Raw genomic sequence first — 124300 nt, 5'->3', positions numbered from 1 at the left:
AACGCTTCTGTTCCACGGGGTGGAACGGATTAATGCTCTTTGCCATAATCCAGAGGAGCGAGTCCCTCGGGGCTGGAGTAATGTGCTGGCAGGAGCGGAGTCAGGCTCTGACCTGTGGCACAAGCCAGATGTTTTCTAGGAGAAACGGGAGATTTCAAACTCAGTCCCCCCAGGAGCTTGGGAAATAGCCCAAAACTCCCCTGAGGTGCTGCTGCAGTGGATCTGAAATGAGGAGATGGTGGAGTCCAGCCCTCGGCGGCCCCGGGGTGAGTTTGGGGATGGAATTAAGCATTAAACAATCAGAGGCACTCTCCCACCGCTCGCTGGCGGGGAGAACAGGAGTTTGTTTGCACGGGGGAAGCGGCTGCCGGGGAGATAATGAACCCAACGTGTATTTTACTAATCAGGCCCAGCAATTTCCATTGGAACTGCGGAGAACCCCCCTTGTAATTAAACTGCAGGTTAAAAATACCACATGCACACGCATGTTTCAGTTCTGGCGCCGGAACAATAAAGTCCTGGCGTGCCAAAACAACCCACCCCAGCAGCATCTGATCTATCTGGCAGGGATTCCTCTGGATTCATCTGGCAGGGGATGTGAATGAGCGCTGCCTTTTCCCAGCCCATCCTTTCTTTGCAGATGGAGGGGAGATCCGGGTGATTCCACCTCGCCTTTTTTTTTTGGGGGGGGGAAAACCCCTTGGAAGGCAGCTCCCTGGAGCTCGGTGGGACCAAAAGCAGGAATCTTGGCCAGATTTAGCGCAGCCCCGCGTTTTCCAAGGCTTTGGGAAGCAGGCAGCAAGCGAGGAAAGGAAACGACAACTTGTGCTGTGCTGTGCCCCCCTTCCCTTCCCCATCCCTCCAAAGGCAGGAGCACGGGGAGTTATTTATGAGCCTCGGAGGGAGCTGCCTGGCCTGGCACCAGCCAGCCCCAGGGATGTGCTCCTGCCTCTGGCTGCAGCCTTTGTGCAGCCCCAGGGAGGAGAATGGGATGCGGATACAGCTGAGGAGCGCAGCGAGGACAGGGCTGGCTTTGTTTCTCCATCAGCCTCTCCGGGGCTGGCGGTGCTGCAGGACCAGGGGAATTTGTTCTTAATGCTCCAGTTTAAGGCACGACTGTAGAGAAAGCAGGGAGGGGGGAAAAAATCCCTGCTCTAAATGCACAAAGCCCAGGAGAAAGCAAGGGCAGGCAACGGGGAGGCACAAAAGGAAAACCTCAATGATTTCTCCAGTCGATGGTTCCTGTTTGTCCCGGCCTCGTACTTTGATTTATAAACCCAATTTTGCTTTCTCGGCTGCTTCCTGGGCCGTTTGGCCCCAGGTATTTTGGCCTTGCCCTTCAGGTCCTGACCTTGTCTCCTTGGGCTTTGGGCTCACCCAGAACCTGCTTCACACCAGAGCCTGTCCCAGAGGCTGGATTTTTGCTGAATTCCCTAACTCAGCCCAACGAGGCTTTGTGTTTGCTGGTTTTCAGATTAATTGCTAAATGTTAATGCTCCTGAGGGCTCCCACCTGTATTGCAATTTCAAGGAAAATAGAAATTAAAAAAAAAAAAAATTTAAAAAGCTGGCTGTAAGGCAATCTCAAGGCAAGTTTTGCACCCGAAATCCCAGGGAAGGCTGCGCTGGGAAATCTGGAAGTTGAAGGCTGTGAACATCCCCTCCCGTGTGGCGCAACGGCTCCAGCCCTTCCTCTTTCCTAAAATAATGGCAGCTTCTCAGAAGTGCTTCCTCTCTCAGGGCTGCCCCAGGCAGGTGAAGCAGCCTTGGGGCTCAGGAACAGCAGCAGAGTTTGGGGACAGTTGGGGATCAGGGGATGCTGAGACCCAGGGGTCTGGACAAGTTTTCCCTCCAGGTGAGGAGATGTCCCCAGGGACCCCCATCGCCTGCAAGAGGCTGCTGTGGAGCTTTAAACGTCACCAAGCTCCCGGTGACAGGGTGTTCTAGGGGGGAAAAAGGCAAGTGAGAGCACAGGGGGTCATCAAGGGGGAAAACTGAGTTTAGGTTTGTGCCTAAAAAATCACCGGGATAAAACGGTTCCATCACCGGGATAAAACTGTTCTATCACTGGGATAAAAACACCTCCACACCACCAGGATAAAACGGTTCCATCACCAGGATAAAATAGTTCACTCACTGGGATAAAACTGCTCTATCACTGGGATAAAACTGCTCTATCACTGGGATAAAACAGTTCCATCACTGGGATAAAACTGTTCCATCACCAGGATAAAACTCTTCCATCACCAGGATAAAAACGCCTCCACGTCACCAGGATAAAAGCCCATTCAGCACGGGGATAAAAAGCCTCCATCACCGGGATGGAACGCATCCATCACCAGGACCAAACGGGACCAAACCCCTCCCTCACCAGCAGGAGCGGCTTGTGTCAGTCTCTGTGTTAGTTCTTAGCCGGTGCCAGGGCTAAGGATGGAGCAATTAGTGTTCAATCTCAATCAGCCGGGAGAGCAGGGTGAGGAATCCCTCTGGCTGGAGCAGGGAGTGACCACAGCTGTGCTGGGTTAAAAAGGAAAAGCAAGGAAAAGCAAGAAAAAGCCAGTTTTTGCCTTAGCAAAACAAAACAAAACAAAAAAACCAGCCCAAACCCTGCTCATCACCCTTGGTAGGAGCTCAGCTCAGGTCGGGCTTTGCTGGTGGGTTCAGCAGCCGGGGTGGGAGGACGAGGCTTGGAGCAGCAACTTGGCAATGAATTTACAATCCTTTTTCTCCTGTTATCCTGGTTTGTTTTTTAACTTTCTCCAATCCCGTGGGTGTAACACAAGGCCCTGGTTCCTTGGCTGGGCGCTGTCGTGTCGGGGACAGGCGGGACACCGGGCCCGGCGCAGGCACGAGCGGCGTTGTGTAAACAGTAATGAGAAAGCTTCGATAAGAACAACAGAAAAATAACAATAAGAGGCCCTTTAACAGGCCAACGAGAGGGAGCACACCCGTACAGGAGTGAAAAATTACCCCCTTCCTTGCGAAAATACAATAATAATCCCTAACCAGAAGGAAGAAACAGGTACATTCTTTCTCTCGATGGATCCCCCCCAGAAGGTCTCCAGGATTTCTCCACCCGAAAGTGCATCCCAGTGCCGGCGCGGTGCCGCTCAGAGCGGCGTGTACTGGTTGTCGATGGCACGGACGTGGCCCCGGCCCGGCGCCTCCACCTCGTAGTCCGAGTCACGGGGCCGGGCGGCGGCGGCGGCGGCGGCCCTGGCCGGGCGCAGGCTCTGCGCCAGCTCAGCCGGTGGTGGCACCAGGTGGAAGATCTGCTCCACTGGGGAACCCCCGGGGGGCTCATCGGGGCCGTGAGGGCAGGAGGAGCCGGCGGGGTCCGGGCTGAGCTCGGGGCTCCAGCCGGGAAAGGGCAGCGGGAGCGGGACCGTGGTGCTGGAGCCGGGAGCTGCGGGCGGAGGGAGCAAGTCAGGGGGATGCTCCTGTCTCTCCCCCTCGATGGGGGTGCATCCCGTGACCCCCACCCCGCCCCGCAGCCGGCGGCTGGGAGCAGCTTCTCCTTTCTCCGAAGAGGAAGCTGGCAGCTCGGGAGTCACCTTTTTCACCGCTGCCCCTCGAGGCTTCCTCTTCCCCGCTCCGCCAAGGAGCTCTGCCCAGCCCCGGGGCACCCACACCCACGCCACGGGAACATTCCCCCCTCCCCGCGCACCTTGTGCCTGGGGCAGCACCACCACGTAGCTGGAGAGCCGGACGTCGCAGGCGGTGCCGCACTCCAGCGGGATGGGGAAGCGGTGGAAGTGGTGCAGCATCTCCACGATGGAGGAGAAGCGCAGGTGCTGGACCCGGCACTGCCCCCGCTCCGTCAGCGCCAGCCGCAGGTGCTGCGGAGAGGAGCGGGGACCCGTCACCCTCCCTCCACCTCCCTCCCGGAGCACACGGGGTGGGGATTTGGGATGGGGGCACACCCTCAGCGCCGTGCGCCGCGCGCCCGGCCTGGGGCTCCCTGGGGATTTTGTTCCTCGCTGGCACCGGCCCGCTGCAAGCGTCGGGGCAGAGAGCAGGAGAGCATCTCCGTGCGGCGGGATGTGCGGGGCTGTCCTGCAGCAGGGGGGCCGCCCCGGGGGCTCCCCTCCCCGTCCCGGCCCCGTCCCGCCCGTACCTTCGCTCTGCCCTGGAAGTTGAAGGTGAGCACGTACTCGCCGCGGCGCGTCTCGCTCTGCCGCACCAGGAACACGCCGTGGCCCTCCAGCCCCCCCAGCTGCACCAGCTGAGCCGCCTTCACTCGGGAGATGGGCCCGTGGAACCAGGGGCAGGAGGAGAGGAACTGCTCCATCTTCAGCCCCGCCGCCTCCCCCGGGCCCCCCGGCGTCGCCCCTGCCGGGCACAGGGATGAGCGTCCCCGGGAAACCGGACCCTGCCCGGCGCCCCTGTCCCCTCCCCTCTCTGTCCCCCGCCTCGTGCCATCTGGGGGAGGCCAGTCGGGGATGTGGTGACCCCAGGGTGAGGGGTGCTCTGTCCCCAGGGTCCCCTGGGTGTCCCCAGCTCACCTGGGCTGAGGGGGTCGGTGCCGGCGGTGGGGCTGGCGGCAGCAGGGTCGGGGTGTCGGCACGTCGGGGGCTCGGGGTCACCCGTGTCACACCTGCTGGGGGCGGGAGAAGCCGGGCTGAGCTCCAGGCAGAGCCGCCGTCCCCACGCCCGGGCTCGGGGACGCGCAGCGGGCGCTTACCCCCTGCGCACGCACTCGCGGATCTCGGCCGTCCAGCAGCTGAGCTGCTGCTCATCCCCTGCCTCAAACAGGATGTCGGTGCCGTTGGTGACCTGGGGGACATCAGAGAGGGACGTGGGGTCCTCAGAGAGAGAGAGAGAGAGAGAGAGGGGTGCATCCCCCACCCCGCACCCCACATCCCCCCGTGCGTCCCCTCCCCGGATGGGAAGAGGAACCGAAATTTGGCACGGGAGCTTTTGGGAGCCACGTGTGCCCCAGAGGGTGGGAAAGGCCTCGGGGGTGGCTGCGGAGCCTTTCAGCGGGCCCTACCTTCAGGACGAAGGTGTGGAGGTTATCGGGCATCTCGAGGCGCGTGCACCTCCGCACCTCCTGCACGGCGGAGCAGGCGACGAGCAGCTTCGGCTTGGAGCCCTGAGAGGGGGAACACAGAGCCTGAGCTGAGCCCCAGCTCCCCCACACCCCAAAAACACCGACCCACACCCCAAAAACACTGCCCCATGCCCCAAAAACACTGCCCCACACCCCAAAAACACTGCCCCATGCCCCAAAAACACTGCCCCACACCCCAAAAACACTGCCCCATGCCCCAAAAACACTGACCCATACCCCAAAAACACTGCCCACATCCGAAAACACTGCCCTATACCCCAAAAACACTGACCCATACCCCAAAAACACTGACCCACAGCCCAAAACACTGACCTACAGCCCAAAAACACTGACCTACACCCAAAAAACACTGCCCCATACCCCAAAAACACTGCCCACACGCCAAAAACACTGACCCACACCCCAAAAACCCTGCCCCACTCCCCAAAACACTGCCCCACACCCCAAAATACTGCCCCACACCCCAAAAACACTGCCCCACTCCCCAAAACACTGACCCATACCCCAAAAACACTGCCCCATACCCCAAAAACACTGCCCACACCCCAAAAGCAGTGACCCATACCCCAAAAACACTGCCCCACACCCCAAAACACTGCCCCACACCCCAAAACACTGCCCCACACCCCACTGCGCTACCAGCCACAGCAGCCAGCAAGGAAACACCCGGCTCTGCAGGGAAATACTCCACTGGCAAGAAAACACCCTGTGCGGTGAGGAAATACCCCGTTGTGGCAAGGAAATACCCCCCGGGGCACTGCCCAGTCACTGTGGGGCACCCCAGGGACACCGAGGGACACCCAGAGCCATCCCAGGGGTCCCGAGGACCCCGCAGCGGAGGGACGGCTGGAGGAGAGCAGGGAGAAGGGCGCTCCCAGCGCGGCAGCGCGTTCCGGGGCCGCGGCACCGACGGGGAATTCGGGGTGCGGGCGGGGAACGTCCCGCCCGCGGCTCGGTGAGGGGCAGTGGCGTGCCAAGAGCTCCCCGGCGGGTTTGGCACCGAGGCAGGCACGTGACAAAATGCTGAGCAAACGCTTCCACAAAGGCTAAAATATCCCTGCGGCGGCTTTCGGTTCCTCCGCTGCCCTGCTGACTGCCAGGAGGCCGCGGCACGTGGCAAAGGATCCGGGGTGCCGCCGAGGGGGGGGGGGCGAGAAAAATTTTTTGCGTGGGTGATGGGGGCAAGGCTCAGTGCTCAGCTCCAGGGCCAGAGCAAAGCCCAGGCAGTGCCACCACGTGCCAGGCACGCTGGTCCCCCCGCGCCAGGCTTGCTGCACCACAGGGTTTTGGCCGGCTGCGGTTCACACAGTGGCTTTATCAGCCCGCGGGACGCTGCTTGCGGCGGCTCTCTCGGCTCCGCAGCCACTGTGCCAGGGTCTCTTCATGCCGGGCGGTGGCACTTCGCCCCACAGCAGCATCTGCCAACCGAATTCTGCTCCCAGCTTGAGATGCTGGCAGCAAAGCCACCCCCACCACGTCCCCACCACGTCCCCACCACGTCCCCAGCCACCTGCACGACACTCGGAGTGTCCCCAGCGGACACTTCCTCGGTCACCCCACCACACCATCTACAGCTGCGCTGGTTTTTGGTTTTTTGTTTTTTGTTTTGTTTTGTTTTGTTTTGTTTTGTTTCCATCCCCCCCCCAAGTCCTTCCTCCCTCTCCGGGCCGAGCACTCGGTGTTCTCTGGGGCCGGAAACGCGGGGCGAGAGGGATCAGCCCTTATCAGCACCGAGCTGCACCGAGAAGAAAGTTCTTAGAAGTCGCTGGCGCACGGCGTCATGCACAGGGCTGGTGACACCGCGGCGGCTCCGGCAGCCCCGGGCGCGCTGGTGACAGTGATTGCAGCACGGCACCGCTGCAATCACTGTCACCCCGCCGCCCCGAGGCGCCGCGCTGGCGCCGGGGCCTTTACCCACCCCGAGGGATTCGATTTTCCTGCCACCTTTGGAACGTGGCCGTGCCCTGCGCCAAGCCCCGTGCGCGCGGGCGTTGGCAGGATCCAGCGTCCTGCCCAAATTCCCGCACCGGGGTTTTATCAACGCCCCAACCGCGGCCTCGGGGGTCAGCTTCTTGGGAAACGGGGGAATTCCAGGAAAAGGGAGTTCTGCCGAGGCCCCCCGCGTCTCTCGGCGGAGAGCGCGGCTGGAGCGCGAAGGGAGAAGGAAATGATGCAGCACAGAGATACGGCGCCCCAAAAAGAGCGGGCCGGCTTCGGAGAAGCGCCTGCCGCAGGCACGGCGCCGCACCTGACCGCAAGATGCCCTGCTCGATGCGGCCGGTACCGGGAAAGGGAGTTCTCAGTAACCAAAAGTGCACACTCAACACACCCAGGGTTCACCCACGGGCTCCTTTCTCGGCAAGAGGTGCCCCAGCAGCGCTGCAGGGATGGGTAAAGCCCGCTGCTGCCCGCCCTCGGTGGGCTCGGGATGGCGTGGAATGTTTAGGGCGTTGCGGGTGTTGCTGCAGCTCAGCCCCGACCCCAAGCAGCCCAGTTTCCACGTGGAGATTCACCCCGCTGCTCCCAAACGGGTCCTGTGCAAGCAGGGGAAAGCCCAGCGCGAGGTGGAGCACCCCCCAAAATCACCTGGGTTGTCCCAAGCCCCCGGAGCAGAGCTGCCAGCCCGCCGTCGCTGCGGCGTTCCCAGTGCTGGCACACAAAACTGGGCAGCCTGGGCCGTGCCAGGGGTCATTCTCCAGCTCTCAGGGCAGTGGGATCTGGCCCAGCTCCCCCAGATTCCCTCTCCCTGTGCCCTGCTGGGAATGTGTGGCCGCCTCTGGAGATGACACTTCCATAGGATGGGGACCGAGGAGACGCACCAGCACCTACCGGAACACGCCGGCGGTTTTGGTGTTTTTGCAGGGAATTTTTTCATAGTTTTAAAAGCACAAAGCTTCAGCCAGGGCCGTTCCCAGTGCCAGGGGACATGGGGTGAACTGCAAGACAGAGGGAAACGGCCACAAGAACAGAACAGCCTCCTTCTCCCTGCCCTGAGCATCCCAGCAGAGCCCTCCCACCCCACTGCCCCCACATCCCCTACCCCAGACACCCGCGGAGGGTGGCACAGCGCAGGAACAACCAGCAGGGCACAGGCAGTGCCGCCAGGGCACCACGGCCACTACACACCCGGGGAGGGCAGGGCAGGGCAGCGGGGACAAAGCGGGGTTTGGCGGATCTGGGAAGGAGCCCGACGCCAGCTCGGCGCTGTGGCTGTGCCAGGAGCACGAGTGAAGGTCAGGCCTGCATTTCCTCCCGGAAAACCCCGGCACCAGCCCCGCCACGGCGCTGCCACAGCCGCTCTCCTCACTCCCTGTGCGTGTGGCACCTGCGTGGTGACTGACGGTGACCCAGCTTCCTCCAGCAGCTCTCCCAGCTCACCTTCCCCGGCCTGCAGTGGGGCAATCGCTGCCTCGGCACAGCAGGTGCACATCTCCAAGGATATTTGGGATTTAGTGTTTTTCCCAGCAAAGCTCCTCCCAGCTCGCCCAGCTGTGGCAGGAACGCTCTCCCCACCACGCTGTGAGCTCCTGCCCTAAAGGAGCACGTCCTGTCTGGATGCTCAGGGGACACCCAGGGTGCTGGGGGAGCTTTTCCCACTCAGGTGAGGTGGAAGGCGGCTCTCCAAGAATGAGAGTGGTGGCACAGCAACGATGGCAGCGGTGGCAGTGGCACAGCGATGATGATGGTGGCACGGTGCTGATGGCATCGTCACGGTGCTGATGGCATTGTCACAGTGCTGACGGCATTGTCACGGTGCTGATGGCATTGTCACAGTGATGGTGCCATTGTCACGGTGATGGTGGCAGTGGCTGGCCCATCAGGCCAAGTTCATGCAGAGCAAATCCTTCGAGAGCACCAGGAGCTGCCCCCGGCCCCTCCACGCTCCGGGGGTTTCCCCAGGCCGGCTCTCGTTTCCACTCTGAGTCACCCACGGGAGGTGGGGAAGTGCCTGAGCCCTTGTGCAAGGTCCCCAACGGATACGGGCGAGATTTGTCACTTCTTGTAAATCACAGATCTCCGCGTCCCTTACGCAAGGGGCAAACCTCAGCTGGAGCTGCGGTGCCAGGCCTGGCTGTGCTGGATGGACACAAAACCATATCCTGTGCCTGCGGCCCTGGGGGAAGTCGTGAGGTTTTCCAGGAGCATGGAGACACACGGCTCTTTTCCAGGGAATGCCGGGTGAGCCGGGTGGGAAACAACCCCTGGTGCCAGGGGGAGGCAGCAGGGCCCTGCAGGGCTGTGAGGGATCCAAGGATCCTGCTGGAGAGTGCCAAGTGTCTGCTGGAGCAGCCATGGTCCTCAGGAGTTTGCACCAGGGGTAACCCCAACCTTCATCCTCGGGGATTTTGTGTGGCAGGAAATCCCGGTGGTTTCCCTTGGGAGTTTCACCGTGGTTAAACCCAATGCTCATCCTTGAGGACTTTTGCACCAGAGATAATCCCAAAACGTGTCCTTAGGGTTTGCACCACAGCTAATCCCGGTGTTCATCCTCAGGGACCTGCACCATGGCTAATCCTGGTGTTCATCCTCAGGGATCTGCACCGTGGCTAAATCCTGGTGTCCATCCTCAGGGACCTGTACCATGGCTAATCCTGGTGTCCATCCTCAGGGATCTGCACCACAGCTAATCCTGGTGTCCATCCTCAGGGATCTGCACCGTGGCTAATTCTGGCCCTCATCCTCAGGGATCTGCAGCGTGACTAATGCCTCTGTCCTCCAGCAGTTAATCCCAGAGCTCTGGGGGAGTTTACAGCACAGTTAATCCCGGCGCTCTTCCTCGGCTGTTTGCACCATGGCTCATCCCAAGGGGAGGGATCCACCCCGGCCAGCCCCGGCCAGCGCTGGTTTTTGGGACAGGACTGCAATCCCATTGATTTGGTCCTGCTGCAGGGACCCCTGGCCGCAGGGTGACATGTTCCCAAAACAATCCTGCCTCTCCGCAGGTGGAGATCGCTCATTTAGAAACCTCCCGACCCATCCTGGGGCTCTGAGGAACTGGAGCTCAGAGTTCCCCGGCTGTCAGAGAGGAACACGGGAGGTGATTCCCGCTGCTGTCCCCGTCACCACCTCCCAAAAAACCATCTCTGCCCACCCCAAAGCCCCTCCAGCAGCCTCAACCCGACAGCAGGGGCAGGAAGGAGTTTCCAGGACGCGCCGTCTCCGAGCATCCCGGGCCGTGGCAGGGCACAGAGCCGTCCCCGAGGGGACCGTGCCCGGCGGTGACAAGAGGCTCCCTTGTGCCGGCCTGAAGCGCTGGCTCGGGGGCGGCCGGGCCACAAAGATCCCTCTGTTCCCGTTCCGGGCGGCTGCCGAGCGCCGGCGAACGGCGATGGGAGAAAGCACAGCCCCGGCCCCATCGCCCCCCGAGCCCCGAATTCCTACTGAATCCGCGGGGTGAGTCGGTGGGGTGGGACCTGGGGGGGTCCAGGCAGGAATCCCCACCCATCCCTGGAGCTGGTGGCTCCTCTTTGTGCATCAGTAAACCTCCCTGCTCTGCCAACATCCCCAAACTGCTGCAAAGCCCCCCAAAAAACCCTGAAAAGCCCCCCAAAAACCCTGCAAACCCCCCCCAAACCCAGCGAGATGGGGGCTATAAACGGGATCTATAAACAGCTGGCATTCGCCAGCCCCTTGATTTTTTATTTTTTTTTTAATTATTATTTTTTTAATATTTATTTTATGCCAAATTCGGTTCCAGCGTGGGCTGCTTTAATAATTTCCTGGAATAAACAACGAGCACGGAAAGTAAACAAGGTGTCTGCGCGCGAGCGGGAGCCGCTGCAGCCAGGACTGGGGCACCCCAAACCTCGGCCCCAGAGGGACGGGGGGGCTCAGCACGGACTCCGCAGGACATCCTGGGGTTTTCCATCATCCCGAGGTTCTGCACGACCCAGGATGATGGAAAAGGTTCAAGAGCCCAAGTGGGAGCATCCGATCCTACTGGATGGGCATCTTCATCCCTGCCCTTTGCCCTGGGGCTGGGGGAAGTGAGTTTGCCCAAAATGCTCGTTTTTTAACACAGTCCCTAAACGACTTTGAGCATCACGGCGCCCAGCACAGGCGCTGGAGCCGGGAGCTGCTGCCTGGTGGGAGAGGAGCAGGGCCCACCCCAGCCGAGCCCCCACCAGGGCTGGGATGAATCCTTGAATCCTTCCAGACCCCGCGCTGCCTGCGCAGGCTCTCATAAATATTTACCTTTGAAAGAAGCAGCTCTCAGCCTCGAAACAACCACATCCTGGGCCGTGAAAAGAGAGAGAGAGGAAAAAAAAAGAAAACACGAAAAAAAAAAGGGGGAAAAAGAGAGACAACCACCCCAAAAAAAACCCCACCAGGCGTCTCACATGGGCTGTGGGGACCCAGCAGCACCCACAGCTCTCCTCACTCCAGCTGTGGGAAGATTTTGGGGGAGGAGCGCCGCATTCCCTGAGAGCTTTCCCGGTGCTTTTTCCTGTGGTTTGCTCAGTATCTCCCACTTTTTGCCCACTTCTCAGCGGGCACGTGGTGCCTTCCACCCCGAGCAGCTCTGCAGCATCCCTGTGGGTGACGCTCGGATAAGCGGGGTGGGCACAGCAGCGGGACAACGCCCCCGGGAAAGGCGGATTCTAAAGGATGGGGATAAAAAGGATGGAATCTTTCCGAGCCCCAAAACCCCAGATTTCCACGAAGCAGAGGTTGGGGGTCCATCCTGCACCTTTCCCCTCGCCCCCAGGCCCCGGCAAGCCCCATCCCAGCAACAGTTTCCAAAATAAGAAACTCCGCTCTTCAGCAATTAACGCCGGGGCTGTGGTTACGCTGCTAAAAGTGTTTTTTCCGTGCATGACCAAGGATGGAAAAAGTTGTGGTTAATAAATGACAAATAACCTTTGTCTCCTCGCCCTCCTTCCCACCCCCCCCCCCCTCCTCGAGACCCAAAAACAGAGCCGGGGAGGGCGAGGGGGAGGGGGGAAGAGAGCAAAAGTCACCACCAAAATCTCACAAAGCCCTGAGGCCGCCCAGCCCCGGCGCCTTCGAAGAACAGAGCCAGCGCCCGCCCTGCCCCGGGGAAACGCTGCCCGAGGGGTTGGGGGCAGCTCCCGGTGCCTTTGCGGGAGGTTTTGCCTCTCCCAAGGGATTTTCAGGACACCCCAAACCCCCTCTGGCTCGTCATTACAGCAGTTTTCCCAGCTCCTGGCTGTGTGGTCCTTGGGGTTGCCAGGAGTGGGATGCGATCCTTGAGGACGCCGGGAGCAGGATCACAGAATCGGGGAATAATTTGGGTTGGAAGGGACCTTCAAAGGCCACCCAGTCCAACCCCTCTGCAAGAAGCAGGGACACACCAACCAGATCGGGGTGCAGCCCCTGGGAATGCCAAAAAAGGGATGCAGTCCCTGGGAATGCCAGGAGAGGGATGCTGGGAGCGGGATGTTTGGAGCGGGATCATAGAAGCACAGAATAGTTTGGGTTGGAAAGGATCTTGAAAAGTCAACGAGTCCAAACCCTCTGCAACGAGCAGGGACATCTTCAGCTGCATCAGGACAGGAGGCAGCCCCTGGAGGTGCCAGGAAAAGGATGCCAGGAGAGGGATGGAGTCCCCAGGAATGCCAGGAAAAGGATGCCAGGAGAGGGATGCGGTCCCTGGGGATCCAGAGTGACACAAACGTGCCCTTTCCTGGACCAGGGGTGGGATGATGGGACACTGAGGTGCTTCCCATCACTGGCAAAACTCTTCCCGAGGTGTTCCAGGGAGGAGAATTCCCCCTCCATCACTGCCCTTCCTCGGCTGAGTGACCCAGGCCACGTCTGAGCAGCTCCAGGAGGAGCAGGGATAGGGAATGGGGACCAAAACACTGGGATGTGCCCCATCCCATGCCCGAGCAGCTGCCACTCACAGCCCCAAGCACCAAAAATTGGGGACAGGAACCTGCTGGCTCAGGAGGTGGCAGTTCTCAGAAACCAGGTTCAGGTGAAAGGGGAAAAAAAAGAAAAAAAAAAAAAAAAAAAAACAAAAAAAAAATAAAAAACGGCGCAAAAAAGAGAAAAAAAAAAAAAAAAAAAGGAAGTCAAAGCAGCCTCACACCGAGCAGAGATAAAAATACCGCTGCTCCCGTGGCTTCAGCAAAGATGTTTGAGCTGTGGCAGAGGCTCCGAGGGCTCTCTCCGGAAGGAGCCTTCCCGGCCAGTCCCGGCGCGCCGTCGATTTACGGGACGCGCTGGATTTCATTAAAACGCTATAAAGAAAGCAGCACAAATGCAAATCCCATTTCCCTTCCCCTTCCTGTAAAAACATCTGGTCAACAGAAAGGGCTCGGGACATTTCCGCTGCCAACCGCGGTTTTCACGGAGTTTGGGATCCGGCCACGGAAGAGGTGTTAGGGGCTGGGGCTCGGCTGAGGAAGGGGGCAGCCCCAAAGCTGACAAACCTGGGTTTGGTTTGGATTTGTGAAGGTGGGGAGACCTCAGAGGTGCCCAGTCCTAAAGGTTTGATGGGATTAAATGATGTGGGAGAGGAGAAAGCCCTGAATGCCTCCGAGGAAATGGGGGAGGAGTGGTGAGCAGCGCTCTCCTAACAGATCCCAGGGAATCCACCTGGGCTGCAATTCCAGCACCATGGCCAGGTTTTCCCGTGGCACAGTTTTATACGTAATTTCATATACACGAGCACTACAGGTATCCCGATATCCCTCTATCCCAGCTCCTCTTCCTCGCAGCATCATCACCTCGCTCCCTCCAGAGCCAGCACCCTCCGGAATGTCCCCAGGGTGGGATTGTCCCCAGGGTGGGATTGTCCCCACAGCCCTGTGCCCTGCAGCCAGGACTTTGAATTCTCCTCTCCCATCAGAGCACAAAACCCCATCGCCTCCAAACCCCTCCTTTGCTGGAGGGAGGAGGGAGAGATGCCAAAACCGAGCCGGCTGTGGCTGTGAGCAGCTCCCCAGATCCTCACCCCCTCTGGCACACGCCTGGGGCAGGGGGTGCCCGCTCCAGGCAGCGCCAGCCGGGTTCTGCAGCACAGCTCCCTGACCCCTTCACCCAGCACAGCCACCCAAGCAGGAAATGGGATCAGGGCTCCTCAAAGCCCCCACTCCCTTTGATGCCGGGCGCGTTATGGGATTAAGCTCAGAGGCCCCATTGGAGCACCAGGAGAAAGGGGGGGAGAATTCGATAAAAGCTGCCAAAAGCAGCAGGACCCCCCCCCTCCTTTCTCCACACACCTGCTCTCTGCAAGGCTGTTCCAAAGGGGATGGGTATCTGGGGGCTTGGCCTGAGGCTGAGATGAAATTTCAACAGCATCCTATTATTTACAGGGTGGAAAGAGGAGGAAGGTGGAAGGAAGAGGAGGAAGGGGGAAGGAAGAGGAGGAAAGGGGAAGGAAGAGGAGGAAAGGGGAAGGAAGAGGAGGAAAGGGGAAGGAAGAGGAGGAAAGGGGAAAGAAGAGGAGGAAGGGGGAAAGAAGAGGAGGAAGAGGGAAGGAAGAGGAGGAAAGGGGAAGGCTGCTTCCAAGGAGACCCTGAGGGTGACCAGCCTCACAGTCCAGACACCTGTTGGGGGTCAAAAAACCACCCCCAAGAACTGGTTTTACAGCTGCTTATTTAAAACCACCGATTTTCTACGGCGATCAGCAGCATCCTCAAACCAGGAGCAGACCCACGAGCTGGGGGAAAAGGCAGTGGCAAAAAAAGGCAGGAGGACGGAGGGGAGGGGGCTCCTCACAGCCATTCCCGGGGGGTTGTTGAGCGTCATATTTAGTTCTTTTAAAGGAAAATAATCCCCCAGCAAACTGTTCTGTGCTCCGTGGTTTGCCCCCGTGCTGGGGTTGGGGAGCGGGAGCCACCAGCACCGCGGGGGATTTTCCACCGCCCCTGGAATCCAACCGCAGCCGCTGGGAAAGGGTCTGGATTGATTGTGCTGTAAAGGAGACGGGAGCTGGCCCCGGCCCAGAGAATCGGAAAGGAAGGAACCGCCCTGAGAATATTTGCACAGGAAGCAATTTAATCCAGAGGCTTGCAAAATCCAGCAAGGAACATCCCCCACTTCCGAAGGGCCTGGCTGAGAAACCCCCAGCTCGGGGGCTCCGGGGACCCTGGTGATGTGGAGCACCAGGAAATCTCCATCCCACGGAGACTGCGAGGAATAAACGCTCAGGACACAGGGGGAACTTGGTCAGTGTCTTGTTTGAAGCGTCTCCCGCCCCTGGGTCAAAGCTGGGCAGGGAATGAGGGGAGAGGAAGAATGTGCTGGGCTTGCTTCCCAAGGGGGAGGGAAACAAATAAAGAAAAAAGGGAGGGAAGGGAAAAAAAAAACACGGGGGAGGGGGATAAGGAGGAAAAAAGGGGGGCAGTAAAAAGAAAAAAAAAAAAGGGGGGGGAATTGAAAAAAAGAAAAGGGGAAGTGAGAAAAGAAAAAAGGAGGAAGGAAAAGGGGGAAGAAAAAAGAAAAAGGGATTTAAAAAAGAAAAGGATTTAAAAAAAGGAGAAGGGATTAAAAAAAAAAAAAAAAGGGGGGGGGGGAAAAGGGAAAAAAGGCAGTGTTATCCAGCTGCTGGAGCACCCTCCAAGTGCCCCAGAGTGCCTCTGACCTCGCTGTGCCCCGGGATGGGGACACACACTCCCACAGGGACAAACAACTGCAACCCTTGACATGACAGAGCAAAACCAGCTTTTACTTTCAGATGTTACAATTTTGATGTTGTTTCTTTTTTCAAATATTTAATATTGGAGCCGTCTGACGGAAATAACAGGAATTCAGCCAGCTGCTCCCTGACCCCGCTTGCCCTGAAGGCAGGGACAAGGCTCCAGCTCTACCGGAGGTTTCCTCCTTCCAAAGCACAAGTTTGTCATCAAAGTTAAACGAGAAAAAAAAAAAAAAAAAGAGAGAGAGAATTCATCCCATCACGCCTGTGCAAGTCCTGCCATGTGGAGGAACCGTCTTTTTGAGGATTAAACAGCCCAGCTCCCCCCAGATCACTCCCCACTCCCTCGCATCCTGCATCATCTCCGCTCCAGCCACGTCCCAGCACCACGGGAGCCCCGTGCAGCAGCCGAGAGCTGAACTTCCAGCCACAAAACTCCTCACAAAATGCAAAACCATGGGTCCCACTGGAGGCAGGGAAAGGCAGAGAGCCTAAATCCTATTTTCCCCTTTCCTCTCCCAGCTTGCTCGGGAGAGCAGATGCTCAGGCTGCTAAAGGCACAGCACAGGGGACAGGGTGAATTTGGGGTTGATCAGACTGGGTTGCCTCTCACCTTGGTGGAATGGGTCCATGAGGCTGGGAGGAGTGGGATGGTGGCCAGCGGCCTCTACCCTCAGCTCAGAAGGCAGGAGCTCTGCTTCCAGCTGGAAAACCCAGTTCTGGAGTCCCAGCAGGGAGAAACCCAACGACACATTGACCGACTTCAGCAACTAGCACACCTTGGTCTCGGCATCTCTCCCTCCCCAAACATGACCCTGCAGGGGTGGCTCTGTCTCCTCCCCAGAGCTGCTGAATAAACAAGGCCCAGCCTCGTGTGGCTGCAGCAGAGGGAGAGCAGAGCAAACCCATCCGGACCCCTCACAGCGAGGAACCCTCGTGGTGCCGGACGCAGCGCCAGCCTGCTCCGGCATCCCGACATCATCCCAGCCCAGGGACACGCAGCATCACCGGCTGGAGCAGGCCAGAGGCGGCAGCTCCTTACCTTGGGCGGGTCGAAGAGCTCCAGCACAAACCCCTCGGCGTCGGGCGGCCCCGCTCGCCTCAGCACCAGGCGGCAGCGCTGCCAGCGCGTCCCGCTGTCCAGGGAATTCTCGTCCAGCAGCCCGTACTTGAGGAGCCCCTCCTTGCGCGCCTCGGGGGGCTGCTCCCGCGACAGCCCCCACGGCAGGATGCGCTTCCCCAGTCCCGGCTTGAGAGCCGCCTCCGCCGCCTCGCCATCGCCGTCCCCGGGGAGCGCATCCGAGGAGCGGCGTCGGAAGAGGCTGCGCCAGCTCCTGCGCAGCTGGCTGAGCGAGAAGGGTCTCCGCGCCGGCCCCGCCAGCTCCTCCGAGCTCCAGGACTTGCGCAGTCCAGAGGGAGCGGCCTCGGGGGCTCGCACGGGCTGCTCGGGGCGGGCACCGGGCTCCGCCTCGGCTTTGGTGGCCGCCGTGCCCAGGGAAGCGTCGGTGTGCCGCCGGTGCGTGTCCCGGTAATCCCGCGCCGGGCCGGCGGGCAGGATGCGGAGCTGGTTCATGGCGATGCCCTCCTTCACCTCGTGGCAGAAGTACTGCTGGAAGAGGTCGGTGAAGTGCACCGAGAAGTTCTCGGCGGCCAGGAGGTCATGGTGCGGGTGCTCGGTGGCGAAGCGCAGGTAGTGCCGCGCCAGCTCCTTGGCGGTGCTGATGGCGTGCAGCTCGCAGAACTCATGCCAGCCCCGGGGATGCGCTGGCGTGCCGGCCGGCAGCGAGTGCCCATTCATTGCCGAGGCTCCAGCGAGGCGGCCGCGCTGCAAGACAGAGCACACGGGCGGTGAGGGCAGCCCCGGCGTCCCCAAGTGTCCCCAGGAGTCCCCCGCCCCGGCAAAGCCCGGCTGGAGTTGGCCATGCCCCACTCAGAACGTGTGCCCGCAGCGCTCCGCGGGGTCCCGCTCAAAGCCGCCTCATTCCCACGGGAACACTGGAAACGGCCAGGGAACGCCGCTTCCCATCGAGCAGCACGGCCGTGTGACCGACGGCCACCAGCGGCCACCCGGCAGTGGCCGCGCGTGGCCCCGAGCCCCGGCCGCAGCTCCTTCCACGCCCATCCCCACCTGGCAGGGCCGTGCCTCAGTTTCCCCACCTGCGCGGCGGGGAGCGGGCAGGTCCCGGCGCGGGGCGTCTGCACGGCTTCCTGCCAGCACAGCTGCCTGCAGCTGCCCGCCGCCCGCGGGGACGCCCGGCCCGGCCACATCCGCTCGGCTCCTGCCAAGGCTCCGCAGCGCCGATGGGTTTCCCTCCAGGGACCGATTTCAACGGAGCTGATAAAACTGGAACGGGGGCGGGGAGGGGAGGAAACGACACGAAAAGCTGCAGAAACCCGGGGACGGAGCCTCTTCGCCGCCAGATCCGCCCGGCCCCGGCGGCCCGGGGTGAGCGCGCGTTGCTGCGGGGATGCTCGGCCGCCTGCGGGGCCGGGCTCTGGCAAACCACACCGTATCTCTGCCCCCGGCAGATTTCGCTGCGAGGCCAATCTGGCGGCACCGCGGCTGGCGAGCAGCCGTGCCCGGCTGAGCCGGCAGTGCTGCTCCCCAGGGCCGGCCCCGCCGCTCCCCGGAGAACCTCGTGCTCTCCCCGGGACACTTATCGGGGCCGCGCACTCCGCACTCAGGAAGGAAACATCGGCCAACCCACCCGGATCCTGCCGTGCCGGCACCGCCGCCTCCCCGAAAACTCCAGCAGCAGCACCCCGGCTGCTGGGAGGGGAGGAAAAGCGGATTGCGTTTGTCAGGGGGAGGAAACATTAAAAAACAAACCAACAAAAACCTCCCCCCCCACAAAACGAACAAAAACCCTGAGGGGCCAGGAGGAAGCGAGCGGGCGATGAGGAACGTGCGGGCACAGGGGCTCGTGTTTGCAGCCGGCGCGGCGATAACGCCGGGAAGCGCGGCTCTATCTCTGCCCACCCGCTGCCCCGCCGAGCACGTCCCCGCCAAGGTTGCAAGGCGAGGGGAGATGTTATCAGCACGCCGCCAGCCTCGCCGGGCCCGGCTTCTCAGAAGAGCCGCCCAAAACTCGGGGCCGAACGACGATCCGGCAGCGCAGGGCATGCACCCGCCGCAGCCCGGGCCGATCCCCCGGCAGGGCCCCGTCTATCGGCGCCGCCAGCCCGCCCGTGACTCAGCATCCTCCGCCGCGCTCCCGCTTCCTCCCGGCACCGGGAATCGCCGCCGGCACGCTCGGAGGGATGCTCCGGCAAAACGCGGAGGGAAGCGAGGAGCTCATGAGAACCGCTCCTCGGGCAGCTGGGAGATTCCCAAGGCGGGGGATTCGCCTTCCGAGGTTTCAGGCTCGCTCCGCGGCGGCTTCGGGAGAGGTTTGCGGCGCGGGAAGAGCGGGGCTTCGTCTGCGCCACGCGGTGGGAAGCAGCCGAAGGCCGTCTCCAGTAGCAGCGTGCTTTTCCAAGCCGGCGATGGGAAATGCTCCCCGGCGCTTCCTCCTCCCGGCACTGGCACAATGCCGACCTCGCTGCTCCTGCCTGGCGCGCTTCCCACAGGGAAGGAGCTATCCTGGATGAATCCACGCCGGAGTTAGCACAGCAGCCTCTGCTCAGCCCCAGGTTTCAGTAGCAACATCCACAGGGATGCGAGTTCCCGCTGCTGGGTGAGCTTCTCCCTGCTCCAGCCCGTCGTGAATCCGCAAAGCTGGAATCCAGCAGCCAGCAGCTTTAAGGCAGAATTTACATTTTATTCCTCCTGCGTTCCCGTGAGGAGCTCCTGGCCATCCTTCAGGTCGGATGAAGTACTTCTGACGGCTTTAATTCTCTCTGAACGGAGAATCCAGCCGATCCTCGGGGACACCACGGACCAGCTGGGATGGGGGACTTCCATCCCTGCCGTCTGCTGGAAGAGCTGTACGTCACCAAGCCCGCCCCACCTCGGGGCTGTTTGTGGGTGCTGAGGTTGCTTTGGGGCGCTGGGGCTGTTTTGGGGTGCTGGGCCAGGAACTCGAGGAAGAGCGGGACGGGACGGACCGGCCGCGGTGGCTTTGATGCGAGCTGGGACAGCGAGCTGGGGCTTGCGCAGGATCCAGCCCTGCAGCCCAGCCACCCCCGGCAGCTTCCCTTCAACTCTTGCCCAACCTGAGCGCTGCTGCGGCGGCGCTGCCACCGCCGACCGGGGCGGGAATCCGCGCCTGGATCCGGCAACGGGTTATTCGTCCCAGTAAATGCTTTTGTTGTTTAATTGCAGCCAGAGGAGCCGGCAGCACCGAGCAGCGCCAGGGCGGTGCGGGGAGCCAGCGCCACGATCCTGCCACCCGCTCCCGGAGGATGAGCGTTCCGAGCCAGCTGGCCTCGCCGCGGAGGAGCTGCCGGATCCAGCTCGACACCTTCCCACCAGGAAACAGCTCTCCAGGGGCTGTGGCCACGCGGGAAGGTCGCCCTGCAGCACCCAGCACCACAGACCCGGCCTCGAGGGGAAGTGTGAGGGAGCGGAGCCCGCGCGGCCGTGCCCGCTGCCCCCGGTGCATGTGCAGCGCCAGCACCCGAAAATGAAACCGGCCCCGGTTCCACGCCAGCAAAACACACGCCAGGGACACGAATAGGAAACGTGATTGATGCGCCGGCTTTCCCAGAAATAACTGCTCCCAGCCGGAGGAGAAGTGTCCGGAGGCATTTGCAGCTCCCTTTATAAGCACAGGGCTATTCAGAACTCATCCCAAGGACTATTTTCAGGAGAGGGCGAAGCGAGGGGCCGGGAGACGCCCTGGCCGGCCCCGCAGCTCCCCGCTTCCTGAGTGGCAGAAATACAAAGTTCCCACAATCCCAAGAGCGGGAACATTGTTCCTTCCCAGGATGTCCTCCATGAAAAGAGCTATTCTGAGCCGGCTGCAGCCTTTTCTTGGCATGGCCCCGCGGCCGCTCCGAGGCGGCTATAAAAGGCCAGGTTACAATGAACGGCACTTTTCAATGGAGCAGCGTCTGGCACGGCGGCTCCGGGGGGACGCGGGTCCCTGGTGGGGGCGGCTCAGGGGGATGCAGGTCCCTGGGGGATCCAGCTGGCCGCAGGTGGGCTGGCCAGGGCTGGGCGATGCAGAGCATCCCCCAGGATGGGAATGGTTCGGCTCTCCTCTTCATCCCGATCCCCCAGAGACGGATGCTGGAAGAACATCTGGATGCACCCCTGGATTGAAGGGGACAAGCAGGGTGCTGCAGTCGTTTTCATGGAGATGGAAGGAGCGGTTGGTGCGGGGGGGAGAGGTGGGGAAAGGGGCTGGCTGCAGCCTCGGGGTGTGGGATACACCCACGTATTTACAGCATCGCTGTGAAACAGCCAAAGCCGGTGCCAGCGCAATCCACAGCTGAAACTGCCCAGCACTGCCCTCCTCTTCCCTCTGGAGCAGCTCCCTGTGATGGCGAAGGTTCTCTGGGTCTCAGAGGGTGATGGCACAGCACCAACACTCCCTGTGACCCTCAAAGCTCTTTCCACACAAGCTGGAGAATCCCACAGGGTCTCAGGAGGTTCTCTCTCTCTCCTTTGGCCGAACCAAAACAGCAAGTTAAAAAGCGAGAAAGGAACAGGACAGAGATATCCCCCAGTCCACACAGGCTGTAGGAAATCAGTTTAAAAGCCAGTTTGGGAAGGCAAATCTTTCCCTCCTGCTCTCCCTTCCACACAGGACATACACACTCCTCTCCTTTCACCTCCTGGCACAACTTTCTATATTAAAAGACCCAAACTGGCCTTAATTTACAGCTCTGTGTGGGCTGAGCAGCACCACAGACCTCTGGGGATGCGGGTGACATTACAGCGCTACAAAATTCACCTGCTTGGCTTTCCCTGACCCCTCCAACAGGACAGACAGGATGGAGACAACCCAAACTCATCTCAGCTCAAATCCAAGCTCCACGTCGGCTCGGTCCAACAGCAGCTCACCAGCACAAAGAGCTGCGTCCAGCCCAGCCCCCCAAAACCCCTCTGCCTTGCCCCCCTACCGTGGCACCTGGCACCTGGCAGCCTGGTTTACACCACCCCACTCTCCTACACCCACTGCCTGCGGGGAAAAGCCCGGCAGCGGGGTGGCCTCTTTCGACAGGGCTTGTTTTGTTGCACGAAAATGAATCGCTGCTGTGTAGGCGTGGGAGAAACCGGGCGCGGGGAGCGCTCCCGGGGGAGCGGCAGCCCGGGGGTCCCCGGGGACAGCAGGGAGCAGCCGGCAGCTCAGCTCCCAGCCAGCCCGGCTCTCCGGGCTCTCCGCAGCAGCCCTCCCTCCGGGATTGCTGGATTCGGCCCCTTCTCCTTGCCAAGCCGCGGCAGCGCCACCAGCACCACAAACCCCACCGGCGATGAGCGCTTGCACTTTCACTTTGTGTCACCCACTGGGATTTGTCCCGACACCTTCACGGTGTCCAGCAGTCCCCAGGGGCGTGTGGGTGGGGAGGATGGAAGATCCCTCAAAAGCCGCCGGCACCCCAACCTCTCCAACCCAGCACAGGGCAGACCCGCAGCCCTGTGGGCTCTGGTGAAACCAAACCAGATCTCACCAGAGGCAACAAATACATAAAAGTAAAAGAGAAAATAGAGGAAGCCGTGGGGAGCGGAGGATGCACGGGGACGAGTCTTTCCTGCCCCAGAAAAAAGTTAAAAAGAAATCCAAAGCGCTGTTCTAGTCCCAAACAAGCCGAAGTGAAACCTGCCACTAATTCCATAGGCCTTTAAACGCCAATCCCGTTTCCTGCCAGCAAATCCAAGCGCACAGCGGACATGCAGGAGCTGGCAGCTCCAGCTCCCCGCACAGGCCACCTCTTCCTCTGGCTGCAGCCCCAGAAAGTCCCTAGGCCACCAGCCCACGACTCCAGCACATCTTGAATCAATTTACAACAATATCGAAATCGCAGCTCAGCAACTCCTCCTGGTTTCCTTGACAGTAAATCCCAGCCCGGGCTGCAACGACCGTGTCCCCGGCATGAGCCAGCGGCTCCAGGCTCTCTGTGGGTGACCCTGCCGGGGTTTGGCACAGGCAGGACCGGGCACAGGCTGGCAGGGCATGGGAGGGCCATGGGGATGCTGACCGCTGGTGCATCGGCCTCGTGCTCCCAGCCCCGGCCAAGCCACGGAGCCAACAGAGTCTGCAGGGAGCAGAGAGCCAGAGGAGCTGCTTGGCAGGCTCCAGGTGGCACCTCTGCTTGGCACTCGCAGCGGGCACCGGGGCAGAGGCAAGGCGCGGCCCCCTTGGGCAGAGCAGGACCCCACAGCACGGGGCAGGGGGGCATCACCCCACAGGTCCTGTGCCCTCCCAGAGGGGTCACCCCCACGGCAGGGGCTGCAGGGGTCCGGGGGGCGGCAGAGGAGAGGAGCAGGGCTGGTTCCCTGCATGCTGCACCCCCGGCTCTGAGATCTCCAAAATACAGATGCTGGGAGATGGGGGACGCCGAGGGATCGCAGAAGAGGAGATGCTCTGGGGTCCTGTGGTGCTGGAAGGACGGGGGTCCCCAGGATGGGGGCACCCACAGAGGAACAGAGCCCCTGGAACAGGGAGTGCCCACGAGGAAAACGGGAGCTGGGAGACCACGGGTCCCCAAGGGTGAGCAGCGCCTGGAAAGAGCAGCCCGAGGAAAAGGCAGGGACCAGGCTGAGCCGCACAGAAATGGGGAGACGGGGAAGGGGCTGCCGCCCGACGGCTGGCAGAAGAAGGGGCTCACGACCCCGGAACGGGGTGCACCGGAGCTCCCCGGGTGAGAGAATCCAACCCGGGGCTCCCGTGGAAAGCTCCGGGGATTGCACAAGAGGAGCGGCCGCCTCGCTGCTTCCTCCCGCCGCTACTTTCGCTTTGCGGCGGCCGCTTCCCGGGGCCGCCCGTCCCGGTCCAGCCCAGCCCGTCCCGGTCCGGCCCAGCCCGGCCCAACCCGTCCCGGTCCCGCCGTCGGTTCGCGGTTACCTGCAGGAGAAGGCGTCCGGCTGCCGCTCGCCCATGATGGAGCGGCGGAGCGCCCGGGACGGGGCGGGCGGGACGGGGCGCACGGCTCGGCACGGCTCGGCTCGGCACGGCTCAGGCAGGAAACCGGGGCAGGCGGCTCCGCATTTCCGCCGGGTGGAGGCTCGGGGCGCGGACCCCGGCCCCGCACGGGTTATGTAAAGCGGAGCGGAGCGGCCGGGGGCGGAGAATGCGCGGGGGCGGAGCGGAAGGGCCGCCCCGTCCGTCCGCCTGTCTGTCCGTCCGCTGGTGTGACTGTCCCTGTGTGTGTGTGTGTGTGTGTGTGTGCGTGTGCGTGCGTGTGCGTGCGCGTGTGTGTCCGTCCGTCTGTCCGTCCGTCCGTCCGGGCCCCGCCGGCGGCTCCGCGCAGCTCCGCGCAGCCCCTCCCCGCTTCTGCCTTTATCTTATCGCATCCGCGCCCGCGGAGCCAGCGGCACAAACAGCCCGGCCGCGCTCCCGGGGTGGATTTATTTTTATTTTTCACACACGTGTGTGTGTGTGTATATATATATATATATATATATATGTATATTTAGTTTTTATAACTTTTAGAATGTTTCCTCCGTGGATTTGGGGGTGTCCGCCCCAGCCCGTCGGGAGGGAGCCCGAGCGTGCGGCTCCTGGAGGCTCGGGAGGAAAACTCCCCCCTTTCCTCTTCCTGCCTGGCCACGTCTTCCCCCAGCTCCGCGGGCTGGGACCCAAGGGACCTCTGCGGTGGCAGCGCTGGGGCAGATGCTGTCTCTAATCCCATTTCTCCTAATACTCCAAATTATCTTGTGGCGAAAGGCACCGCAGGCTGCTGCCCGCGTCCAGCCAGAGCGGATCAGGACACAGGGCCCGCGGTTGTCCCACGGCTTCGGCAGTGACAGAGCGGTCGCGGTGTCCCTTGGTCCCGGGCAGGACTGGGGACAGGTGTGGGTGGATGGCTGCCATCCTGCCTCCATCCTGCTGCCATCCTGCTGCCATCCTGCTGCCATCTCATCCCAGGGGAGCAGGGGAGCTGCAGCCGCCCACTCTGGGAAATGGAGGGAGAATAAACTTCCGCTGCACCTTTTCCCAGTGAAGGGCTGGGCCGTGGTCTGTGCCGTCACGTCTGGCCCATTGACATCCCCCAGCCGTGTTAATGGCTGCGCCAAGAGCTCCCGCGAAGCCTTGTCTGGAATGGTAGCAGAGCCAGGGGCAGAGGGACAGATCCCCACCCCGAGGCCGCTCACGCTGGGCAGGCAAAAGTCACGGCAGAGCAGCCGTGGTGGTGCCCAGGGTCCAGTGCCCACCCAGCACACCAAGCCAAGGAAGCCCAGGGATGTGGCAGCTGGGATTTTACAGACAGCACGCGATGGATTTGTGGGTGTTGGGAAGGTGGAAGCTGCAGGAATTTGCCCTTGGAGAGTGGGCTGAGACACCCCGAGCCCTTTGGGAAAACAACATCCGTGTGCCACTCACCCCCCGTGGGGTCCGACCTCAGCGGCGCTTTAAACACGCCTGGGTTGTTCGCCCCATTCCCAATCCATCTCCCAGCGAAGGAAAGACCAAAATGCAAACTCCCTGCTGGTGCTGTGCCACCCCGGGACCACAGCCGGTTTGGACACAGCTCTGCTGCCCTCCTCCAGCCTCAGCAAACCCCCCCGGATCAGCTTTGAGCCATAACCCCGCAGCCCCCCCCGGGCACTGCCAGGGATCCAGGTGACTCCGCGTCCAACCAGCCCTTCCCAAACCCCACAAGGAAGCGGCTGGGAGCAGCCGACACGATAAAATCTTACCTTAAAATCTGCTTTTTAATTCCTGCTGCCGTTGCTTTATGCATAATTGCACCTTCTGGCTCTTTTCCTGAGGACGGAGGAGCGGCCGGCGGATCCGGGTGCCTGCCCCCCTTCCCGCGGGCGGCTGTCCCAGCTTCCAGCGATCGCGCTTTTCTTTATCAAATTCATCTATGTCAGAAGCGCCCTCTCAGCGTCCTCAGCCCCAGTGGCCTGAGATTTCTCTTTTGTTTTGCTTCCTGTATGGATTTTCTCAGTCCCCAACTGCTAATTCACTACCCCCGACTTCTGCTTTTTTTTCTTTTTTGTTTGTTTTTGTGCATGTGGAGCTGCGCAGATGCTTTTACACACACACACACACACACACGCACACATACACACACACACTCTCAGGCGCTGCTGCTTCCCTTCCGCTCCGCGCTGCCCTCAGCTTTTAACCATTGCTGCTTTCTTCTCTTGTGCAAAATCCCTTTGCCGGCTTCCAGCCCTCATTCCCACTTCCCTCCTTTATTCCCTCCGTTCTGTTTCCAGGACGGGCGGGGTGGTTTTGGAAGAGGCTCGTTTGCATTTCTCAAGGTGGGATGTGATGGGTTTCAGGTGACCTCTGCCGCCCCACACTGAGGTCACGTCCGGAGGGGGCCTGGGGGTGACGGCATCTGGAAACGCTTTGCTGTGAGGGTCTGTGCTGAGCCGGAAAATGCCCCCCAAAATCTTCGCCTGGCTTTTACGTGCCCCTTCCGAGGGTGGGGATGGAGGTGATGATTTCGGGACGATGGGGTTGCTTGGGGATGGAGCGGGATGGAGCGGGATGGAGCGGGATGGAGCGGGATGGAGCGGGATGGAGGGGGTGACGGAGGCTGGCTGCCCCCGAGCCCCCGCCGAGCCCCGCAGCGCTCCGGCCGCCGTGGCCGGGCTCCCGCCGCCCTCTCCCGGCCCTTCCCCGCGCTGCAGCCGCCGCCTGGGCCCTTCCCCGCCCGGCTCCGCCTGCCCCGGGAGCAGCGCGCCCCGATGCCCGGCTGCGGGGCTGTGGGAGCGGGAACCCCGCGTGGGAGCGGAGCGGGGCAGGTCCCGCACCCCGAGAGGAGTGTCCGGGGAGTGTCGCGCCCGCCCCACGCCCTCGTTTCTGTGACAGTCGGGACTCGCTGAACGCCGAGGCACGGTCTGGGATCCCTTTGGGCTCCTGGGGGATGATTTCTCTGCCGCTCACTTTGGGGACCCGCAGTCCTTCTCCTCCCTCCGCCGGCCGGGAGCCCGCACAGCGCTGGGTATCCCAGACCCCCCGGTACCGCAGCACTCCAAAATTCCCGGCTCTGGGAATGACTCAAAGCTCCCGCTCGCCTCGCTGAGTCGTGCAGCACCCGCCGCTGTGTAATCGCACCAAGTCACCGGTCATGGGAGCAGCAGGAAGCAGAGGCCAAGGGCATCCCATGTCCAGAGAGGCTCCTGGCACCCCCTCACCTCCTTTCGGAGCCTTTTCTTCTCTCTTTCCCCTGGTGTCGGGCAAGCTCAGCATGGCAGTTCATTTCCCCATCTTTCCCATCAAAATTTGACAGGGGAAACTGAGGCACAGGGTCTGGGCTAATGTTGGGGGGACACTGGGGGACAACAGGGAAAATGCGGAGCTGCTCAGAAGGGGAACTCCTGGAGCTCGTGCAGCAACACGCGACTGCTCTTTGCTTTGGGAAGCAGAACTCCTCGGGGGAATTTTGTCAGTGTTTTTGAGGAATCGAGGTGATTTTCCAGAGGAGCTGTGGAGAGGGAACAATCTCTGCAAGATGAAAACATGGCTTTGGAGTGCCAGGAAAGGAAAGCAGATCTGGGAGCGCTGCTGCCTTTTTCCAATCACCCTGGCTGCTCTAATGAAGATATTGCTTCTCCCCACGGCCCTTCCCTTTCTAATCTTGCCCTGTGAAAAGGCATCTCTCAGCAAGGCAGGGAGATAAGCGGTGCAGAGACCCGACACTTCCCACCAGCGACCTTGAGCAGAGCTGCTCCGCTCAGGAGGGAAGATAAAGCCCAGATGGTTTTAGTGCCGGTTTAAATCCCTTTTTATAGCCCGAAAGTGAAAGCCTGCAGGTGACAGGGAAAACCCTGGGTGAACTGGAAACCTCTGACACAAGCAGAAAATTGCAAAGTCCAGAGCAACTGTGCGGGGAAATGGGGGCATCTGCGGGTGGGGATTGGATACAACCTGTGCCAAAGGTCAGGGACAGCCGGGTTTCTGGGATGGGGACCTGTAAAATTGTTGCCAGTGCCTCGGTTGCTAAAATGCACACGTGGCTGTGGAGCAGAGCCGGGGGGATGAAGAAACTGGAGGAAAGGGACAGTTGATAAGGAGCTCAAATCCTCGACGCTGGTGTTTACTGGGACATGGTGAGGGCAGCAACACTGCCAAGGTGGTCCTGTGAGCCTGGAAGGGCAGCCAAGAGCAGAAGTCAGACTGGAGGCTTGTCCTCACTCAGCTTCTTCTGTCCCTCTGCACCGAGGCCACCGCACACTTGGCTGTGGCCCAAGGGTATGGCTGGAAGGTCAGGAGAGCAGCCAGGACTTGCAGCCTGGTCCCCTGCAGCATCCCCCACCCACACAGGACCAGTCCGTGTCCTGCCACCAACCCTCCTTGTGGGGCTTGTGTCGTCCACCTCATCCACCGAACTCTGCCCCTTCCCTGCCAGATGCTCCCAGAATCCCGATTCTTCGCCTCCAAATCATGACCTAAATGTTGTGCAGCCACCTCCAGGACTAAACTCCTGGGTTTCCCACATGCATGCACATCCCTGCACATCCGTCCATCCATCCATCCGTCCGTCAGTCCGTCCATCCATCCATCCATCCATCCCGGGATGCACATATCCCCCGCACCCCGCAGTGCGTGCCCCCAGCTCTCCCCCGCTCCTCGCTCTCCCGGTGCTGCCTGGCCCTCAGTGCCGGAGCCGTGCCCTGCCGAGGGTTTTGGGCAGATCCAGGATCTCCCTGAGCACCGGAGCGCTTTTCCAGCCCCTCCCTCCCGGGCGCGGCCGCGGGGCTGGGAGCTGGCGGAGGAGGAGGAGGCGGAGGCGGGCGGGATCCGCGCTCCGCCCGCGGGGCCGGGCCGGGCCGGGGCGGTGGGAGCCGAGGACAAAGGTGACCGTGCGGGAGCGGTGCCCCAAAGCCCCCTGGCACCATCCGAGCCCGGATCCAGGGCTCTCACGGCCACCGCGGCCACACGCGTGTCGTTGATGCTGGTGGCCGCCGCAGACCGGAGGTAGAGTCCAGGTGGGTGGAAAGCCTGGCACGGCGAGGCCACCGGCGATTAGGGGACAAGGGGAGCGGCGGCCTTGCCAAGGTGACGGGGTTCACGGCCGCGGCTCTCTCTGGAGCGGCAGCCGGATCCACGGCGCCGGCCAAAACCCTCCCCGCGCCCGGCGGGGAGGAGCGGCGCGACACGGAAAACACGGCGCCGGAGGGAGGGTCACCTGTGCCAGGTGACGTGGGGCACCGCGACAGGCCCCGCCTGGGGCTCCTCCGTGGGAAAACGCTCTGCTTGGGGGCGGGGGGGAGAACGGGGGGGAAACCTGGTCCCCAGTGAGCCCTGGGGGAGCCACAGCCCACCCGGCATCCATCACCTTGTCTGGGAGCGGGCTTATCCCAACTATCCCGGGGTTGTTTATTCACCAGCTCCATTTCCTGGGCGCCAGGGCCGCTGCCCGCGGGAACAAAAAGCCGATGGTTGGTTTCCATGCTGAGCACCCTCTGTCCCCCGCAGGGCGCGGAGCCATGAAGCTGAACGAGCGGAGCCTGGCCTTCTACGCCACCTGCGACTCCCCGGCCGACAACGCCGGCTTCCTCTACAAGCGCGGCGAGCGGCACACGGCCTACCACCGCCGCTGGTTCGTGCTCAAGGGCAACATGCTCTTCTACTTCGAGGAGCGGGACAGCCGCGAGCCCGTGGGCGTCATCGTGCTGGAGGGCTGCAACGTGGAGCTCTGCGATTCGGCCGAGGGCTTCGCCTTCGCCATCCGCTTCGGCGGCGCCAAGTCCCGCACCTACGTGCTGGCGGCGGAGAGCCAGGAGACCATGGAGTCGTGGGTGAAGTCGCTGTCCCGAGCCAGCTTTGACTACATGCGGCTGGTAGTGAGGGAGCTGGAGAAGCAGCTGCAGGAGATGAGCCGGGGGCTGGCCGGAGGATCTGGGGGCTCCCGGGAGCCTCCCGGTCCCTGGAAGCCGAAGCCGTCGGGCCTAGAGCAGTCCTGGGAGCGGCCGCCGGCTCTGCCCGCTTTCCTGCCGAAGGAGAACGGCTGTGCGGTGTGGAACAACGTGCTGGAGGCGGAGCGGCTGCCCGGCACCTCTGGCAGTGGTGGGCACGATGAGGAGGGGAGCCCGAGGCCGCCGCCGCTGCCGCCGCGCAGGCGGGTGCTGAACGGCGAGGCGGCGGCGGCCGTGGCCGAGAGCCCGTCCACCTTCTGCCGCCTCCACGAGCAGTACAGCCGGGAGGTGGCTCGGCTGCGGCAGGACTGGCAGCAGAGGCGGCGTGGCTGCCGGCCCTGAGCGGTGGCTGAGCCCTGGGAACCTGCCAGGGGCAGGGTGGAGGTGGTCGCGCTCGGTGCTGGCCCTGTCCCCTCCTCGCCCCGGGATGTGCAGACCTGGCCGCGGCGGTGACGGATTCGTGCTGGTGGTGCCAACGAGGGATGGGCACCGAGCGACGCCAGTGCTGCTCTGTGGTGGTGAGATGGGCGCCGCAGGGGTGCCCTGCAGCCGTGCCCCAGGTTGGGTGTGGGGTGCTCCACTCAGCACAGGTGAACTACAAACCTCTCACTGACTGAGGCCTCCTGGGAACCGACCACTGCTCTGGCTCTGCTGGGGCCTCTCGGTGCTCTTGCGGTGGGATCACGCATTGACAACTTGCGGAGGAGGGTTTTGATGGGCTCTCACTCTCCTGAGTGCTCGTGTTCCACAGTGGGGAGCCTTCCACCCACTTCCCCTCCCGGCCCAGCACAAGGCTGAGGTCGGCTGAGCTCTGCCAGATCCCTCTGCTCCAGCAGGATGTGGTTTGAAATGAAAATATCAGTGAGTGCAGCCCTTCCTTAACTGCAGCAGCAGCTCAGCACGCTCCAGGGAGCTGGTGACACCCAGCCCCGGGCATTACGCAGGGAGCAGTTGCTGCTTGCAGCCTGGGTGGTGAATATGGGGGGATCAGACCCTGGGGGAGTTCGCCGGCTGCAGGCACTGCCTTGCTGGTGGATATTTTGGGACAGCACATCACCCCCGTGCCAGCTCACTAAGGGGAAGCATCGCCCGTGGTGGCAAATGGGAACGTGTGTGTCAGCAGCAGAGCGTGAGGAATGATTCATGTGCCAAACCAGAGCGAAGCTGGCGTCTCATGCCTGTGTTTCTCTCTTCCTTCCACAACACACGCTCAAGCTGCCGGCCCAGAGGTGGGGTGACCCACCGTGGAGCAGGAGGGAGCAGTCAGGGTGCCCTGGCTTAGGGCTGGGTGGCTCCAGCTCCCTTTGCTCCCTTGGGACAGGCACAAGATTTTTCTACAATAAAAGTTGTTTCAGAACTTCCCTCCCATCCATGGTCCTTGCTTGTGCCTCTAAGCCCCTGGAGAGGGGGGAATTAATGCTTTATTTTCGTCCTCCACCATGTCTGCGGGGCTGGTCAGGGGCTGTGTCACCTGAAGGGGACACGGCCAATGCCAGGGTCTTGCAGTGCCCTGGAGCCCCAATATCTGCCTGCAGGGATGGGGTGAGGTGGGCTGGGGTCACCCTGGGGACATCAGGACACCCAGTGCCAGGGTGGTCCCATGGCTCTTAACCAGGACAAAGTATCCGTCCCCTTGATGCTACACAGGGCCCAGGGACCCTGCCCTAGTGACAGTGGCCAGCACGTCCCCATGTCCCTGCCTGCACATCCCACCTGCACGAACATCTCCAGCTTCTCTTTAACACGGGGTCTGGCAGAGGTTGGGCAATCCATTCTTGGGGAAACCGAGGCACGAAGCCAGCCAGGGTCACCGGCTCACCGAGATTCCTGCGGAGCGTGGAGCCTGCTGCTGGCCAGGCACGGCACCCCCTATGGAATTTGGCATTTGGAGCAGTGCCGAGGGCAGCCGGGGTGCAGCTGCACCCGGAGCACCCAGATGGTTCAGGCGGCTTCATCCTTCGCCGCAGGGGAAGATTCCTGTTTCCATGGCAGCTGGCCCAGCTTCTCCAGACGTTCAGATACCCATCAAAAATCAGTCCTTCTCAACATGTTAGCTGACAAACGAGCTTAAACAGATACGCAACATACGGACTTATTAATTCATCAGACACAAACAGCCCTGCCTCGTGTCAGAAGCTGCCGACTCGCCCAGCGATGGTCGGCTCCGAAAAAGAGCCGTGCTGGGGAGTGGTGCTGTCAGCAGTGCCAGGTTGGACAGGGCTTTGGGCAGCCTGGTGTAGTGGAAGGTGGCTCTGCCCATGGCAGGGGGCTGGAATAAGATGATCCTTAAGGTCTCTCCTAACCCAAACCATTCCAGCAAACGATGATTTTACCATAAACCAAGCTGAAACTCACACTGGAGGATGCTGAGCTACCCCAGGGGCAGGAGCAAGCCTGCAGCAGGGATGAGGAATTTCACGGGGCGGGATCACACCCTGAGCTGGACTAACCCCATTTAACACCCTCTTTTTTTTATCCCCCACTCAGTGGGATAATGAGAGCTCTTGCCACAATCCCAAAGCAAAGCTGTGACTTAACGAGGGTGCCAACACCAGGCACCGGGGCAAGCGGGAGAGGAGTTCCCATTCCATCACCTCCAGACAAAACACACCCCGAGGCCAGAGTCGTATCCAACTTCTGTATTTAGTGGCTCTTTACAGAACTCGTTCCTTCCAAAACTGTTAAACAAAGTTCATCGATCTCATAGAAACTTTTGAAGTACAGAACATGAGCCTAACAAAAACGTGACCAGGTGTGTCCCGCCGGCTTTCAAACAACAGGATTGCCGTGCTCAGGACTAATCCTAAGTGCTTCCTCAAATCCCATTCCAACAAAGCTCCCTCTAGCACACAGCGGAGAAGGCGGCCGGTGCTCACACCTCCACCTTCCACGGTGGCAGAGCAGCCGTGGGCTCGCCGGGGCGGGAGAGGCAGGCAAGGAGAGCCGTGCCCTCACCCAGCATTGCTCGTCCACTAGCACCCGAGTATAAAAATACCTTCTATTCTGATAAAAACGTCTGCAGTGGAAAATCAAGTCAATGCATGGCCCGGGAGCCTGGCAGGGCCTTGGCGGGCTGATGCCGTGTGGGCAGGGCAGGGCAGACCGGCGTGGGACGCTCCGCAGCGTTTGAAGGCATTTCCTTAGTCGAGGCCAGCCGGAGGTGGCGGGGTCAGGGAGGTGACAGGGAGCACACCGGGATGGTGCCACCACTCAGCTCCTGTGTCTGCACAGGATCAGCCCAAAGCTCAGCGGGGCTTTTTGCCCAGCTCAGGGCTGAGCTCGCCCGGTTCAGGCAGGAGCCTGATGTGACATCCCGGAGCTCATGCTGGCATCACTGACATCCCCCACCCGGGCACATGGCTGCGGGAAGGGGATGCTCCTCCTGCTCAGGTGCTCTCCCTAAAAAAGTGCTTCAGCCCCCAGAGCTGGCTGTGATGCCGGAGCAGCCCCGAGCAGGGCTCAACTCAGCCTGCGAGTGTCTGGCTCAGGATTTTCGGGTGCTCACCTCAAGCACAGCTGCCCCAGGGTCAAAGCTCGGCGGCTCCATCTTTTCCTTTCCTGAATGGATGAGGAACCGGGATGCCATGGACGTGCATCCCCAGCGAGCTGGTACCATCCTCAAGCATCCCACCCAGGCACATTTTCCCATCCCGCTCCCCAAATCCCACGCTCAGGTTGCTTCCTTTGCTTTTGCCTCATTTTCTCTCTTCCCCTGGGAGCTGCCACGAGCCGCGCCGGATGGGAGCTGCCACCGGCCTCCGGGCGGAGGAAGCGCGAGGGACGGCGTTGGGACCATGCTACATCTTGTTCCAGAAGGCTATTGCAGACATTTCTACAACATATACAACCGCACGGGACATTCTGTGTTACAAAGGCTTCCAAAAACATAAACCACCAGAACTAAATACATACTCGATGGCGTCGGGGGCTTTAGAGTCTTCAGGGACTAGGACGCAGTCTCTGGCCGGGGCAGAAGCGATGCAGTGTCTTACAGACAGGGGTGGAAACTGCAAAAGTTTCTTGAATTTGGTCAGTCTCATAGTGCTTCTTGATGGCTTTGCTCAAAAAGTCTTTTCTGTGGGTTGTTTTTGTTTGTTTGTTTTTCCTTTTTGTTTATTTGTTTTTAATCTCATCCAGTGGCAAACTACAAGACTTCAGTGTACATTTAATGACACGACTGCTACATCATCTTGATTTTATAGCTATCTTTAATATCAAAGCAGCTTAAGCTGTTAATAAATTCCAAAGTATCCCTTTATTAAAATATCTAAAAGAGGTCTATAAATATTTTTCGATTTTTTTTTTCGTTTGTTTTGTTTTTGTTTTTCTTTTCTAAAATTGTTCCCAGTTTTTCACATTTAAAACAAAAGCCAGAGGGGGTGGGGTGGCATCATAAGAGGGGGAGAGCTCCCCTCTTTTTCCACGGGCGCTCCTCTTCCGTGGCACCGGCCACTCGTCACCTCTGGGCGCACACTGCATTTATCAAAATATATATATATATATGTGTGTGGGGTGTGTATATATATATTTAGGGTGTCGGGGGGGGGGCTCAGAACTCCCACTCCAGGGCCTCCTCGCGGTTGGCAGCCCGCTCCAGGCGGTGGATGATGTTGTTGAGGTTGGCCATCTTCTCGTGGCGCCGCTGCACGCTGGTGCTGAGCCGGGGGCCGGGAGCCGGCGGGAGAGCCGGCGACACCGGCCCGGCAGAGGACGGTCCCGGCGAGGCCGAGCCGGTGAGGCCGGGCGAGGAAGCCGCCGAGGGCGACGTCGGGGACACCACCAAGCTGCAGCGGGACGAGCCTGCGGAGGACTGGGAGCCGTCGGGGTGCGGCGGCGGCGGCGGCGGCGGAGGTCCCCCGGCGGTGGCACCGGCGTGGCCTCCCCGCCGCGGGAGGCTGGGGGCGGCGGCGTGGGGGGCAGCTCCCCGCTCCTCCTGGGGAGGTCCGGTCCCTTCGGCCGCTCCGGCCGGGCTGCGCGAGTCCCGCCGGCGGCTCCAGCCGCCCGGATCCCCCTGCTCCTCCTTCACCTTCACGGGCGCAGCGGCGCAGGGCGGATCGTCCCCCACCAAGGCGGGTTTGTGATCCTCGGCGTCCGAATCGGGGCTGTGGGGGGCCCGGCGCCCCGGGACGGCCGTCCCGCCGCTCTGCTCCGGGTCCGTGTCGTTGTCCTGCGCGCCCTCCACCAGCATCTCTCGGCGCATCCGCGACCTGCGGGACGCAACCGCGGACGGGTGGCAACACCCACCCGCTGCACCACGCCACGGCCACCGCGCGTCTCCAGCCAGCGGACGAATTGTCCGCCCCTAGGGACGGAACCTGTGCTGCTCCCCAGGGCTGTGGGGACGGACCCTGTGCTCCAGCAGCCTCCATAAGGCATTCCCTCCCCTTCCTGCTCCGGGGTGAGCAGGTGGATGTGAGCATGGAAACCTCTTTAGATGCTCAACGTGACTTGGTCGAGGTAGCCAAAACCACCCACCAGCCTGGGGCGTGCCTGGAGACCTCCAGTGGGTCTGCACCTCCCATCCAGGGAAGAGTGGCGGGGAAGGCTGGAAGTGGAACAGTGACACCCCCTCCGTGGCACAGCACCACCAGACCCCCAAAGCCCGGGAGCGCCCCTACCTGTAGTTGTGGAACCAGTTGATGACGGTGTTGGTCTTGAGGTTGAGCTGGAAGGAGAGCAGCTCGATGGTCTGCTGGGAGGGGTACGGCTCCAGCTGGTAGGCTTTCTTCAGGGCTTCCTTCTCCTCCGGCGCCAGCACCACCCGCGGCTTCTTGATCTGGAGCAGGCTGAGGTCCTGCGGCGGCGCGCTGGGGCTGGCGCACTCGGAGCGGGCGCTGGGGGACTCGCTGTCGGAGCCGGCGCTCATCAGCCCGTACCGGCGCTTCAGGTAGGCTGCGGGAGAGGACACCCAGCTGGCGCCGCTGGCCCCCCGGCCCGGGAGCCCCCCTGGGCCAGCGCCCCGCACCCAGCGGGGCCGTGCCGCCCAGTGCCTCACCCTTCTTCTCCAGCTTCTTCATGTCGCGCAGCTTCTCCACGTTGTGGGGGTCGTTGAGCCAGAGCTGCATCCGGACGAAGGGCTCCCTCCCCTTCAGGCTCAGCTTGTGCCACGGCTTGGGCCTGGAGAGGAGATCGGACACCGAGCCCTGCGTCAGGCCCAGGATGCTCTCCCCAAACAGCCGCTGGCCTGGCGGAGGAGAAGCAGAGGTGGTTAGAGGGGGCAGAGCAGCGGGACGGGCGCTGCAGTCTCCCTGCAGAGCAGGTGCACCCCGTTCCCCAGCCGGAATCCTCCTGGAATTCCCAGGAGAGCCCTCAGAAAAACATCTCGGGGGGCGGGTCCTGTCTACATGAATCCATGCAGTCTCACCAGCAGCTCCCAAAAACCTGGGCAGAGAGAGGGTCCGCACCTAAATTGTTGTCCGTCAAGACCTCCTTGACCTTCTTGGTGATGGAGTAGGTGTCCAGCTCGGGGGACATGGCGACGATCTCCTGGATGCCCACGGGCCCCTGGCTGTTGGGATACGTCTTCCCGCCCAGCGCAGGCGTCGAGCGGCTCTCGGGCTGCTGGTTTTCCTTGCTGCTCTCCAAGGCCAGGGTGAGGGGCTCCTGGCAGCCCTTCTCGTGCTCGGTGGGGCTGGGGGGCGGCGAGGGGGACGGCTGGGGCTCCGCCGGGCTGGCTGTGTGACACCAGGGCAGAGGGGTCAGCGGGAGGGGACAGTGCAGGGAGCCGGCAGGAGAAGGAGGGGCATCTGGGGGATTGATTTGGGGGATGGCTTTGCCCTCTAGAGAAGAGGGATACCAGCCAAGCTTCTGCAGTGGGTACAGCAAAGCGGGAGGTGGTGGTGGTGGAATAACTAAAGAGAGGAAATGCCACCAATGTAACACAAAAACTCCAGTTACTGCTTTATGTCAGGCACAAAGCCTAAGATTTTTGATGCGGCTTTCCTTTTGTTTTTGTTTTAAATGAAGGGGGTTGGGGATGAAAGGGGCTTCCCAGGATCTGAGTGCTGGTGTTGGCAGGAACAGCTCTTCCCGGTGCTGAGGTGGGAGCAGGACAAACTCACTGGGATGCAGGGGACAGACACAGAAGTAGTGGGGACATGGGGACCACGGGGACAGTGCTGTCACTTACCCTGGGACGGCGTGGGCTGCTGGCTGATCCCCTGGCCCAGCTGGTCTGTCAGCCAGAGCTGCATGCGGATGAAGGGCTCCCGACCCTTCTGCGTCAGCTTGCTCCACGGTTTGGGCCGCGACAGCATGTCACTCACGCTGCCCTGGGACAGCCCCAGCACCTGGGCACCAGGCAGGCGTCACCCCCAGAAGGTGGGTGCACTCCCCCCGCGCTGGGAAGCCACCTGCCCTCCACCCCTGTGTCAGGGGACAGGGAGCAGGATGCCACCCACTGCCACCCGCTGCCCCACAGCGTGTCCGGACCCTCTGTCCCCTGCCACGGGTGCTGATGGTGGGAGCCCTGGGATACCCAGTGGGGTGGGAGGCTGGTCCCCAAAGGGCTCCGCTCAGGGGACTGGGCCACTGACCAATTTGTGGTGGCCACTGGGAGCCTGGGGTTGGCTCAGACCCTGAATCCTCCAAAGGGAATCAGGGAAAAGGAATACTGTGGAAGGAGCTGGGGAAGGCCATAAATGAGCCCCAGGCTCTGAGTCACGGAGCAGAGGGGACACCAGACACCCCCCTTCTCCAGGCTGGTACCTTCTCTCCGAAGATCCTCTGGCAGATGCCGTTCTTGGCCAACTTCTCCTTGACCTGCCGGGTCAGCTCCAGCGTGTCCACCTCCCTGTACATGTACATCTCGTACTGCTCCGGCGTCAGCGGTGGCACCGTTGGCTTCAGGGTCCGTGGCACGTACGTGGGGTAGTAGGACAGGCGCCCACCGGCCGCCGGCTCCGCGCCGGCTCCCTCCGCCTTCATCTCCGACAGCCGCTGGGGCTCCTCGTCCGCCGGCTGCAGCTCGTCCTCGTTGGCGCCGCCCTCGCCGGGCTCGCCCCGCGGCCAGCCCCGGCCGTTGGCCATGCTGGAGTAGCTTGAGGAGGAGGAGGACAGCGAAGGCGACACGGAGGTGTAGGGCCGGCTGAGCAGGCTCCGCTCCGACGCCCAGTGCTGGTCGAAGTAAGAGCCGGCGTCGCCGATCTCCGACTTCACCTTCCGGATGATGCTCTGGACAAAGGCGGCGGGGGACAGCACGGCCAGGGGCGTCTGTGGCGGGCCGGGGCTGGCCCCGCCGCCCTCCTCCTGCTTGACGTAGGCGGGGGCGACGTTCTGGCTGACGGCGGCCAGCGTGGAGCGCTCGGCCGGCGCCGCCTCCGCCCCGCGCCCGCCGGCGCCCGACTCCATGTCCAGCAGCGCCTGCTGCTGCGCCTGCATCTCCCGCCGCGCCTGCTCCAGGATGCTCTTGATGGCGTCCTCCGAGCCGCTGCCGCCCGCCCCGTTGGGAGCAGCCTGCGACGCCGACGGCGTTTTGGGCTCCCCTGCGGAGAAAAGGGGCGAGGGCAGCCCCGAGGAGCAGCGCGCGTCGTTCAGCGCGCGGCCGCAATTCGAAGCGTGGGGGAAAAGCGGTTGATCCCGATCGGGTTTGGACCGGCGGCACCCGCAAAGCAAAAGCTCAGACAGCCCAGCTCAAAGGCAACTTGTTCTTGGATGATTGCGAAATAAATCCCATCGCCAACAATGCGACAGGCAAACATGTTTGTTTTCCCTGTCTGTTTTTCCACCGTTCCCGTCTAATTTAATTCTCCGGGATTCTGCTTCCTCAGCAGACTACCTGTTTTAATGTATTTCATTTCTTGTAATTGACTGCGAGAGCAGCTGCTTTAATGACTCCTCATGCCAGATGGATCCTGAATACTCATTTAATCATCTGGTTTGGGGCAGGGGGGGAGGAAAAGCGCGCATCCAAAGTTTCTGAAAGCCCAGATCTGAACTCTGCCGCACGGGGATGCTCTTCCATCCCACATGGTATTCCTTTCTAACGTGCCCTAAAATTCTCCGTGGATGATAAGGGGTGAAACAATTCCAAAAAAGCCCGTTTTTGGGACGGGACCCACAGACACAGAGCACCCAGCCTCTGGCACCCCTTTGGGCAGCAATTCAGCCACCCCGGAGCCACCCCCATGGCAGCACCTACCTCCCTTCTGCGACTCGATCTCCTTTTTCGCCTGCTCCAGGATGTTTTTGATGGCGTCGTCGGAGCCGGTCTCCGGCGTCCTGATCCGCGGCGTGATGCTACCTGATCAAAGAGGCAGGATAACAGCTTTGTCACCGGTGCTGGTTCTACAAGCTCCACTTGTATGTCAGGAAGTATTTACTGCTCCTCGTGTTCGGTTATTTTTAGGGATGCTGGTTTGAAGACAAATGTCACTCCCGATTAGTCGCTACCAGGGAGCCCTGGCAGCCCTGGCTGCCAGCTCCTGCCTCTGGCACGGCATCTGCCACCACCTTGCTCATCCCAGCCAAGGGCACCCTCGCCCCACCGGGAGCAGAGACACGGGCACAGGGACCACGCCCCATCCCTGGCACTGCGCCCTCGTGGCTGTGCAGGAGAAGCGTTAATGATGGATCAGATCCAGGGGACAAATCCGAGCCCTCCAGGCTGAAACCAGCAGGTGCACGGACCATGGGTGTGCATTGTCTGGTGCCACCACAGGGACACGAGTGACCAGCTGCCGCTGCTGAGATGTCCCCAGAGATGGGAGCCACCGATCCACGGCGGTGCCAACACCGCGCCAAGGCTCCGCAGCGCTAAAACTTCATTATCTTAACGAAATGTTCCCGAGCACATCGATTCGTAGGGCACGGAACAGCCAAATGAATAATTAAACGGCACTTGTCGGAATAAATGAGTAAAGCACGTCCGGGGATGCGGCTTCCACAGCCATGGGTTGTTGTTAATTGCTGCCGGTTGCCAGGGCTCATCCCACCCGGCAGCCAGCTCCATCCCACCAGGGAAAATCCTTGGTGGGACCAGCATCCTATCCTATATCCTATATACTATCTCCTATATCCTATCCTATATCCTATATCCTATCCTATATCCTATATCCTATCCTATCCTATCCTATCCTATCCTATCCTATCCTATCCTATCCTATCTCCTATCCTATAATATCCTATATCCTATATCCTATATCCTATATCCTATCTCCTATCCTATCCTATCCTATCCTATCCTATCTCCCATCCCATCCCATCCCATCCCATCCCATCCCATCCTATCCTATCCTATCCTATCCTATCCTATCCTATCCTATCCTATCCTATCCTATCCTATCCTATCCTATCCTATCCTATATCCTATATCCTATCCTATCCTATCTCCTATCTCCTATCTCCTATCATCTCCTATCTCCTATCATCTCCTATCTCCTATCATCTCCTATATCCTGTATCCTATATCCTATATCCTATATCCTATATCCTATCCTATCCTATCCTATCCCATCCTACCAGCACATCACAGGTCTGGTGAGCCCCCCAGCCGCGGCATGGGGCACCCCAGGGTGCTGCCGGGGTGAGCTGGGCTGCACTGGGAGGGAATGCCGCAGCACGGCTTGCAGCATCCCGGGACAGGAGCCGGGGCCACCCCAACCACTCACCTCTCTGGCGCACCTGGATAGTCCTCAGGGCCAGCACGTTCTGCTCGTCGGAGAGGAACTGCTTCATCTTGATGAACGGCTCCTTGCCCTTCACCGTCAGCTTGTGCCAGGGCTTGGGCCGCGCCAGGATCTCGCTGACGGAGCCCTGCGACAGCCCCAGCACGTAGTGCCCGAAGACCCTCTGCCCGATGTTGTGCTTCAGCAGCTGCTCCTTCACCTGGAAGGCGATTTCGGCTGTGTCCAGCTGCTCCTCCTCGGCGGAGCTGCCGGCGCTGCCCTCGCAGGGCTCGCCGGGCGGGCTGGTGGCACTGGCGGCCGGCACGGAGACGGGGACGGGGTGCGCGGTGCAGCTTTTGGTCCCGAAGAAGGAGGAGGGGAAGGGCGGTGCCCCGGCGCTGCTCTCGCTCTTGTAGCTGGGCAGAGGGAGGTGAGGGGCTTTGGTGTCCCCTGAAAGCCGCTCGGCCCCCGGGAAGGGTGACAGCGAGAAAGTCCGCGGACCGTCGGGGGCCGTGCCCGGGCCAGGCAGCGGCGGGAGGGGAGTGGGGGACACGGGGTCATCGGCCGGGGCGTGGTGGGGGGACGGGTACGGCTGCTCCATGCCCAGTGGATCCTTCCCCGACTCATCCTCGGAGTGATCCTCCTCTAGAGATGAAGGAGAGAGGGGGAGACGCACTAGAGCCTCCCCCGGCCACGGCTCTGGCACAGCCCCGCAGCCAAACAGCTCCCGCCTCGGTTTCCCCCGGTGACATCCCACCCCCTGTCCTTTCCCCACCCCACCGCAGCCAGGGCAGGATCCGCCACCCACATCCCCAGGGATGTTCCCAGCGGGAAGCCGCCGAACCCAGGGTCCTTACCAGTGCTGGCCAGCAGGCTGGGCTTCTCCAGCAGGTACTTCTGGGAGGGGTAGAAAGCCTCCTTGCCCAGCAGCAGGGCCTCCTCCGCCTTCGAGATGCTCTGCAAGGAGCCAAGCCGAGATGGGGACGGGCGGCCGAGGCACCGCGGGCAGGGCTGGCACAGCCCGGCCAGCGCCTCGGGACTCGCCGCGGCACTTGCCTGGGGGAGGCCGCAGCCGGCAGAGGCCACCTTCATCGCCTTCAGGATGCTGGGAGGGAGACGGGAGGGAGACAAGCGGGTGACGCGGTGGCCCCGGCTGTGGCAGCGCGCCCGGCCAGCGGGGACGCCGGCAAGGCAGCCGCGGGCGCCGGTCAAAGCCGTACCTCAGCTCCGTTTTGATCTCCTCGTAGTCTGCCTGTGCCTGCAGCTTCTCCTCCAGCTTCTGTGGAGCAGAGGAGGGCAGTCCTTGCAGAAGGCTCCCAGTGGACACCCGGCAGGGCCCCCAGCCCCGGCACGCCCCAAGCCCCCCGCGGGCGCACCTCGATGGCCTCGTTCTTGGCGGCCAGCTGCCCCTCCAGCTCGGCGATCTGGTTGGCAGAGGATTCCTCCAGCTCCTGCAGCGAGCTCTGGAGGTGCTGGACGTCCTTCAGGAGCCGCAGGATCTCCCGGTCCTTGGCAGCCAGAGCTGCCTCCAGCCTCGACCCTGAGCACATGGAATAGTTCACTTTGTCCTGCTGGGAGAGGGGACACTGTCAGCTCCCGGCTGCCCAACACGGGGACAAGGGCCACCCTCCCCATGGGACATGTCCCCATAGCAAGCAGGTGAGCCCAGGTGCGTCGGGGACCCTGGTGACAGAGCCCTGGGGAGGGACAGACCTTCCTTCTGCCCTTAAAGATCTCCCAGGTGCATTTCGGTGCTGCGGGGGTGCTCGTCCCCTTCTCTGTGCGAGGCTGAAGGGCACAGCCAGCGCCACCACCTCAGGGTGGAGGCACTCCCCGGGCGTTTTGGGCTTGCTGCCCAACACGGTGGGTGCTCCCAGACACAGAAAGGTGCTCCCGTATCAGTGGGGTGCTCCCAAGTGCAACGGGATGCTCCTGGCTATGACAGATGCTGCCAGCGGCAGAGGGGTGCTGCTGGCCCCAAAGGATGCTCCAGGGATGTTCCTGTCCCCAAAGGATGTTCCTGGGCCCAGGGCTGTTCCTGGCCCCATGGATGTTCCTGGCCCCATGGATGTTCCTGGCCTCAAAGGATGCTCTGGGCCCCGGGGATATTTCTGGCCCCAAAGATGTTCCTGGCCCCACAGATGTTCCTGCCCCCAGGGCTGTTCCTGGCTCCAGGGCTGTTCCTGCCCCCATGGATGTTCCTGGCTCCAGGGCTGTTCCTGCCCCCATGGATGTTCCTGGCTCCAGGGCTGTTCCTGCCCCCATGGATGTTCCTGGCCCCAGGGCTGTTCCTGCCCCCAGGGCTGTTCCTGGCCCCAGGGATGCTCCTGCCCCCAGGGCTGTTCCTGGCCCCAGGGCTGTTCCTGGCCCCAGGGATGCTCTCACCCCCGTGGTGCCGGTCGGGGAGCAGCAGGCCAGGCGCAGGGAGCTGTTGACGGCTGCCAGCTGCTCCCGCAAACTCTCCACTTCCCTCTGCGCCGCCTCCGCCCGCTGCAAGAGAACAGGACAGGAATCAGACCAGGCACATCCCACGCCACACAGGGCTCAGGATCTGCCCCAGTCTGTGCCTCCCCTGAGCATCCCACTCCCACCTCCAGCATCATAAGCCCGGCACAGGTATTTAAGCTCCCGCCATGGATTTAAGGTTCCCGTGTCCTAACACGGTTCCTGATCCCAATCCCTGGGCACTGGCTGCAGACCGTCTCCAGGACACTGGGTTTTTTTCTACCCAAAAGGATGGTTTTATTTATACAAATTGGTTCTTTAGACCTCTTTTATTATCCACATGCATTTATTTGTACCTACATTTTCAGAATTAAATAAAACCAATTAAGAGCAACAGACAGGACCAAGAGTGATTGAAGCAGAACCTAACACAGGAACAAGTGTGGGTCGTGCCCTAGAACACCCAGGAGATGCTGGAGGTGACAAGTGCCAGCTCCAGCAGCCAAATGGAGCCTGGAAGGATCCCAAACACACCCTTGACCCCACACATGGGGCAGGGGGTCCCACCAGGGGGAGGAAACCTGAGCTCTCCTTTGCAGGGATTCCCAATCCTGGTGCCTGTCAACCCCTTATCAGTTTTGGGGACAGACATCCAGGCCCCACAGATGTTCGGGGTGCGTGCAGCACCCCAGGCTCTGCAGGGCCAGCCCCATCAGCTCCTGCAAAGTCAGCTCCTGGCTCACCTGGTTGGCTTTTTCAAGGTTGGTCATGATCATGGCGACTTCGTCTGCCCTGCGACAGAAAACAAGAGCGTGGAGGCACAGACACAGCCCAGAGCACGGGCAGGAGGCTTAGGGAGAAGGACCTGGCTGTTGGAAATGATACAGCTTTTAAAAGCTTTTTGTAACTTTAGTCAGGAGCTTGTTCGCCTTGGCCCAGGGGGAGGGGAATTGAAGTTTCTCTTGGGAGTAGCCGGGAGATAAAGAGGAGATAAGCGAACATTAACAAACATTTCCCCCCTGGTGGGTCGGAGACACCTGGTCTGGGAAAAGATCGGCAAGAGAACCAGAGGACCAGGACCCAATTAGCATCAAAGGTGAAGGGATTGATAACCAACAGAAGATCGAATACTAAGAACTGTACAACCTGAATTTCTGTGGGGTTTTTACGCATAAATACATGAAATGCCTGGTAAAGGACCATGTGTTGAGTGATTTTCACTGCACAACCCGGGCCTGAGTGGATGGAATAATTTCTGTTGCACATCCTGGTAGTGCCTTGGTTCTCCAACACTTCAAAGATGTTGAGTTTCTGTTTTTCCCGCAGTTTCAGTGACACCATGACTTAGGACGCTCCTGCACTGAAGTGTCTCAGCTCCTCAAGCAGCACCACAGAGAAGTCCCAGCGCTGCCAAAAGCGGCTCAGCTCAGCTTTGAGCACAACCCAGCCCTGCCGGGCACTTACTTGGATGCCGCTTCCTCGTCGTATTTACAGCGCAGCTCCAGCAGCTCCGTCTGGGTGGCCTTCAGCGCTGCCGAGAGGAAGAGGAGGGTGAGCTGCGGGGTGGGGGCTTGGCCCTCCGCGCTCAGCCAGCCCCTGTCCCGGCCCCACTACCTGCGTGGAGCACTTTGATCTTCTCCTCTGCCTCCCCCAGCCGAGCGGCCAAGGTGACCTGAGCTTCCTGCAGGCCCCTGCGAGAGACGGGCACCAGGGATGTACCGGGGGCACCGCGGCCGTGCCAACCCCACGGCCCCCCCCAAATCACACAGAGACCCCTCACAGCGTCCCCTCCTCTACCCCATCGCCCACTGAAGCCAGGAGAGACCCACCAGTGGATACCAGGAGGTGTTCAGGCCATGTTACACCCTCCGATGTTACAGGGTTCATCGCCCCAAGAGTAAAAAAAAAAAAATTCTCTTTGGGTTGAAAACGGTCCCTGATCTCTGAGGCTGAAACCCCTCTGAGGGGGGGTACGGCAGCCCACCCCCAGCTGTAATTAACTGGAGGAGGGGGAAGCAATCAGGGAAAAGTTATTCTGCATTATTTATAGCCCGCACTTGCCAGGAACTTACTCGCAGAGATCTGCAATTTAGGGTTTAAAGATTCTTCATTTGTTTCCCGGCGCAGCGTGTTAAGGAATAACAATGAAGGCGCCGAGAAGGCCGGGAGCCTCCAAATTAAAAGGTCATCTAATGAGGTTCATCCAGCGCCCTGGATTCAATCCATTAGTCCGAGCAAAGCCACGTGCCAGGGATAACACGCAAGGGGACAACAGGAGGGACCTGTCCCGGCTGTGCCTGCGCCTGCTGCCTCCCCAAAACCGCCTGGGACCGGGCACGGACAGACAGACGGACACCGGGAGTGTCTGAGACCGTGTCGGGTTTCCGAGCGGGATGCACCCGCTCCCAACAAGGGGACGGACAGACACGGGGACAGCGCCCCAAAAGGACCCCCACTCCCGGCACTCACGTACTTTTGCTTGTCCGCCTCATTTCTCTGCAGCGAGGTCTCCGCGCTGGGTTTGCCGTCGAGGCCGGGGAGCGGGGGTTCGGCTGCCGGCGACTTCCCCTCCCTGCGCTCTGCGGGGGGACACAGTCACACGGCTGCGGAGGGGACAGCAGCGGTGGCCCCGGGACACACCCTGCACTCCGGGGATGCTCGGGGGCGGCACACGGGGAGCGCGGCGGCTGCCAGCCTTCCCCAGCGGGACGCTACCTTTGGTGCTGCCCAGCTCCGGGTGCTTCTTCCAGGGCCGGCTGAGATCCTTGAGGGGCGGCGGCTCGGGCTCGAGGCGCTGGAGCTGCTGCAGCCGATCCTCCAGGCTCCGGGCAGCCTCCAGCACAGGAGCGGGGTCTGCGGGATGTGCGACGGGCGGTGAGCGGCAGGGACGGCCCTACACGGGCCCTCTCCCACCTCCCCGTGCCACGGGGACACCCGGGTCCTGCCTTTGCCAAAGCCACGGGGACACCCGGGTCCTGGCATTCCAGGAGCCGTGGGGACATCCTAAATCCTGCCATTCCAGGAGTCACGGGGACATCCTGGGTCCTGCCATTCCAGGAGCTGTGGGGACACACCAGGTCCTGCCATTCCAGGAGCCACAGGGACACTCCAGGTCCTGCCTTTCCCAAAGCCATGGGGACATGCCAGATCCTGCCATTCCAGGAGCCAAGGGGACATCCTGGGTCCTGCCATTCCAGGAGCCACAGGGACACTCCAGGTCCTGCCTTTCCCAAAGCCATGGGGACATGTCAGGTCCTGCCTTTCCCAAAGCCATGGGGACATGCCAGATCCTGCCATTCCAGGAGCCATGGGGATATCCTGGGTCCTGCCATTCCAGGAGCCACGAGGATATCCTGGGTCCTACCATTCCGGGCACCACAGGAATATCCCTGCCGTCCTGCCTTTCCCTGCCAGCCCCGAGGCACAGAGGGACGGGCAGGGGGCATGGGGACGTCACCTCCCGGCACGAGCCGGTGGCACCCAGGGCACGGGTGGCTCCGGTGGCTCCGGTGGCTCCGGTTTGGGCGCAGACAATGGAGGTTTGTGCCGAGGTAAGCAGGTGCATCCGGAGCCGTCCGTCTTCCCTCTGTCAGCATTACACCATCATTAGCTAGTGTCTGCTCAGCGGGGTGTGCCATTATGTCTCCCAGGGCTGATGTAATTATACATTGACATAATTAACCCAGCAAGCCCATTAAGCAGGCCAGCTAAAAATTCATCTATAATTATTTGTTGTGTGCATGCTAATGAGTCCATCTGCACTGCCATTGTACAACATGAACAAATTAATTTACAAGTCTGGATTTTTTAATAAGTTCAAGAAAATGCCTCCTATTGAGCCAGGTTAATATAGGTTTGGGGCTTCTTTTTTTTTTTGTTTTGTTTTCTTTTTTCTTTTGTTGGTGTTTTGGTTTTTTTTTAGTGGAAAGGAAGAGGAAAGAAAATAGATTTGAATCCTCCAGGGTCAAAAAGTTAGACAAACAGGGAAGTGGGATGGAGTTGGGTGTGCTACCGTACGGCAGGCACGCGTGGCAGGCATCCAAGGGTAAAAGATAACAACGGTGACGGAAAAAAATTCCAGCAACCGGCTGCCTCCACTCAAACGGGACACAGAGCAGCCCTGCTGCTCGGCAAGTCCCTGGCTGAGAGGGAAGCGCTGTGGGATGAGGGAGGCCACATCATGGGATCTGAGGGTCGAACACAGCACTAGCTGACTTTGGGGTGAACCTGCCCAAAAGACGCACGATTTGGTCCATGCCCACACGGCTGCTCCTCGCAAGCAAGAAATGCCAAGACAAGTGCTCCTCCAAATGGGATCTGGGGGTCTGTCTGCCCCACTGCTGCCCTGCCAGCCCACCACGTGGCTTCCCCCCAGGGTTAGTGACTGCCAGACCAAAAGCTCCTGGAGCGGCCTCCTCCGCAGGGAATGTCATCCCGTCCTTCCGCTGGACATCTCAAAGACCCCATGGATGGACGGAATAAAAGGTTTGTGCGGGATTCTGGCCATCAGGATCCAGAGAGAGATGCTGAATGCTGCCAGCTCTGGCTGCAGCTGGGACCCTCCTGGGGTGCCCAGGGCACCCTTCAGCTCCTGGCACGTCTCCGCTCAGCACCCCGCAGGCTGGTTCCCCACCCAGGGGTGCGGGACGGCAGCGATGCAGCGCAGCCCCAGCCAGCCTGGAGGCTCCCACAGCCATTAATAACCCCCGTAAGTACATGAGTGGAGATAAGGATATGGATAATTAAACCCCCGCTCCAGGGGCTGCCGGGGTCCCCCCTGCGCTCCCCAGCCCTGGGGGTGTTGGCAGGAAGCTCCGTGCCAGCCTGTGAGCTGCCTCCATGGAGATAAACGCTGGGACAGGCCCTGTTCCATCCACACCAGCAACTCCTCCTGCCTCCAAGGCGAGGAATAATATGGGAAAAATGGGTCTGAGCGATAAAGCACCAGGGATTTCCCTCAGGTCAGCATTTTCCTCCCCATGAGCTGCAGCCCTGCTGGTGAAATACAGCTGGGGTGATGCCCCCGTGTGCTGTTCCCTGTTTGGAGCTGCCAGCCTGGGATGAAATGGTGGGAGCAGAGCTTTGGGAAAGGAAGAGCAAACCTTTGCCGCAGACAGAGCAGCTCAGATGCCAAATTCCCGTCTGGAATAATCACACTGAGCTAATGCCACACTGCCCATCCACTGGGAAACGCCATCCCTGGCTGTGGGACCGGCTCTGGCGCCACGTGTGAGATGTTGGGGTGTAGCTCCTTGCTCCGTGGGACAGGTTAGACCTGACACTGGCCAGCAGCACAGATGGGCACGGGGTGACACGAGGGAGACGTGTGCCTAAAGGGGACCTGAGGGCACCGCGCGCTCTGGGGCCACCAAAGGCACATCCAGCTCCCCTGGGAAACTCCGTGTCCCTGGCACGCTGTCCTACCACTCCATACCCTCACCGACCGGTAAATATACATTTACAGATGTGTGAATTAAATAAATACACGTCTGTAAGTGCCACCACTAGCTGGCGTCATTGGCCGTCCTTTAGTGGCACCGGCGGTGCTGCGGCAGGATCGCAGAACCACGGAACATCCTGAGCTGGAAGGGGCCACAAGGATCCAGGGGTCCAAGCCCTGGCCCGGCACAGACACCCCAACAATCCCGGCCTGTGCATCCCCGGGAGCGGTGTCCAAGCACTCCTGGAGCTCCAGCAGCCTTGGCCATTCCCTGGGGAGCCCAGGCAGTGCCCCAGCACCCTCTGGGGGCAGAACCTTCCCCTGACACCCAGCCTAACCCTGTCCTGACACAGCTCCAGCCATTCCCTGGGTCCTGTCCCTTCTCCCAATGAGCAGGGATCAGAGCTGCCCCTCCTGAGGGAGCTGTGGATTGGGATGAGGGCTCCCCTCAGCCTCCTCTTCTCCAGGCTGAACAAATCGAGTGCCCCCAGCTGCTCCTCACACTTCTCCTCCTCTTCCAGACCCTTCACCGTCTCCGTGGCCCTCCTCTGGATGCTCACTGACAGACACAGGGGCAGTTCTGAGTGCTCCCCGCCTTCTCCTGAGCAGACACAGCTCCAGGGAGCACCTGGATCCCTGGGGATCACCAGCTAATCCCAGTGCCAGGGCCATTCTACCCAGCCCACGTTCCATGCTGCTGCTGCCTGGCACCAGGAGGAGCTCAGGTCACCCTGGGTGCACCCATGGGACACCCACAGTACCTCTCCACCACGACGGCCTCTCCTCTGCCACCCCATCCCAACCTGCTCGAAACACATCCACCAGCGCCCTACGAATCCCTCCACGAGTCAAAGTCAGCCTTAAATCAAATCATCCCCAACAACAATGACATTAATTATGCTTTTAACACATTTTACTGCTTCCCCCCCCTTCCCTTCACGCCACATCTGTGTGAACAATATCCAAAAGATTTACGGTTTTCTCCCGTAATTACAGACACACAGCCAGCTCACTTATCAAAATACTTGCTGAGCAATCAGGCTCTGTTACAGTCTCTGCCAGAGATTTGTGTTGACAGCAGCCATTCAAAGCAAAAAAATGTCGAATCAGGACTTATGTGGCGCTTGGAAAGTATTCCACAAAGAGTTCGCCCGTCGAGCGACATGTGGACACGGAATGGACGGGGATGAGCGGCGGGAGGGAGGGTTTGGGGAGCAGGAGATGATGCTGTGGAAAAGCAGAGAGAGGAGAGGAGGAGGAGGAGTGCAGAGAGCGCAGGGAAGCAGTTTTGGGGCGTGCACGCGTGTGCACCCGTGCGCAGGCGTGTGCAGGCGGGAGGAGCCGGCGGGTGAGCGCGGGGAGGCGGCGAGGGAAGATAACTGGGTTCTGGAAACCGAGCTGACATTTGGTTCTCGTAGCGCAGGAGAAAATTTAATGAGGACAAAAATATGTCTCCCTAATTCCCCTAAGAAATCATTAAAACATTTTGTTATTCCTAAACGTCTGGAAAATGAATTAGCGGCCCTGCAGGAGCCTTTCCGCGCGTCTTCAGCCGTTCGCAGCTCTCGGTCCCCAACGTGCCGGGGGACGCTCCGTGCCTGGCGCTCACGAACCCCCCGAAGTGGGGAGCAGCGGGAGGGGGCTCCCAGCCTCTCACCCATCCCTAGGACCAGCTCTGCCAACACAAACCTCAGGGCCGCCCCGTGCCTCGGTTTCCCTTTCCCAGGAGGGCGCGGCGCCCCGGCCACGGGGTGACAGAGGAAGGATGTCCCCCGCGGCTCGCGCCGCCGCCTCGGTCAACTTACCGTCAAACAGACAAGCGGGAATAGCCGCGGTGTTACTACACGGGCTGAGCAAATGTATTCCTTTCCTAACGTCAAGATGCATTTGGCTCAGGGGCTGAAACACAGCGATGGCAAAAGCTGCTTCCTCTCCTCTCTTCGGCCGGGATCTCCAGAGCACCATGCGCCGGCCGCGGTGGGCGACGCCAGCCGTGCCGGGGATGATGCCAGCCGCGCCGGGGACGGTGCCAGCCGCGCCGGGGACGGTGCCGCGGTCCTCGCTGGCTCCTCCGGGCACCGGCGCGCCACTCCTTAGGCAGCCAGGTCGCCACCGCGCTGCTTACCTGGAGCTTCGAGCAACTGCTTGTAAATGCTCAGGAAAGCCGTCTCAGCCTCCTTGCTTCTCTTACTAAGTGCAATCACCTGCGGGGAGAGGGGTAAAGGGGTCAGGGATGGGCCTGGAGGAAGGAACGGGCGGAGCCGGCGGGATCGGTGCCACCGAAGCCGGCACACGGATTCCCCCGGCACGGCTCCGTGCCCCGCGCAGCGCTCGCCCGCCCGTGGCTAAACTCCTGGTGCCGCTGCCACGTCACGTCGCCCTAAATCATTGATGTGCTCTGAGTAAATGAAAATTATAATTTAATGTCGGCGCTTCAATAAGAAATAAAGAAGCCTGCCCGTTGTTGCGCCCGCCGGGCCGGATCCGGGGCGTGGCTTTCCCCACCGTGCCAGGACGGTGCTGGGGGTGGAAGCGATGCTCACAATGCTCACACCGGCACTGGGACATGTCCTCCTGTCCCTGTCCCCCTCGGCTGCTGGGGTGCCGGGGCGCTGGTGACACTCACACCAGTCGCCATACCCCAACAGCGTTAATCTGCTGCGTGTTCCCATCCAACATTTATGAGCATGAATCATTTATTCCCGGTAATTTTTCAAGGCACAATGACACCTCGGGGCAGGGGCTGCTGCCCACCAGGTCCCCTTGGTCACCCCTCACATCCAGCCCCACCTGGAGAGGATGGGGCACCAGAGGGACACGAGGGCACAGGCATCGGGGATGGAAATGACCCATTCCCACCTGGAAAACATCCAGCTGGAGCCAAGCTGGGCACTCCCACCGCCCAGTGATGGAGGAAGAGGTGCCCACCCAGCAGACACACTGCTGTGACAGGGAAAATAATCAATTCAATTGCTCTTAAGCCGTCGATGGGCTAATTATGAAACAAAGCCTGAACTCTGGGCCTCAGTCCGGTGGCAGCTCCCACATTTTTCCCCCGCTCCGTGGCCAGCAGAGCTCCTGGCTCACCCCACCGGCCCGGATTGCTATCGCTTGTCATTCCAACCCAAAGCAAACGGCTCATTTGTAATCCAGCAGCCACCTGAGCAAGCCGCCTTCTCCTCCGGAGCTCGCAGGCACTGGAGCACAAAGATCATTTTTCTATTGTTAAAATTGTATAAGCCGGGCTTTTTATAGCGGCTCGTACACAAGCCTACTTTCTCGGCACGGCGCTTCCAGCAGAGGAGGAATTTGGGGGCTTTTCTTCAGCCTTCCTGCAAAAATGCTTGGCTTCAGGGCGTTTTTAAAATAATAATAGCGAAGAGGGGAAGGGAGGGAGGAGGCAGCCAGGGGCTGGCGCTGCCCGTGTGCTGGAGCAGGACAGCGCCGTGCCTGCCCAATCTGCCGGTGGGGGGGATTTGTAGGGATGTGGGGACACAGCGGTGCTGGGCTGCTGGTGGCATCAGCCCCGTGTGACCTCCCCGTCCCCAAACCCTTTGGAGCACACAGGAGGGGAGCGGGAGCGGACACGGGGATGCCTGGAGCTGCTCCAGCCGCTCTGAAGAGCTTCACCTCCCCTGAGCTGGCATCAGCCGAAGGGCGCAGAGCGAAGACGCAGCCCAAATGTTCTCCATTCCCTCTCCGTCACCCGTGCCTGTCCCTGTCCCCTCCTAACCCATGCCAGGGGCAAAGAGCTGGCCCAGACTCCAAATCCAGCCGTTTGCACCGCGTTTCATTGCTCGGGTCACATCGTAGAGACAAAGCATTTTCCAAGGGGAAGCTTTCCCTCTCCTCAGCAATCCCTGTGGAGGTCTGAGCACCCCCGCTGTGAGCCTGCAGCATTCCCAGCACATCCCGGCCCGTGTCGGTGCCAGGGCACCACCGGTGTGGGCAACCGGCAGGATGGTGAGCCAGGCACCCACTCGGCTCTCCCAGAGTCCCAACAAACTTCTAGGAAATGTCACTAGAAGAAAACATATTTAACACTTCCAGTGATCTTTTCCGGTTGGGGGATAATTTACTCCAATGCCAGAGGAGATTCCTGCCGGAGCAGCTCTGAGTCCCAGCGCTGAAACTGCTGTAATTCATCGCACAGAGCCGAATAAACACCCGGGAAAAGCCCACATCAGCCCTAAAATCAAGGCCTTATAATCAAAACACCTAAATTCTCACTTTCTTGAGAAAACCTGCGTCCACACCCAAGAAACAACATTGGAGAACAAGCCAAAAAGAGGAGAAAATGGCTAAAATCGGGGGAGCTGAGTGTCCCTGGGAGCAGCCCTGGTTCAGTGGGGTCAGGGTGGCATCATCCCCCTTCTCCCCATCACCACGACGCCCACCGGCGCCACAAACCCGCTGCCACCCGCAGAGCCCTCAGCGCCCGCTCTGGGTGAGCTCTGCCTCAAACATCCAGGTTCTCCCCATTCCCACTTTTTCCCCCTCTTCCATCTCCCTCCGCAGCATCCCCGCGCTCAAGGTGAGGCGCGGCAGCGGCACGGGATCGCTGATAAATTACATTTACGCGCCGGGTCCTTTTCATGGCTGGTGACTTTCCAGCAAAGCAATTATCACCGCCGAATGCGTAATAGCCTAATTAATTACTATTGTCAGGCTGGCCTCTGTGCCATGATTATACCTTCCGAAGCCAACTTTTTAAACATTTGGAAGCAGAAATATTATTATAATTGACTGACAAAAAAAAAAAAAAAAAGAAAAAAGGTAGAATTCCTCCTCCCCCGGCGCAGCCAGCCCTCCTCGAGGCGCGGCGAGGAGCTGGGAGCGCCTGAGCATCCCCGCTCCAGAGGCGCGGGATTTGCGTCGCACCGGCGGAGAGTTTTATTCTTACATCCACGACATCAAGTGCAGGATAAGTAGTGGGTTATTTCCATCTAAATACTGGTGGCAGTAAACCACAAATGAGCTCTTTTTCAGCGTGGAGGAACAGCTGTCGGGGGTGGGGGGGGGGGGTGGGGGTGGAGAAAGCGGCGACAGAGACCCCAAATGTTGGAGAAAAAGCGATGAGAAAAATTAATTCAAGCTTTCGCCTTTTTTTTTTTTTTTTTTTGGTCCCTTGGGTGGGTTTTTTTTTTTTTTTTTGCTGATGTGTAAAGAAGTTGGAGAGAGAGGGAGAGGGTGGCAAGGAGGGGGAGATGGGGAAGGAGCCTCCGTCCTGGGAGAGCTCTGGGCGAGGGTGCTGGGCCACCACGAGGAACCTGACACGTGTCGGGGTCCTTTGGTGCCTCCGTGTCCAACCCACTCCTTAAATCCAGCAGAGCGTGCACGGAGCCATTGAGCACCCACAGATCCACCCCACAGATCCACCCCAGACACGCACAAACCCCTCACACGCACCCACAGAGCCCCATAAACCCACTGCACCCACCCAGACCTACTGCACACACCCAGACCCACTGCACACCCACCTAAACCCACTGCACACCCACCCAGACCCACTGCACCCACCCAGACCCACTGCACACCCACCCAGACCCACTGCACCCACCCAGACCCACTGCACACCCACCCAGACCCACTGCACGCCCACCCAGACCCACTGCACACCCACCCAGACCCACTGCACACCCACCCAAACCCACTGCACCCACCCAGACCCACTGCACACCCACCCAAACCCCTCACACGCCCACCCAAACCCACAGCACCCACCCAAACCCACTGCACGCCCACCCAAACCCACTGCACGCCCACCCAAACTTACAGCACCCACCTAAACCCACGGCACACCCACCCAGACCCACTGCACCCACCCAGACCCACTGCACCCACCCAGACCCACTGCACGCCCACCCAAACTTACAGCACCCACCCAGACCCACTGCACACCCACCCAAACCCACTGCACCCACCCAAACCCACTGCACGCCCACCCAGACCCACGGCGCCCACCCAGACCCACTGCCCTCTCTCCCTCCCTCCGTGCCTCCAAAGGCAGGAGCAGCTCCCACGATTTTCACAAGGCCAAAAAAGCAATCCGCGTCGAAAGGATCGATAACATAAAAATAAAGCCTGAGAATTCTAGTTAAAGGGAACATCACAGAAATATGTTGTTCACGTCCGCGATTCGGAGATTAGGAAAAAAAAAAAAAAAATAAAAGGGCGGGGTGGGAGGGGGGAAAGAAGGATCAATATAAGTTCTTTAGATGATGTTATTCCTAATGAGAAATACATCGAGACTGCTGCAAATAACTGCTTAATGGAGAAAAAAAAAAAGCATTAATAATTTACTTTATAAAGCGCGGGATCCCGAATGAGAGAAAATTGCTGCTGGTTCTTAATTTTGTTGTATTATTGCCTGACAGGCTCGACGATATTTTGGCAAAGTTCTTGAGAGCAGAGACGGAGAATACTCAGCTCATTAGGTTACTCTTCCCCCCCGTTTTTTCCCACATCATCCCGACCCTGCTGGCTCAGGGAGAAGGTGCCCAAGCTCTTTCCTACCTGTGCACCACAGGATTTCTTGGGCTGAGCCCAATATTTCCCCGACAGGGAAAATATTTCAATGCACCCTCCCCACCATAACTTAATCCGTGGGGTTTTTTTTCACTGACTGCTCAAGCTGGTTCTTTCATTCTTTTTTTTTTTTTTTTTTTTTTTTTTTTTTTTTTTTTAATTCCTATTCCCTCCATTCTTTTTCCCTGAATTTATTTTTTTTACCGCCTTTGCTGACAGTTGGCAGCTCCGAACCATCTGCCACCGACACAAATCCCGAAATCAAAGTTTTCAGCGTGCAACCCAACGAGGAACAGGCTGATTTCTGACCACCACCAGGAGAAGGTGCCACCTGGGCAGCTTAATAAGGCCAGATTTCTTGCGAGCTCCCCCATAATTATTTTCCACGAAAAATATTTTCCTGGGAAGTTAGTGTTTGTGGGAAAAAAAAAAAAAATCCTGCAAAAATAGGCAAAATTCCCCGTGTGGTCGAGGTTGGTGTGGGATAAAGGCAGGGATGCTCGGGCTCTGCAGGTTCCCGGTGATCCCTGGATCTGGGATGGAGCTGGGATGGAGCCAGGCTGGCCCCGCACCCCCAGCATGGCAAAGTTTCACCTCCCACTTAGCAGAACAAAACTTTTAATTTAGATGTTTTCATCTATCTATCAGAGTAAAAAAAAAAAAATAAAATAAAGTTTAAAATAATGACTGTAATAAATGAAGGTAATTAATTGTAGTTTGTTCCTTTACTGTCTAGTCAGCTTAATTTTACCTTTTCATCTAATAATGAGAAAATAATTTTTGTGCTCTGAGGGTTAATGATATGTAACTGCAAGAGCTGCTAATTGCATGTTGCAAACTATTCATCAAAATCCCCATCTGCGCTACTTGATTATGTTTGCTAAATTATTGCTTTGAATTATCTTTCATAAAGCAACTTTTGTAATTAGCAGGGCTTTCGCTCTGCTCTTTTCTCCGGCACAAGGATATTCAAACTTTGTCCCTCTCAAGCTGTTGCCATTAAAACTGCTTTTGGGGAGAGAAAGGAGCTGCCCTTTAGTTGAAGAGAGGGGGGGAAAAAAATAAAAGCTGGGTTTATCCTCTGTGGTTACAATTTCTTCTCCTGGTCCTGCTACTCCTTCCTCCAAGAAAAAAAAAAATTAAAAATAATTATGTAAGAGCCTAAATGTTTAGGAGATGTATTCGGGAACAGGAGAGAGAAAGGGCCCAACAAGCCTATCCCCAGGTTAATATTTAAAAATTATCTTTTTTCCCCTTTTTTTTCCTTCCCATTTAAGAGGAAGGAGCAGAGGGGGCTCCTTCCCGTGATGCAGGAGATGGAGCACTCGGCTCTCCCTGGTTAGTGTTCATGGGGAGAGAGGAAAAGTGGGGTTTGGGGGGGTAATATATGGGATGGGAGTGGTGCAGGTTCTCAAAAATTTGAAAATGAGGAAAAAAATAGGAAAAAAGAGGGGGAAAAAAAAGAGGGGGAAAAGAGGGGGGAAGGGAAAAAATGGGGGAAAGGGAGAAAAAGGCAAAAAGGGGAAAAAGAAAAGAGAGGAAATGGGACAAAGAGGGGAAAAGAGGGGGGGAAAGGAAAGAGAGAAGAAACAGGGAAGAGGAAAAAGCAGAAAGAGCGAAAAGAGAGAAGATGAAAAGGAGGAAAAAGGAAAAATATTTGAAAAGAGAAGGAAAACAGAGAAGGATTAAAGGGAAGGGGGGGAAAAAGGAATGGGAAAAGGGAAGGAAAAAAGGGAAGGGAAAAGAGAGGAAGAACTGACGCCCCTTAAGCCTGGCTCCAGGAGCAGCAGCACCTCACTGGCACCAAAGCAGCCCAGAAACCCAACCTCAAGGGAGCAGAATCCATGTTTTGGGATAAAATCCCCCAAAAACCTCCTGTGGAAGATCTCCCCGGCGGGAGGAAGGTGGCGGAGCCGGGGAAGCAGCTGCTGCTGCTGCGCTGGGAATCTCATCCTGTTCTCCCTGACACCCCCATAAATCCAGAGCCACTTGGGCAGAGGGGCCGGCTGCGCGTCCCGAAGGACATTGCTCATACTCCTGGAGCGGATCTAATGAAGGCTATTGGAAAAAAATGCAGTATTTAAAAGACTGAAAATGTATTCCTATTGTTATCACTCTCTTTTATGTGTTTATGCACAGTGCATCGGAATGAATCAATACTGGATTGCCCTATAAATAAATGAGCATATCCGAAAACCCAGTAATAAAATGAAGTGATGAAAAATATGGAAATCAGTCACATTTGTGTAAATCCACTTATTGTTTACTTTAATATTTTCCTATGCAGCTCCCCAGCTCCAAAGAGACAGATTTAAAACCAGGTAACGCTCAGCAGATGACAGATCCTAATGCGTCGCTGCTGGCGAGCTCGGAATGCCGGCAGCTCTCCAGGGGTTTCCATCCAAGCACATTAGAGGAGCAGGGGAAGCAGCCCCTGAAGAAAAAGACTAAATTGCCAGGGAGAAAAGAGGTGTCCTGAAGTGCCACGAGACTCTCGGGGACCAAAGCCGAGGCTCACGTGGATGTGGAGCACCTGGGGCAGCAGGGAGAAGTCTCCCCTGGCAGCACGATGGGCTGGGACCACGTTGTGCCAGCCCAGAGGCTCGGCTCCTCCTCAGATCCACCACTGCAGCCTCATCCAGGGGATCCTGGCTGTGCCACGGCCCCTCCACGGCATTTCCCGGTTCCATCGGGGCATCTCCTGGCCATGGCACCTCCTGGCTGTGCCACGGCCCCTCCACAGCATTTCCCAGTTCCACTGGGGCATCTCCTGGCCATGGCACCTCCTGGCTGTGCCACGGCCCCTCCACAGCATTTCCCAGTTCCACTGGGGCATCTCCTGGCCATGGCACCTCCTGGCTGTGCCACGGCCCCTCCACGGCATTTCCCGGTTCCATCGGGGCATCTCCTGGCCATGGCACCTCCTGGCTGTGCCACAGCCCCTCCACGGCATTTCCCAGTTCCACTGGGGCATCTCCTGGCCATGGCACCTCCTGGCTGTGCCACGGCCCCTCCACGGCATTTCCCAGTTCCACTGGGGCATTTTCTGGCCACGGCACCTCCTGGCTGTGCCACTGTGATTCCTGGGCACGTTTTGGCAACTCTCGGCATGTCCTGGCACATCTTGGCCCTTCTGGATCCTCCCAGCACAGGTGGCTCCTCGCCCTGCCCAAAAGCTCTGTCCAGTCTGTCCCTCCAGGGGCTCTCCCCATTCCAACCCCCCCAAGATCCGACAGGGAGAGGCCTGGGATCATCCCCAGGATTGTAGGTGGCGAGGGCAGGTCCTGCCCCCCGTTGCCCAGCTCTCCTCTGAGCGTTCCCTATAACGCTGCCAGCTTTCCCTCCCACCCAGCCAGGCTGGTAGAAACACCCCTCCCCACACAGCCTCCAAGAAAAGCTATTTTAGAGTTGCTCTTTTTTTTTTTCCCCCTCCCTCCCCCTTCCCTCTTTCTCGTCTTTTTTTTTTTTAATTCATTTTTTCTAACAAACAACCCATCTCCCCCCATCTGGGCTGCGAGCTGGGTGCCAGCAGCTCCGCGCCGAACGCTCAACGTTTGCTTTTTATAAACGCCTCGAAACCCAAAATTCCCTCCCGCGCTGCTGGGATGCATCCAGGTGGATCCCGCATCCAGCAGGACGCCGCACCCCACAAGAAACCCCTTTCCCCCAGCTCTGCCCACCCAACAGAGCTACCAGGGGTGGCGAGAGCAGGAAATCCACAAACCTCCAAGGTCAGGGGCTAAAATTTGCCTTTGTGGCCGATTAATTTCCCTTTTGTTAGAAACTCACATCTACAGCTCCCAAAAATCTCTCCTTGCTGGGGAGGGAAATCCGCCGTCCCGCCGAGTTAATTCCCTAACAGCAAATCTCCTGAACCTCAGGTATTTTTTTTTTACCCTGAATTCCCAACTGAGTTCAATTAAATGTTTATGAGACTCCGCGCTTTCCCCCCACCACCCTGGAAGCAAGGGCACCGAGCTCCTTCTGGAACAAAACAAAAACAAAAGGTGGACAAAAACAACAAGGAAAAAGGGGGGAAGGATAAAATAAAGGGGGTTTTGGAGGGCTGGAGTTTGAGTTTGAGGAATACAATTCCCCCGGCCCGGTTTCGCTCGGTGTCGCGCTGGCGGTATCGACAAGGGGGCTCACATGAATAATTGAAGGAATTCTGTATTCCCCGCAAAAGAAAAGGCAAGCCGAGAGAGGGTGGTTGAGATAATCAGGAGCTCGCTGATCAATATTCCCAGCCCCAGCCTCCTCCTCGCTCCTCCAAAAGGAGCAGTGCCATAAGCTCATCAGTAACTGTAAAAAAAACATCGCACTCCGAGTGTCAAAATAGTCAAGCACAGCATATTGTATTGCCAGATTTCCCTCCCGGTCCACCCCGGTGCCAGATTCCATCCATCAGCAGGGAGGGAAGCCGTCCAACGATGGCTTACTTATGCTTAAGTGTTCATAAATAAGGTTTTTAAGATATAGATGGCTTTTTAATTTCGGTGGAATGTAGGGGGAAAAAAAATAAAAATTAAATAAAATGGAATAAAAAATGATGGGGCGGACGCGGTGGGAAGAGACCTCTCGGGTGCTGCCTGGTAAATTCCACAGCCCAGGGGATGTCCTGGTCCTTATCCAGCTTGTACCATGGGGAAAATAGCTGGAAAAAAAATTAGGTTGGCACCATAGACTGTGGGGAGATGTGGCGAGAAGATGCATTCCCGCTATGGAAACCTCATTAGACAGACCCTAATTACTGCCCTGCCGTCGGGGGAAAGAGACAGACACCGTAAAACCCGGGCGGGGGGGGTGGCCATTAATTGCTTTTTGATAAATTGGGGGCCGAGGTGCTGCTGGCTGAGGTCAGGAGGTGCCTGCCTGCGGCTCAGCTGTGCCCCAAAGCTGCAGCTGCTGGCGATTCAATCCCGGCCCCAACCCGCCCGTCCTGCCCCCAAAATGGGCGCTTTTGGGGCAAATTTACTTTGTGATGGCAGAAGCCTCCTCCCCCAGGATCAGCAGCTGGTGCTGGCCTGCAGGAGCTGCAGTTTGCTCCATCTCCACGGCCCAGCAAAAACTCAAAACTCGCACGAAGCCAGCCTTGCAGCCCAGCCCCGTGGGGATTTAAGGGATCATGAGGGATTTGGCTCTTTCCTCCCTGGCATCACCAAAACCCTCCTGGAATGTGGGGCAGGAGACGTGGCACAGGGAGCCAGCAGCCTCCCCTGGCTGCCAGGCCACAGGGCAGGGGGTGACCATGGCCATCCATCACCCTTTTCCCTGTATGTAAATCCCTGATGCCAAAGATGTATGGAGCCAATTACCAGGGGTCACCGCCGGGTGGAAAATTCAGACAACGAAGCTCCGGGTCTCCGATGAATTTGCTCGAGATTGCAAGTTACTGCCTTTTATTGGACAATATAAATATTTCACTGTTATATAAAAAAATATTGGCGAGAAAGCAGATAAAGCCGGGTCCTGTGTGTATACAGAGAAGCAGGGAGTGAAAAACGGCCGTCAGCATCTTTTTAACGGCCTCCGGTGCGGCACAGGAAGGGCTGCGGAGGGGCTGGATGACCACGGTGGCACCGCAGGACGGGGGGATCTCAGGGATCCCTGGGAATGGGAATGATGCTGGAATGAGCCCAGACACACAGAGAGCGTAGTCAAAGGGGCTGTGTCCTGAGCCAGCCACCACGGGGAGCAACGTGCGGGGTGCAGACACGGAAACCTCGGAGGCTCAGCACCATTCCCAAGAAATGTTGTCCTCAAGCCTGTGCCTACCAAAGAGGAGGCCCAGGAGGGTTGGGTCAGGAACAGCCTCACCATATGGACCAATCCCAAATGCATTTTCCTGAGTCTTTCCCGGTTTGTCCTTCTGGAATCGTCTCTGCCCCGTGCCAGCACAGGACACCCTCATTGCATGCTCACCAACGCATCAACACATTCCCTGTGACAATGAAGCCAGAGGAAAGAAAAAATAAAAGGCCTATAGGAATCGATACCTCTTTCTCTCTTTCCCTATATTTTATTAAAAACTTCAGCATCAATATTAATGTTTAAATCCCCACCAAGCTGAGTTTAATTACCTGTAAACTGCCTCCACAGCTACGCGGACTTTGCTCCTCGCTGCAGTAAATACAGCTGAGGAGGAGCAGCGCCAACACCTCCGAGCAGCCCCTTCCCATTCCCGCAGGAGGGGATGCATCCAGCACCCCCCACCCCCAGCACCACGTGGGGAGGGGGTGGTGGATGATGGAGCCAGAGCCACGACCCCATCTGAGCGTGGATGGAGCTGAAAGGAGAGAGGGGGAGACGAGAGAAGGGGAAAAATTGAGATCCCGGGAAGAAAATGATGCGTAAATATAAAATATCTGGGACTCTCGCCGCCAAAAGGAATCTGCTTCCAGCCACTACATGAATCACAGCGGCGGGGGGGACGAGGGAGAGGCAGTTGAATGGAGTCCATTAGTGGCTGAGGACGATGAATAACTCGCAGGCAGCGGGAGCCGCTCCGGAACGCGGCGAGGTCACGGACGGCTGGCATGGAGGGCTGCGAGCTGCCAGGGAAACCAAGAGGGCCTGGGACCAGAACCCACTGAACCCCCAGCAGCAGCCACCTCCTCCCCTTGCCTGCTGTGCCAGAAAAGGGGAACACGAGCTTGCTGTGCTTTCCCAGCTGCTCCAGCCACATCTTTAACCCCCGGCACGCGTGGGCACGCAGCAAACAGAGCAGCAGCAGAGGGAGCGGGGACCGGTCCCCTCTGGTGCCACTGGTCACCTCAGGGCCCATCCCAGGGCCACCAATGGTCCAGGGCACAGATGCTGAGAGTGAGGATTCAGCATCTAAAATGGAATCGGGGTTTACGGAGTGTTATCAGAGGAGCCGTAATGGGATCTCGCAGAGGGCAGAGATTTGAGACCTGCATCAGATTCCCGTTCCCGGGGAGGCAGGAACAGGCTGTGTGCTTAAAAAACCCATCTGTCAAGGGATGCTCTCACGTGCTCTGGTGTTCTGCTGGTGCTCACAGGCAGCTCCAGAGTTTTGCCATCCTGCTCCTTCCAGAGGCCAAAGAAGGGCAGATGGAAGGGCCCAGCCTGGTCCTGTCCCTCCAGACCCCACCAGGCTTCTCCTGCATCCCATAGCCTCAGCTCCTCCCAGCCAGCTTCTTCAAGGCCCCTTCCCTATTAGATCCATCCCAGGCAGCTTCCCAAGGCCAGGGCTGGGACGGCGGCAGCAGCGTTCGAGGGCTACACTCCCACAATAATATTCATTTCCATATTCATTCCGTGTTTATCTCGCAGATGTACGGATCCGTTACAATGGAGAAAAAAGAGAACTCAGAATTTGTTCTCAAAAGATATTCAAATTAGTTAATCAAGAGTCCTTTTTATCACGTGTCTCCTGTACCAGCAGCGACTATCCATCGAGATAAATGATCAGCTGCTAATAACTGATTACACTGCAGCAAGTGTTTTCTTATCCCCATTACCACCATGTTTAAAGACATTTTATAAATTTCTAATTATCGTAAATTGTTTCTCCTTTGGAAAACATCTTCCCATAGTCATCAGCTGTCAATTTGCCCTGAAAATCTCTCTTTGAAATGAGCTCATTGCAAGATGCTTGGGAAGCAGAGAAAACCCTTCCAGGCTCCTGGCTGCTGGTGGGATGCAGCCTGGACACTTCCACCCTGGGGCACCGGGGGAACAGGATGTTCCCCCATCCCTTCACAAGTGGATCAGACTTGGAAATAAAATAAAAGCACCCGTAGGTGGGATCAGTCCTGGATTAAGGTGCTGCCTTTACCTGGCCAAGGAACCGCGTGGCGGAACGGGCTGCGGCTCCAGATGGATTCACTCTCCAGCGAACCACGGAATAATAAATAAGCCAACAGTTCATAAAACAGCTCTTGGCAAGCACCAGCTCCTTCCAGCACCAGCATCCGAGGGCAGATCTGGGCTTGGGAGAGCCCTAAATAAGATCCTGCTGGTTTTCTGTGTACTTTACCAATGTAAGCTAAAATAGTGGAGTGGGTTTGAAGCCAACCAGGACTTTAAATCCAGCGGTGGCCTCGAGCCGCTGCTCCGGCTGATTTCTGGGTCCCATTCATTACTGCAATCAATCAGCTTAAAGAAAAACAACCACATAAACAACGATAAACCAACCTCTAAACTCTCTCAGGCACTTTAATGGGTCTTTCCATCTTCCCCGGCCGTGACCACAGGGCTGGAGCCGCCATCCACGGGCCAGGATACAGCTGGGGAGAGGACCACGACGGCACCGGCAGCGCATCCGTGTGCTCCTGCACGCGGTGAGCTGCCCTGACACCCAGTATTCCCCAAAAGCACCAGTCACACACAACCCCCTCGGGTGGCTCCACTGGGGACATTCACTGCCTGGGGAAGACCAGGACAGGCACACCCCAGAGATATCCATCCAAATATCCTGGAGATACCTGCCAGGGTTTGGCCAAAAGCGCCTCCATGCCGGAGCTGACTGAGCCGAAGCTGCCGGAGGCAACACGGGATGGGAGGAGGAGGAGGTGGAGGAAGGCTGCTCAGCATAAGCTCCTTGCAGAGGATCAGGGTGTCCAGCCAAGCACGTTCTCCAGGCAGAGCAGGGCCCGTGGATGCCAGGAAAAGGAGGAGCAGCCGACGGGACGCGGAGCCTGGCACGGAGCAGCCAAGGTCCTTCCCGGCTCCAGAGGGGGCTCAGACCAGGGGAGGAGACGCCGCAGGCACCAGCCATGCCATTATACGCTTTATTGATGCTGTTCTGAAGAAAGCTAATCAATATATTAGATTTCCCAAAGAAAGAAAACACCAGCTGCCAGCAGCACATAACTCCTCCGCCGCCGCGCTGCGTTTTTCCATCAAGCCCCGCGGCCGCGCGCCGCTGCGCAAGATGAGGTCACGTTCAAGAGGAGACCTTCTGCCCCTCTGGCCACCGGGTCAGGGCCAGGGCCACGGCCACTGCGCCGTCACAAGCCAAAGCACACGGCCCCTGCCTGGGGTTGAAGTTAAAATGTGAGATTTTCCAAATGTCTTGCAGCAGCACCAAGTGCGGGATGCAGCGAGAGAGCCCAGCACCCAGCAGGACAAAGCCAGCCTGGTCCAACAGGAACTCCCAGTCCTGATGCCTGCATGGACTCACAGCCCCCATCTGCACTTCGCAAGGGCTCCCCAGGAGCTTTCCCCGTTGGGAGGAGCCATTTGGAAACTGCCACATTTCCCTGTAGAGGCATTCCCACAACATTGATCAGCCCCAAACGTGGCCACCCAGCCACACACCAGCACCGGAGGGGAACTGGAAAGCACCAAACCAATGGATGCTCCTGGATCCCGGCACAAAGACCCCTGGGACACCAAACTGCGGCACGTGACGTGCCCTGCTCCCCACTGCCCACTCCCCACCACCACTGCTGGCAGTGGCCATCCCTCAAACCGTTACAGCCTGTGCCATGGCAGCTCCAAAAGCCATTTAAAAAGGACAGGATAAATCCACGCTGGACCGGCAGGAAAGCAGACTGACGTCACAGGGAATTGATTAGTGCTTTAATAGAATTGGATCATCGGGAGGGCTGCAGACCCTGCTTCAGAAACCCAAATGTTATGCAGATTCCCACTGAAAACCCTAAACCAGGGCGCATTTATTTAACCAAGGCAGAGTAAATGTCCCACATTTCCCCAGGATTATCTGAACCATATCAGATATAATCCAATGATCTGTAAAGTGATTATACCCAACTGAATATACGAGATCTCTTCTGGTAATGCAATATTTCATCCAGCTGCAGACATTAGGAGGAGGCAAACAAAGGAGGAGATTTAATAAGTGGAAATAAAACTATAGGCAGAGATAGTTTTAAATTTTTCTCTTTTTTTTTTGTATCGCATCTAATTGCAATCAACAACAGACATCTGACACAGTGACAGCATCAGCAAAATTGCTGCTGAGAGCACAGAATCTTTGTCTAAAAATAATCAGACATTCAGCGCACCACTGTTTGTTATAATGGTAATCGATGCTGGAGGCTTTGAATTCCATCAATTTATAGATCTGCTCTGTTCTGCCTGGTGATTGTGTTCTGCACACATCCCCTCCCGCTCGGCGCAGGCAGCGCCGGGGCACTGTGTGATTAAGATAAGCTCAGATTCCTTTCATACATTCCTTATCAGCTCTAATTCTCCACCAGGCAGAGATGTTCACAGCAGTTAAAGATTAGTTCAGCTTCTCAGACGCCAAATTTGAGGGTATTGATCAATAAATCAAATCACGGCAATCAATCGCCCGATCCAAGTCTAGCCGATGCATTATTACTGGCGCCTTCCAAGCCGAGGCTTTTTTCATGGGTTTCATCAAAACGCGGCTTCCCTGGCTCCCCGCCAGCTCCCGGGCTGCCTAATAGACTCCGCAGCAGAGGAGCTCCAGCCCAGCAGAAGAGCAATAAATCTCTCATCAAACAGCCGATAGAGAAACAAGATGAACATCTGTTTTGCTGCAATGAAACTCCTGTGTTCTTCAGAAGCTGCAAACCAGGTCTGACAGACCACCCCAAAGGCAGCTTTGCCTTCAACAAAGCAGCAAAGCAGAATATTCGCCGGTTATTTCAATCAGGTAATTTAAGAAGACTTTGCATTCTCCTCTCCGCAGCTGCCGGAGCTTTACAGACAGGATTCCTGCTCAGTCGATAATAAAAGCCATCCTGGGACCCTGTGCTATGAAGGCAATTTTATGATACCCATTATGTGGCAATGTAACTTCATTAAAAGCTGTTTATTCCCTCTAAGCATTTTAAGCACTTTCCTTCACCCATAAAGAAGAGCCTCTTGGTGCACTGGGAAGGTTGTTTGTGCCGGGAGCTGCTTTTGGGGATTTCTGAGCGGGATGCGGGCTGTGCCAGCAGCAGGATCCTGGCAAAGGGGCTTCTCCTCCCATCCAGCAGCGAGTCAGGAGCTGCTGAGAGGCAGCTGTATATTATTTTTATGGTACGCTCCAGATGAGCTGCGTTTACTGGCGCTCCATTCAGGTGACATTCATTATTTATTTCTTTTATAAATTAATACGGACAAGAGCCCCAAAAATCTGCCTCCGCTGCAAGGACGGGCTGGCTCCTCTGAAGGTTTGCTGCGCGCTGATTTGCTTTTCCATTTGGGATTATTTGGGGTGTCCCAGCCCTAAGAACTTAATTTTCTAACCCAATGTTGTAATTCAACATCCAAGGTTGGAGCTGCAACCGCGGCAAAGCAAGAGCCAAACCCCGTCCTGCAGCCAACTGCATCCCAAGAGTCACCTTGCTCCAAAGGAGGGACAAAATGAAATCCTTCAAAGCAACCAAGCAACCCCAAAATCTCCAATCTAACACTCCTTATTACTCCTGCTGGTAAATCTAACCCCCTCCAAAAACACCCCAAAACCTGACAGTCTGGTCCCATCCTGGTGCTCAGCAAAGTGTTAATAAACTAAGTTCATTCTTGGTAATCACACTGATAGCCATAAGGACGGGCTGGGGACAACTCTCCTAAAAGCTGCCAAACTATGGAGCTGAAGAGTTCATCCCCCACGGCAGGGATTTGTCTGCAGATGGGACTTAGGAACATCTTCACCTCCCCGGGCTGATGGAGCAGGGTGAGTGTTTGAGCTGCCAAGGTGCCCACCAGCAGGTGAAGTGGCTGTTTGTGCTCCGCTGACGTTCCGGAGTCAATGAAACCACCCGGCAGCCACCTCCCGGACTAACGAGGCATCCTCAATTAGCCAGTGGCCTGGGAGAAATCATCCCTACAGCAGGGCAAGCCGGCCCAGATTCCTACGTGGTCCTTAAAATAATGTGAATTAAAGAGGAGGAAAGGCAGGGAATGAGAGAGAGAGGGAACGGATGGCTCAGATCAAGGGGTGAATCCCCCATTATTTTGCTCCTGGAGAATTTTCTCCTCCAGCCACCCAGGTTTTTCCCATTGCACAAGGGCTGTGGTGTTTTTAGGGATTGGACTGAGAGGTCTGTTTGGGCAGGATCACCACACACTGCTCCCACAACCTCCTGAGTTAATACTCCCCAGAAAAACAACTCGGGGAATGCGCCCAAAGGACGCGGCTGCATCTTCACCAGCTAATAATTAGAACAGCCATTGGCATGAATAGCCATGCTTCCAAGAAAATTCCCTCCTCACTACCTTCAAAAAAACCTGCACCTTTCTCCAAATAAATGGATGCAGACACCTTGTGTGGCTTGTGGGAAGAGCGCGGGACAGGACAGGATCCTGAGCTCATCACTGAGCACCGAACTCAACAGCAACAGCTCAATATTCTCCCATAAACACACAAACAAACGTGGAAAATGCTGTTAATGGCTCGGCATTTCTTTAAATAGAGCCGCCAAGGAAAAATAGAATTACTAGAATACATTTTAATTGATTTACAACAGCACTTAGTAACAGTGATAAAAGAAAAACTTGTTTTATTGGACCTCCTGCTAATTAGCTGGACTGACTCTGGGCTGGAAAAGCGTGCTCCTGCAACCTGGCACGACCCCGGCCAGCACCTAACACCAAACAGCTTTTGAGCACAGAAATTCCTTTAGGAGAATCAGAGCAAACACACAGCCAAGTGGTTACTGCCAAGAGACGGTGGAGAAAAAAGGGCTGCTCCAAGGATGGAGCCACCGAACGGGATACACCGACCCTTCCAGCAGATTCCAGCATCATCTTCCCATCCATAAATATGCCTTTATTATGACTTTGACATATCCTTCCCTTAACAACTTTTAAGGGCACCAGATAAAGCCGAAAGAAGAGCACAGGCAACAGGCAAATGTTTAATATTCAATAAATGTGTCAATTTTACATACGGACGCAAATGGGGCTTTATTGAAGAATTGGTAAACTTCCTTGGAGGAAAGTAAGTGCGTTTTAGCCTTCAAGGGGTCCCTGAAGAATAGAAATGGAATGTGATTTGTGATAAAACTCAGCTGCTCTATAAAAGACGTTAAATAAATGTTGCTGTTTCACTGGGGATATACAGAATTGATTGCATTATAGACCCATTGGAAGGCGCGCGTTCCCCGCCAGCCACCCGCTCGCTCCGCGCAGCCCCTTTCCCTCCTCTCACGTTGGCTTCTTAATTCCAGCACAGAACTTTCTGGAAATGATTTAAAACAGCCTTTCCCTGCGGCTTTGCCTGCCATGGCACCCCGAGCATCGGCTGGGCTGGATCTGGCCTGATTTCAGGGAAACACCAAACCCTGCGGCGCAGGGTGAGAGCCGACACGGGTCATAGAATCATGGAATGGTTCGGCTTGGAAGGGACCTTAAAGATCGTTTTATTCCAACCCCACTGCCACAGGCAGGGACACCTTCCACTGGACTGAGCTTGATCCATCCCAGGCTGCCCAATTCCTGCACATCCCCACCATTCCCCCGTTTTTGCGTGACCACGGCTGACAGCGCAGAAACCAGAATCGCCGTTAAACACGGAACGGGGGGGACGAGAAACAATTAAAGCCATTTTCACCGCCGAGACAACGCCGAGCCCCCCGAGCCTCTTCCTGCGGCGCCAGGGGACCCAGGAGAGCGAGGAGCAACACCCGGGAAGGGCGAGGAGAACAAACCAATCTCCGACAGACAAATGAGAGGCCAACGGTACCACCGCGGCGAGCACAAACTGTGATATAATTGTGCTGCTGCTACATCATCTTTAATCAATAACATGATTGTGCACAGCCCAAATCCCAGCCTCCGCCAAGAAACAGCATGTTGTTAAAAAGCCCGATAGCTTTTTTTTATTTTTTTTCCCCGCTAATATGTGGCTCGTTCCCTCAACCCTGCTGATTTTTTAAAATAAAGCTAAATTCCGATAATTGTTTAATGTTTGGGTTTTTTATTTAGCTCTGGTTCACCTACCCCGGGCTCTCTGTGTCAGAAATTGGCATTTTGCTCCGGTGATTGGGGGGAAGAAAATAAAATAAAATTAGAGAACTGGTGGTTATGTCTTGTCATAGTTAGACTGTGGTGTAACTGCAGCTTGGGCTGTCTGAGGCTCTGTGCTCCCTAAATTCATATTTTCTGTGTTTCCCAGGGATCATCTTGCCCCAGGACCCCTGGGTTTCCAGCAGACAAGGGCTTTCCCATAAACACGCGATTTTTTTTTTTTTCTTCTGCCTAATAAAAGCCTGGATTTAAGCCCAAAGGAGATGCTCTTGCTTTCCAGGTGGATTCATCCCTTTAAAACCCACCAGTGCCACACAGCAGTGCCGCCGCCTTCCCGTCCCCCACCCCGAGCGGGGTTGAAGGTGATCCTGGAAAAGTACAGGAAAGCTACAACCAATTCCTTTAGGAGATCCATCACGTCAGATTAGCAACTTAGTTTCTTATTAGCTATTTTCCATCCTATCATATTAATATTTGTTTTCACTATACAATGCAGGAGTCTTATCATATTAGCAACTTTCACATCACATTAGTGAAAACAAATACTAATACAATACAATACTAATATGACATGATCTGACGGGAAATTGCTAATACAATAAGACTCTCCTACCATATTAGTGCAGAGACATTGTGTGTCCCACTTACAGCTCTCTCTGAACTGGGAATTACCTGGAATTCCCAGAACCAGCCACACTCGTTCCCTTGTGGGATGGGAGGATGTGAAGGGTTGGGCACTGAGGGCCCCGCTTTGTCCCCATGGTGCAGAGGACCCTCAGCAGCTGCATTAAATTGCAATGAAATTCCTGATTTAGAAGCAAATCAGAGACATTTGGGTGCCCTCAGCGTGGGACTGAGTGTCCTGGCCAGGGACGGAGATCCAAGGCAGCCACAACAACCTGGGAATGCCCCGCGGCTCCGGGAAACATCGTGGCCTGAAAACTTGTACAAGCACTAATAATTTGAAGGAGAAGCCAATTAAACCAAGAGGCTGACACGTAGTTCCTGCATCAGCAGCTGCCTCTCACTGAGCTCCCGATGCTCCCCGAGCCCCCAGCTGACGGCAGTGAGAGGAACCGTGCCACGGTGCTGGGAACTGTCCTGAGGAGCAGGAGACTCCATGGCCAGTCTGCAGCAGGAACTGGAATGGGGGGCACACCCAAGATAACAAATGGGGGGCAGGAATTTCATGAGGAAGATGTGGGAATACAAAGCTGACACTGAGGGGGAGAGCTGGATCACGGGAAGCCCCAGTCAGTGTCCCCAAGACAGGGGTGTTCCCCTGGAGCATGGGGACTTCACGCTCAGCACCGGGCCGGGAATGAGACACGATCCATGCATTAGGAAAAGCAAACAACTTAAACCACTGGCTCCATCAGGAGCTCACCCTCCCACACCATCAGCACCTGGAGCCATTTTCCTGCTCTCCTGCTTCAGTTCTCACACAGGTCCCAGCTAACGTCTCCCAACCCCTGGCCAGAGGTTTCCAGATCGAAAGTAAAGGGAATTTCTCTCCCCAGCCACATCCAGAGCCACTCTCCAGCTCAGCTCTGGCACTGACACACCCCGGGATGCTCCGTGTCACCCTGGCCAACTGTGCCACAGCCACCGTGGAAAAGCTCTCCAGCACGGAGCGAGGCAGCGCCTCTCCTCCCAGCCATGCCCAGCTTCGGCACGCTCAGCAATTTTCTATTCTCTCAGCAATTTTCTGTTCTACTGAATTAGTAGTTTGTATTGAATTAGTATTCATTTTCCCTAATATGATATATAAGCATAATCATGTTAGTGACTTTGATATCGCATTAGGCTGCAAAGCAGGAACGCATCCCGGCCCCCGCAGCGCCGGTGGGGAGCACCGTGGTCAAGCCTTCTGTGGGAATACTCCAAATGCGGGGCTGGATCCAGCTCTCACCAACCTCCCCCAGCCCCATGGGGCCAAGACGAGGTCTCTGCCGAGGGCAGGATTTCCCTGCTTGTGACGGAGAACCAAACTAAAGGATGCTGCATCCCGAAGGAGTAACTCCGTCGAAAATGCAGGATTCCCAAAGGCAAAAGCGGCAGGTGCACAGCAGCAGCCAACAGCAGCCATCCCCAGGGGCATGTCCCTGGTAGCACTGGGTGGTCCTCGCCTCACAAAGCCGTGGAAATTTGGGAATTAAAACGGAGCCAGCAGCAGGATGCAGGCAGGTAGATCGGGGTTACGGCAGGGATGGGGGATGCTCGCTCTGCTGGAGCCGGGAGCTGGCATTCTCCCGTGGGAAAATCCCAGCCAGCGCTGAGCCTCCCTCAGCTTTCCCACCAGGATGACACCAGGGCCCAATCCTTAATTAACTGATGAAACTGTAATGAGCAGAAGCAGCAAGAGGGAGCCGGGGGGACAGGGAGCGTCCCTGCCCTGCAGGGAGCAGATGGATCGGGAAGGAGGGAGGGAAGGGCACCAGGGCCAGCACAGGGGCACCAAGGGGCACTGAGTTCATCCTGCACAGCTCCAGGAGCCCGGCAGCAGCACAGGAACGGGCTTTGTGTCGGGATGAGGGCTTCCAGAGCTGCAGCACCTGCAGAGTCCCCAAGAGCTCATGTCTGGATTCAAACTGTCTTCACATCAACACAAAATCGTGGGGGTTTTTTTAATCCGCTGCCCACAAGGTTCTGACAGCACCACGCCTGTGCCTCTGATGGGATTCCATCTCCCACCACAGACACGAACAGCGCTGGGAAGGAACCAAAACAGCGCCGGGGCCGGAGCTGAGCTGCCCGACGAGCGCCGGTGATCCTCAGAGCGGTCAGGCTGGAAGAGCTGAACTTTCGACCTGCATGGTCTGTATTTTAGGATTTATTTTTGTGTGAGGTAAATGGATTTAAATAGAGAAATCCCTACCTGCTGATGCCCACGCAGACAGCCCTGGAGAGCCGGCAGCTCTCGGCACCGAGCGCCCAGCCAAGAGGTTTCCAAGGAAAACGCTCCGGGCCGCGCGCAGATGTGCACGCACGCGTGCAAACACACACAGAGGCGTCTCTTAAAATCCTAAGAAAACCCTGAGTCTTCACTGTCAGTGCTGTATATCACTTTGAGATATATACCATATTAGCAAAAAGAACTGAATTATATTGCATTCATGATGCAATTAAACACTTCACTAGGAATCAATGTAAAACTGATGAGGCCTGAAAGTAGTGCATATGGCTTAGAACATTATAAAACATTACCTTCACTCAAATCCTTTTCAGTAGCAATTTAAATCTTCTTACAGTTACTGCTGCCAATGGTAAACCATCTACTGATTCATAACAGTGCATGGGAACGAATGAATTTTTTTAAAAATTTATTCAACTACTAAATTACCCATGAAACCGGAATAGCTGACAGAAGTAATCTGAATTATTATTAGCTCTGCAAGTATTCTGCATTAGCCAATTTAAAACCACGGCTCACAGGCAGAAACCAGTTAGTACAGGCAGGGTGTTAAATGACTGCCATAGTTCTTCATTTTACTGCTGCTTACGTTTAAAGGTCAAGAGATAAAAATTACATACGACTGCAAACACAGAAAGGGTGTTTATCTTCTTTTTTTTTTTTTTTTTTCCCTCTATGAATCAGGTCAACCAGAAACTTCCAAAACATTTGGAGAGATGAGTGTGTAAAGCACGATGCTGCTGAACTACCTCAGGATTTAGGAGGCGATTGTGGAGCTGCAACAAAGGGGGTTTATTCTTCCCCCTGATCCTCATCGCTTTTCCCATCAGAAAAAAATGGGAGAAGACAGGTGAGACGGTCCTGAGCTCCAAAACATGGGCACAGCATCATGACCTGACTGCCAGGCAAGCTGTGCATGCAGGGATGATGATCCTCACAGCGACCGAGGGCCCTGGGTCAGGAGCAGGGATGGCTGGAGCCGCTTTCCAACCCCTCTGCATCGACTCCAGCAGCAGGAACCGCTGGCAGGAGGATGAGCAATCCGTCTCCAGCTGATAACCCTGCTGGGCTCCTAATCCAGGGGCTGATTAATCAGAAAGCAAAACTACCTGGGGATTTGGGCACCGGCTGCTCCTGGCAGCGTCAGACCCTGGTGCTCCTGAAGCAAGGGCAGGGGGTGGCATCTGGGGACAGGTGCCCACCATGCCATAAGCCCTCCATTTATAAACCCCCTCCAGGTGAAGGAAGCCCCTCAGACGCCAAAAGTGCCACAGCTCCATTTACCTCTCACCTGGGGAGGGACGGGCTCGGCACCCTCGGGGTTTCTGGTGCCCATCTGGGGGTGAAGAATGTGTCTGACCCCCCAGACAAAAGCAGTGATGGGTAAAACGATGCCACACCCCCATCCCACGAGGGTCTCCCGGTCACTTTGCCCGTTTTCCATGGATGGAGAGGACAGGCCAGGGCAGGTGTCCAGCAGAAGCCCCCGGAGCCGGCGCGGAGCGGAGGCGGTGTCTCCTCGCCTGACCATAACACTGCATCATCCTTTCTCTTCCTATTTTCAGTTTTATTAGCAAAGCAGCACAATGTTTATACGAGTGGGTATTACATTTGCCAGAACAATTACGCTATGACAAATGGCACATCAATGTAATCCATCAACTCAGCCCAGACAGGAATCCTTTATCCCGGGCTGCCATTAATTCCCAGCCGGGTCTCTGGGGTCCCATGCGTCAGTAACCATGACAACCCGGGGGACGCCGGGCGGGCGATGGCATCTCGCTGGGAGGGACCGGGAGGGACGGGCACCTCAGCAGGACACTGGGATTTCACCTTTGGCGCTGGGATTTCACCTTTGGGATGAGACCCCACTGTGAGGGGAAGCAGGACCAGGTGGGAGCCCAAAGCCAGCGTGGGGACACCGGGAGAGGCTGTAGTGGGTGGTGGCACGGGCAGATGGTGGCACAGGAGGATGGTGGCACAGCCCAGGACATGGCAGGCAGCTCCCATGGGGATCCTCCAGTGTTTCATGTGGTGATTGTGCTCACATCCCCTCCCCTCATCAAGGACAACTGTTTATGGTGCTTTTCTCGGGCTCATTTCCACGGAGCATCTCTTAAAACACATCACCAGCGACTGAGTTAAAATTAACCAAAGGAATCCCGTGTTGGATCCGTCCAAGGCTGGATCCATCCAATGCTGGATCCTTCCAATGGACACGGAGCACAAGCCTCAGCCCTGCAGGGAGCCAGGCACAGGGGGACAGGGCTGGCACATCTCATGGGACAGTGGGATGGCCACCGCGGAGCTCACTGTGCTTGGACACAGGACGGAGCTGTGACAGGTGGGAACCAGCAGCTCTGCTCAGGGGGTGTCCAGAGGGCTCCTGCCCAACCCTCTGCCTGAGGCCACATCCCTGTCAGCTCTGAAAACCTCCGAGGATGGAGGTCCCAGCATCTCTCCAGTCCATCTCTCCATGTGGATGAGCTTTTCCCTTCCATCTGCATCCTACAGGATGGAGGCCCATGCTCAGCACAGAGATCTGCGAGCACAGGTCTTTAGGGAATCACATGCTTGACCCAAGCTGATGGATTTGGGGTGTGAACAGCCAATAGAGAGCCCCTCACCTGCTTCCCACTGATGGTCTCTGGGAGAAGACTGCAACTTCCATGAGTTTCCGCAGCCCTGGTGGGTTTGGAGCCACGAGCAGCATCTCCAGGGCGAGCCAGGATCAGGTCTGCTCCCCAGGCACCGAGTTTGGAAGCAACCACACATCTGAGAGCCCAGCAGGGCAAACCCCAAAGTTCATTATGAGACAAGACAGGGAGGCACCAAGTCCTGTCCAAAACCACCTGCCCCTCAGCAGACACGTCCGTAGCTTCCCAAATCCACACTGGGAGATTCCGCAATGCTCCCCCAGCCTGTGAACACACAGCTTGGCCACTTCATCAAGAAATGAAGACAAATCCCACCAGGCAAAAAATTCCCAGGAGCCAGCACATCCCCCGGAGCCAACTGCTGCCACACAGGAGCCAAAACCAAGAGGGAAAATCAAACCCTCCCTGTATCCACGCTCCCGGAAGAACCGAAGGGTTTTGCCGCCTCTGCCAAATTAATGTGGCCCTGACCCAAAGGTGCCCATCCTCACCCACCTCCCCTGCTCCATTAATCCATTCCCAGAATCATCTCATTCCCATTTATAATGTTCAATACACGGTCTGAAGACTTCTCTAATCCGGTAATTAAACGCAACGCTTCGAGGGATGAAATTGGGAGGGAATTTCACTCAATTACGCTGTATTTTCCAAGGGTCTCCCCTGATTTCAACCTCCCAGTTCCCTCCATCCAGGCCCAGAAACAGCTCAGGTCACTTTTGGGAAAGCAGATGGATTCGGGGGGGTAATGTTACCATCCCAAATTCTTTACCCTGGTTGGGATTCCCCCTCCAGGAATATCCCTGGAGCATCCCCACCCAGCACAGGGGCATCTCTCTTCCTACCCATCCCCAAGCAGAGCTGAGCAGAGAGGAAAAACCGAGGTTTTCCCCATTTTTCTGTAGGTAACACCCTGGCTGCTGCAGCTGCCACAATGAAAGCATTTTCACTCCAGCCTCTCCCATGTGCAGGGCCAGGAGATGGCTTTATCCCCCTGAATCCTGTAAATCATCTCAGAGCCATCCTCGCAATTTATAGGGAGGACATTAAACATTATGGCCACTGACGGCATCAAATTACGCTTGAAAAATTGAGTTCTGCCTGGAAAATGAATTTAAAAACTAAATTAAATTAAAACCTAACTAAATTAAAATTAGGTTTCTAAACTAAAATGACTTTTTAATATTTTCAGGAGGAAAAAAAAAAAAATAAAAACCACCACCCTTCTGTCAACTAATAAAATTTGCCAGTGTCTTTTACAGCTGACAAATCCTGTCTGAAAGCAGTCCTGGTGATGCTGCATAATAAATAACTGGGATAGGGAAGGTGGAGGAGGATGGGATGATCAGCTGTGCCATCTCAGCTCCTTCAAAGGGGGCAGGGAAAGAGCAAAAAGACCCTCAAAGCAATTAAAAATCATCGTAATTAACACAATCCTGAGCAAACATCTGGATGGGTCAAATCCAGCTGCGGCCGCAGCGTAGTAATGATGTCGATAATGTAATGATATCCTGGTGCACTTGGGATATTTGGGGATCATCCCAGCCCATGGATCGTGCATCATTCCAGGAGGACTCTTGGCTGGGGGTGCTGGAGGAAGGTCTGCTGATGTGGGATCCAGGGATTCCATTCATTAGGAGTGAGGGCATTCAGGTATCTTTTCCCCAGGTCCATTCCTGGCAGGTCTGCAGGGACCCTTCACATCCCACAGATTTTGGTGCTCCCATGAAGATGGGGAACATGGACCAGGACGAGGAACATGAACCAGACCATCCCATGCCCCACGGGTGCACCATCCCATGAGGACACTCAGGGATGTTGGAGGGAGGTTCGGGGGTGCAGGACCAAAGGATCAGGGAGAGGATATCTCTAAAAGCCCTCGCTGCTGGGAAAGGACTCACCCAACCCTACAAATCTGTGTCGGTCTCACGAGGATGGAGACCACGGACCGCATCACCCCGGCCTGAGAACAGCAACACCAACACTGAAGCACCGTGAGGTGCCACCCATTCAGCCTCTCTCCCGCCTCAAGCCTCGGAACCACCAGCCGAAGCTTCCTAAAGCCTCTCCCCGGTCATTAACGGCGCTAATTAATTCTCCCCGCTCTTTAAAGAGCGCTCGATGCACGAGCTGCCCGCTCGCCTCTCGATCTGGCGCTGTCAGGGCCGTGACGGAGGAGCTGCAGACGCGGTCCGGGCCGGGGCCACCATCCGTCTATCGATCCTCGCGGCAGGCGCGCCCAACGCCGGCGCCCCGACGGGACGCGGCGTCACCCTGGTTTTTATGAGTTTTTTAAAGCCTTTTGATTGTTCATAAAATGGAGTCAGACTTTTTAGCTACTGTACAATACTAGGAGCAGTTTTCACTTTTTCTCACACATGTAGCATAAACAAATCCTTTGTTTTTCATTCTCTGTCCTCTGTTTGCATATTTCTGACCTGAAAACAACTGTAACTGATGGCTGCTCTGGCCATTCGGCTGAGGGGTGAAAACTCCAGAAGCCAATCCACAGCCAGACCCACAAATGTATAAAAAGTAAGAAATAAACAGGCAGAGGGGCTCTCCGCCTTGGCTCAGCCTTGAGCTGGCTCGGAGGAACTCTCTGCCCTGCGAAAATCTCTTGACTCCGTGTGATTGCTTTGCGTATCCCAGTCACAACGCGGCCAAACGAGCTCCGGGAGACGGGAGAGATCCGACAGCACAGCTCCCAGCGCCCAGGAGGCCGCGGGGATTTGGCCCCTGGGAGAGCATCCAGAGGAGTTTACGCCACGAGGATGCCCCGGATGGCACCCCAGCCTCGCCAGGCAGGGAAGAGGCCCGACGGCGACGACAGCGCCGCGGCCCCTTTTAAAGGTTCTTTTTAATCTCTCGATATTATTTATTGCTCCGTTAAACTGGCAGCTCCCTCAGTGGGGGACGTTTTCTCCCCTCCCCGCCTCGCCCCGACTCGCTGCTGCTTCCCGAGATGCCAGACTGGGGGCCAGCCTGCGAGACGCCAACCCAACGGTCCTCTTTCAACAACATTAATTATCTCGAGCTTTCCATAACAACAACAACAAAAAAAAAAAAAAAAAACCAAAAACAAAAAAAAAATATCTTGATCCCACTGGCTGCCAATAGCGGAGGAGCTGGCGGAGGAAAAGGCTTTTATCTCCACATCTCAGAGAAGAGCCTCGTGTTTGATCAGTCGGGGTGGGTTTTTTTTTTTTTCCTTCCCTCTTTGTACGTTTTGAACTTTATAGACTGATTAATTCCTCCTATCGCGGTAAACTGCTGTGTATACTCTCGAGTGTTTGACTTGATTTTCTTTCTATTAAAAAATAAATATCTTCATAAGAAATTAAAAGAGCTGAGCACATCTTTGCTCCGTAAGCAAGCTGGGAAGAACCTCAGCCTGGAAGAGCTGGCTGGAGGAGGGGAGAGAGGAGAGTTGAAAAGATTTCTTTATTTTAAATTAAAGTTTAGGATTAAAGGCGTCAGGCTTTCAAGAGTTATTGTGAAAGCCTTTTTAAAAGTCCCAAGTGCATAGTCCATAATCTTCTTTTAAATGGCTAAATTTAGAACCAGAAACCCTCCAGCCCTCCGAACTCCAGCCCTCCACGTCTGGCACACGGCACCAGCGAGGGCTCGGAGGCTTTTTTAATATGATCCCTGTTTCACAAATACCAAACAAGATTTACACTATTTCTGTAAGCCCTGGCTCCACAAAGCCCAGCCTTGCTGGGCTCAGTATCAGTCGGGTAATAAACAAATGCCCGTCCCTGCTGCCCATCACCACAAGGGACGGAGTCAGGAGAAAAAGATTGGAGCCACCGAGTTCAAAAGTTAATTTCTCTGGCTGGGCAGGGGAGGCAGAGCCAGGCACCATCCCAAATATCGACAGGCCACATCAGAAATCCCATTTATTGTTATTTATTCCCTACTTTTTCATTTTGCCAAATCATCTTAACCCTTGTCTCTTATCACGGATCAATGGGCCAGCTGGCAGAAACTCGGGGTTGGTCACAGAAAAATAAGGTTTATGTTTTGCTCTTTTACTTTGCAGTTTCAGCTCTGTAATTGTGTCCAACACAGAGAGGATTTGACTGAGTTTGCAGCTATTTGGGTTAATAAATGCTTCCAGATTTATGGCAGTTATTCATGCAAGGACCACGTTACACGTAAATCAATACCAGAATGAACTATTTGCTAAAAATACAAATACCATGTTTAGGCTTCAGTGATATTAGTAAAGTGGGATTGTTTGAGGCTGGATGTAAAATAACTGCACCTGTTGGAGTGATCAAGAGGATCAGAATAGTGCTTGATGTTAGTCCACCCTAAAAATAAGAAATACCAGCAACAACTGCTCTACCAGAACAGCTCCCAAAGCCCCAAGGGGCTGGGAGACTTTGGTCTCCATCCACATAGATGCTCAGTCACAGAAATCAGAAATAATTGCAAGTAAATAAAAATAATTTGCAATTAGATGGCAATTAATTCGTAAACAAATGTGAAAGCTGCTGCAAACCCACTTGCCAGCCTTTTCTGCAGACCTGACCTCTCCTGCCCATCCCTCCCTCCATCCCTCTCCCAGTGCGGACCAGAGCTGGACCCGCAGGTGGCTGCTGGTGGCTTTTCCACTGCAGCCCGACCATCAGCATCCATCTCTTCACTTGGCTGATTAAAAGCAGAGATTCGGGGTTTATTTTTGTCCTGGCTTTTGGTTTTCCCTCCCCAGCCAGCGCTGGGCGTCCCCATCCCACAGCGAGGATGCGCCACCAGCACCGTGGCAGGGTGGGTGTTGGGAAAAGGAACCTTTCCCGTGGGATCCAGGGCTGTGCTGAAGAGAGACATCTCTCCCTGTAACTCCATAACTCAGAATAAAAAGCCGAAGCTCGAACACGGCGCAATTAATGCAGGAAGCATCGATTGCTGCGCGGCACCAAGCTGGCTCATTAATCCCAGGTGCTCCTAGAAGCCAACTCCAGCACCGGCCTCCCCGCAACAGGAGCCAAGTGGGAGAACACCGAGGGATGAGGTTCCTCCATGCACTGACCTTTTATCAGCACGGAGCTTCAAACACCACACACTTCCCAAAACCACGTCAGCTCCTGGCGCCGCGGAGCCGCTGTCCTGGGAAATGCCAGCCCAGGGCTCAGCATCCCCACCTGCCTCTCCCAGGGACTAGGATCACACGGAGATGACTTTTTGGATGTGAGGGACGGGACGTGTGGATGCCTCAGCACAGCTCCTGCCACAGGATCCCCGCAAAACCCCCCTTAACCCTTTGGTCATGCCCAGCAAGGCCTTCTTCCCTCCAGCAGGGATGGACACAATGGATGGGGGAATTCCCAGAGCTTTTGGGAAGCTGCTGGAAGTCACTTAACCCCTACAAACCATCAGAGACCGGGGTCGCTGCTCCAGCGCCGCCTGGCCAGGAGAGCATCTCCCCACACCGGGAACCTGCTGACTCCCACAGCCCTGGGACAGGGTGTCCTGGATGTAAAAACACGGCTCAGGCAGACAGAACATAACCCTGAGCTGCCTTTTTCACCCAAACACCCCCAAGCTGGGGAAGCCCGGATGCAGGAATACATCCCAGGCAGCCAAAACATAACCCCGAGGAGGGGACGAGCTGCCTCTTCACCCCGAACACCAGGATCTGTGCGGCTGGGGGCTGGAAACCCTCTGGAAGCTTCAGGGAGAGAAAAACAGGGGAGCAACCTGGCTGGATCCAAAGCTTCCAGCCCCCAGAGCATCCCCCTGCATCCACAGGGGTTGGATGCAGCAGCCAGCAGGGAAGGCAGCAGCACCCTCCCGGCTGGAACAAATGCCAAATCTGGTTTGCACTTGACAGAGCCTGACAAGAGCAACAATCACAGATTAGTAGGAAAACTTCTTGCTTTTCAACAAAGGTTAATAAATAGTGACAGCATTAAGTCTCTTCTGATTAACTATGCTGAAAGATATTATTGCCGTTTGGAGCACGGAATCATTATTGGATTAACCACAGTGTATAAAAATGAAATGTGAGTTTTAATCTCTGGCGCAGGCCGGGCAATGCGGAATAGCTCTCTCCTGTTAAATTCCCCAACTCTGGCTGTGGAGAGATTCCATCTAAACCCTGTTGCCTTTCCAGGCTTGGGGGTTTTGTTTTGTTTTTTTTTTTCCTTTCCTCGACTACGACAAAGCCACCGCGACTCGACTTGAGAAGCGTCTAAAAACGAGCCACATATTCTGGCTAAAATTAAACCCCAAATCCTCTGTCACTTCCCAATCCAGCGTCTCCTGTGGAGGGTTTCACCCTGCTCCAGCCCCCTTGGCATGGAGCAGCCAGGGAGGAGGGCAAGGAGAAGGAATTGCTGGTCTAATTAAGGAGGCACTAAATTAAACACTTCTGCCCACATGTGACCGACCCAGTGCTTCCTCACCCCCTGGATTCGGGCTGAGACATCTCAGGGCAGGGCAGGACAGGGACAACTCCTCACTGGGGTCACCAGTGCCAGGTATCCCAACCGGAATCAACCCCTGGAGGGAATTCCACAGTGGCAGCCAATGAAGACAGGATAGATCCAAGCCAGGGACGGGGTGGGATCCCTGTCCCCAGAGCCCTGATCCCAGGATGAGCTTCCCAGTCCTTTTAGGAGAGGGGACACAGACCCACGGTGCCATAAGGGACATCTCACTCCCAGTGCCGGGCTGTGCGTGCTGCACCAGTGCCGGGAGTGGGGCAGCAACGGGAGATGGGGATGGGAGACGGGGATGGCTCAGCTGGAACTGACCTACAACAACCACCCAACCCAAGATGTTCAAAGGGAAAAGGTTTTCCTAGGGAAACAGTTAAAAGGAAAACTCCCAAACCCGGAAGGCTGAAGGCAGTCCCCGGGATGGCCCCGCTCGTGTCCGTACAGGAGAGAGGGAAGGGAAAACCCACACATAAACCTCAGGATCTGCTGTAACTTAATAATTTCCATACATCACATCGATTCTCTTCAGCTGCTCACAGGGCATTTGTGCCCAGACTCAAAGCTCAAAATAGAGAGAAGGTGCTGCTGCTTTTAATTAGACAAACTTGGGCCAAATCCAGGCACGGTCCAGCCTAACGCCAGCAGAGTGATGCCAGGAAGGAATTTTACCCATCTCTGCTTAAAGTTATCTGCTGAAAAAGAAAAGCTCATGACTGAGAATTTCGTCAGCCTGCCGGGGGTGTTTGGGATTCCTCCCCCCAGGCCTCCCACCAGGGCTTAAAATATCTCCAGGCTTGGCCAGGGGACAATATAATAAATATCAACTTTTAATGAATTACGGATGAAAACTAGAGGGGGAAAGAAGGCAAAGCCACATCCCATCCTCAGAGGAAGTAAGGATGGGAAAGTGGGGAAACCCTGCAGATCCCACCACAGTCCCACTGGAGCTGTCCTGGATGAGAACATGGGACAGGACCCAGCATCCCACTGAAGACACCAAACCCCAGAGCACCCAAAAGGGCTGCCTGCCTCCCTTTTCCTTAAAAAAGAAACCCCAAACCAGTAGCAGAAGTGGTTCTTTTTCACAAAACCCCACGGCTTTTATGAAAAGCAGAACAAATTTTTCTCCAGAAAAGGCACTTCTGAAGATGGAAATACCGGGGAAAAAACAAATCCAAACATCTCCCAGAAGAGGAAATTTCTGTGGTTTTATTTTAGGAGGATTCTCTCCCATTTATCATTCCCACTGTTGGTTTTACACCCACCTTACTTCACTGCACGGCGCCAGCACTAGTTTATAACATGACATAACAGCTCCACCATTCCATTATTATTTTTTTTCCCCCCTTATTTTTATTTTTAAAACCCTTAAGAGCAGCTGCTACTTAGCACCAATTGAAACCCCTTATCTCCCTTTCTGGATGAAAGGGGGGAATCTGTTTGTTGTAATAAAACCAGTTTGCACCTAGATCAAAGCCCGCACTGTTTGCATCTTCAGGAAAGTGTTCGACACTCGTGTCAAAGTGTCAAACTCTTTCATTACCACGCAAGGAGGAGACACTTTGACTAGAGGAGATAAGATGTTTCCGTCAATCAGCATCCAGAAACAGCCTCCCCGTGATGATTAAAAAAAGAAATAAAATAACAAGGTGGTTTCAGCCGCAGCATCCGAGCGGCGGCTGTGCAGGGAAGAGATGGAGCAATAAATAATGGGCTCAGCTCAGCTGCAAGGAATGAGCAACCCACTATGCCCCTGCTGGAGTCACCAGCCAAGGAGGAATTCCACCTGATATATGGGAAAAAGCGGGGAAAATAAAGGGTCCTTCTCCAGAGGGAGAGGGGATGCTGGTGCTGGCTCATTCTGTCATCAGCCCCAGTGTCCAACGTTTGAGGATGGAGTTTGGGGGATATTCCTGGTCTTGCAGGTGGGAAAAGATGAGTCAAGCCTGAGAAATGTCAGGAAGTGTAAAAACAACCCAATACTCTGCCCACAGAAAATCCACAGAGGAGCTGCTGGTGGCTGGAAACACTCGGATGAAACATCCCGAAGATCTGTCCCTATTTCTGCTCATTCCTCCCTGCTCCGTCTCTTACAGCGGCACAGAGTTGGGGTCCACATGGTGAAACGCAGACCTTGGACACTCGTGCTTGGTGCCAGGAGGTGGCACAGTCCCAGCAGTGTCGCCGAGCTGCGCCAAGAGCCATAACCACCCCGAAAACGGGATCTTCTTAACGCTGGGGGCAATTAATGAGTTTGTTCAAGGGAAAACAGAGCTGGGAGCAGCATCCAGCCGTGGTGGAGATGAGAGAAAAGCCTGCTTAGACCAGCCACGTTGGAGGAGCTACACAGGAGCACCTCATCCACATGTAAATACCGCCACCAGAATTCCAGCACAGCTCCGGCTCCCAGACCCGAGAGGAGTTATCAGCTGAGCAAACTCTGCTTGTTTAATTTTCTGTTGCCTTCAGGCACATTCACCTCACCCAAATACTCTGCCTGGAGGAAGGAGGCATTCCTCAGGCTCACCCTGCCATAGGATCCACAGGGATTCACAGAAGCAAGAGGAGAGCAGCCCTGTCCTGCACTGAGGGTATTTCCCAGGTTAATTCAGGTTGAGCTCTGGGCTGGAGCGAGTGCAGGTGCAGATCCTCTCCACTGACCTCTTCGCAAACTCCTCTTGCAAAATTGGTTTTTAGCAAAGCCACTTATCACCTTAACCATCTATTGATTCCCTGACTCCTGGCCAGAGCTCCCAGGATCCAACGGCACAGGCAGCAGTAGCTGAGGAACACAACAGCGAAGGAGGGCACCACAGCATGGGGCCAAAAAAGGAGGCTCAGGAGAGACTTTTTGGGTTTCCACCTGACAGGAGGGTGCAGCCAGGGCGGGTCAGGCTCCGCTCCCAGGGAACAAGTGACTACAGGGAACAGCTTTAAGTTGTTCCAGGGGAGGTTCTGATTGGATATTCGGGAAAATTCATTCACCAAAAGGGCGGTCAGATATTGGAACAGGCTGCCCAGGGCAGGGGTGGAATCACCACCCTTGGAGCCATTCAAAAGCTGTGGCACCCGGGGACACGGTTTAGTGATGAACAGGACAGTGATGGGTTAATGGCTGGACCTGATGATCTTGGAGATCTTTCCCAGCCTTAACGACCCCACGACTCAATTCCATCCCTGAGCTGGGACCTGCCCAAAGCAACGCAACGCCGGGAGCCCCCCGTCCCTCCCAGACGGCAACCGTGGGGAGAATAAACAAACAACGCCCTCCCCACCAGCATCCCTCCCCGGGGAATCCTCCACAGGACACGTGTGCCACCTAAACCCCACGGACACAGCCGGGAGTGGCCGGGAAGAGCGGCTCCAGGACACGGCCGCAGCAGGAGCTCGCTGCCGCCCGCCTTTCCCCAGCGCTATCGATCCCCCAGCAGTTACAGCCGGTATAATTTTTGCTTAGCTTCAAATACCTGGCGATCATGAATTCTTTGGCCACAAGGTTATAAAGCATTCTCTAAAACATGAGGAAAAGATTAAGCCTGCTTATAGTTAATAATGTACTGTACACTGTCTATCAAGCTGGCTGTTTGCTGTTGAGAGCCTACTATTAGACACTTATTTAAAAGGCCTTTCAAGGCTTCCCAAGAAAGTGCAGTCATGCATTTTTTTTTTTTTTTTCTGGCAAGAACTACTATAGATAAACATCAATTCGCTCCTGCGGATCACAGTCGCAGTAAATAAATTTTTCAGGAAGCTAAGTTCCATACAAAGCCTCCTCAAAGCTCCCATTTCACACAACATCAGTGTTTTGGCCTCTAAGAAAGAAAAAAGATGGAAGGTTGCTTTATCCGGAGCTAAATTATCAATTGCGGCTGCTTAGGGGAAAAAAAAATAAAATAAAAAGAAAGCGTTTCGCCAGGAAATCAGGGTGGGAGGCACACAGCACCATGGCTAGATGGTGATGCTGGGTGGAGACAAAATGGGGAAAGGCAGGGATTTGCTGGGAACGGATCTGGACCCTCCAGGACGGCACCAGCTGCTCCAAAATCATCACTGCAGTTCCACATCATGACGGTGAGGAGGGAGCAACGAGCTGTGGGCCAGCTCAGCAGCCAAAGCCGGCGCTCCCTTCTTTTATCGCTTCTGGAAGCGGCAGCCTGGGACGATCCGTTGGAATGTGTGCCACCGAGGAAGCGCCACTCCGGCCGTGACCGCGGCAGCCGCGGCGCCTGGGGCCGGGTGGGACGCAGGGAGAGCTCCTGGCGTGCCAGGCGCGCCAACCCAGCCGTCCCAAAGAGCTTTTGGAAGCAGCGTCCTGGGGTTCAGCCACGGGGCGGGAAAGAGGGGCAGGGAAAGCGTCCCAGCTCACCCCTGCCTAACGATGCCCTCGTCGTTCTGGCGTCGCCACCCGCTGCCCGCCCAATAACGCAGTCCTCGGGGGGCTCATCCCAGCCCCGAGCTCCAGGAGCTGCTGGCACTGCGGGAGACAGGGGCCCTGCTAATATCCAGAACACTCCATCTGCTCTTTAAATAAAGAGATGCTGGGCTCCGTTGTTATGGTTTAATTATTAGCCTAAAAAAAGACCGGAACGCAGGAACCCTTCCAGGCTCAGGTTATGCAGCCTGGTGGGAAGGGGATTCTTCAATAAGGGAAGGGATGGGCAGGGAGGACCACTGCTGTCAAAAGGTAAATTTGTATGGTCCCCACAGCGAGACCTAATGAACCCAAATCGCCTGTGGTGCCCAGAATTATTGCAGCATCATACTTGGCTAAATGGCTTTGACAAAAAATCGGGCAGGAAAGAGGAGAAGATGGTTTGCAGGTCTTGGTAACTTGGGATCAAATCCATGAGTGGCGCACGGAGTTGGACCTGGGACTGGCTGGGCTACAAATTCATACACCCAAAATGAATCGTGGAATAAAAAAACATTTTGGGTTGGAAGGGACCTTGAACATCATCTCTTCCCTCCCCCTGCCATGAGCACGGGGACCTTCCACCACCCCAGGTCGCCCCAAGCCTTGTAGAATCTGGTCTTGAAAACTTCCAGGGATGGGGAACCTGGAATAAACCCTGAGCTGCAAAGGAGAAACCCCCTTGCATGGCCTCAAGGCGCAAGGGAAGCAGCAAAGCACCATTTCCAGCCCCTCCTGTGCTGTCTGCTCCCACCAGACCCAGATCCCACAGGGCAGCAGAACCGGCCCCGGAGCTGTTTTGGGTCAATCCTGTCCAGAGCAATGACGTTAAAACCCAGGCACCCATCAGCAATACATTTACTTAGCTGCTGAACACAAGGACAGTTTTTGGAGTTAATAAGTTACCAGAGGAGCCAAGACCTGGGCAAATCCCCAGAGCAGCTGTCGCTGCCCAAATCAGGCACTGAACCCCATCATCCCCACTGATGCCTTCTGAACACCCATTATCTAATAAAAAACCAGCCCAGGAGTCCCTCTACTCTTTGCAAAGCTGCTTTTCTTCCAACTCTTGCCAGAAAACAACCAGCAGATGCTCGAGAGAAAACGCACACTTTCCATCGCTAAAATAAACCCAATTTGGAAGTTCTGAACCTGTGACACACCCATTGCTCTCCCGCAAATAAACCTGCCAGGGATGATATAATCTGCATATTTAACCTTCTCACGGTCCTAATGGTCTCAGGAGAGGCTGATACATCACCTGTGTCCGCTGAGAGCAAACACCCATTAGCTGCAGAGTTATTTCCCAGGTTCTAGGAACGAGCCCTTGGGTTGTAATAACACCAGGCACTGCAAAGCTCCAGAGGAAACCAAAGGTCAGCAAACACAGAGCACGTGGGCGCTCAGCTGGGAGCTGGAACGGGCTGTGGCACCCAAAGGGGTCAGGAAATCCATCCCCATGCTCACCTCCAGCATCCCCAGCACCAGCCAGAGGCCCCAGCACGCTTCTCCCAATGCTGAAATCACCACCTCATCAAATCAACTAAAAACCTGTACCTATAAATCCAGAAATGCACCAATTATTATTTTTTTTTTAAGAAGAAAGAAATGAGGAAAACCAAAAAAAAAATCTACCAGGAGCAATTCCTCAAAGCCAGCCATGGTCTTAATTGATCCGAGGGAGAATATTTATTTAGGTTAAGGAGACTGCCAGAAAGCACAAGTTTTAGAAGTAAAATCCCAAAGGGCCCGGGGCAAAGCCATGGAAATTATCATCCCAATGAGTTCTTATCTATATCAATATCTGCCAGTGACAGAGAGTCCCCAGCCAGCCCCCACAGAACCATCATACCCTGCTGACACTCTTCCCAAAGTTACATTCACGAGACATTTACCTTTTCTGTTATTAAAAAACAGAATTTGATCTTCGGAGAGCCCCGCGATGGTGGTTGTTAACCACTCGACTGGCTTCAAGCCAAAATTTTGACCCAGTGGATTCCATTAAAAGCCCGCTAATTTATTATTAAAAAAACAACAAAAAAAAAGAAAAATTATTTCATGCATGTCTTTACAAAAAGAGACACGCACGGTTTAGCAAGGCACAATGAAACACGTCAACTTTGGGGTTTTTTGGTGCCCAAGAATCAAAAACAAATAATTTAGAAAATAATTAAGCAAAGCTTTTGCCCAGGTCCCCCACTCAGTATTTCACTTCCCATGGGGATTCAGCTCTTTTGAACTGATGAAATCAAAATTTATTCCCTCAGAAACTTTGCTCACAGGCAGGAATTTGACCAGGATATTTCTTCATCCCACCAGGGTTTGTCCCCTGCTCTCCCAGCACCCACAGGCTCATCCTGGTGGCCCTCGGGGAGTGCAGCTCCACGCAGGACGCTCGGGAAGAGCCAAACAAAACCCCCCCAAAACGTAAAATTTTCTAAGATTTGGTGGCTGGTAAGTAAATGTTTTCCACCGATAACAAGATAGTTAAATCAAAGCTCCGGCGTGCCCTGAGCAGCAGCATGGATTTCCCACCCCATCAGGAGATGGATCAGATACCTGGCACGAGGCTGCAGATAATCCCAGCGATTTATTTTGGGGGAGCCGGGACGAGGGGAGGCGGGGGGAGGCTCCAGCCCCAGCGAGGATTTGCGTATTAGTAAAAACAAACAATCCCGTAAATAACGAGCCCCTCGTCCTGTCTCCACCACGCTCCTCTTATTGAGTGAGTCAGATGTTCTGCTGATTAAAAATTGATCCATTTCAAAATCTAATCAACGGAATAGGATTCTTTCATATGTTATCAAGGCAGATGCTGACAACAAAAACCAAACCTGTTATTAACCCATGAACCCCGATGACCTGAACCTGGCTGGGCTCTGCAACTGTAAATTATTCAGGAGTCCAAGAGCAGTGCCCGTAAGCCTGATGAATTTACGCCCCGACCGGAGCCGGTGGGGGTTAAAGCCAATATCACAGACCCGGGGGTCCCTGGGGACACGGTTCATGACACGCTGCCACTCTGTGTCATGCCTGGGAATACATTACTGGCATCTGCTCGCCTCCGCCTTGCAAATATCTAGCTTTTTTTTTTTTGCTTTTTGGTCTCTTTTTTTTTTTTTTTTTTTCCTTTTTTTTTTTTTTCTTTGTTTTTAAGTGACTTTCTGGCTTCAGCGCGGCCTTGCGAGGATTGGAACCCCTCGGTGCTGCCGGTCTCTGCTCCAAGCTTGTTGTCACCACGGTCACAAGAAAACGGTTTGTGACCCTGCATCGCCCGATCGGCGCCTCACTCAGCCACGGGGAACAGGAAAACTGAGGGTTTGTTTTGGTTTAAATCCTTGTTTTTTAAGCCCCGCTGGCACCCCTGCCCACGCTGCTCCACCATCACCGTGGGGTGATGCCACTGCTCGGTGGCACCTTGGATTTCTTCTCTCTGTGGGCCGGTGATGTCCCCACCTGGTCACAGCAGGGCACCCACGTGCTGCTGATTTGTCCCTCCCCAAAAACACCCAAAAGATGATGATGCAGAGAAAACCCCAGCTCTGACACAGATTCCAGCCCAGGATCGCTGCTGGCTTGGTTCCACAAACCTCAAGTTCACATCTTGCTCCAGGTTTTGGGGGAAGGCAGCAGCTTTAAGCATAGATTCTAAAGCTTTTTGAGGCAAAGCCCCCTCTGCCCAGCTGAGTCCTTTATTTCCTCCCCCAAGCTGTCCAGGTGCTGCCCCAGCCTGGCTGATCCTCCTGGCTGGAATCGGAATGGGGAAAAATTGGCGCCACATAAAACCAAGTTCAAAGATAATGACAGCTCTTCTCTTAAATCGTAATATATTTATAAGTATAATGACTCTCTGACCTCTCCTTAAAGCCCAAATAACCCCTGGGGAGCCCTCTCAGACTGGCCACGATCGATCCAGGCTGGGCTGCAGCTCCCAGACAGAGGCACCTCCCAGGGATGCTCCAGGCCGGAGGCAAAACCCCTCCTGCTCCCCCCAAAATCCCTCTGGGTGCCAGCACCACGCTGCTGTTCCGTTGTTTAAAAGTGAGGCCCCACCACCCTTCACCCCACAACATCACGGGGAGCCCAGCTGGCACCATATGGCTGAAAACTCCAAATATTGACCTTTTTTTTCCTCTCTATTAAATCCAAAAGGGCTTTAGAAACAACACAGAACAGCGCCGGCGGTGCCCACAGGGACGCTCCTGGGCGCTCTGGAAGGGAAGCCCAGGCTGTTCCCCAGCAGGGATTTTGGAGCACCGTGCCCTCCCTGGCACACTGGAGTCACAGCCCATCCCTGCAGCCACAATATCAGCGCACAGGCATCACCTCCATCAACTCTGCACCCAAAGAGGACCAGAAAAACAGCAGAAACAGAGTGGGTTTATCCTTTCTAAAAGCCTCCCTGAATAAACACTCCAGGCTGGACACCCTCAGGCTCCACAGTCAGAGCAGGTGGGATCCCCCTGCTTTGGGGTACCTGGATCAAACCCCCGGCAGCTGCATCCCCACATCCCTCCTCATCCACGTCCAGCCTGCAAGGATCTCCCGGCCACAGCTCCCCGAGCACATCAGCATCCTTACAGATCTGTGCCCAGGGATGCCAGAGCCATTCAGGCACGGAGAGCACAGCAGGGTTTTGCCTCTCAATAATCCAGCCGTGCCACAAAATTCCATTATATTACAAGGTAAAGCGGGCAGCGAGCCCTGGAGGAGGAACGCAGGGATGGATCCAGCCCGGAGCAGCCCCATCCTGGCCCATTCCCACGATCTGCAGGGATACAGGGGAACAAGTGCTGGTTTGCCTCATCATCCTCCTGCTCATGGCCGGGGCAGCCCAGCTCACCCAGCTCCGACCTCGGCTCCCTCCTCCGCATCCCATAATCACACTTGTGCAAAGCCTTTGCCGTACATAAGGAAGAGAGAAAACATCCTCGGAGAGCCTCACAATCAGACAATTTTTAAGATCATGGAGCATTAAACCATTCCCAATAGGGTTTACTAATCAAACAGCCAAATCCTTCATAACCAACCAATCCCTACAGAGCAATTAAATCCTTCCCCTTTAAAACACTTGGCACGCTGTCTGGGGAGAAAAAGAAAAATTTGCAAATTTCATTTGATAAATTAACCAGGGAAAAGAAAGAAGTGAATCAAGCTTTGTTCTTTTCATTTTTTTTAATTATGGAATTCACAATGCCTGAATAATGTTTAATAAGAACTATGAAAATTCCTAACAGTATTACAACACAACACAAAAGAATTAACCTGGTTACCGTGAAAAATTGCATATTTAATTAAGAACAGAGAGTTCAAAACTATCCAGAGATTTCAAAAGTACCGTTGCCTAAGGGGCTAAATTACACGCTCGCAGTGCTGCTAACAGGGCTGGAGCGCGCAATCATTACCCAAGTGTCCCCATTAAGTGACAATGGGCAGATGACATCAAATTCATTTCAAAAGCAACAGGAATTGAAGCGTTCGCTCGGGTAGTGGAAAGGAAAGCGACTATCCTGCTGGTATAAACCAGACCCCTTGTTGATAAAGGCAATAATTAAAGAATAATGTTAATTAGCTGCTTTTATTCGAAAGGAAAGCGCGGCGGCAGGAGACGCTGCCTCAGCGGCGTGCGCCGAGCGGAGCCGCTGGCCCGGGATGCCCGGACACGTGCTGGAGCCGTGCCCAGGGCACAGCCCCGCCAGCCCAGGCACCCACCAGCCCTCAGCCCTGCCAGGAATGGGGCTGGGAGGAGTTTGGATGGGTTGGCATCAACAGAGCACAGCCCAGATCTGGTGCCAGAGGAAGGGAACAGGAGCGGCGCAACCACAGCATCCCACAGCATCCCACTCCATTCCACTCCATCCCATCCTACTCCAACCCACTCCATCCCATCCCACAGCATCCCACAGCATCCCACAGCATCCTATCCCACTCCATCCCACCCCACTCCATCCTGGCACAACGAACGTGGCACCAGCAGCCACTCAGGGGCAGAGGCCCCACAGCATCACGGAGTGCCCTGAGTTGGAAGGGACCCAAAAGGATCATCGAGTCCGACCCCGGGCCTTGCACAGACACCCCAACAATCCCAGCCTGGCAGCGCTGACCAAACTCTCCTGGAGCTCTGGCAGCCTCAGGGCTGTGACATTCCCTGGGCAGTGCCCAGCACCCTCTGGGGAAGAACCTTCCCCTGATATCCAACCTAACCCTGTCCCGGATGGAGTTTAGCATGGGGATCCCCACCAACCCTTCTTCTCACCCCATCCTCGCCACCGTGGGGGGCTTTTAGCCCAAACCGTGCCCCCACGGAGCATACAGCTCTTCCCTCAGCCAAGAAACTGAGGGGACAAGAGGGGACAATAAGGCCCCAGCTCCCGGGGACGCGGCAGTGTTTGCGCAGCACTCCCCGAGCCGCAGACGGAGGCAGCTCTCCCTGTCAGCGTGATTAATAAGGAATAAATGTCCTCTGCAGCCAGGCTGAGCAATAACACCCCGGCTCTGCTCCGTGCTTACAGCACACATTACAAGCCCTGCTGCCAGCGCCAGGTAATACTTTATTATGTTATCCCGACGGAAGAAAACAAAGGATGCTCGAGGTCCTGACTTTGGTGTAAAACCACGGGAGCGTTACCAAAGGCAACGGCGGCGCGCTCGGAGCGGCTGACACACGGCGCGGCTCCCACCAGAGGAATATTTACCCGGGGTTCAAATTGCTTATTTACTTTTTTTGGGAATCCGTGCTGCAGGAGGACTGGCTGGCGCAGGCACACGCCGAGAGTTAAATATTAAATCGGCCCCACGCTCGCTTAACCCACAGCGAAGTCAGCGCTCAGGGGTGCTGGGGAAGCTTGGGGGAAATCACTCAGTGCTGCACCAAAGAAGCCAAAAAAATAATTAAGCTGCAAGGCCATGTTAAAGAATAAGAGGCACCAAATCCCTTTTGGGAGGAGGTGTTGGTGCATCCAGCTTAAAAAAGCCACCAGTGGTGGGAATACTGAATATTGCCCCCATTCCCCCAAATCCTCACCCGGCACCAGGGCCAAGCCAGGAGAGGGGGAATCAGCATAAATGGGATTTCCAGCAAACCAGAGCCAGCGCAGGGCCAAATCCTGCTCCCCAGATCGTGCTGTCTTGGAAAGGCAGACCAAAAGCTGCAGGAAAACGTGCCACAAGGAAAAAAAAAAAAAAAAAAAGAAAAAAAGGTAATTAAAGAAAACTCAGTCACAGATCCTGTTGCAACACACAGGAAAAAGTGTTACAGAAAGGGGAAAACTTTTTAATAAAGTCTGCAAGTATATATTCCTCCTTTATCAACCTCAAGATTTATTGACCCAAGGAGCCATATTGACTGAATAAATCTTGATAATGACCCCAGCAGAAGTCAATACCTGCTTATTATCTCCCAAGTTGGAGAATTACATCTTTCGGTAATAGGAGCAGGATGGTACAAAATGTTCTGAGAAACTTCACCCAGGCCTTTGGGGGGGGAATGGATGTTTTTAACATGGCTTTTCCAATCCCAGAGGGAATGTGCTACACCAGGAGCAGCAGCTTGGCTTCTGTCTTGAGGTCTGGTGTGATGGGAGCACACACCGACGGCTTGCAAATCCTAAATAAATCCCATTTCAAGGCATGCTGAGGAGCAGGATGCTGCTGCTCACCTTCCCTCCCTGAAAACAATGGCTCTCTAATTTTAGTTTGCTGTGTGTTTTGTTGGCAGCTCCCGGGATAATTCCCTGAAATCTGGGATGTGGGAATTCCTGCAGCCAGGGATGTGGCGCCATGATTACGCCAGCACTCTAGGGAGGAGGGGAGAAGCACCACTGCTGTCCCTTGGGACGTGCAGCCACCTCTGGGAACACAAACACACCGATTCTCTCCAGCCAGCAAAACCAGGAGTGGAAAACGGGGGAGCAGAGGGGTCCCTGGAGCCCGTAAAACCCACAGGCAAGCAAAGCCTCCTGCATTTAAAGATGCTTCTTTTGCCAACAGACAACTTCCCGTTCAGCAGAGAAAACGGGAGCCCTGGGACCAGCACCCACAACAATTCGCCTGTATCCTCCTTCCAGCAAGAAAAATGAACCGAAGGGAGCAGCCCCTGTGCCAGCGCACGGAGGGAGACGCGCGGCGAGCTCCGCGGGCTCCGCTCGGGTGCCCGGGTTCAGCGGGCGCCTCCAGAAGGACGGGCGGGCTGGGAGTGCGCTGCCTCCTCCTCTGGTCATAAACAACCTTTCAGATCGCCCGAGGCTTTGGCATCCCGCCCCACCCGTGCCCGGCCCTGCCCAACCCCCGGGAGCGGCTCCGGGCACCCCACGATCGCCACCGCTCACTGCTGTCCCCGGTTTGGGCGCGCACAGAAACTCCACTCGGTCCCTCTCCGAGCTGGAACACCCACCGGGAGGCGGCAGGGCTTGTGCTCCTCCCCGCAGTCCCACAAAAAAAAAAAAAAATCAAATTATATTTCCATCCCTGTCCCCTGTGTGCCTCATGGTCACAATTCCTTTTTTTCCACCCCCCCTGCTGCTTCCAAGGCCACGGAGACAATCCACTAAACTGGATCAGGAGGCCAGCGTGTACATCTCTAATGGGCTGCAGCACGCACACAATTAATTAATGGATTTATTAATTAGGGAAGAAGTCACTCTCCAGGCTGGAATTGGGGTCACCAGTTTCTAAAGTGAGAACGGTGGTGCTAAAGATAAACTCTCATTTTCTGCAGCTCTTCTTGTCTGGCAGCATCTCAATTATTCAGCCAGGAAAAAAAAAAAAAAAAAAAAAAAAAAAATCAGATTTCACTTCAGGAACTTCACAATCTGACTTTCCAGAGATGCCCAATACTGACCCCAGAGCAGGAGGGACCAGAAACACGGCCCATCTCCTCCTCCATTCGCATATCAATTGGAGATAGTAGAAATGCCAGGTATCAGTGAAGGATTCGGGAGGTGGGATGGATTGTCACCTCGGGCTGTCCCAAGGGAGGAGCTGCAGCGGAGGCACAGAGGGAGGGGACACCACGAGGGGCTCAATGACGGCGACATTCCAAGGCACTCCCAAGAGCAAGGTTTGAACTTGTTGATGCTGGAGCATCAGCCACATTTCGGTGACCAGTTCAGCTGGAGCCTCCTTGGGGGCAGCTGCATTTCCACACAGCCCTCGGATCCAAGGACACGGAGCTCCCGGGTGAGGGACACGAGCGTGCACAGCCCTGCAGGAGACGGCGGAGAATCCACCTGAAGAGTTCTGGTCGCTGGGGAGCTCCCAGGAGGAACCCACAGCCATCAGACAACGGCCAAGCCAACCATGAGACAGACATCTGCCGCGGCCGCGGCTCCGTCGGCGCCGCTGCGCCCAAATTCAGATTAATTGTTCGAACCAGATGATTCCGCGGCCGACGCTCCCCACGCCCCACTGCACCCGGAGCAGCTGGAGCCACTGGAAAGCACAAACCGCATCCCCAACCCCGCAAGGCTTCTCAGCCAGCCCCGGGCGCGGGCTGCACTTCCACCAACACGGAGATTTCAGCTCGGAATGACAAAAATCCCGCCGAGATGGGGGCACCCAGAGCCTCGCCGGGCTGCCCCCCGCTTTCCCTCGGGCACAGTGACCACATCCCACCCTCCAGCAGGGATGGGGATGGAAGGTGTTGGGTGCTGGAGATGCTGGAGGAGACCTGAATGTCCCACCAGTCCCTCCATAAGAGCCCTACAAACCCAGAGCACGCGGGGCATTTGCAGGGGTGAAGCTCCCCCATCCACAGCCCCGGAAGCACCTCGGCCTCCCCCCCAGGTTCATCCCGCTGCTCCACAAGAATGCAGTTAAGTTTATTAGTCCAAGCTCCAGGAACGAAGCTCCAGCCAAGAGGACTGATAGCTTATTTACTGCTGCCGTCTATATAAAGCAGAATTTTGACACATTGTTAAATGATGCACATTTAGATAAGTCAAGCTGTCATATCATTTAATGGATGTCTAAACTCCCTCTGTAGCTGATATGTAAAATTTATGCGCTTCAGAATATCATAAGGTTATAATATTTTAATCACATCCACGGTTGTGTAGTTTTGGTTTTTTTTTTCCCCCCCTCCTTCTCCCCTAAACTTTAAACAGCAAAAAAAAAACCCCATCTCATCAACCAGACCAGGCTCCGAGGCTCTCCACCATCCGGCGGAGCCAACGAAGTTTCTGCCCAACTCCGGCACGCGGAGAGAGCATTTGCATTCCGGGAAATGAACCCAAGAACATTTCATTTGAGAGAGAACCAAAGGCTTGGAGCCGTGTAGCCAGAGCTCATCTGCATAATGAGATGTGAAGACATTTATAAAAGATGGCTCTAATCGCTCTCGCTCGCCGTTGTATTTATTACCCCAAACCGGCAGCTCGCAACTCTTGCCCATTTTTTTTTTTTTTTGCCGTTTTAAGGCAGAACGGGTTGGATTAGAGCAGCATCCAGCTCACGGAGCATCCCGTAAATCCACACGGTGCCAACCAGAACACAATAAACCCCAAGCAAATTAAACCCCAAAAAACCCCACGAAGGTACGAATCCCGCTCTATCGCACACAAGAAAGCTGTAAAAAAAAAATAAAATAAAAAATAATATATATATATATACTGCATTAGTAACGTACACAACAAACCAATCTCATAGCCCGGTGAAATACGTCTGGTATTATCTTTGATAGAATTTTATCTCTTCCCATTTCCGCCACTCTCCGCCGTAAAAGGGCTCAGCGCCGTTTCGATCCGAGCGCCGCCGAGTCGCACATTATCCCTGCGTTTTCCATATGCCCACCATTCATCAGGGCGGCTCAAACTCTGCCATTCCCGGCCAGCCCCAGGCCACCAGAGCTGCTCAGACACATCCATTAAAAAGGAAAGTAGGGGAAAAAAAAAAAAGAAAAAGAAAAAAAAAAAAAAAGGAAAAAGCTCTTGGAAGAATAATAAATGGATTGCTTGCCTTCCTTTTTTTTTTTTTTCCTTCCCCCTCTTGTTGTCTTTTTTTTTTTTTTTTAATGGAGGGCGTTAGGCCAAGCTGGCACAAGGTCACCTTTCCCAACGTGATCCCGGCCAGGCGGCAGAACTGCTGCCTGGACAGAAGTCAATCCCCGCTGCTCCCTTCTCCAGCTCCGCACCCGGCCACAGGCACCGGCCAGGCGGAACGGCGGGGAAGGAAGGAAGGAAGGAAGGAAAGAAGGAAGGAAGAAGAGCCGCCACCTCCCCAGCCCATCTCTCCCTCCGGCAAAGTTCGCCCCCGACAGACCCAGGGCAAAGTACCTGCCAATATTTATCTTTAAATAAAGGTTCTGCGCGCACCCAGGAAAAGTCATTAGCGCGATTTAGCGAGGAACGCTTTTGTAGCCGAAGCGCTCAGAGCCGTAATCCCTTCCCGGCCACAATGCCAGAACTGAGCAGTCATGGCAAACCCACCGGCCGCGGTACCTGCGGTACTTTTCGGGTCGCCTAGCGCAGATGCAGCACGGAATCTGCTCTAAAAGCCAAAACGTATTAAATGCTGGAACTGTTGATCCAGTACCGGAGCCCCGTAAATCGCATTTCAATTTGTTTACTCCCTTCCGAAGCACGCTGCATTTTAAAACTCCGGAATATCCTACGGGGATAAACCCATCTAATATCCACGGAAACGCGCGTTTCGGTTGTTGCAGCGGCTCCAGGTTGGGTTTCATCCCATTATGTTGGGAGAGCCATTGTGTTAATTACCCACCTCCCATTTAAGGTGCGCATTTAAGGTCACAAACTGTCAGCAGCCCCTGGAAACCTTCCCCTCCCCGCGCACACGGTAACAAAGGACTCACCGGGAATTTCACGGACCGAGGGCACCGCGGTGGGATACGGCGGCCGTGACCTGCCCGGAGCCACAAAGGAGCTGCCGCCCCCCCGCCGCATCCATGCCCGGTCCGAGCAGCACCGCCCGGTACCGCCCGCCTTCCCGGCGCTCAGGGCTGGCCGAGCCCCCGCACCGGCCCCGCACACCGGCCCCGGATAACAATGGGAGGGCGGCGGGGCTCCGGGCAGCCCCTCTCCGCCATCCCCGCATCCATCACCGCAACCGCGCGGCTCTGCCCGCCCCGAGCGCGCCGGGGGCTGCGGGGACCGAGCCGCCCGGGCTGCGGGCGGCGCCGGGGACGCTCGGCAGCCCTCGGGCACCTGCGGCTCCGCTCGGCGGGCGGGGAGCGCCAGAAACTTGGCGGAGAGGCGCGGGGGGGGCCGCGCTCCCCGCAACTTCATCCCGCGCAACTTCCCCTCCCTCCTCTTCCTCCCTTCGCTCCCTCCCGCCGGGGCGGAGCGGCGGCCGCCCCCCGGCCCTGCTGTCACCTCGGGGGCGGCGGGGCGGGGGCCGGGGCTCCGTCGCGGCTCCATCGCCGCTAGCGCCGCTCCATGCTCTGCTCCAGGCTCCCGGGCGGGCGGCGCCGAACAAAGAGCGGCGGCGGCGGGGATCAATTTCTGATACCTATCGATGGGGAAGGGCGGGCGGAGGGAGGGGGGCGGGCGCGGGGGGAGAGGGAGGGACGGGGAGAAGCGGGGAAGGGGGGGGGAGTGATCCGGGCGGCCGCCCCCATCCCTCCCTCCCTCCTTCCTTCCTTCCCTCCCTCCCTCCTTCCTTCCTTCCCGCCGCCGCCGCCGACCTGGAGCCGGCGGGCATCAAACCGTGTCCGGTATCGACACATCGATCCCACCTCGGCGGCCATCTTGGGGGAGCCCGGTGGCGCGGAGGGGCGCGGAGGGAACGGGGGGAGCGGAGGGAACGGGGGGATCGGGGGGGAGCGGAGGGGAGCAGAGGGAACGGGGGGAACGGGGGCCGCCCGCCTGCCCACCCGCCTCCACCGGCACCAGCCCCGCGGGGAGCAAGGATGGGGCACCCCCCTGGAGCAGCCCTGTCCCCCCCGGGGAAACCCCCGAGCATCGCCCCCCGCTGCTCCTGGACGCCCCTTCCCGGCTGTCAGTCCCGGGAAAGGGAGCGGAATCCCCCGAGCGATGGATATTTTTTTTTTTTTTTTTCCTCCCCCCTCCCCCGGACAAATTAAGGTTTTTAGCTAGGGAAAAATCGCCAGCCGGAAGCAGCCGGTTAAAGTTTTCCAGGTTTGTTTGGTTTGGTTTGGGGTTTTTTTTTTCGCCTAATCTGACCCTTCCAGCACCTTTGACCTGCTGGGAATGGCTACAGCAAACACGCTCTGAGCGCTCCGCAGCCAGAAACTCCCCACCCCGAAATTCACAAATACCCCGAGTTCAGGCTGAGTTTATTTCTAAATTTTCCGATGGCTCTGAAGAATCCAACCCACTTCAGCAGAACAGAGCACTGACAGCACCTGTCCCAGAAATTCCCTCTCTGCTTCCCCACCAAAAAAAAAGAGATGAATTTTATGTTTACTACACCACATTGCCCCACAGCCTGTTGTACTGGCCACACCAACATCCGAGGCGCTTGGAGAATGAATTCGCAGCCCTCTGTGGAAGTGGCACCTCCCGGCAGAGCCGTGCCGTGTTTGTGCTGCCCCCCTGGCCGTGACTCAATTTCGAGCAGAGCAGGACGGAGCTTCCCCTCGGGTGCACTTTGCAGGCGGGGATTTGCAGACCAAGCAAGTGCGGAGGTTTAATATCCCTGCCAAGGAGCAGGGAACACCCCGGGCTGGCGGGCAGGCGTGCGCTCATCTCTGCTCCTGGAAGAGCCCGGGCGCTGCTGCCGGGCTGTGACAGCCCCATGCCCCAGAGTGGGCAAACACTGCCCACCGCCATCCCACGGAGGGAGTCCCAAAGCGTTCCCAGGGGGTTAAAATCCGCTTTGCCTCCAAATCTGCAGACGATGAGACGATGCTCATCGCTGTGCTGGTCCCTTTGTCTCGCCTGTCCCCTTTGGACCCCTGTGCTCGGAAGGGCTGGAGGGAGACGGGCAGCGCGGACACCAGCAAAGCCACAAGTGCCCCTGCACTGGTCACTCGTAGTCCTTCACTGCTCCTGAAATTCTCCCCGCTGCAGCAAATCTGGCGGTGCTGGAGCCTCTCTCCGGGAGGAAGCAGCCCCTCGCTGCCCGGCTGCCACCCTGCTGCTGGTGCCTGCGTTTTGCAGGGCTCGTGGGATCCCACCAGAAAGCACGGTTTGAGTTCAGGAGACACGGGAGGAAAGGGACACCCTTCAAACTGCACCCTGCCCCACGGGTGCTTCCGATTGTCACAGGGACGGGTCTGCTCCTGGGCCAGGAAAATTCTCCTGGAGGGTGAGGCAGGTACCCAAAGTGACCTTGGCCCCAGAGTGTAGCACAAACAGCCAGGAAATGATCTTCTCATCTCTTCCACTCAGAGAAACTCCGAGCCGCTCACAATCCCACAATTGCAAAACGCCTCGGGCAGAAGGACGAGCGAACAGAAAATCAGAGTTCAAAGAAAGATTTGCAGGAGCCGAGGCAGTGGGAGCCTGGATGCTCCTGTGAGCCCTGCACCAGCATCTTCCCAGCCTTCAGAGCTGGCTGGGGAAGGGGCAAATCCTTCCCATGGAGAATCCTTATGGCCCTGCAACAAACGCATTGCCTGGAACCCGGGAACCCCAGATGAAAACCCTGAGCTGAAATCCCAACCCTGGTGGCATCAACAGCAAATTCCATGGATGCTCTGAGACTCCAACCTCGAGTGCCCAGGTGCTGCTCCTGCCTGGGGGTACACACAGGACGAAGCCTCCGACTTTCCTCCGGCAACCCGAGCGCTATAAATAGATCCCCTTATCCCCCAAACCATAAAAATCAGGGAGTGGAAACCGCTGGGAGTCGCTGAGATTTGTAATGAGATTGGGGCTGCTGGTGGTGCCAGGAAACTGCTTCACCTCTGGCTTAATGAGGCTGTAATTAGCTGGGGGTGGGAGCAGAGGCTGTGCAAGGGGAGATCCCACGCACGGGAATTCCTTTCCCTGCCTCCCTCAGGGCCACGGGGGGATTTGCTCATGGATGGGTCAGCAAAGCCGGGTGGGATGAGTGGTCTTTGCTGCTTCCTCTCCACGCCAGCAGCAGTGTGTTGGTGACCAAGGTGCTCCTGGGATCTGCTGCTGGACACCACCCGGACAGGTGCCAGGCAGGGACATTCTCCCCGCGCCCACAAAGCTGATGTCACCCCCATACATCACCGCCCTGCTCTGCTGCCCAGGGAAGGCAGGAGCCTGCTCATAAATCAGGGATAAAACTAACTTGGCGTCTTTGGTGAGCAAATTAAATTGTGGGCTTCGGAGGAATGCTCCTGTTTGGCCAAATCATTAATAAATCAATGGGAGCCGTGAGGAAGAGGAGAGGGGCTGCACCCAGTGCCACCTGCGGGGTGGCACAAACCTGCTGTGTCCCCAATGTCCCCTCAGGTGCTGCCCCGTGGCTCTGGAGCACCCCAGGGAGAGCAGGGGGACCCCGGTGCTGCCATCCCCCCCTCCAGAGAGGGCTCACCCGCCCCGGGGAGCGCTGCGAGGCGCAGGTTAATAAATCAGTTTGTCTCCAGCCCCGTTTGCTTTGTGCTCCTGACAATAGCCCGTTGTAAATGGCAGCCCCTTGCCTCCTCTCCTGAAAGGCTTTTAATTAAAATATGGAAGGGGCTTTTCTGTGTACTTTAACACAAAAAAAAAAAAAAAAAAAGATTTCAGCACGCACTCCCGTTCCAGGCATTAATTTATTCCTGCCTTCCTTACCTGTTTGTGATCCACGTAACTCCTTTGTGCCATGATCTGGCTGCATTAGGCAGCTGAGGGGCGATGCTGGCAGTGATGCAGATGCTGATGGTGACCCAGTGCTGACTGGGAGCTTGCTCGGTCACCTTGTCCCAAGGATGGGCAGAAGGACAGCAGGAGCCTCACCGTGGCACAGCAGTGCCATTAGAGAAAGCAGGGACGTGTGAGGCCCTGGGGCTGCCCAGGAGCTCAGGCCCAACTGCAGCCCTGGGCACATCCCTCGTGGACACCCCGGCGGGAGCTGCAGAGCTGGGTCCCCATCCCGTGCAGGCCTGGGAAGGCACTGCAGCCCCTGACAGCTGTCCCCCAGCAGGTTTGGTCCTGCGGTCCCAGGAGCCCCGGCTGAGGTCCTGCTGCCCTCCCTGTGCCCGCACTGCCGGCGTTTTGTCTCCTCCAGCGGGAAAAGCCAGGGCCATCCCAGGGCTCTGCCAGCTCAGGGATTCTCCAGAGCAGTGAGGCACAAGTGAGGCCCCTTCCCACCCAAACCATTCTCTGCTTCTGTGACAGCACAGAAGCCCAATACCACAGGAGCTTTGTGGCTGTGTTGCCTCTCCCTGCAGCCCTTCTTCCCTCTCCCTTTGCTCCTCTCCACTCTGCTTCTTTGCCTGCTGCTGCTCTTCCTGCCCTCTCCCTCCATCCCTTTTCCCCCATCCCTTTTCCCCATTCCTTTTCCCATCCCTTTCCCCCCATCCCTTTCCCTATCCCTATCCCTATCCCTATCCCTATCCCTATCCCTATCCCTATCCCTATCCCTATCCCTATCCCTATCCCTATCCCTATCCCTATCCCTATCCCTATCTTTTCCCATCCCTTTTTCCCCCATCCCTTTCCCTATCCCTTTTCCCATCCCTTTTCCCCCATCCCTTTTTTTCCCATCCCTTTTTCCCATCCCTTTTCCCTCTCCTCTCCCCCTCCCGCCGGGACCGGGCAGCGCCCGCACAGCGCCCGCTACGACGTCGCCACCTGGCGGCCATTGCGGGAGCTGCAGCGAGTCCCGTGGGCCGGGTCGGGGACACGGGGGGACACGGGGTGGAAACGGAGGGGACACGGGGGGAGACGGGGGGGACACGGGGTGGAAACGGAGGGACACCAAAGGTCACGGTGGAGGGATGTAAAGGGACAAGAGGAGCACAGGAGTGCAGGGTGAGGCACCTCGGGGCGGTGACAGCGCCCCTTGGCTCCCCGCGGGACATCGCTGAGCTGTGCCCGGCCTCAGCCCCGGCTGTGCGGGGAGGGTGCTCCGGTCGCTCCACCGTCCGCCTTTCTGCCTCGGCTGCTTATTGCACGCACGTTTTTCCCTACAATTAGCACATGCTCTTTAATTAATTTTCCTCTTTTATTGCTTCGCCCAAATTATCTCGGGCCCGGCGCCGTTGGCGTGCTCGGGGAGGATAACGCTGCTATTTATGGCTTTTCCTGTCAATGCTGCGGCTCGGGAGGCCAGGACGGCCACCTCCCCCCGGGGCCGCGTCCTGTTCTCGGTGCAGGGCACAGCCCCGGGACAGGCCAGAGCTCAGGAATTGTCTGTCCTCCTCCACATCCTCGGGCCGGCCTCTCCCCGGCTCTGTCTAGCAGCTCTTCCCAAAATTCCTGAGCTGGGTAAATCCTCCCGGCCATAACCACGGTGCTGTAACTTTCCAAGGGGAAACGGAGCTGAATCAGGCAAAGCTGCTGCATCAAATCCGTCCAGAATAATCTGTTACACGTGGAAACCTTCTGAACACCAACGGGAGAGGGGTGAAACCCTCCGAAAGCTCCTGAGGATGCTGCCAAGCAGACAGGAGCTGTGGGGGAGTGTGGTGAGCAAGGGAAGGATGTTCCCAAAAACTCACGCTATGGAAACTGAGGCTCAGGGATGTGACAGAGGGCACAGAAACCAGCTGTGGCTGAGGAGATGAATTTCAGCCACCAGCCAGCAGCAGGGCACGTGGGTCACCCCGATTCGAGCATCAGGGATGGTGTGACCACCTCTGGCAGCTTCCAGCACCAGCTCCCAGCAGCACAGGAATCTGTCTTTCCACCTTTAATACACTTTCCCCCTTTAAAATAATCATTACCAATAAACAAATATAACGGCCAGTGTATATAAGCATCAAATTAAGTAGCTACATGCATTTGTTATATTTGATACAGCCTTGTTAACTGGAAATTCCCAGGTTTGGAATATGTATCGATTTCAGCAAACATATATTACTTTACTGTAAGTACCCACAGCCATTGTAGTTAATATACAACCGTTTAATTTAAAATGCATTAGTTTAATAAAAATGCATAAAACAGAAGGGAATTGCATTAGCTCCGATAAAAAAAAAAATTCAATTTCATAAATATTATCCAGTGTTAAAATGCATTGATTTCCTGGGACAAAAAAAAAAAAAAAAAAAAAGTATTGGTCAGAGGTAATTTACATTGGTTTGGATGGGAACGTCCCGGAGTGTATACATATGTATTAGTTTAGTCAAATGCGTCTGATCGCAGGGAAAAAAAATACCGGCTGGAGCAAAGGACGTTCAAAAGGAACAGGCACGGAGCGAGCGGCTGGCTCCGGAGCATCCTGTCCCTCTGAGGCGGCTGTGCCCGGGGCTGGACACCCCGGATCAGCCGGTGGATGCTCGGCTCGGGGTACCGGGGTGCGCCGGGATCCCCGGGACGCGGAGCCGCTATCGGCTCGGGCACAGCGCGCACCCCGCGCAGAGCGGGGTTAATCAAATCCTTTTGACTCCGTTTGTTATCGAGCTCACGAGGGGCTGGCCTATTAATTAGAAAGGCTTTTTCATGTAAAACTCAGGCTCTTCCGCAGATAAGGAGGGAACGGCGCTTGATTTTGCCGCGGCACGGATCCGTGCGTTATTCCTTGACATCCATTCACAGGCTGCAGCCACTTCCCGCAGCTCTTTTGTTCGCCGCTCGGCTCCAGAGGCAGGTTTGTGCATACAGACACATTCAAAGCGCTCCGGTTTTCCTGGGGGCCAACAAGCCCCCCAATATCCCCAGGAGGAGGATGGGATGTGCCTGGAGGCGCTTCCATCTGCGGGCTGGAGCAGGATCCTCAGGGGAGAGCAGGATCCGGCCCCTGCAGCGCAGAGGATTTCAGCTGACAGCAAGAAGCGAGCGGTGGAGCAGATGCAACATCCTTCAGACGAGGGCAGAAACCCCGGCAGCCATCTGCACCCCACCCCGGATTTCTGTGCCACCCTCGGCGACCCTTCGAAGCCCCCAGCCACCGTCACTGTCCCCGGGCAACGCCGCGGAGAGACCCAGGTCTGGTTCCTCCCAGTCCGGGCAGGCAAAAAACGGTTGTTCCTGAAAAATGAAGTTAGGTTCGGTGAGATGTCCCGAGCTGCAGGGTTTTTCTCCTGCCCCAGGCCGGGACAGGCAGCGCCCGGGCGGCGCCGGTGGCTCCAGGCCGAGCGGTCCTGTGACACCAGCACACATCACTTCCCTGATGATTATGGATTTTTCCTTAATGCCACAAATTAAGGTAATTGGGCTCGGCTGGCCGATGAATCCGGATGAACTTGGCAGGGTGAGGGACGGTCCGTGCCGAGATTGATCCCCCTCATCCCCGGCTGTTCCTGGGGATGGTCTGGGCCCCAGCTCTGCCCCGCGGCTCTTTCTCCTGCCCTTTTGCTCACACAGACCCCAAAACACATCCTGAAATCCCCTCCCCGAGCTGCAGCTCCGTCCAGACCAGACGGTCACCCCTGGATCAGGACTTTTTCTCCTCCACAGACACTTTTCCCTACTCACTGAAATCCTCCCCGCGGTGCCATCCTCTCTGGCTCGGCCGCAGCGGCCGGGCGGCGAGTGCCAGGGATTAAACACGATATTTGTGACCTCCGGGAGAACAAGGGCAGCGTCTGGGCAGAGCCCGGAGTCCCAGGGATCTGGTTTCACAATCCTTTTTGTTCCCATCCCCGTCGCAGCCCACCCCGCTCGCCCGCCGCCCTCCTCGGCATGCGGAGGGGACAATGCCGGGCAGCGAGGCCACCAACCCCCACGGCCACCGAACGGCCCGATCCTGGCAGCCACAAGCGTAGCAGACATGGAAGAGGCTTTTTGGGGCTGCTGCCTGCCCGTGGGTTCCTTGGCTCCCGCTGCAGGAATGCTGATCCAGAGCCCGGGCAGTGCGAGTGCCACCGCCGCAGGATGCGTCCCCGCCACAGAGCCCGGAATCGGGAGAGTTAAATGCGTGCGTCCCACCGCGACCGGGGCGAGCAAATGTTTGGCTTCAGTGGGTGACAGGTGCCTGGGTGGGGGTGACACACGAGAGAGAGGAGCTTCTCGTGCCTGCCCGGCTCTGGGGGAGCGCAGCATCCGCCTCCCTCCCCTCCGCAGCGCCCCGGGACCGCGCTGCAGCGGGATGCTGGGCGAGCCGGCAGCTTCTCCCTCTCCCGGAGCATCCCAAGGGAGGCATCCCAAGGGCAGGAGGGCTCCTCGGCCCCCCGCAGCTCAGCGGCTCCCGGCTTTGCCGTGCCGAGGCGGCGGTGGGGCACCGAGGCTCCCAAAGACGCCTGGAAGCACCGAGGAGAAACATCCGTGTCCTCAAGGCTCGGGGGATTCTAGCGGGGGGTTCCCCTGGGGCCAGCCCCTCCCCGCGTGTCCCAGCGGAGGGGACAAGCGCGGCGCCAGCCCGAGTGACAAAGGCAGGTGGGATTTGTCCCCGTGCAGTCCCGGGTCAGCATCCCGGGGGATGTGGGGGAGCTGGGGGCCACCCGGCACTCGGTTAACCTTGAAACCCTCCCGGGCTCACATGTCACGTCAGCCGGTGACAACAACAAGCTGCTATTCCAGATTAGAGAGAGAGAGAGAGAGAGAGAGAGAGAGCGGCAGAGGAAGGCAGAGACAACAGGGGTGGGGGCGGCCAAATTACCGATTACAGCCAAAAGTGGGCATGGGGCTATTTTTAACCCCGAGGGGGGTGTATTTATTGTTCGGGCCGCGGGGAGTGAGGGAGTGGCTCTGGGACACCCCTCACGGTGACACGGCGGCCGAGCGAAGCCATGGTGAGTAGCGAGAGCCCAAAGCTCCAGCAGGAAGAGGTAAAACCCTTCCGATTTTTCACCAGCTTTAGTGGCCAGGGAGGAAAGGAGGAAACAGGGAGCTGAGGGGCAAGGGTCTTGTCTGCCTTGGAAAAGGGGAGTGAGCAAATTTGGGGAGCATCTGGCCGGATCAGCAGCATCTCACAGGGAGCAGGGAGGCGTCTCCCACACCAGAGCAGAGCTTTTGAATGAGGGCAGATGGTTTTAGGGTCCAAATGCCATTTTTCTCATCTCCCTTCCTTCACGCAGTGAGAGGAGGAGTCGTTTTGTGCCCCCCAAATCCTCCCCCTGACAGGCCCCCATGAGAGGAACCGGCTGCAGGAGCAGGCAGCGGAATGAGGGATAATGGGCTGGGTGGGACAGCGAGGGGCCCTTCGGTCCTCTTTAAAACACACATTGACCCATTTCTGGCTGTTTCAAGCCCCAGTGCAGGAGGAGGCAGATTTTTAATTAAGCCACGTTTTAATATCAGCAGGGTAAAGAAGCAACGACCGACCACAACCCTCGTGTGCAACCTCAGCAGCGCTGAGGGCTCCAGCGGGGATTTCTCACCCCAGTGCTGACCCTTTTACCTGCCCGTGGGAGAAGTGATTTCACTCCTCACCTTTCCTCGGACCTATTTGGCTGAATTCACCAGGAGCTGAAATTTAAGCAGGAATCTTAATGCCCCTCAGTGTCCCAGAGCTGCAGGGAGAAACCACCGAGCCCCCAGGGAAGAGAGCCCCAGCCCAGAGCTCCCACGAAGGAGTCAGGACTAAGAATAGGGCACTTCCATGCTTTTATTTCACCCCCTAAAAAGCCAGAGAGCTGATGGTACATACTTGGACTCCCTCAGGCACCCAAGAAAGCCAAGAAGAGGATTGAAGGTGCTAATTCCAATGTCTTCTCCATGTTTGAGCAGGCCCAGATCCAGGAATTCAAAGAGGTAGGTGGGTTTGGTGGGAAGGACCGAGGCTCCTTGACACCGAGTGACCTTCAGCTCTTTCCTTGGTGCTCTCAAGCGACAGCTGGTTCACACCAGGAGGCAGCAGGCCGGGTTTTGGGTTGTTTTATTTTAAATGTGAGAAATGACAACTCGGTGACACCGTTAAACCCGGCATCGCCTCCAAGCTTGCCAGGAGCCCGCATCCCTCAGAGGATCCGGGGAGCTGGAGCGCATTTCCCAGCTCGCTCCCACCTGCCTTGCCAGCAGCTCTCGCCCCCTGCACAGCAGGCACGTGGTCCTGCGCAGATCCCAGTTCCAGGGGTAACTGGTCCCAGTCGGAGGAGCTGGTGCCTCAGGCTGGCCTCTCTGCCTGGGGTCATGCTGGCCAAGGAAAGGGTTTGTACAGCACTGGGGTTTGGGTTGCCATCACCCCGGGGCGCAGGACTGTGTGGGATGAGGCTGAGTGAGACCCCAGAGCCCATCCTGGCAGGGCTCAAAAAGCCCTTAGCCCATCCAAGCTGAAGGGAGCAGGAGAAAGGTACTAAAGCTGACCATTCCCCCTTTCCCTGCGCTCCCTGCCCTGCTCCTGTGCTTCCAGGCATTCACCATCATGGATCAGAACCGGGACGGCTTCATCGACAAGGCGGATCTGAGGGACACCTTCGCTGCCCTTGGTGAGCCCAGCTTTGGCAGCCCCCCATCCCTTTGCCAACACTGGACCTGTAAATTGAGAAACAAGGGGTTGTGAGGCATTTCACCAAACCCCTGCCATTCGCCACACCTCCCGTTTTGCAAAGAACCTCCTGATCCAAACCCAAGCCCGTCAGGCAGGGAGATCCCTCGCGGTGACACGGAGCAGCTCCCACAGCAGTGCTGGTTTATCCCGTTGGCACTGGAGCCAGCTCCTGGATTACACAGCCGAACCCTCCCTGCCTTTTCCGTGCTTAGAAGCACCTGGCTGTGCCCATCCCACGGCATCCCGGGGCGTGTGGGCATTCAGGGGATTTCGGGGATTTGTGGGAGGCTGTGACACTGCCAGCTTGGCTCTGCCATCAGAGGTCAGCATGAATCAGCAACGGAGTTCCAAGGACAGCCCAGCCTCGGGAAAAGGGATGTAGGCATTCAATCCTGTTTGCTTTTGGCTCTGGGGGACAGGGAGAGCCCCAGTGCTGGTGGTCTTGACCCAAAGCACCTTCCAAGGAGGGCTAAAAGAGGCTGTGAGGGGAAAAAAACAGCACAGCTCAGTCCTTTGCGTCCTTTTCTGTGACTCTGGAGCCTGAGAAGCCAGAGCTGGAGATGATCCTCTCACCTCACTCCTGCTGCCTCCGTTCCTTGTCAGAGGTGGCTCCCCAGGGATGTGCTATTTCCCTCCAGTGGGGGGAAAACCCCCAGGGAAGGGTTCTGTGGTGTGTGGTTTTAGCCCCCGACACGCAGAGCAGGACACAGATCCGTGACTGACCCACGGCTGCTCTCCGCAGGGCGCCTGAATGTGAAGAACGAGGAGATCGATGAGATGATAAAGGAGGCACCCGGCCCCATCAACTTCACCGTGTTCCTCACCATGTTTGGGGAGAAGCTCAAGGGTGAGAGGGCACCTGGGGAGCTGGGAGTGGTCGGTGGCCGTCAGTGGCGTTCCTATGCCCCAAAACTCCTGCGGATTTGCGATACCAACCATCCCGAGGTCCGGAGATCCAGATCTTATCCCGTGTCTCCCCAAACTGTTGGGGGGTATGAGATGGTCTCTGTGCCTCAGTTTCCCCAGCCTGTCACTGAGACACACAAAGCAGTCACGCACAGACAAGAGATTTTCGCAAGGCAGAGGTCTTTCCGATTTCAGCTCCCAGCTGAGAGAGCGGAGAGAAGAGAGCTCCTTTGTTTATTTCTTACTTTTTATACATTTGTGGGTCTAGCAGAAGTTTGGCTTTTTGGGGTTTCCACCCCTCAGCCTCAGTGGCCAGACCAATTGTCAGTTACAATTGTTTTCAGGTTAGAAATATGCAAACAAAGGACAGAGAATGAAAAACAAAGGATTTGTTTATGTTACCTCTGTGGGAAAAGGTAGAAAACTGTTCTAATATTCTACAGTAACTAAAAGATCTGACTCCATTTATGAAATCCAAAAAGGCCTTAAAAAAACTCAGAAAAACCAGGGTAACACCAGCCATTTACAAAACCCAAATGGCTGCGCTGCTGCTGCCCCACAGGAGGAGGGGACAGTTCTTGCAGCACCCCCGAGCCTGCTGACACCCCCGGTGCCCGCAGTGGCCCCCCGGCTACAGCCAGACTCTGACCCATCACCCCATCTGGCTGCAACCTGAATCACGCACTTAACCCAAGGAATGCAGCCTCCTGCAGATCTCCAAGAGGCTGCAGGGCCCCAAGGGCTGTGCCTGGAGCTCTATAAATACGCTCCAAAGATTAGATAAATGCCGGATGCCGGAGCGCTGGCGACACCGCCTGCCCTGTGCTCACGCCATGACCCTACGGCTGCTCCTCTACGTGCCACCAACTTCACTCAAGCCTCCAGCTGCGGGGTCAGCATTCCTGCAGGGACCCCCCCCACTTTCCAGTCTGCCCCCCATTTTTCCCCCGAGGCTGCAGGAGAAGCAGGAGGCAGCAGTCGGGTTCCTGCTTCACCGTCCCCAATGGCAATGGCTTTGTCACCCGCAGGTGCCGACCCAGAGGAGACAATCCTGAATGCATTCAAGGTGTTTGATCCAGAGGGGAAAGGCCTGAAATCTGCCTAGTGAGTGCAGGGATAGCTGGGACAGGGAGTGGTGGGGGTGTCCCCTTAAGGACCTCAATTCTCAACGCGCTCTCCCGTTTGCAGCATCAAAGAAATGCTGATGACGCAGGGGGAGAGGTTTTCCCAGGAAGAGGTATGATCGCCTTCCCACCCTCTGCCAGCCTCCCTCCATCCCAACAGACCCCATCCCTCCTCCCAGCCCTGATCCCAGACCCCTCCCATGCTGCCTTTTCTCCCTGGCTCCTCCCTGGCAGATCGATCAGATGTTCGCCGCCTTCCCTCCGGACATGTCTGGCAACCTGGATTACAAGAACCTGGTCCATGTCATCACCCACGGCGAGGAGAAGGACTAGCCCGGGCTCAGGGCCGGGGCTGGCACGGCAAGATCACCTCTCCCTAGGTCACACGGGGTTCCCTTTCCTCTTCCCCTGGAGAGGCATGTGCCAAAATCCAGGGAATTTGGCACGGGAATGGCATTCGCATTAAACGGCCTTTTGGCAAGAGGAAATCCAGCTGCTGGCGTGAGCAGTGCTTGGGTTTGTGTGCTGTCTGTGCCCCGTGGGAGCCCTCAGATCCTGCCAGACCTGCTGCACGTCACCCTCGTGTGTCCTCGAGTTCCTCTGCCTCCCACTCCTGCTCCCAGCCCCAAACCAGCCCGTTCCACACTGAGCTGTGCCCATCCCACCTGGCCCCACAGCCCAGGGCCAGCGCTGAGCTCAGATTTGCAGAGAGTTGTCAGCTTCTGCCAGCTTAGCGGGGAACACCCCATGAGCACACTCATCCCCTGCATCCCAGCTGCCAGGCCCTGCCCTCGGGCACGGTGCAGGACTGGGGCCGTGGTCCCCGTGTCGGGCTGTGGGGAGTGTGTTGGGTTGTGTGACAGGGGTGTCACCCTGTGCTAGAGCAGCTGATCCCACCCTGGCTGCCAAAACATCACCGGGTGAGCTTCTGAGGCCTGTGAAAGGTGTTGGTCTCCTCGCAGAGAAGGAAGATGGAATGATGCGCAGGATGCAGAAGCTCAAGAATGAAACTGCTTCTTTAATTCGTGCTGGTCCCTGGTGGGCTCTTGCTCCCTGGTGGGCTCTTGCTCCCTGGTGGGCTCGAGGTCCCTGGTGGGCTCTTGCTCCGTGTTGAACTCCTTGATGTGAGTCTCCTCCTCCTCTTTCCCAAGCTGGGAGGGGTGGCCGACTTCTCCTTGTGCCTCTGGATAACGAGCTGACGCAGCTGAGCCCGGCCCAGCGGCTCTTCCGCTGCCCGAGAGAATGGCCATCCCATAATACACAGTTTTACAGGCCCCCGGTGGGGCAGGACGGGCTGGAGGGGACGGGCTGGGAAGGACAGGTGGCAGCAGGGGCTGGCCAGGCAGCCACGGGGGGATTGGGGAACGGCTGCTGCCCAGCCACAGCCCCTCTGCCCTGGCTCCCTGCTCACCGATTTTGGGGTCAGTGGTGTCCAGGTCGGGCGGGGGCAGGCAGATCTTGCCCCGGTCCATGGCCCAGAGGAGGCTGGAGGCTCCCTGGAGGGGGCTGATGAAGGCCTGGGAGCGCTGGGTGCGGTCGACGGACGTGTAGCGCAGCAAGGACTCCCTCAGCAGGAACTCCTTGAGCTTGTTCTCCACGGGGCCTGGGTGGGAAGGAGCAGCGTCCTGAGTGTCCCTGCACCGGGACCCTGCCCAAACCCACCCCCTGGCTTCCCTCAGGGCAGTCTGACTCCCCAGGGCCAGGGGGACAAGGCTGGGGCACGGAATCATAAAATCACAGAGTCATTAATGCTGGGAAAGGCCGCCAAAATCACCGAGTGATTCATACTGGATATCCCCTGCCTGTTAAAGCACTCCACAGAGTGCCACATCCACTTTATTTTTGGAACTCTTCAAGGGTGGTGACTCTACCACTTCCCTGGGAAGCCTGGTCCAGTGCTTGACCACTATTTCAGTGGAGAAATTTTTCCTAATATCCAACCTGAACCTCCCCCAGTGCAATTCCCCCTCGTCCTCTTGCTGGCTGCCTGGGAGGAGAGGCCGACCCCCGTCACGCTTCAACACCCAGAGCCAAGATGAGGGTTTGGGGGTCCCCCCGGGGTGTTTACACATCCCACTTAGCTCCCAGATTTGCTGGGAATTTGGCACTGCAAATTCACTTTGGGGCACCCGTGGCTGACGGGACAGGGGAAGACAAAAGCTCACAGTGCCAGCAGGTGGTGGACGGGATTCCCCAGGGCGCGTGGCACGGGAGGGTGGGCAGCCCTGACCTACCAAAAACTGGCACCAAGCTCTCCCCAAGAGGCTTCACTATCTTTGTGGTGTCGCAGTCCAGGTCCTTCAAGAGGGTCTGCATGCGAGTTTGGATCTGTCCCAGGAGCTTGCTGCTCTCCTTGCATTTGTTCTCGTACTTGTCGGCCTCCTTGGTGATCTCTGTTATTTTTGCCTATCGAGCAAAGGTTTTGCCGGGTGTCACAGCAGCCCCTGGCTGATGCCACCACCCCAGTTTCAGCCTGGAGACAGAATCCCAGGATCCCAGGATGGGTTAGGTTGGAAGGGACCACAAGGGGTGATGTGGTCAAGCAGGATCATCCCAGAGCACAGGGCACAGGACTGTGCCCAGACAGTCCTTGAATATCCCAAGCTCCCCATGCTGGACCAGGGCTGGCAGGAGCCCCACAGTCACCCTCTCACCGTGCACTGGCAGCTGCCAAAACCTTTGCAGGGCCCTTTTCTGCCCACACCTCTCCAGCCACTCCCAGAGCAGCGTTTGCAGGACCGGACCCCCTGGGATGGGCGCTGGGACGGACAGGGATGTGCTGCTTTTCCAGAGGGAATTCTCGGCCACCATACCTCCAGCTCCTGCAGGACCTGAGTCCGGGTTGTCTCCGCTTGCTCCCGCTCCGTTGTGACGGCCGTCATATCATCCTGAGGAAACACCAGAACGTGGAGCGGGTGCGGATGGAATCCTGCCTGTCCCGCCAGACGGAGGTGGGGACAGCCCTGGGAGCAGGAGGGCCGGGGATGGAAAAGCCCCCTTCCCACTCCGGCCACCCCACACGGTCCTGAGGAAGCTCCTGGCCCTCCGGGACACTGCAGTATTTTTGCTGGGTACACGGTGGCAGCATTGAGACACGTTTAGCTCTGAGAACAGAGCGGAGTTAGGGTTTTGGCTCCTCCTCTGCATCCCCCGAATCCTTCCTGCGCGGCTGGAGCCAGGCTCGGGTGCGGGCAGTGGTGCCGGACACTCGGGAGAGGACAAACCCCAAACCCACCCGCACCCAAAATCACTGCCGGAGAGGGGAGACATGAAGAGTCAGGAGCAGACCTCGATCGCCTGGATCCTCTGCTTGAGACCCTCGTTCCTGATGTTCAGCCTGATGGCATAGCCAAAGAGGATGAAGAATCTCCTGTCCTTTTCAATGAAGTCCTCCAAGAAATCGTCGATGTCTCCGTCCGACAGCTCCAGAAGACGCCTGTAGGCCACCTCATAGCTCTCCTTTTGGCTCAGTTTGGCCCTCTCAGCTGCCATGGAGGCTGAGAAAGAGACAGAGAGCCGTGGTTGCCCTTTGCAGAGCCTTCCCCGCGGTGCTGTGGGGTTTGGGGCAGGGCTGGGGCAGGAGGGAGCAGTGCTGGAGGGACAGAGGGTGCCTCCTTCTCCAGGGAGCTGAGCAGGGATGTCATGGGAATGGAGCAAATGCCACGGGATCCCCTACCAGGAGGACAGAATGATTAGATTAAACGTTAGGAAGAAATTTTTCCCCGTGAGGGTGGTAAGGCCCTGGCACAGGGTGCCCAGAGAAGTCGTAGCTGCCTCTGGATCCCTGGAAATTCTCAAAGTCAGGCTGGACAGGGCTTGGAGCGACCTGGGATAGTGGAAGTTGTCCCTGCCCGTGAAGGGAGGGTGGAAATGGATGAGTTTTAAGACTCCTTTCCGACCCAAGCCATTCTGTGATGAGAGGAGCTGTGGTTGCACACAGGAGCAGTTCCCTGTCCCAAAGCACCCCAAGACACTCAGCCTCACTCGGTTGCACTGTTCAGCCTTCTTGCTTGTAGGGTAAAGGTGGGGGAGGCTGTGGGCAGGGCAGGCATCCTGCCTTCGGGGTGCAATTCTATAAACCCCCATGAGCAGCCCTCCCCTCGTCACCTCCGAGCCCTTCAGCTTTGTGGCCCCAGTCACACAAATCCTCCTCCGGTACCTTCTCTCCGCTTGGCCCGTTCCTTCAGTTCAGAGAGATCTGTACATTTGCTGAGGAAGAAGTTTTTCAGCCTGGTCTCCTGGTGGAGGGCACACTTCCTCTCCAGCAGCCTGATGTTGTACTGGACGGTTTCTCTGCAGCGCACATCGCGAATGTCCGAGATCCGCCCCAGATCCTCCATCCTGCACCAGAGAGCAACACTCACACCCTGTGTGTGTAAGAGGCTCTGCTCTCCTGGCCACTCCCAGGAGTGCCAGGCCTGGCAAAGCCCCCGTGATGCTGTGCCCATCCCCAGGTCTCATCTGGATGGAGTGGAGTTAGTCTAGAGGGAATTCAGGGCCACTAACACGGGGTTTTGTACTAGGGCATAGTACCCAGCTCAGGTAGGACTCAGAAAAAAGAGATTCCTCCACAGGGCAGTTCATGCCATCCAAAGAAACATCTGGGATAGATGCAATAAAACACCCTGGAGGTACCAGTCTCCCCACGCTGACCAAGCACCCAACCCTTAGCACCCAGAGCTAGATGGGAGCAGTGAATCCTCTCTCTGAAGCCTCAGCCCCTCTCTGTTCAAATGTTCATTGCTGGCATCACCCATCAGCCCCAAGCTTTGCCCCGAGGGCTGACAAGGCCAGGTACCACTGCTCGTAGTCTTCCGTGGCTTGCTCGATAGCAGCATCCAGCAATTTGTTCTGCTGCACCAGGCTTCTTTCCAGCTTCCAGTAGGAGTCGTCATAAATGGCTTTCTGCCTCTGCAGGTTCACAGTCTCTTCTCGGAGCCTGCTGTTCCGGGTCATGATGGTGTTGTAACGGACGGTGATCTGGGGAGAGCAAAGCACAAGGGGTGGAGCTGGTGGGGTTCAGGTTGCTGCTTAAAGACCTTGACCAGAGCAGGGTCAAACACAACCCAGGAGGTCTGAAGCTGGCCCTGCACTGTCCTCGTCCCCAAGAGAGGAGAGGCAGCAGAGGACCAGGTCAGTCGCAGCAGAGACCTGGAGCTGGCTCTGTCCAGGGCAAGGTGGCTCCAGGCAGCCCAGTTTGATCACAAAGCAGGTGCAGACCCTCAGGCCTCTTGGCACAGCACAAGTGCTGCATTTGGGTCACCGAGCCTGAAGGAGCCTTTGAGATATTCTGGGAATGATCAGGCCGGGGGAACAAGGCAGGTGCTTTATGCAGCCTGTGTCAACCAAATGCTTTTGCACCACTCTGCTTTGTCCTGACCAGAAAGGTCCCAGGGCCCTGTGGGACCACACAGGTGTTGTCCAGAAGTCTCCAAAGTGTTTCCTTACGTGATTTAGATTCATCTCCAGGAAGTGGATCCTCTTCTGCAGGTGTTTGTGACTCTTTGCTTCCAACATCCTCCACGTCATGTCTCTTTGCTTCACTATCTTTTTTTCCAGCTCTACAACCTGCACACACACACAGGGAAAAAAAATCCCAATAAGTATAATCTCCACCCCTACATTCTGGACTCTTGTCAGAACACGGAGCCAAAGAAAATCCCCTCTGTTGACCTGAACTACAGCAACCGTGTCATTAATGAGCTCGCAGTTATAGGAGCAGCTTTAATCCCAAAGGATCCCACCCAGAACATGCAGAAACATAAACTGTAACTGGGAATGGAGTTTTTCTTTGTGCTTCACGAAGGAAGTGCAGCTGGTTTTGGAGGGAACTCCAGCAGGTGCTGGCACAGCAGCAGTTTGTGGAGTGGAAGAGGCAATGAGGATGGGGCTTTGGTAGAGGTGTTGTGCTGGCCAGGCAGGGATCTGTGCAGTCCTGCCCAGGAATGAGCGGAGGAGAACTTCTGCCAGAAGCAGGGAGCTTCCAGAGGAGATAAATCCATGGAAGAGTGAAGCTGGGGGCAGGCTGGGGAGGGATGACTCAGGGAAGTCAGAGTTATCACCCCTGACAGAAAGCTCACCCTGTTGGGAAAGCTCTGCAGCACCTCCAGCAATGGCAAACTGTCCGAGCACGTTCCCTGGTGCCCAGCTTGGGCAGCTGGCTCTGAGAACAAGGCTGAAGGGAACTGTCCCTTCCATAGCCCACGTTTCCCTGGGCTTCCCACCCTGCTCCTGCCCCAATCCAACCAGGATGTCCTCAGGAGAAGGGACGGGACATCCCTCAGATGCTGATGTTCCTGTATTTGCCACACCTCAGGCAGCACTGTTCCAGTTTTGCCTCTTTTTTAGGAGAACAAAAAAAAGTGAAGGGAGGAGGAGAGGGAAGTTTGTGGCCCCAGGCTAGTGTGTGCCATCACACAGGGGTGCAGGGACTGGTGGGACAAGGCTGAGAGCCCAACCTCGGTTTTCCAGTCAGTGCTGCTGGCTTGAACGGGAGCCTGGCTCTCTCCATTTGTCATTGTCATGTGCCGCTTGCCAGGAGGAATATTCCAAGGCCTGAATTAAATGTGTTTTACACTGAGGAGTTTCAGCCACAGGTCTCACTCTGTGACTCTGCCCTGCTGTGCTCAGGGAGGGACGGTCTGGGTGCTCTCACCTGCTTGACCAGGTCATCTAACAGGGCTTTTCTTTCTTTGATCAGGGCATCATTCTGCGTCCTGGTCTGCAAAAGGCTTTGGAGCTTCCTACGCCTTCTGTTTTCCAGCACCACATTACTCGGGGAGTAGATCTGGCTCAGCGTTACTGTCACATGTCTGTGTTCTTGCTTCACATCATTTATTGCTTTTCTGTGAAAATGGAACGACAAACGACCTTTAGCACATCCCATCTGCCAGGACAGGTCCTTACCCCTCCCCATCTCTGCACTGTGGTCCCCAGATGTCTTTGTAAAAAAGAGGGAGCAACATTTTCACATGGGCAGGTGTGATAGGACAAGAGGGAACGGTTTTAAACTGAAAGAAGAGAGATTGAGATCAGATGTTAGGAAGAAATTCTTTACTCAGAGAGTGGGGGGGGGCCTGGCACAGCCCAGAGAAGCTGTGGCTGCCCCTGGATCCCTGGAAGCATCCAAAGCCAGGCTGGATGGGGCTTGGAGCAACCTGGGGTAGTGAAATTTGTCCCTGCCTGTGGGATTCTATAGATCTGTGATTTCGGCATGGAGGGACTTGCCAAGCTCCAGGCAGCCAAGCAGAGCTGTACTCACTTCTGAGCCTGCATTTGCCGCCAGATATCGGCATCGTAGAATTTCCTCTTGTAGGCTTCGTGGTGAAAATGGGTCTGCAGCTGCCTGATCTCCATTCTAGCCCTTCTTTCCTTCTCTTCTGCAGAGAGCTCCAGGTCTGCTGAGGCTTCTCTCTTCTGCCACAGACAAAGGAGGGTTTGGTCACTTGGGCAAACACAGCCAGCCGTGGCAGCAGGTGAGTGGCAGCACCAGCTCCAGCTCTTCCCTGGCACCTGAGATATCCACCACCACCCAGAACACGCAGTGCTGGCTGAGCTGGAGCCAGCACCTCAATTCCAGCACAGGGAGAGACCTCCAGCAGGGAAGAGGGCAGGTGATGGCAGGTTGTCACCTCTTTTATCACAACAGCGAGGACCACGTGAGTCAGAACCAGAGCCATGGATGGGACACGGATGAGCCCAGCTGGCTGCCCAGCAGTGGAGCAGCAGCGCTCCTGTCCCCAGCCATCAGAAGGTGACTTCCAGCTGAGAAGCTGCCCAGCAGGCAAGCTCTGAAGGCAGTTAGACCCACCACTACTGGTGTCCTCGGCTGACCCAAATTCCCAGCTCTGCCTCTCCCGACACCCAAACCTCAGTCCAGGGCCTCATTCCTGGCACAGGAGGGCAGCAGAAGCAGCCCCACTGCTACGGTGTTGGCAGGAGCAAAGCTCCCACTGCTGGATGTGTATTTCCACGGGTAAGATCCCCTCAGCAGATCCTCCACAGCCCCTGCGAAGATCAGCTTTCGTTCATCCTTCTTTTTTTACCTTCATTTTCTCCGTCTAACTCTGCCGGTTGCTCTGCAGACGCCTCGGGAAGGGAACAAGTGAAACTCCGCAGGCACAGGAGCGCTTTCCAAGGGAAGGAATGAAACAGGAGTAATGGGGCGCTTGTGTCCTCCTGCCCATTCCTCAGCACCCGCTCGCGTGTTTGGCACATGAGGAAACCATCACAGATGGCTGCAAGTGGAATAAAAGGAGAGCGTTTCTGGTGATGTCACCGTGAAATTATCCAGTTTTTTAAGCAGGGGAAGAACAGATGGTTTGAGCTATTCCACCCCGCTCGGTACCTGGGTTTCCATAGAAATTCCGGTGAGGCCAGTCCCCCCAGCCCTGTGCCAGGGGGCAGAATCCCTGCAGAACACCTGGATTCGGCCCCCCTGTCCCACCGATGCCAGGAGGGCACGAGAGAGGACCCTGCATCCCTTACCCCCAGAGCTGGTCCACACTGCAGTCCCTTGTGTCCCCCTGTGTCCCCTGACACTGCTCGGCCCCGCACAGGGCACCTCCCCAGCCAGGAGACAGAACCACGGCGGCAGTCGGTTATTCCCAAAGATCCAGCCCTGTTTCCAGCAGGAAAGCTCAGGAGAGGGGAGAAGCTAGAGGAGAACTGGTCCCAGCCCCATCCTGCACTGCCCCAGGTTCCGTGGGACAATCGCAGGCCCCGTTGCCATGGCAGCATCACCAACGGAGCGAGGATGGTGCTCCATGGACCACCAAGATGGATCAAGCAAGGAGTTGCTGGGACCCCACATTACATGGGCCAAAGGGGTTTCCATGCCCCAAAAACAGCCCTGGATGCTCCAAAACCTCCCTGACTGCGTGTCCACAGCAAAGAGAAACCCTCATCTGGAACTGACCCAGAACCTGGCCTGTGAAGCTTTCTGCTCAACAGGAGCTGCCAGGGGCTCACCATCCCCAGCAGTGCTTTGGGATTAGGGCTGCCGCTCCCTCCCCATCTTGATCCCAGCTCCACGTACAGATTTTTGGCCTTCCGACCTGGTTTTTATCTGTTTTATTCATGAAGACACCATCACCTCCTCACCGCCGCCGCTGTTGGCATCCAGAGCAGCAACGGCTGGCGCTGCCAAAGCGGGGAAGGACCCTGGGGACAGGGACTTGTTAGGTGGCTGATTAGGGGACAGACTGAGGCTTCATGCCTGCTTCTCTCCTTCCCATGCAGGGAAGCAGAGAGGAGCTGGGGACTGAGTCCTAAGAGCCACGATAATCCTTTCCCTGCAAGCTGGAGCGCGTGGCCAGCTCCTTCCCAGGGACTGCGCAAACGCTGAGATCCCAGGAGGGCGGGAGCACAGGGGCTGTGCTTTGCAGCCCTGGAGTTGCTCACTCAGCTGTGGGCTGAAGGGGAGTAGAGCAGTGCTGAAGGTGAGCAAAGGGCGGCCTGTCCCAGTTTTGCAGGCTGTGGCGAGTTCAAAGCCACGGGCAAAATCCCCGACCAGAGCGTCGGCACTTCCCCGTTATCCCGGAGACTTTGATGAGCTAACAGCCCAGCCACCAAGTTCCAGGCTAATTCCCAGCCAGGCAGGCTCTGAGGAGGCATTTAATTGGAAATCATTTTCATGGCAGAAAGCAGAACGTGTTTGATAAGAAAAATCACAACCGAGGGCAGAGCCGTGCTGGGAAGGCACCGGAGCCTGAGGATCCCACCGGGGCTGGGGGAAGCTCCCAGAGCTTTTCCTGCTGTTCCTGCATGATCAACAGCTCCGTGGGATAATAACAACAGCCTCTCCAGGGGTGAGGTTGTCACTCAGTCCCAGGGGCCCTGGCTGTGTTACAGGACACAACCCTTCTTTTCACCCTCAGCAGAAACAGGGCCAAACCCCCAGTTCCCAATCAAAGTAGAGGTGCAGGGGTGAACATTATTTTTCCAGTAACAATGCCACTCAAAATCTTGTTTTTCCTTGGCTTGGACTAGTCCAGCCTGAAAATACAGCCCATAATTGTCTGTCCTTTTTGTGTTCTTCTCCATGGACCAATTCTCAATTGTTTAGCAATGAACAAGTCAGTAAATTAAACCATTCAGGAGGGCTCTGATTTGGTAGAGTCTGTGTCTGTCTCCCGCATTGCAGAAGCGCTGATTTTAACCAAAGAGGACTCTTTTCACCCAAACAATGCCTGACTGTCACACTCAGTGAGGGTGACTTCATTGTCTGGATGGACCTTTCAGCAGAACAGCAATCGGGGCAGGATGAGATTGTCCACAACATTTGAATCCAAAAAGTCCCCAGCTTCTGGGAGAAATAGAAGAAAAGTGACTTTCTATGCAATTTTCAACTTAACCAATCTTTCCTGATTTAACAAGTACATTTAGCACTGATTGACATGCAGAAATTATTCCTTCAGCAGCAGATCTGGGGGCTAATTAAAAACTCATTGTACTATATTAAGGGAAGAATTCTGATCAGTGCAAGCAGTGTAAACTTTTCCTGATTCCAGCAACGATTTTCCTGTTCCACAGGGTCCAGTTCAGGGGGGCTGCAGGGGATGGTCAGAGCTGGGCTGGCTCTGAGCTCAGCTCCCAGCCGGGAGCGTCCCATCGACGTCAGACAAAATCTCTGGGGTAAGCTGGAGAATCAGGCCCATATTTTCATGCAAATGTAATACATTCATGTTACTTAATGCCTATTTATAATAAATCCAGAACTTAATTCTACTTAACCCGTCTTTAGTGTTTGACACATGAAATCGGTGAGTCAGAGGGCTATATATGGAACTGCCAAAACTTTCTTTTTTCCCTCCTCTAAAAGCCTGGATTAAATCATAATCAAACTCCCGTCAGCTCCAGCAGCAGTGCTGGGATGAGCAGGAAGATGCTGACAACTGCTAAGGCAGCTGGTGGTGGGGAAAGATCTCCTCAGGCAACAAACTGATGGCTAAAACCTCGGAGAAAAGGTTCTGAATTCAGACACTACGTCCATTCGCTGAAATCACAGAACCAGAATGGCTTTGGTTGGAAGGAATCTTAAAGCTCATCCAGTTCCACCCCCTGCCAGGGGCAGGGACACCTTCCACTATCCCAGGGTGCTCCAACCTGACTTTGGACACTTCCAGGGGCAGCCACAGCTTCTCTGTACAACCCGTGGCAGTGCTTCAACACCCTCTGAGTAAATAATTTCTTCCTGACATCCAATCTAATATCTCCTCTCTTAGTCTATTATCACTGTCCCTTGTCCTATTACCATCTGCCCAGTAAATGTTGTTCTGTGGACCTGGAGGGATCCCTTGGCCTCACGCTGTCACCTTACCAAGACCTGGCTGGCGAATGGTGTCCCATGATCACGTTTTCTAGCCAGGTTTTTATTTCTTTCCTCTGATGAATGTTATCTCCACGTGTGCATGAATCAGCTTTCAACAGGCAAGACCAGTTTTGGCCCCAAAAACATGAAAGCATTGAGAGAGCTGTAGACCTGCAGCTTTTTGCAACTGGGCTTGAGTTTTGCTCTGTGTTTCTTAGAGGGAAATTTTCATTTCAAATATACACCAACGACTCCCCAAATGCTGAGCTGTTCTCTCCCTGCACGATATCACTTCTTCCATCCTGTCCTTCCTGGGTGGGGGCAGAGACATCTCTGTGCAGGCAAACGGCTTAAAAGTTTTCAGGGTAATTGGTAGAAGTGAGGGGAGAGGAGGCTGTTGGCTGCCTCCTCGATTACAGCTGTTATTTCTCCACACTCCAAGAGGAAATTGTCATCGTAATTTCCTGCAGATGGTTTTCTCCTGAATTGCTGACACCGAGTGAAATGCGATTTCCAGCAGTGTACTGCCTCCTCCGTGGCTTTACTGGGGATTATTTCAAGTGTCGCTTTAGGAGCAAGTTCCCCAAGCTTTGGCTTTAGGAAGGTAAAACTCTCCCACAGCGGGCTCCAGCGCTCCAGCAGAGCGAAATAACATGGATTTCATCCATCTGTGCTAACTCCCAGCCACCTTTGGCTGCAGCAGGTACACGGCGCTGAATTACCGCTCAAAGGATGCTTCCACCGGGGTGGAATACAGGAGAAAAATAGTCAAGGGTGTGCTGAAAGCACAGAAAGAAGAGACCTCCAAAAATTTCACTGGCCTGAGGTCAAACCTGGCACGCAGCGAGCACACAGACTCTGCAGGATGAGTTTAGTTAAGCACGAGAACAGGGGACTCCAGGACAGAGCCCTGCAGGTGCCGCTGTCACACGAGGCCGTGTCTGACCTGCAGCAGGGTTCTTTGTGCCAGCGTGGGGTGGGGAGACCCTGGCACAGCCTGCCCCGAAAAGCTGTGGCTGCCCCATCCCTGGAAGTGTCCCAGGTTGGACAGGGCTTGGAGCAACCTGGAACAGTGGGAGGTGTCCCTGCCCATGGAGGGGGTGGAACGGGGTGAGCTTTAAGGTCCCTTCTGACCCAAATCCTTCTGGGATTCTATGATTCCGTGACTTTTTTTTTTCTCCTGTGATCTAGGCAAAACTGCACAAAGTTTCTCTCAGTGGTGCTGCTGACCCCTCAGCAGTTTTGGGGGCGTCACACCCGAGCAGGAGGCAGGGGTTTGCTCCGGGCTGGGATATGCAATGCAGCGGCTCTCAAAGTCTGGCAGAGCACTTGGCCATGGCTGAGCCGAGTTAATAAATCCCACCGTGACCTCCCACATCCCATTCTTCCCCAGGGAAGTCTGCTGGCACCTCCAGACCCAGTGCTGGAAACCCTCCATGCCAGATTGAACTGGGGAGAGCTGGGAGGGTGGTTTGTGGCTGAGGCAGCAGCACATCACAGAAAGAGTTGGGGAGGAAATTCCCTTCTCCACGGACTCCAGCGGCTCCATGTCAGCTCTGGGCAGAGCTGGGCAGCACAGGAGAGAGCAGCAGGTACAGCCTGGTTTAGAAGAGCTACTTCCAATTAATCATTCCCGATTACAGCCCTGTGCAAAGGCTCCTGGTCAGGACTAAGAATACCTTATTAGCTGAACACGCCCTGCAAGTGGCTTAAGGCAACTGAGGATTTGCCTATAGAAGATCACTCAGGGAAACTGTTCTGAATTAACATTTAAAGGCAATTAATTAAACTGCTGTATGGGTGTTCTGCACCATCTGCATCCCATTCTTTTCTTTTCCAAATCAAATGAAAGACACTTGATCTCTGGGTTAAGCACAGGAGGGGAGAACCCCGAGAAGCCCGCAAGCCCCACGAAAAGAAGCACAACTGAAATAAATGTTCCTGGATGAATCTCACCCCAGGCCCAGCCTGCAGTGGGGATGCTGACATGGACAGCTCCAGAGCTTCCTGTCTCCTTCAGTTTTGGCTTTATGGGAGAAGTTTGGGCACTCTCGTTCCCTTCCGACAGCAATCGCAGCGCCGGGAAGAAACTGAGCGCACCAAGTGCTCTGCTCCAGCTCAGTGACGTTAATGCCTGATTAAGTAGGTGACGATATCAGACAGCAAATGCTCGGCCAAGCACAGGCAGAGGACCCAGAGTGGCTCAGACTGGCCCTGCCCGAGATTACCCTGGCGGCTGGAGCAGAAAGCCGAGGACACGGCAGCCAGCAGGTCCACGGGATGAGGCAGAGCACAAAGCTCCCTGGAGAGGAGTCAGCCCAGCAAAACCACTCAGAGCCTTTTTGTTTGATTTAGGACGCGTCTCCTTGTAATTAGCCCGGCTTGGCCCCGCCGTTTTTCCGAGGCAGGGTTTCAGACCTGCTCACGCCAGGAACAGCCGCTTTCCCAGGCTGCTGCCGGCACCACAGCCCCGCTCTGGAGCGGGAACAGATTGTTCTGAACAGTCTGGTCCATTTGCCATTTCTCCAAGCTGGCTGGGTTTGCTGTTTATTGCCACTCGCTCAGCAACTGATCTTTTGCAAGATCCCAGCTATCAGTGCCTCCCCTCCCGTCTGCCGCTGCTCACGGCTCTCGAGGTTAGTTCAAGGCTTTACAAGAGACATCAGCTGATTTTTGTAATGGTTGTTACTCAAGAGTTCATTTAAATTAAAGCTTCAGCAAAGAAAATCCCAAGGGTTTGGGCTGCGTGTTTCTCTTGGTGTAAATTTGAAGCAGCTTCCAAGGAAATGCAGAGGTGACATGAAGCAAAGCTGGGTTATAATGAATCCTCCTGGGTGTTTTCCCACATTTTCTGGGACTAGTTCAAAAGGGAGCTGAGCAGCTTGGAAATGGGTTGGAAAAGGGAGCCTGTTTCTAACCCTGCTGCTGAAGGAGATTTGCCATGGGTTGGTTGTGCAGGGAAGTCATTCCCAGCAGCCAGGAGCATCCTGTCCCACCAGCCTCCAGCAATCCCTGCTTTTCCCACTTTTACCTTCCCAGGCAGGTGAGGACAGGCTGGGAAAGCCCAGGAGCACTGGGCTGGCCGGGACAGAGGGATTCAGGGATGCAGCCATGGCCTGCTCACTGCTCAGAGGGAGGAGAGGAGCAGGAGGCGGCAGAGCTGCGCCAGTTGCTTGGCAACTCCCTTGCAAATCCCCATCCTGTCAGAAAACATTTTTTCCAGCGATTTGGATGGGTTTTCACAGGCGCAGGATCAGGTTTGGATGATCAGGTGGTTTTAAGAGGCCACACGTTGTACCTGGAGGGGCCACGCTCTGACCAGAAGCTGGGCTAGGCTGATCCCAGCTGAATCTTTGTGTCTCTCCATCATTACAGGAGCAAGGCTGCGGTGGCATCATCCCCCAGGCAGGCTTTCCTCTGACATCCCATGCCTCAGCTGTCCTTCAGTCCATACCTGGCTTCCTTAATCCTCCAAACTCAGTGGCTAAACCTGACCTAGAAATCCGTGTGTAGCTCTTCTGGGCAGTTACTGCGGTCTTCACTTTGTGTGCAGAGAGGGAGGAGAAGGAGGATGGGCC

At 56.6% G+C, this 124300-nt stretch overlaps 5 protein-coding genes across 9 annotated transcripts; 2 read left to right on the top strand and 3 right to left on the bottom strand.

Annotated features, from left to right (window-relative positions):
- Positions 1-2740: 2740 nt before the first annotated feature.
- On the bottom strand, positions 2741-23744 carry SH2B3 (SH2B adaptor protein 3). The gene is made up of 8 exons (XM_040081214.2): positions 23635-23744; positions 16725-17507; positions 4993-5094; positions 4684-4775; positions 4505-4599; positions 4117-4331; positions 3667-3838; positions 2741-3405 (listed from the first exon to the last, which is right to left on the bottom strand). The coding sequence occupies exons 2-8, from the start codon at positions 17478-17480 to the stop codon at positions 3110-3112; spliced, it is 1728 nt and encodes a 575-aa protein (XP_039937148.1). The 5' UTR covers positions 17481-17507; positions 23635-23744; the 3' UTR covers positions 2741-3109.
- Positions 23745-28535: 4791 nt separating this feature from the next.
- Positions 28536-30977, top strand: PHETA1 (PH domain containing endocytic trafficking adaptor 1). Its single transcript, XM_040081041.1, has 2 exons — positions 28536-28679; positions 29170-30977. The coding sequence occupies exon 2, from the start codon at positions 29181-29183 to the stop codon at positions 29949-29951; it is 771 nt and encodes a 256-aa protein (XP_039936975.1). The 5' UTR covers positions 28536-28679; positions 29170-29180; the 3' UTR covers positions 29952-30977.
- Positions 30978-32245: 1268 nt separating this feature from the next.
- Positions 32246-97382, bottom strand: CUX2 (cut like homeobox 2). Of its 5 annotated transcripts, none has more exons than XM_058422869.1 (20): positions 97301-97382; positions 50224-50302; positions 49904-49997; positions 45374-45511; positions 45132-45237; positions 44273-44349; positions 44123-44189; positions 43402-43450; positions 42599-42703; positions 41590-41784; positions 41434-41492; positions 41071-41318; positions 40217-40858; positions 38749-38850; positions 37317-38092; positions 36739-36898; positions 36014-36283; positions 35605-35793; positions 35228-35501; positions 32246-34816 (listed from the first exon to the last, which is right to left on the bottom strand). In XM_058422869.1, exons 3-20 carry the CDS (start codon positions 49983-49985, stop codon positions 34159-34161), a joined length of 4197 nt encoding a protein of 1398 aa, XP_058278852.1. In that variant the 5' UTR covers positions 49986-49997; positions 50224-50302; positions 97301-97382; the 3' UTR covers positions 32246-34158. The 5 variants fall into 5 exon arrangements, with proteins under 5 accessions (XP_058278852.1, XP_058278853.1, XP_039937150.1 ...); XM_058422870.1 differs by lacking the exon at positions 49904-49997 and having other exon boundaries at positions 41071-41170; positions 41270-41318; positions 97301-97376; XM_040081216.2 differs by lacking the exon at positions 97301-97382 and adding an exon at positions 96781-96869.
- Positions 97383-105637: 8255 nt separating this feature from the next.
- On the top strand, positions 105638-109903 carry MYL2 (myosin light chain 2). Its single transcript, XM_040081263.2, has 7 exons — positions 105638-105684; positions 106556-106645; positions 107244-107319; positions 108124-108228; positions 109316-109391; positions 109476-109524; positions 109646-109903. Exons 1-7 carry the CDS (start codon positions 105682-105684, stop codon positions 109742-109744), a joined length of 498 nt encoding a protein of 165 aa, XP_039937197.1. The 5' UTR covers positions 105638-105681; the 3' UTR covers positions 109745-109903.
- A 526-nt stretch (positions 109904-110429) lies between these two features.
- On the bottom strand, positions 110430-116767 carry CCDC63 (coiled-coil domain containing 63). Its single transcript, XM_040081129.1, has 10 exons — positions 116673-116767; positions 116067-116256; positions 114860-114979; positions 114185-114391; positions 113571-113778; positions 112700-112908; positions 112225-112299; positions 111646-111817; positions 110823-111014; positions 110430-110641 (listed from the first exon to the last, which is right to left on the bottom strand). The coding sequence occupies exons 1-10, from the start codon at positions 116765-116767 to the stop codon at positions 110430-110432; spliced, it is 1680 nt and encodes a 559-aa protein (XP_039937063.1).
- Positions 116768-124300: the final 7533 nt, after the last annotated feature.

This window comes from Hirundo rustica, chromosome 17 (genome assembly GCF_015227805.2).
Source record: "Hirundo rustica isolate bHirRus1 chromosome 17, bHirRus1.pri.v3, whole genome shotgun sequence".
NCBI lineage: Eukaryota > Metazoa > Chordata > Aves > Passeriformes > Hirundinidae > Hirundo > Hirundo rustica.
Note: the sequence above shows the minus strand (reverse complement) of the source record. Positions and strands in the feature narration are given on the sequence as shown.

Excerpts from the sequence above, each read along its gene's own strand:
- SH2B3 (XM_040081214.2), bottom strand. The coding sequence starts at position 17,480 with ATGAATGGGCACTCGCTGCCGGCCGGCACGCCAGCGCATCCCCGGGGC. Across the intron at positions 5,095-16,724 it reads AGCTCTTCGACCCGCCCAAG|GGCTCCAAGCCGAAGCTGCT; the intron begins GTAAGGAGCTGC and ends TCCCCCTCTCAG. Across the intron at positions 4,600-4,683 it reads CGCGAGTGCGTGCGCAGGGG|CAGGTGTGACACGGGTGACC; the intron begins GTAAGCGCCCGC and ends TCCCGCCCCCAG.
- CUX2 (XM_040081215.2), bottom strand. The coding sequence starts at position 50,063 with ATGGTGCTCTGGAGATCCCGGCCGAAGAGAGGAGAGGAAGCAGCTTTT. Across the intron at positions 36,899-37,316 it reads AGAGGATCTTCGGAGAGAAG|GTGCTGGGGCTGTCCCAGGG; the intron begins GTACCAGCCTGG and ends CCTGGTGCCCAG. Across the intron at positions 35,502-35,604 it reads GAAGAAGCTGGAGAAGAAGG|CCTACCTGAAGCGCCGGTAC; the intron begins GTGAGGCACTGG and ends CCTCTCCCGCAG.
- CCDC63 (XM_040081129.1), bottom strand. The coding sequence starts at position 116,767 with ATGGAGATCAGGCAGCTGCAGACCCATTTTCACCACGAAGCCTACAAG. Across the intron at positions 114,980-116,066 it reads TAGATGACCTGGTCAAGCAG|GTTGTAGAGCTGGAAAAAAA; the intron begins GTGAGAGCACCC and ends GTGTGTGTGCAG. Across the intron at positions 112,300-112,699 it reads AGAGGATCCAGGCGATCGAG|GATGATATGACGGCCGTCAC; the intron begins GTCTGCTCCTGA and ends GTGTTTCCTCAG.
- MYL2 (XM_040081263.2), top strand. Across the intron at positions 108,229-109,315 it reads GTTTGGGGAGAAGCTCAAGG|GTGCCGACCCAGAGGAGACA; the intron begins GTGAGAGGGCAC and ends TGTCACCCGCAG. Across the intron at positions 109,392-109,475 it reads AAAGGCCTGAAATCTGCCTA|CATCAAAGAAATGCTGATGA; the intron begins GTGAGTGCAGGG and ends TCCCGTTTGCAG.
- PHETA1 (XM_040081041.1), top strand. The coding sequence starts at position 29,181 with ATGAAGCTGAACGAGCGGAGCCTGGCCTTCTACGCCACCTGCGACTCC.